We start from the raw sequence: 144,179 nt of genomic DNA on the forward strand, positions 1-144,179 counted from the left end.
CAGCAATCTATGAACATCTTATTAAAGTTTTTTTTTTCTTTTCTTTTTTAGGCAAAAGGAGAAAGTTCTTAGGATATTTTGCATTAACTGAAATGGGCAAATGGTGTATGAGTATTTTAAATTACTAATTTATTGTTTCAAATGAAATACTTTGAGGTCATAATTCCTGGAATGGTTCAGTTTAATACTTTAAGTGTGAAAATTTTTCTCACACAAATCCTATAGAGTTACTGAAGCAACTAACTGAGCTTTCTGTGATTTCCCATTGTCTAGGGTAGAGACCCTACATCGTGGGAGCTTGCAAAAACTATAGATTCCAGGGCTCTATTCTCAGAGATTCTGATTCAGAAAAAATGAGATAGAGGGTGAGAGTCTGAATTTTTAAGAAGCATCCATGAAGTCCTAAAGCAAGAACCCCTGGAGCCTCATTTTGAGATACTTAACCTAGAGAATCAAGTCCAAAGTTTTCAGTAGTGCATTCAAGGTCTGCCACAGTCTAAGTATGAATTAGCTTCTCCATGTCACCTTTTACCATATCCCTCCACAGTCTTCCTCTCCAGCCATCTAACCTATTCACTATCACATTCCATGCTTGCAGGCCTGTTTGACTCAACTTGAAAGACTACCTCTCATTCCAATGTATCAAAATTCTACTTTAAGAGTATCCTCTGAATTTCCACTTTCCCTCTATTTGATTACATGACCTTTCAGTTCAAAATACATTTTTTGCTTTATATTTCAAAATAATTTTTTGCTTACCCCTTAGTTTACTTGATATTGCATTGTAGATTATAGTGAGTTGTCTTTATATATGCTCCTTCCAGTAGTTTCTAAGCCCTTTGAAAACACTTATTCAATCATTTCAAAAAAAAAAATCCCAAAAACTATTTGCTTAATTGAATTAATAAAGCACACAGTTGTTCATATCTGGTGGATGGAGGTCTTCATATTATTAAACCAAGGAAATAAAGAGATTGATTACATAGAATTAATTGATATTCATAGAATATGAGTGTCTCATCCAAAGGAATCCAGGAGTTCCCAAAGTAATATTTAGTTGCTTACTCTTTAGGGTGGAATTTGTGTTGCACTGCTCAGATCCAGAAGGACTTATTATAGGAATGAAGTCCCTCTGCTTGTAAATAAATGTGAGAGACCCACATGTGAGAGAATTTTCTTCTAGCACCCAGACTTGGAGTGCTACTGGTCAACCCACCTCAGTTGTCAGCCCACCTACTGACTTGTCCAGGCTGAAGAGAACCACCTTGCCCAACAGAGTCGCATCCCTTCTTGAGATAACCCACGTAGAATGACTGATCCACATGGCGAGATAAAGGCCTGAACATCTTGCCCTAATGCACAACTCTGAAGGATCATTGCATCTTGAAGAGCTCCTTGCAAGGCCATCTGAAGGTCCAGTTGAGGCTTCCTTGGGGATCCACTTCTCCTCTGCCCAAACCTGCTTCCTTCTCTTCTCTTCTACAGGTAGTGATCTTGAGAGTACTCTAATAAAAGTTTTGCACCCTAATTTCTTTCTCCATCTGTTTCCCAGAGAATCCAACTTACATGACTTCTTCTATTTGCAGTCATTATACCTACAATACTATTCACCCCCATATAGACAGCATGAACATAAGAAATAGTCAACAAATGTTTACTTAGTGTCAGCTGTGCACCCACTATTATACATACAATTTTTATATTACTCTTCCCAAATCCCAAATGTGTATGTGCTTCTGGCACATTCATGACTTTAGATCTCACTTCAAGAATTACCTCTTTACAGGGCCTCTCCCTGGCTACCCTATGAGAAATAGCTGTCGCCATGAAGGCTTGCTTAATCTGCTTTTGTTTGAATTCGTAGCAGTTACCACTACCTGAAATTATATGTCTTTGTTCTTGTTTTTACATAGATTTCTGGTTTGTTTCTCTATTAGAATGCAAGTTATATAAAGGCAGGGACTTTGTCTTATCACTGTTTTAGCTCCAGTGTCAAAGACAGACACATGTAGGTCCTCAAATCTTAATTGTTAAATGAATGCACATATTTTAACCTTATTCACTGGATGGACTATTTTTATAAGTAGATATCTGTAGTCTAATCTAAATTCTTAGAATCTTTTTCCCCAAAGAAATCACTTATTACTTATTATGAAATGATTTAAAGTGTCTAAGAACTACATCGATATAAAGCAAGGACTGTATTTGATTCATACACCAAAGTTCTGTAAGCAGAAAGTTGACAAATTCTCAGAAGAGCATAGAATAAGAGAAAACACATTCTGATAAGTGGAATATTCTCCGGCCAAATTAGCAAGTTTGAAACAAATGTGAGCGGAGAGTATGATGGATAACAATATACTGTGATGCAGGGCATTTAACAGTGTAATGTGACATTAAATTCTGGAGGGGGAGCATTTTGAAAAATCAGTGTGAAGACTCCCACTGTTGAGGCTGCAGCTGTTCTGTGGAGTAGCGAAGAGATGCTCATGAGAATTTTGAACTCTGTCTAACAAGCCCCTCCAAGCCTGTGAACTCCCCGCCGTTTGCCTGTTAGCCTCCTGTCTGGCAGAAAGACTGCAGCCGCTGTGCTGACATTCATCACTGAGAGTTCCAGCCCAGTGCTGCCACTCCCAGGCCGACGTGCTCACTCAAAATCAGCATGTTGGAGCACAGACAGAAGTTGTCTCTGGGGTGGTGAGCAGGGGAGGAGAGGAGGCCAGGATATTAGGAAACATTTTCTCCAAAATGACGTCATTTTAGCTTTAAGACATAGAAAACAGTTCAAAGTAGTCAACAAAATAACCCCTGAAAGAGAAAGCATTAAAATTCTTCATCTAAAAGAAAAAGAGGAGGAATATATTTGGGGCTGGTATCCGTGAAGGAGATATTGTCCTGAGAGAAAGTAGAGAACCTAGAAATGATCATTTCCAAGATGTGAAGATACCTCCTGGCAAAATTTCTCCTAACTTCAGATCTAATATAATAATATACCAAGCAACTGAAGTACAAAAGCAAGAACAGATATCCTTAAAGTCAGTCCGTAAACTAGGGAAAAATTAAATCTAGTTAAAAACATCTCCCACAAAACAAAACAATTAAATTAAATCTAGTTAAAAACATCTCCCACAAAACAAAACAATAAAAGTCTTCATAGGTATTAAGACAGATGCATTACAGCTAGCATGAACATTATGAGAAATAGTCAACAAATGTTTATTCAGTGTTAGTTATGCACCCACTATTATGCATACATCTCCTTCCCTAGGGCATTATTATTACCTTAGCGCTATGTATACGTAAAAATTGAGGATAAGAGGAATGAAGTGAGCCCTGAATGACCTGGCCACACAGGCCTTTATAGTCTCACTTCCCACAAGCTTTCCCCAGTATCACACTGTGCTTCCATGTTCTAGCCTTCTCTCTACCCGTGGAAGACAACAAGTGATTCTGTACATTTAGCATTTTCCAATTTGATGCTCCGTATACTTGGCATAGTCTTCTGCCTTCCTGTTTCTGTGCCAATTGCCATTCATCCCTTAGAGTCGGTTGAAATGTTTCTTCCTCAGAGAGGCCTTTCCTGTCTCTCCTTACACATTCATAGGTCTAGAGATCAACACTCCCTTCCTAGGGTTAGCAAATTGGAGGGGGAGGAGATAGATGATAGATAGATGATAGATAGATACATAGACAGATGATAGATGATAGATAGATACATAGATAGATGATAGATAGATGATAGATAGATCATTTTAATGTATAACATAATGTAATTTTTAGTATATGTTTCTCTCACGTAATATTTGAGGCATACTAAAAGTTATTTATTATTTATCTGAAATTCAAATTTAACTGGATGTCCTTTATTCTATCTGGCAAACTTACCCTTGTCCTCTGAATTTCTGTATCTCTTAGGTCTCCTATGTATAGTGACCTGTTTTTAAATTTCAAATTATTTTTCACATTTCAATTATAAAATTATTTTGGAGACTAATTTGTATAATTTATATCTCCCCCACTGAAGAGTGTCTCTGTGCTCCTTATTGTAATTTTGTAGCTATAAAAGCACCTGATTTATAGTAAGTGTTCAACAAATATGACCTGAATAAATGACAATAGAGCCATGATCAAAACCCAATATGTGTGATCCCAAAGTTCATTGCTCTTTTCACCCTTCCAAGTGGGTGTATAAGATAGATATATTTGTCACAACATACATCATATACATTTACAAATATTTAAAAGTAAATCCTAATTAACACACTGATAATAGAAGAAAATACTGTCATATCAGCATCCCTTTTCTGATTTTTGATAGTGTTAATTGCTCATGTCCTATCCTAGGCATTTTATCAGTAAAATTGTTGAAACACTCAACCTTCCATTTTACGTGAGAAACTTAAATGTAGTTCCCTGCAGGATATGGACATGGCTATTTCCTCTAATGGCACACAGTCTCACTGCTGAAAATATGGTACATAGTGCTATTATTGGTTCTGTTCATGAACAAGAATTTCTAAACCATGCAAGGATGATTTAGTGATCCTATATCTTGCCAAGGGCTTAACATTTCCAAATAAGCTTTTGCACAATGAAGTGTAAAGTTCATGGGCTGCTGTCGCCATGAGCTTTACATAAGCAACCTCTAGGAGCTGACTCAACAGCCAACTCTAAAAATGTGGAGGGCCAAGACTCACTGTGCTGCTGTCAACTTTGGTTAAACTGGTTATATTACTTTTGTACAGAAAAGCAGAGAGTACTTAGGACAAATGTGTTTGTTATTTCCTTCTAAAAAATTTCATGATAAAGGTATTCTCATAGCTCTACAAAGGCGAGAGCCTCTTTTATAGTGCGACCATTAATTAAAGACAGGGAGATTAGTCACACACAAAATTATAGTCCACTAACTGTCAGCAACAATATTCCCAGGCCTTTCTTATTTACGTGTACAAATGAGGGACTTGAAATATGCATGCCCATAGCACAATGACCTTGGATGCCTCCTCAGTGACTGTTGGACCTCTCTTATTCCTAGAAATTCCTGACTCTCATGTTCTTCAAAACCTACTTATGTTCTTCCCTCTGATTGCTCCATCTATACTAGTTTAGCAAGCAACCAGACTCTAACACTCAGATTGGCTTCAGTTGGAATTAATACTGAGGACCCAGCACTGCAGGTCTGCAGATCAAGACAAGCTCCATTCCCTGCTTTGTTCAAAGCAATTATTCATATACACTGTGGCTTCTTCTCTCCATTTTATAAACAGTGAAATTAATACTTGCTCTATTTACTTCTCATGTCTTTTTGAGAAAATGAAATGACTTAATTAGTATGAAAGCATATTGAAAAAGTTGAAAGTGCTAGACAGCTAAATGAAATTTGTAATTCTCTCTGAACATGATGCTAACTTGTATTATGAGACCTCAATTTAGAAAGATAAGACAAAACATAAATCTCCACATTCCAACACATAAAGGATAGAACTTAAAAAAGTAACTCATTATTTTTTTAAAACATAAACATTTGAAAATTACATATTATTTGATTTGTTTTCATATCTGAAACAATCACCCATAACATTGCCTCTGGCCATAATTAGTATTAGAAGCATAAGTCATTTATCAAATACATGCTGGCTAAATTATCAAAGAGTGTTTCAGAAGAGATTGTGTCCAAAACTTTTCTACTCAATGAACAAATATAAAAAAATTGATAAAATAAAATAAATAAAATAATAAAATAAAATAAAATACTAGGCCTATGAAACAGTGCAGTTAAATTCAATTTTTATTAAGCTTTATGGGTCAAGTTTCTACTGAGAGTTCAGTTTATTGTGTATTATTATTATTATTTCTTAAAACTTGATACAATAATAGAGTTGAGAAGAACCCATACAATCTCCTCATGTGTGCACATGGAAAAATGGGACCAAGCAGGTGCAACAGACTTCCTAGAAGGTCAGAGACCAGAGTGTATCTGATTCCCTGGCTAATCCTTTGTTGATACCTCTCTATTCTTGAGTACTGGTTTTCTTCAGAGTTCCATAAAGATGATAGTCAGTATTTAAAAATTGATCCAGATATGGTGAATTAAACAAATTAAATGGAATATCATCTTAACATGAAAAAAATAATGGTTGGGAATTATACTAGGAAAATGTATTGTGTTTGAGAGTAAGAGTAGGTAGCTTGGCTAGAGATGAAGAGAAATTGACTTGATAATATTTAGAAAATAGATTATTTAAATTCAATAAAGATTTATTAAAATCCTACTGCAGTGATGGATTATATATACTGTATTTATATATTATATATATTATATACACAAATATATCTTTATTACAATAAACATAGCATTTCATTGATTTGCACAGCAAATATTGAGTTCCTATTGTATGTCAACTAGACACTGGGTATGCCTTTATTACCTAAATGAAAGACACAGTATTTCTCAAGGGGCTGACGGTCAAGTGGAATGATGAAGGCATGCATAAATCAATTTGGAAACACAATTTCTGAATAGTTCTTTGAAAATTACTGAGGCTTTTGCATAACATTATACTGGAAGAACAACCTCAGAGTGTTAAAAATTAAAATATTAAAATGAAATATACATAATAATCTACATTATAAAGCACTAATTTAAATAAAGAGGACTCATGTTCTTTGGAAATGATGTATAGATGGGAATTATGGGGGGAAAATTACTTCTATTGTATACTTTAGTCTTAAGAAATCACAACTAATGGTAAGATTTCTTACTTCTTTCTAAAATTATAGTAAAAATAAATGGTAGCACCAGTACTTTTTCATGAGGTAAAAATAATGAGCAATAATATAAAAGCCAATATGACATGAAAAGAAGCTGATGAAAATGGAAAATTTTAGAAGAAAATAGGTATCAGCTATAAATTGTCATCACTTGATCTCATTTTAAGAAATTTAGACATATTGTCTGACGCCATTCCTTTCTGAAAATTTTTTAAATATAAAAGCAGCAACCTATTCACTACTTTTTCAAGGAAAATCTTAAATTAAATTACTCTTTTGAAAGACTGGGCAAATTAAACTCAGAGTGATGTCTATGTATTAGTGATACCAATTTTGTCACTCACTTTCATTTTTTTTAATAAAAGTACTTAAAAAGTTGTAGCTTAGTTTCAAACAACATTTGAGTCAGGTTGTTATGATTGTGTATTAAAGTAAACAACTCAATAAATATAAGACTTATTTCATGTTAAAATGATTTATCAGTGAATGTAAAAAAGTATACTCTTTTTAACAAGACAATGCAAAATCATAAAAAGTGTAATTCCTTTCTGTGCTTCTATAAAAGATATCTGCTCTTAGCAAATCAATGACTTCTATTTCTCAGTTTGTGTTTGAAAGAAGGAAAATACCTACCATCTTACTGAAAGGTTCTTGATGATTGAAACAACTTTATTTTTTTATTCTAATTTATTTTTCACTTCATTCCACTAATTTCACCTTTAGACTCTGATAATGGTATTCATTCTTTCCTAAAAACTTTTCTTCTAAATGGTTTTCAGAGCAATACCACCTTTTCTGTCTCTAATATTTCTTGTTTTTCTCTTTCCTCTTTATAACCTGTAATTGCACCCATTCTCTACTTTTTTTTTTTTTAAATCTCTATCCAACAGAGAGAGTTCTTTTTCCCTCAGGTTCTGACTTTGATATCTATACTAATAAACAGAAACTCTGATTGCCACTTCTGTTTTCTATACTCATTTCTAGGTTCATATTTCAAATGTCTTAACGATATTTAAACTTGAAAATCCCATCCAAAGCTCAAACCCAACATGCCCTCATTGTGCTTATTCCCCATCCAAACCAACTCTACTTCCCAACTGCTCTCCCTTTGCCAAAGAACTCATGTCCAAATTATTAAGGTTCTGTACCTTGAGTCTTCTTTAATTTATATTTTGTATATCAAAGACTGTTGCAATCCAATTCCAGAACCCCTGTATTAGTTTTCATTTCAATTAATATCACGCAATTCAATAAAACCTGCCAAAACAAAACAAAACAAAACAAAACAACAGTGGTCAATTAGATAAGACAAAACCAATTTCCAATTGAAGTGCTTAAAAGGACTCTGCTATGTAGTCTCAATGATAGAACTAAAGAGTGTCTTCATTGCTTGGATGTTTAATTTGAAAACAGAAATTATGCATGCCAGATGACCTAGAACATTTTTTTATTTCAACCACTATCCCTTTACTAAATGAAAGAAAAATCAACATGTGAATTTAAAACCTTAGGTTTTCTTTATCCTTTTATATATTTAATCATTTCTAGTCCCCTCATTGAGTATACTCTGCTTCTGAGAGCAATGGACATTTTAAGGGAGAATATGTCTTTTCTATCATTTGCAAGGAATAATGACATATTTTCCAGAAACACCACATAACTGCAGATAAGAATGTTATGTGTAAAAATGTGTATAGTGAACTAACATCAACTCCAGATTAAACCAGCTAGATTCCAGAAAAGTAGATTGTTACAGATGGTAGTAACAGAAGGTTTATAAAAACACAAAATGCAGTATTTCTAACAAACATACTTGTTTCCAATTTTTTTAAATAAATAAGTTTTGAATAGTTTAATGTTTTCCCACCAAAGTTTCTTTCAGCACACAAACAGCTTTTCCTCTTCAGGTATCTCCTGAACTTAGAATTAAGTATTTGAAGTGTACATTGTAAAATCACCAAGATTTCTGTAACTGTTAGAGTTTCTAGAATAACTCTGATGTGTAATCTTTTGTGAAGATTTTTTTCAAAGTTCTTATTAGTCCTTTACCAGTTCTGTTTGTTCTCTTAACAGCCAATTTGGTGGGAGAGAAGGATGTTGTTCAATAGTATCACAGCTGGCTTTCTCTAGTTGGTAACTACCTGCATATTACACTGGATTACACTTTTATTGCAAATACAACAAATAGCCTTGAGCCACTCTGCTGTTTCAAGGATTTTAAAAGTTCTCCCTCATCAAGTATTGACTTTTTGCAACTTTTGCTACCAGGTGCAAATTGTATTTCAATGGCATGCTGATCTCCAGAAGAGGTTTATTTTTACAATCCTTCTCCAGGGACTCTGAATGTACAATGCTTTTTGTTTAAGAGTAGCTGACGCTTTGTAGATCTTTATGGAGACTTGCAAGTCAATGGTTGGCTCTAGGGACTCAAAAAATCATGCATTGCTCCATGAGAAGTAGCACTGATATCAAAGCAAACACAATGGGGGTACTGATGGGTACACAATTGAAGAGTAGTCACCCAGACTCCAGTTGGATAGTAGTCTATGAAAAGTAATTAAGGAGATTGTCTGTTTCAAGAATTGGTCCACCTGTTCGGGCCTTAATCACAGAATTCTCATAGTGTAGGGGAACGCTAAAGCATGTCTTTTAAAACTTTCATTTGTCTCTAAATGTTGTAATTAAACATAAAATTCCAAGAATAAAAGATCTTCTAGAGTGTGTACTTTCGATTGTCATAAACATTATAACAAATTACTTTGGGGAATTTATTCAATAGTGTTTGGGGATTTTGTTGGGTGTCCGATGGACATGTGTCCTGTTTGGGAGACCACCTCAGGGATACTGTGGATGCCTGGTCATGGCATTGTACACCAGAGGCTGGACATTAATGAATGCCAACTATAATTTTATGTGTATAATGTGATGGCTCAGTGTGAGGTCGGGGTGGTGGTGGATGGGGGGAGGGGGGTTCACGGTGTGAGGGATGTAAAAATAAAATAAAATAAAATAAAACTATTATTAAAAAAAAAAGTCGCTATTCTCTTTGTGTAATATTAGATATGAGACAAAACAAACATTGTATACTGAAGATACTTTAGTAATGAGATAGAACAAACAGTTATGGTTTTTGAGACCTTGGAAGTTTTGAACTCAAAATATTTCAATAATATTAAAAAATATATTTTTAATATTTTTTGCAGAACTAGACTATCTCACATCAAAAAGACTAGTATGTGAAAAACATTTTTTATGTAAGTGTACATAAATTTGGAGGGTATTTTTATCCCAAGCTATCTATTTTCATTTTTGGAAAATTTTTGAAAACCAAAACCAAAATATTAAATTTACAAAATTAAAACTTTTATCATATCAATTAAGTTTAACTCATATTTTGAATATCTACTCTATGTCAGGCACTTAGCTAGGCATTGAGAATACATAACTGGGACAGCTCTTGCCCTGGAGAAACTTAGAATCTACTGAAAGAGTTAGACATGTGAATAGTTAATTCCAATAGAAAATGGCGAATATTAGAAGGATGTCCAGGACATACATGATGAAACCTGGCTGTTAGCGAAGTTTTCTTTGTAAATATGGTGTCTGAATTCTGTTATTCAGACTATTTTGATTCAACAAACAGACTATTTTAGCTTTAATAAGGAGTATGGATTTTAAGAAACTAAAAGTAAGACTAGAATCACATCTAGATAATTGCAGCATAAATTCATCTCATACTGACATGGTTTCCTATATTTACATCTTTCCTTATCTCCTTGCTCACTCGTGCAAACTTTGGTAAGTATTTTGCAGGGATTCAAATGAAATCTATTGAAGTTCACCTTAACGTTATTTTTTGGTTTTTTGGTTTTATTTTTGTTTTTGTTTACTAAAGGCAGTTTGATCTTCTCCTTTCTAGTGACTATTGGCTCAGGAGATGTTTTCCAAGGTAGTCTGGTAGTCTCAATGTGGCTTTGTTGTTTTGGGAGCAAAGCAGAAAGAAATAAACCAAAACTGCCTATTTTACTGTAGTTATATGAAGAATAGCTTATCATTTGAAATTGTTTCTTATATATCAATTATCACACAAAATAATTAGAAATAACTGAGTTATTCACATTTTAAAATTCCATGTAAATCTTTGCAATGCTTTTAATATAGGCACACTAGGAAAACTGGAATCTAACCAGGGCTTTAGAATGATAATTGTTTTATCTTTTTTATTAAAGACAACCAGGAGAACTAATAATTGAAATGTTATTTTTAACAACCTCTGTTTTAGATCTAAATCTCATAAACTTTGCATTATTAACATTGACCATTAATTTGCACTGCATCAATTGAATTTCTAGCAACTTGGCAATAGAATTAAAGTACCCCTAGGCAGGATTTATAAACAGACAATTATGTACCCTTCATGTACATAACTGATGTTCTGTAAGTGATAACAAAATACTGTATTATCGACATAGAACTAACATATTCATTCTGAATGATTGCCTCTGATTAATATAAGCTTGCTTTATCTTTATCTTCCCAATTTTTTATAATCTCTAACATAACTGAGCACTACCAATATAAAATAATTCAAGATAAGTGTGAGAAAATACAGTGTCTGGAAATTTAAAATGAGTAGATACCATTATTCACACTAAAATGCCCTAGGCACCTCCAGAGAAAATGGGATGGAGGAAAGTAAGAAACTTTCCCACTCTTCACAACTTTGTGCAATGTAAGCCCACTTCACTAGCATTAAATTTATTTCCAAAAGGTAAGAAGAACTTTTATTTCTGGGTATTAGTCAAAAATATGAATGATAATGGAACCTCTAGGTAAATGTCTGTATTCTCTGGGGTGATCCAAATCGAGAAACACAAATGTTTTCCAACAGCTACCATACATTGGGCATTATTTTAGGTCAAGATAGTGTTCTTAATGGTGTGGATCTTACATTCCAGTAAGACTGAAAATAAACAAATAAATACTTACCTATAAGTGATTGTGATAAATTATATATAAAAAATAAATCAGGAAGAGGGTAATGCATGCCTAGGGAGGGTATTTTATATTATATGGTCAGGAATAGCTTCTCTGTACAAGTGACATTTGAGCTTAGTGACTGATGAGAATGAATTAGCCATGCAAAGAGGAAAGGGGGTTTCATGGTAGAAAAGAGCAAGCACCAAGGCCCTGAACTGAGGATAGACTTGGACTCTTTAAGAGTAAGGAAGAAGGGCAATGCATTTGAAGTTGTGTGAGCATCAGGGAGAACAGATGGAGATAACGTCCAAGGGGTTGGAAGGCTCAAATTAAGTAGGCCTGTTACATTTAACTAAAGGGTTAGATTCCAAAATTACCACAAGCAATCCAACAGCAAATTTTATTTCTTCTGTCTTCAAAATATATCTAGTATCTGACCATTTCTTAGAGTTTCTATCACTATAGTCCTTTTCAAGCCACTATAACTTTTTACCAGGAATTTTACAGTACTCTCTTAAAATACATCCCTGCTTCTACCCTTGTACTGTGTTCGTAACATCTCAGTCAAGGATCCTCTTAAAATGAAAACATCTATATGGCCCATGAACTGTGCCTTGGAATAAACAAGAAAAAGATACTATAAGCAGATATGTTTGGAAAATGTGAATCATCTGGGCAGAAGAATTACAAAAATTACCTCTGTGGGATTTCAATCCCTCTTATCCCATCTACCAAGCTGCTGTGTGATGTGAAAAGCACACAACTGTAGAGGATGAATTTCTAGGCTGTCCCTGTGTCCCTTTTTCTGCTTTATACAAGGTGTGATCAAGAAATATGATGAATGTTTACATTTTAAAAAATATTACAGTAAAATACACATTGCCATTAATCACCCTCAAAGTACTCCCTCTTGCTTTCAACACACCCCATCAAACGTGCCACTTTCTGAAGCAGTTCTGGAAGTCTTCTTTTTTGAGTGTCTGGTTGCACTGTTGTGGCTAACTCAATGTCCTGAATCCATTCAAAACATTTACCTTTCATGGTCATTTTGATTTGGGGGAAGACCCAGAAGTCACACAATGCCATACCAGGTTAATAAGGTGGATGAGGACACACCGTAATGTTATTTGACAGAAGTTGCCATACCAGAAGCAATGTGTGACACAGAGCTTTTCTCTGTTGTGATCACAAAATATGGTGAATACTTCTGCTGAGTGCCATCCAAGGGAAAAACAGGGATCTTCAATAAGGGAATGGTGCCTCGATCCTTAGTAGCAGTGTGTGATAAGTTCCAACTTGTTTGGTGCAGTCAGTCAGGTGAGAGCTACGGTTGAGAGAAGATGTGTTTTAAATCATACTCCATCATGACAATGCTCCATGTTACACATTGCTTCTGGTATACGGCAATTTCTATCAAATAAAAACATTAGAGTATGTCCTAATTCACCTTATTCACTGGATCTAGCACCATGTAACTTCTGGCTCTTCCCCAAAGTCAAAATGATTCAGGACATTGAGCGAGGCAGCCATGACAGCACAACTAAAGACACTCACAAAAGAGGACTTCCAGAACTGCTTCAGAAAAATGGCAAGAATGATGGGATAAGTGTGTTCAAAGTGAGGGGGAGTATTTTGAGGAGGTTAAGGGCAATGTATCTTTTACTGTAATATTTTTTTTATTTAAACATTCATCATATCGTTTGATCACATGTCTTACTTCTCCACTGTATTTATCTTCTAAAATACTCCTTGACTAATTTGTTACTGTCTTCCCCTGTCCTCTGTCCCCACTAGAACATCAGTTCTATGAGGGAAGATACTGTGATTGTTTTGCTTACTGCTTTAACCTCAACTTTCAGAATAGTCCTTGCAAAGAGTAGGTGCTCGATGAATATTAGGTAAGTGAATGATGAACACCACGGTAGCATTTTAAACACCCTGGCTGCTATTGGAAAATGGATTTTAAAGCATAGAGTGTGGTAACAGAAATACCACTTAGAAAACAATTATAGGAATCTAAACCATGGTTTCTTGGATTAGGGTGATGGCAGGAGAAACTGAGAGAAGTGGATGAAGTTGGAATCTATTTTAATTGGTAAAGCAAACAATACTTGCAGATATATTAGATGTGGAAAAGTAGGGAAAAGGAAACAGTGAAGGGTTACTTCTAAGGTTTAATTTTAGTAACTAGGTAGATGGGAACTCAATTTAATGAAATGAGAAGCACAAGGAGAGAAAGTATGGGTACTGATAGATATAGAGAGGTGGAAACTAGGGCAGATGTCTCACTGATTTTTTAATAATTTCTATCTTCCTTTTCTTATCTTTCTTCTTTAATAAACCAAATATATCAATTGTTTGCTTTATGGTTTTTTCATCCTTTTGAATTTTTGTTTAGAAAATCCTTCCTTATTCTAAAGTAGTAATTATGTATATTTTTAGTTGTTTTAAGATTTCATGTTTTTGTATTTAAATTGTTACATCATTTGGATTTTATTTAGACATATAACATTGAGTTCTAATTTAATTTTCCTAATCATTTAACCAATTATTTCAGAAACTTTTTTTTCATTTGTTGAATAACTCCTTTTCTTTCTCATAAATTTGACATATCACATTTTTTATATACCAACTTTTTACAGATCCTTGACTATATTTCTGGAATTTCTATCTTCTCTTTATGTTAATGTTAAATATCCTTTTTTTTTTTTTAATTAATGTAGTTAGGTCCCACTAACTTTTTTTCAAAGTTGGATTGTTTATGCCTAACCATTTATTCTCCCTAATAATTCCATTTAGGATTCTAGTCCATTCTTTACACCTCAGCCAATTATTTTATTTAAATAATCTAGCCTCTAGTTTCCTTTCAATCTCCCCCTTCTTACCCACTGACATTTTCTCTATGATCCAATCATTAAGGCTTAATTAGAATTCATATATCTTTGTCTTACAGTTCCTATAAACCTTCTTAGGATATTTTCCCTCTGCCTAAGAAACTTATACCCTCCCTTCTAGACTCAAATTAGAGGCCAATGCCTCCAATAAATTTAATTTAGTGGCTCCATTACTAGTGTCTTTCTAATACCTAGTATTCCCATCTGCTCTTAATACTAATTTCATCACACTGTAATTTCTTATATTTGTGTCTTTGTCCTTCATTAAACTGTGAGTATCTTCAGGTCTTGTCCATGCTTATATATCCAGAATCTCTCAGTCATTTAATAAGTGTTGAATACATATTTGTTTAATGAATAAATATGTCAAAATGCCTGTTTTGACCTCTACAAATCTTTACTTTTCCAGACTAAAAGGCCCAGCTCTTATAATTTTTATATTTACAAAGTAATTTTTATATGATGATTTATTTGAAGTTTGTAGTCAACTAAATAACCAGGGCTTTTCCATTGAATTACAGTTTTCCCACACCCATTAGTCCTTATTTAAATACTTTATAAATGAAAAAGTTTACGTGTATGTGTTTAATTTCATCTTTTTTATTCATTTTAGACCATAGATACAACTTAAAATTATGATTTTTATCATCAAACATAATATCTATTTCACCCAAATCTGCAAATTTGCCAATTTCCATTTCTTCACTCCAGTTGGTTATATGAATGTTGAACATCCCAAAGCTTTATGACAAAACACTGGAGACTTTAGCATTTACTTGATCATTTGCCCAAACTATATTTTGCTGAAGGACTTGAAAGCTTCATGAGAAACTTTGCCAATGCTTTTTAGAAATCTACGACATCCTCTTCATCTATCTTTTTAGTAATCCTGTTAAAATGCTTTTTTAGACTTGGCTGAATGGAGAATAGAAATAACAAATCCTAGATTTGAATAATAGGTTTAATACGTTTTATCACTGCAGAAACTATGGTTAAAAGTGGTTCTGGCACTATTTCTGTATAATTCTCTAGTTTCTGTCCTCTCCATAGTGTCAGCTTCATCTACAAGATACATTCACTCATAATAGTAAAATGACTGCAGTAGTATAGTCTTCTACAACCCACAGCATCCAGAAAGAGTATCTGAGTGCCAAAATTCCTGGATAAAGTCTTGGGCTTTGAACTGATTGAACCATCCCATTCATGGCTTTATTATACCCTGGGGCCAGGGAAACTCATGCAGTGGTTGTTTAGGCCTGAGTAACCTGAATCAATCAGAGTCCATGGACTCTGTGTTGGTTGATAGTCAATCCTTCTCAACATGCTTCGTTGCTATGCAGGGTAAAAGGGATATAATGGAAGTTGAGGAGGAAATTAGCAATGTATCTGGCAGACACAGACACAGATAGTGACAAACACATGGGCACTATATAATTTTGAGATAGTTGCAAGCTTTCTGGCTAAAGTGATTCAACAAAGCATCATGTGTATGGTCATACATGATTATAACTTACAAGGTTGAGAATATTTTCTTACATTGGACAATAGAAAGAACATTTTAGGAAAAAGGAATTGGATCATTTTTACATTTTATTGGCCAGTATCTAACATTATTGTTTCAGCCTTCCTGATGCAGTCCTATTTTTATAGTATGTGGGAAAAATGCTTTGAGAAATGGTGGATCTGTGGCCATGTTTTCTTTTCTTTTACCATAAAAGCCCTCAGGGGCTATGTGTTTATCTGAGCAAGCTGTCAGCCAATTAGAGTTTACTGCTGAAGAAGAAGCTGAGAAAGTTATTCCCGCTCCTTCAAGACATAGTTAGAAAGGAAATATGAATCTTAAGTAGTACACGTTATTTCATCCACTGAGAACCAAGAGAGACTAGTTAGGCAGGAAGAAGAGAGGATAATTTTAATGGGCTCATTTAAACAGGAAAACCACAGCATACCCAGAAGAAGTCATTTCTTTCCCTTGGCCTACAATTGTGGGGAGGAGCATTAATGAGTTGATACTGACATTTAAAGCTCCCTTCTTCAGTATTGTTCCACATATTAGAACTGCTATAATTTAAAGATCATTGTACTAGAAATCATTGTGTTATGTACCCTTTTCTTATGCTAATAACCTTATGTGTGTCCCTTACCCTCTCTGGTCTTTGGAGTCTTCCTGTGTAAAATAAAAGTAATAATGACGGTCATATGAATTCCTTAAAGTGGCCATGACATATCTGTTGAGAAATAAAATCTTCTTGTAAAGTATAATAATGCATCTAACCAGCATATATTCTATTTAATCTCTTTCACTTCCGGGTCATAGTCTAGAGTCAGAATGCTATCACAAATCACTTAGCCATGTGATATCATACACCAGCTTGTGATCCACTATATCTGTATCACCCAAGAAAGTTTTGTAAAACACATGTATTGAGCCCTCACTTATAGAATCTTCTAATTCAGTTGGCCTAGGGTAGGAGCAGAGAATCTGTATTTTTTAAATCTCCCTAAATGATTCTGATTCTCAAGTTTGGTTAAGTATTGATCTCATCCAACTATGTTATTTAGAAGATAAGAAAACTGGCCTTAATTGAAAGAACCAAATAAATTTTAAGCCAGAAAGTCAATTCTCTAGAAGCACTAATCCATAACAAATATTGACATTAATGGGCACTAAAATACCATTGAAATGTTAAAAAAAAAAAGGAAGAAATTATATTAAAATGTCTCTGGCGTGTAGAAGAAATATAGAAAAAATATTTTGACAATAAATTGTCTGAAGTGCTTAGGAGTACGAAGACGAGATGATTAAAACTACCAAGTGGCATTAGTAACTACTTTGGACCTCTAAACATTTTGCTGCAGAAACTGGTCCCTTTATTGCAAAGACTTGCAGTTCTGCCATATGGATGATCTTCCTTCTCCTTAGTTACCCTGAACAGAGCTCAGTTGCTCTTCTAAATAAATGGGGTACAGAGACTTCTAGAGAATTGATTTGAAGGGCTGTTTGGCATGCCCTTGTGTCTCCATCTAGCCCTGCAGAGTGATTTCTCTACAGCTGTACAACTCATCTGGGACAGATTTGAGATTATATCCTATGTCTTTATTTCCTAGTACAGTCATTTGAACACTTCGCACCACTCCACATGCATCTATCTTTAAAAATACCTTAGAAAAGTTATTTTCAATTAATCAATAGCCAGGGCTTCACAGCAACAGACCTAACTTCTTTACATTAGCTCTAGTAAAGCGGGCCATGTGAGTTTGTTCTTGAAGGGCAATATATGTACAGTTAGAATTTTGTGTTCAGGCTCTATGTCAGCCCAAGGGAGCTGCAAAATAAGGTCAGTAGAGAAGGAAAATCAATTTAAAAAATGAAAAATATTAACCAGCTATAGTCTAAAAGTCATATAAGTGTGTATATATTCATGTACGTGTGTGTCTGTAATAAGATGTTTATGAGTACAAAACTGCTATATATAGTCACTACTAATAACTTAGTTTTTACAAAGTAAGTTAAACACAAGAAAAATGACATGATCTCTTAAACCCTTAAAATTATATGCAGACATATCACACTTTAAGAGATTGAATCAACAAAATTTAGACCTCAAACCATAAATCAAAGAATAATCATTTATACTGAGAAAAGATTGATAAGAAATTAAACCACCCCTTTTAATACCAGTTATCTTACTGTATTAAGCATTTGTGTTTTGTTTAAAATTACCTGACAAAGACCCTAAAAGACACTAACCTAATTATTAGAAGATACTATGAATAGAAAATTTTGCCACAATTTGAAATAACAAGGGGTCATACAGTCATAGTTTTCCAAAATAAAATTGTTGGTGGGGAGGGGTGGGAAACCTAGTCTTTATAGACTTCATATATAGGTAAAAAGTATTCTGGAAAATAAGTTCATAAACTATCCCATACTTTTGAAAATTTGCAAAGTATATTAGCATAATAAGGCTCTGTAAAGGCCTAAAGCAAATGAATTGTTCAATTTTCTTCTACCATTTACCCCAAGCTTACATGACCACACAACAATTTAACAATTTAATACAAGATGTAAATATCCTCTAATACTACTATGGAGAACAATTGTAGATCTAAGTCAAATAGGATACAAATTTGTTTTTATACTTTTCATAACAATAACATATTGGCATTTTAACTAGATATGTGAGCCTCTCAAAAACTGGGTCTATATATTGTAGTCTTTTGTATTTACCACAAGACCTAATTCAGTATTGAGCCGATTACAGATGCCTAATCAATAATTTCTAAATAAATCACTCAGCTATCATTCTTCGGCACATGTTTCATATGGAAAATAGAGGAATGCTCATTTTGTCCTTCGAGAAACAAAGTTATTTTCGTTGTCTTCCGAAATATAAAAATCAGACTTTATGATCATTGTTATTTTCATTTGTGGCTTGCAAATCAGCTGGTTATAACTTGTTATGGAATAAACAAAATGTGAGTAGATTTTCCTGCCCACCTTAAGACAAATATAAAATTGTGACTAGCCAGCAAAGACTATAATGACATGTATCATAATGGCAATATGTAATGGAGACAGCTGAATTCCAACTCAGCCCCTAGTAGCGGTTCTTGTCCCACGGGCCTGAACTGGATGGGCTGCATCTTTAGACTAATTTTTCCCTCTGACTCCGGCTAACAGGAGATAAGTAGGGCCAAGATTTAATTCCTTTACCTTCTTCCTGTTCAGATAACTGGACAGGCTTGCTGTGGCCTTTTACTGTAGATCACTTGGCCTATCTGGTGGCTCACTCTAGGTTTCTAGGAACTGCTCTCTCCCTTTTGTCCTTTCAGGTTGAGGGATGCAAATAGTGCCCAGCTACAACAAACCTCAATATACAGCAATATATGCAATTTCTTGTTACATTTCCTAAACCTTGCTTACGACTTTGTAAAAGCTCCTTTATTAAACTTTCTCCAATTACCACTTTGTATATGGGTGCCATCTCTGTCTTGCCTGGAGCCTGATCAACAAGCTGTGGGTTAATTTTGTACAATTACTTAATTTCTTTTGGCCTCAGTTTTTTCACCTGTAAAAGGAGGATAATAACATCAATCTTTTCTATCTTATAAGCCTATGGGAAGATTAAAAGAGTCAATGTTGGTTTTATTTCCTTTCCCAAATTTCTTATTTCTAGATGTTGACCAGGAAAGATTGTATGCAACCTCAAGTCTTGCCCTTGCTTCAGACAAGAGACATTCTTCTGTGGAACAAAATTCCCAGTCTGCGCCCTGTGGTGGCCAAAAGCCAAGCAATACTCTTAGAGCAATATACCATGTTTCCCCCAAAATAAAACCGGGTCTTATATTAAGGTTCACTCCAAAAGATGCACTAGGGCTTATATTCAGGGGATGTCATCCTGAAAATCATGCTAGGGCTTATTTTCCGGTTAGGTCTTATTTTCGGGGAAACAAGATCCATTGTGTGCATACATAGAGAACTTGAGTGGTAACTTTGGAGAGAAGGGGTGTCTACACAGAAAAGACACCCAGACTAGAGATGTCTCACTGATTAACAGTGATTTAGACAACCCAAGGACGTTTATTTTTGTAAATAAAACACACAGCCCACGGGGTAGGGCATTTTGGAGAGAAAAAGCACCAAAATAAGATAACAACACATTGTTACAGTGTGATCTGCCATCCTTCTTCAAGTATACAGTGTAGGTGATGCCTGTTTAGAAACCTGATGGCTAAAAGTTGATTATAGATAATAATAAAGCCATACATTCACATTCAGTACATGTTTGCTTAATCTTTACATATGTCAACCTTATGCTAGACACACTGAAATATAATATTCATTTATTTAAGATAATGTAACTCCAAATCAAGAGCAAACTACTAGATGTAGATTTTCCTTTATAAGTTGTCTATGTTGCTTATTTTTTGCCCAATGAAAATAACCAAGTGAAAGAGCTTTCATGTTCTTTCCTTAGAATAGAAACAGCATTTGTGATTTAATTTCCAATACACTTTTTTCTGATATGCAACTTTCTCACAATGTAATAGTAAATAGAAGAAAGGCTGATAATAATAAATAGTAAATAGAGAAAAGCCTGATTGCTTTCATCTGCTTCTCTCTTCCATGCAATGTTTTGTGTGTCCTTCTCTAAGTTTTGTGCATAACCAGAGAGGATGCTAATTACACACAGGGAAACATCCCTGGTTCAAGGTGGATCAGTAACAGTAGTCTTTGATAGGACCATTAAATGAGGGCCTCCTTCAAGTACTTATTTGTTTAATTGATTTTCACAAAATCACAAATTAGTAATGTAAGTAAGAGAAAACCTGCAAGGTATATAATCAGCAATTCATGAGATCTATCCACATATAATAAAGTTGAACTACAATAAAACCACACAATATACCACACACCATACATCTTTCTCTCTCTCTCTCTCTCTCTCTCTCTCTCTCTCTCTCTCTCTCTCTCTCTCTCTCTCTCTCACACACACACACACACACACACACACACACACACACACACCAATAAGCCAGTATTAAATATAATCACTCTGTACAGCTATTTTACTTGGAATAATAAGAATCTACTCAATTTGTACTATTATTCTTCCAAGTTTATTCCATCATTTGTTTTTATGTTTTATTAAGTGGAGTAAGGGAAAGCCATAAATAAAATGTTATTATTTATGGGAAACCTGTTTATGCAGCTCAATAAACTGAACCAAAGTTTCTTAGACAGGGCCACAAACTCAGTGAAATTAGATGATTTATAGAGATCTTCAAACACAAACTTGAAATAGTATATAAAAAGGCTGTGGTCAATAGCCATATTAATCATAAAAGTGTTGACTTGCTGCAAGTATTAAATAAATTTAACTTTTATAGGGTGTCTCACACAGTAATATCCTTCAGGGATAAAACACATTCCCTGTTGCCTTAACTTCAGCTTGAGCCAAGAAATGTGGCATAAACTAGCAAAAACTCAAACCTCAACTATAATTAAGCAACTTAATGCACAACTAACTAAAAGGCATTTAATATGCATGCTAAGGAGACAGGATTTCTGTGTTTTAAGGACCTCCATCTCCAGAATTGTAAGCACTGAATTTCCCTCTCAGGGAAAAGAGAGAATTGCTTTGGTTATTTTAAGGAAGTTGAGATATTTTTGAATAACTTCTACACAAGATTTCTGAATGATCTTTTACCTTTTCAGCAAAAGCATAAGTAATTGTAAAATTTGGATCTGGATTTAAGATGGCAAAGTAGATAAACACTCTAACTACATCCTTCTGTGAACACATTAAAATCACAACTAAATTATAGAACATTAACCTAAAGAATCACCTCAAGTCTAGCTAAACAGAAGTCCTATAATTAAAAATATAAAGAAATTATGTTGAAACTGGTAGGGGGGTGGAAATGCAGAATTAGCCCCAAACCTCCGTGTGGTGATTGAGAATCAGGAGGAATATCTCAGCTGCTGAGGTTCCCCCGAGAGAAGTGAAGGACTCCAGCCTCACATCAGGCTCCCCAGTCAGGAATACTAGTGCCAGGAAGAGGAGTCTTCACAACGACCGGCTGTAAAAAACAGTGGAGATTCTAACTGTGGGATAGAAGGCTGTGGGAAACCCAGATGTCCATTTAAATGACCCACATGCAGACTCACTCACTCACAGGCACTCATCCTGGGTTCCAGTGGAGGGACAGTGACTCCAGGGGTGTTGGAGGGATGTAGGGGCACACTGAGATGTGTGGTTTCAATGGGAGAGGTGGAGGACAGTTGTCATTTTCCCCATGGAACTGGAAGGTGGGCACCATCTTTCCTGTGTTGAGCTCTTCTCCATAGGCCTAATCTGAATCTGATTGGTCTGGTGAGCTCCACCAGGACCCAACTCCCCTAATGCCAGAGGCACTTTTCTGCCAACAGCCAGCCCTGCCCACATTGCAGTCTTTCTTGGAAAACTATCAGAGTCCCACAGGCCCTAGGTGGATGGCAACTGGCCTCAGTGTGCTCTGAAACTTATGCTGAGTAGCTCCAGGCTCATCACTGGCACCAAACCAGAATTTACGTTAACCTGGTGACCACAACTCTTCCCACTCTAGTGACTCCCTGAGGCCCTACCTCATCTAACTTGTATACTGCACGAGGCGATATCAGTGGCTGAACCTTAAGGGAGCCAGCAGGTGGCAGCAGGCCTTGAGGTTATTGTGGAGCTACCCCATGCTCAGTACTGATGGCTGATGTCTTCGGTTCACAGTGTGGCTTATCCCACAAGATCCAGGTTTAGCACAGAAGCAAACAACAACAGATCACTTGATAGCTCTTATCTGGTAGCCCCCAGCCATTCACAAGCAGTGGGTGACCTGGGCCTGCACCAGGGCACCTCCCAAGAGGCCCCAGAACCAACATACTTGGAGGTCGGCTTCAGACCACAGCAGGGCATCACTCAATTAGCCACATCAGTGGCACACAAAAAAGGCAGTCTCAACAGGCACCAGAGCCCACTGGGGAGAATTCCACTCAGTGGGGTAAGCTCCCCCATAGCAGTCCATAAGCTGTGGAAGTGGCCTAACCCCACAGCCAATTACCCTGAGGGTCAATACCACCCACTGACATGCCAATAGAAATCAAGGCTCAACTATAACAGGAGAACACACACAACCCACACAAGGGACACTCCTGGAGCACCCAGCTCAGGTAATGAGGGAGACTGCCACTGGACCCCACAGGGCAAATACTACATAAGGCCATGTGGCCTGCACTGGGGAAAATAGCAGATCAACCTAATACACAGAAACAGAGAGGCGACTACAATGAGGAAACAAAGAAATACATCCCAAATGAAAGAACAGGAGAAAATTCCAGAAAAAGAACTAAACAAAATAGAGGCAAGCAACATATGATAGATAGAATTCAAAAGAAAGGTTATAAGGATGCACAAAAAAACTTAGTGAGAACTTCAACAAAGAGATAGCAAGTATAAAAAAAGGAAACATAAACAATAGAAAAGAATCAGTCGGAAGTGAAGACTACTATAACTGAAATAAGAATACAGTAGAGGGAATCACCAGCAGATTAGGTGAAGCAGAACATCAAATCAATGATTTGGAAAATAAGGTAGCAGAAAACACCCAATTGAAACAGCAAAAAGAAAAAGAATCCCAAAAATGAGGGAAGTTTAAGAGACCTCTGGGACAACATCAAGCATAACAACATTTGCATCATACTGGTATCAGAAGGAGAAGAGAGAAAGCAAGGGATTGAGAACATCTTTGAAGAAATAATGACTAATAACTTTCCTAACCGGGTGAAGGGAATACACATACAAGTCAGGAAGCAGAGAGTCCCAAACAGGATGAACCCAAACAGATCCACACCAAGACACATTATAATTAAAATGGCAAAAATTAAAGACAAGGAGAGAATCCTAAAAGCAGCAAGAGAAAGAAAACTAGTAATTTATAAGGGAGCACCCATAAGACTGTCAGTTTATTTTTCAACAGAAACTTTGCAGGCCAGAAGAAATTGGTACAAAATATTCATCTTGATGAAAACCAAGGACCTACAAACAAGATTACTCTACATAGCAAGGTTATAATTTAAAATTGAAGGACAGATAAAGAGCTTCCCAGACAAGAGAAAGATAAAGGAGTTCATCACCACCAAACCAATATTACAAGGAATCTCAGAAGGGCTTCTTTAAGATGGAAAAAAAATAAAAATAAAAATGATGAATAATAAAATGTCACAAGCTACATATCTATCAACAATTACTTTAAATGTAAATGGATCAAATGCTCCACTCAAAAGACATAGGAGGGCTGAATGGATAAGAAAAGAAAACCCTTACATGTACTGCCTTCAAGAGACTCACTTCAGATTCAAAGACACACACACAGACAGGAAGTAAAAGGATGGGGAAAAGATATTTCATGAAGATGGAAACAAACAAACAAATAAAAACAAAAATAGCTGGGGTAGCAACACTTATATAGACAAAATAGGCCTTAAAAAAAGGCTATAAGAAGAGACAATGAAGGACCCCGTAATCCACTTCATGTATGTATCCAAAGAAACCTAAAACGCTACTTCAAGGGAACATGAGCATCCACACGTTCATTTCAGCAGGGTTTACAATGGCCAATATGTGGAGGCAGCCTGGGTGTCTGCTGACGGAAAAATGGATAAAGAGGAGGTGGTGCATATACACAATGGGATATTGCTCGGCCATGGAAGGGAATGGGTTCTTGCCATCTGCAATGGCATGGATGGACCTAGAGGGTATTGCGCTGAGTGGAGTGTCAGACAAATACACTTTGCTTATATATGAAGTCTAAAGAACAAAATTAACAAACAAAACAAAAACAAACTCACAGATACAGAAGACATTGTGATGGTTGTCAGATGGAAAGGGGGTTGGGAGTGTGGGTGAAAAATGGGAAGGGATCAAGTATAAATTGGTTGTTACAAAGTAGTTATGGGGGTGTAGGGTATAGTATAGGAATTATATATTCAATAATATGGTAATAACTATGTATGGTGTCAGATAGGTACTAGATTCATTGGGATAATAGATGAGAGAGGGGGTTGAAGGCAGGGTGAAAAAGAGGAAGGGATTAAGAAATACAAATTGATAGTTATAAAATAGCCATGAGGATGTAAAATAAAGCATAAGGAATATAGTAAATGATAATGAAATAGCTATGTATCGTGCCAGGTGGATACTAGACTAGTCAGGAGGATCACTTCTTAAATTATATAAATGTCTAACCACTATACTGTACACCTGAAATTAGCATACAATAAATTTGAATGCCACCTGTAATTGAAAATTTAAAAAGTGTGGAAAAGTTGAAGCGGAATAAGAGGTCCAAATTTTCCAGGTATAAAATAAATAAGTCCTGGGGATGTAATGTATAGCATAGGGAATATAGTCAATAATATTGTGATAGCATAATAAGTGTCAGATGGTTGGTGGACTTATCATGATGATCACTTCTTTAGGTTTATAATTGTTGAATAACTATGGTGTACCCATGAAACTAATATATTATATGTTAACTATGTTTTAATAAAAATCTTTTTTTAAAAAAGAAAATGCATAGTTTAAAATTCCCAGCTGTGAATACATAGACTATAAATTCCCATACATTTTCCTTGATTCGTTAGCAGAGAAGGGTATAGTTGACCCTTTAACAAGACAGGTTTTAACTGCACAGATCCACCTATATGCAAATTTTTTTTCAATAAATATACAGTCAGCTCTCTCTCCATATCCCTGGGTTTCACATCCATGGATTCAACCGATAATGGATGGGAAGCAGTAGTATTTTTGATTCACTGTTGGAAATTCATGGATACTAAGGGTTGGCTTAAATTGCATAAGAATTTTTGACTTTGTAGGGGGTTGGTGCCCTTAACTCTTGTACTGTTCAAGGGTCAACTGTATTTTGCTTATTTTATTTTAAATTATTTTCTGAACCTTCTCAATTGCCTCTTCCCAGTAATAGAAAAGTAGAAAGTTAGAATGATAAAGTAGAAAAGCACAGAATGTGCTTTAGGGCTTTTCAGAAGATCTTTCTGTATAAGCCAAAATAGCCAAGCCTTAAGTAATTAATAAGATCAACCATAGAAACTAACACATCAAATATGAAACCCTTTTTTTGTATAGATCCCAGTAGCCTAGCTACCTGGTATATGTGAGCTGTAATTAGAAAGAAAGAAGAGGAGATGGAACTTGATTTCATGTGACTAATAGCTTTGGCAAAACTTCTGAGCATGGGACCAAGAGTTCATTAAGCCTTAAAATGGGCATGATTGGATTTGTCTTGTCTATCTCACAGAGTTACAGTAAAACTTTAAAGAAATCATTTTGTGCTAAAGTGCTTTGAATACTGTCGAGTGCTTTAAAAAGTGTCTGTCTCTTTTCTCTTCAAAAGTTCAAAGTGACAACTGGACAGCAGATACCATAATGACCAAAACTGGGTAAAAGATAAAGATTAAGTGAGAGCACTTGAGGAAGAGGACCTTTGGTTACCTACTCTACACTCTCATTCTTGTATCCCTTCAAGAAGGATAAAAATTACCTGCTGGGTCTGATTTCAGAACATGGATGGCCAGTTTTTCATGAGAGGGTGCATAGTTCATTGGAAGGGCCCACAAGAATTGGGCTTGCTCTTCTGTCTCCTTGCTTTATAAAACCTAAAGCATAGGAGGGTAGTCCGGCCATTTGCCCCTTTCTCCCATGCATCATAAATATTGATCCTCTCTTCTTCCTTGTTTCCTGAGATTCCATAATGAGAACCAGAATATAAAAATATTACAAAATTAAGATTAGGATTTAATAGAGTTTCCTAAAGAAGTGAGGGCAGAATTTTGTCCTGGCGTTTGGGCACAAGCACAGATGACAATAAAGTGACTGTGGTCCCTATGCCATTGTCACTTTCATGAATTCTTCTCTTGAGTGCACGGTGAGAAGAAATGGTTATGGTCTGGGATGGGATTCAGGTACTATCCTTTGTCTGGTAATATTATCAAAACCTTGCCTTTATTTATGACACATACCACTAGAATTCCCTGTACCATTATTTATTCATTCAGTCAACAAATGCACTGTTCTAGGTACAGGAGATATAGTGGTTGACAAAGCAGATAAGGATTCTGGGATTTTGTTTTTGTGGGATATGTATTATATGAGGAAAGGATGTCATAACATGTTACGTATATGTATATATGTATATGTATATATGTAACATGATATAGATATAGAGATAGATATCAATATAGATATAGATGTAGATATATAGTTCTATAGATATATATATATATAGATATATCTACAGATCTATATATCTATATATAGAGAGAGAGAGAGAAGCGCTATGTGACTAGTTTATGTTGGTTGAGTAGGAAAGCTCTAAAGAGGTCACATTAAGCTCAAGGAGAGGATGTAGAAAGAAAGAGGCCAGTGAGTTGTGCCAGCAGAGAGCTGAGAAGGATCAATCAGTGAGGTAGGAGGCAAACCATGTGTTTCCGAGTCTTCATACTTAGGTAAATGAAAATTCATCTTGCCACAAAACAATGCCAGCAGTTGGAGAGTATTAGGGTAAAAGAGTTTCCGAAGGTATACAAGATATCTTACCAAAACCATTTGTGAAAGAATCATTTTATGTTTTTTGCTCCTTTACTTCACTAGAAAAGTGAAGCAACATTTTCTTATCTTCTTGAGAGGCAGCAACTGTTCATGCTATCATCATTAATGCAGGCTTTCATGCAGAAGTGGAGCACTTTAAAATTAACTTGAATTTTTACACACATTTCCCCCCCCCAGTATAAAGTGTGTCTCACCTGGGACTGTCTGTATGGTTTGAAATGCTGCAGATCAGGTTAGTGATGGCTTTAAAAATTATATTTGTGGTATCTCAATCCATATCGATTTTAATAAAGGTAACTCAAACGTTTCTAAAGTAAGCACAGACTTATTTTTGATGGAGCAGAATGTCTGCAGGTCATGATGTGGTTCTACAAAAGATGACACGTGGGGAGAAACAAATTTACACAGGAAATTTTGGAACAATGAGCGATGAGGCTAAGGAGTATTGATTTGAGATTTTTGTATGGTTTGGAGATCAAGTGGAAACCAGATGGCCAAAAGAATTGTAAAATACTTGCTTTACAATCTGATAATAATGAGAGGAATAATGTGTACATTTATAGCTAACATCTCAGCCATCTTTATCCTAGGTATATTTTCCAGAGGATTTCTCACAATGATCCCTAAGGCAACATGTGTGGATTGTTCACCACAGCAGTTTAAAGAAGAGGAGACTTTGCGGTAGCCTAGGAATAAGGGAATGGATATAGGATCAGATAACTAAAATTTGGTGGCTAAATACTGTAGATTATGATGTCATAGTTAAAAATAAATCCATAAATGCATATAGAGTAAAATGAGTAGAATTTGCAAATGTAGTATGGAATGAAAAAAAGAAACAGAAAGAAATTTATAACACGACATGATTTATATTTTCAAATACCCTAATACCACTACTGATAATATAGGGATACATTCATATCAAAAGACTAAAATCAAATACATTAATTGTGCCTGTAGGAAAGGAGAAGGATGAAAGTGGGCATAGGGGACAAAGGCAAAAATAGAATAAAATCAAATAAAAAGGGAGGACCTTTGCTGACAATGTGCTACGAAATGAAGAGTATAACTAATTTCTGTACTTCTGGGGGAAAAAAAGATTTGAAAAACAACAAAACACTTCTTTTATTCACTTCTCCACATTTCTCTGAGAATTAAGCAAACACAAATTCAATTGCATGAAATAATAGAAAATAGCAATCAATGTCATCTTAAGGTAATCCAGCAAGTTTTGCTCAAATGTGAGCTCGCTAACTAACATTCCAAGCATGTAAGATCCAAACAGCCACTGAACTTTTTGATGGGTTCTCAGTGTCTGGTAAAAGGAGCAAGAATATAGCACTGAAGGAGTAGGTGTGTGTGAGCATTTTTCAGTGACCTTCCGTTTAGAGAGAGTAACTCATTTCTACACTTTAGTAGTCTTAAGAAAAAATGGGAGGATATCAAAACCATGCCGTGTGCAACATAAAGGGTAGAAAAAATATGGTCTTGCCTCTTCCCCTCCCTGTTACTATTGCAATACCTACAGATGTTTTCCTTCTGACTCTCATCTTTGCTTCCCTCCATGACCCTTCCCCTCATACTGATTTTGTTTTTAACTTTTCTTGACTCTCAGTACTGGCCTCCTGACTTCCTTGTAACTAACACCATATCCCTGTCGGCCTGGCATCCACTTGAAGATTATTGCTTTGCACTGGCATCTGAGAACTTCCTCCTCTCCTGACCCTGACAGCCACCACTCAGTGTTGTATATTTGGAAAAGGGAGGAAGGGCAGAGGCTCCCACGTAGAAACATCTGTGTCACTGCCCATTTCCTCAGATCTACTTGGAATATTTTTCCTCATACAATGCTGGCTATTACAGTAGATCTAATGTTGCTTTTTAATGAAAACCACATTTAGATATAGGGAAAATTACAGTCATATTTATATAAATCCACCTTATGTGAGATCTGAATGTTTATGCCCAAGTTCCCAAGTGCCATAGGCCAAGGAGAAGATGAAAATCTACCTACGTAGATTGGTACTTACTGCAGTAAGCTAATAGGGATCCTTCTATAATTTAGCACTGAACTGGCCTTCTTATATAACCAAGAGGGGAATTTTCTTTGGATAGAATATCTATTTCCTGTTCTGATAATTGGCACCTGCTCTGAATTTGGATGAGAATGCCACGTGCGGGACCAGCATCTGGTGTCCCCAGCCAAAGTGAGCTTAGAAGATTCCATATGTGATCAGAAACAGGAAAACTTTCTGGCTGAGGTTTTCATTAGGCAAATGAAAGCTTTAGGGTTTCATTTCACTTCAAAGACAAGATCGTCCAAGCAGTACATCCTGTTATGCTGGTAGTGATGATATTATATTAATAGCCATAAGGTACAGGGGCCAAGGAGTGGAATAGAAGGCACCTACTTTCTAGCCATAAAACGTGAGTGTTGGGCAGTGCCAGTAATTTTTGTTCAATTTAAGAGATTATTAAATATTCTTAAAGTCCTCAGAAAATTTCCTCTCAAATATATTTGCTGCTGTGTGATGGAATGAGTCATGCAAATATTTCCATAACCAGAAGCTATCTCAGCTATGCTGTAAAAAGAGGAGAAAAAGTCTACTCAGTTGTTATGAGCAGCTAGCTACTCTAAAATGATTCCTTGACTTTTCATTTTATCTTGCCTTTAAACTAACTAGTGCTATCTCTGTTTATTAAAGCAGATTGATATAACCAAGGAATGTCATATTTATTAACTGCTTGCTCCGTGCCAGATACGTTGTTATATAAGTTAGTATGCCTGTGATGTGCCATTTGTATACTTTGCTCTCAGATCCTGTGTCTTTCTGTTGCTTTGCTGCTTCAGGTAGAACTACATTTCCAAGCCTTCCTTTCCCTCTGGCTTCCATGTAGGTTTGGCCAATGGGAGGCATTTCTAGAAAGCTAGTGTCCTTTTCTTGGCATTTCTAGCGCCATTTGAGCCTCCTCCACTGTTCCATGTTTCCTGAGCTAGCCTCTCCCTCAGATTCCCAGATTCTGCTGAGCAGACTTTGCCTGTTTCCAGCTTTTACCAAGTTTCCCTCCACCAGAAGTTCCAGCCAAGTCAACTTGTTCCTTTGTTCTTCCAGAAATAAAGGTAGTTCTGACTACCTATATCTAATCTCTAAGTTGCCCAACCATCCCTTTATTAGCTTTTCAGCTCTCCCAGCACCTGTGTAACAAATTTCCAGTTTTAATTTCTTTCTGTTGGAAGTATCCTGAGTGGTCTGTGTTTTCCTGATTAGATATTGGTGGCTGATGTAATAAACACATATACTACTTTGTTTAACCTAAACTACAAAATTGGGAGGAAGCTATCATTATCCGATGGGAAAGTAACATAGGATGTAAAGGCTCTGTGAAGTTAAAAATGTGTGGTGTGTGTATATTTGTGTGCATGTGTGTACCGGTCCATGCATGTAAGTGTGTGTATTTTCATGGTCACAAAGATAGGAAATAGTGATATCGAATGCAAAATATGTTCACACTACAAGACTATGTTCTTTCAATGACACTACATTGCCCCACCTTCCTTGCTGAAATCTGTTGTATTATTATAGAATTTTATAAAATCTACATGTCCCCTCTAGCAGAAATTCATCCCCAGTGAAAAGAGGGAAGGAAAACAATCAATGACCCACACGTATCTAACTTCTGTTCCTTGCCCCCAAAGGAGAGATGCCCTCATTCCTACTCAAAATCAACCCATCCCTTGAGTCCTTGACCCGTTCCCCAAAGTCGTCCTCTAGGTCCTTGATTCTTCAATTAGCTCCCTTCTCTACTGTAACTTCAATCTTGTTATTTCCCCTGGCTCCTTCCCAACACATGCATGCAAAACTCCCATCATTAACAACACCACTCTCTTTTGATCCTGCATCCAAAACACTCTCTTATCTTTTATGTTTCCAGTCTTCTCTGCCTTCACATCTCCCCTTCACTTCCCCATCTAGAGTAATCTGACTTCTATCTTTATCACTCTACTTCTTTCATTCCAGACACTAATGATCTCCTCATTGCCAAATCCCCTAATTGTCTGATCCTAAAGGATACCTCAGATAGACTGTGTTTGCCTCACTGCCATGATCTTCATCACTGCTCTCCTTTACTATTTCCCCTCTGACAAATTGGACTATTCATGTCACTGCATAGGCTTCTGTTTTTCTACCTGCTCCTTAAATGTTAAAATTCATCAGGATTCTGTCATTGGCCCATTACTGTTATTATTAGACATACTTTCACTAGAAAATCTCATCCATTCTTCAAGCTTCCAAATAGCACTTGCATGTTTAAATTCCCGAATGTATATTTGCATTACAGTCTCTCCAGATGTTTGGATTCATTATCATAAAGCCTGCTAACCATCTTTAATGTACCCTTTCCAGAACTAAACTCATCATTATAATCTTTAGAATTGGCTTTATCACATTTAATCTGTATTTTACTATCTTCTGAGCATCTGAATCTTTCAGATCTGGAACCTGAGAGTTTTCCATGGTTCTTCCCTCTCCTTGACCCACAAATTTTGGCTACATTTGCCTTGTACATAGCCTTCATTGGGTCCGTCTTCTCGTTCTCTACTACCAACACCCTAGAACCACTCTAATCTTGACCTTCTCTGTTTACATCTACCCATAGATACAACACTAGTGATTTTCTTGATAGGCAAGTTACTTACTTAACTTTCAAATTTCATTTGCATCGTCTCCCCTTCTGTTCGTGTGTTCCCCACCATGAGCCTTCTTAAGTTCCATGCATGTGCCATGTTTCCTCTCACCAAAGGGCCACTACCCACTGCCCACATCATTTCTTCTTCTGGACAGCTGATCACTCTCTAATCACCTAGTTAACTTTACCCATTCCTTAGTTTACACTTCAACAAGGATTTCTTCAAGGAATCCTTTGTCATCCTATCATCTCGTTTTTTCAGTCTAGATTTTGGTACATAAAAACAATACCCCTGTGCTCGCTTCGGCAGCACATATACTAAAACAATACCCCTTACCATCAGACCATTTGTCAGGTTGTAATTTTACATATGGTTATTTGATTAATATATATGTATATATCCTCTACCACTCTGTAAGTTCCTTAAGGGCAGAAACTCTGCATCAAATCCCTAGCATACAGCATAGTCCTAATACCTAATCTGCAATAAACAATTAGTTACAAAATAAATGAATGAATAAATTAAAAGCTGCTGAAGACAGAATTATTACACAGGAATCTGATCAAGTTTGATGGATGCAGTCTTAGAACTTGAAATCCTCTGCAACGTCCTGTTTTCTCATTATTGTTATGATGATTATCTTATGTGATATATAAAAATGATCTGAGAATTTATATAGCTTTGGAAATAGTAAGTCTGTGCCTCCTATATAAAGATTTGAGTGTGTGCGTGTGTGTGTGTGTGTGTGTGTGTGTTTTACAACAGGATTCTTGTTCTCTTGCATACACAATGTGAGAGCACTGCTTCTTTTTCTTCACTCTTAGTTTCTTTGGTCTTTTTCAGAATATATCTGCCTTTCTTTATGCACTATTGGTGCCATAAAGACCTAAAATATGCTGAGAGGAGCAAGAACCCATTAACACAAACGTTTTCAGAATTAGGGTACATGCTTTGAAGCAAGTAGAAGTTAGGATTGTGCTTTTGATTTCTACTTTGGAAATCTCATACACCGAGATCCATGGATAAGTGTATAAATCAAAGCAGTAAGCAGCCAATGTAAGAAGGAAATGATATTTCTATTGGGATGGCTGTTTGAAACTATGCATTTTTTTATCACTTATGTATTTTTGTGGGAAACTAAAAAGCAGCACAACATTCCAAACATAACCCAATACCTGGCCCTGTAAGAGAAGCTACAAATGTCAACTTAAAGGAGACTATGCTTTGTCAAATTTATTGTTGCATATAAAGCCTCAGATATTTGGCATAACTGAATGAATTTGAGTGTGGAAAAAAAAATGAAACTTGAGCAGAAAAAGTTCCTGTCCCAAAAGAAATCTGCCCACAATCCTGAAGCCTTTACTCAGAAAACCACAATCAAGGACTAAAATGGGACCATGTTTGGTCCTAGTCCTCCCATAGACTTTTATTTTCTTTTCTTTATCTTTTTCTTTTTTTTTGTATTTGAATTAATTTCATCATGCATTAGTAGATTATTTCTTTTTATTTATAACTATATCTATTTTACTTTTATTATTCCAAGAACTGCAAAGCATAGTTATAAAGAGGGCTTTGAATATGAGGTGATCTGAGTACAAAATATTTTATCATATAATTGCCTGCTTCTCCACAATGAAAAATTATTTAAAAGGATCTATTGAATGCTCTTGCTTTTTGTTTCTTTTTTTTTTTTTTTTTCATTTTGGCTTGTATTTACTGCACTTAAAAAAAAAAAAAACACTAAAGAATGATTTCCATAATCTTATATGATACACACTCATGTAGGTATATACATGTATACACATATTTCTGTGCATTGTGTACACATATATTTGAGACAACTTCTTAACTGTTTTAATAATGAGATAATTTCTTAAGAGATTCTCCTATTGTTACATAGAAAATGTTTTTTAAATCAAACTCAGGAATGAATAACAGCCTCAAAGAGGTCTGGGAGAGAAGGAAGTTAGATTGTTGGTGCAGGAGCCAATACAGGGAAAAAGGTTTCTAGTCCCTCCCTCTCTTCCTGGGAGACATAGATGAGAGAGGAGTAGCCTGTAATTCAGATAGAAGGACACTGAGTCAGATTCCTTAGGTGATTAAAAGACACAAAGTACAAAAAACATAAAGTAAGATATTGGCTGAGAATCAAACTAGATTATAAAAGACTGAAAATAGAAAAGGAAACTCTGCTAGTAAAAATGCAGGACTTTTTTTCCCACTCTTCTCTTGAAAAAGAGCCATAGAAAAACTAGAATAGAAATGCTTTTATCTGAAAAGAAAGAAATGAATACATATAATTTCTGAATCATCAGTATAGCTCAGCAGCCAATCCAGTTCCACCAACACAGAGAAAAATTGGGCTAATGTCCTTGAATGTCTCTTTTTAGCCGGTGAACATTGAAACACCAGCTAGGACAGGAAAAAACAGGGCATCTTCATACCAAGTGCAACTTCAACTTGGGAGTCATCTGAGAGCTTGGAGAGGGTTACTCTCTCCTTGCCTAACAGACCGCAAAATGTTATCACAAGTTCTCAAGGTGCAGGAGAAAGTCAGCCAACCTTCCCAGGCCTGCTTTTCCTCACCTGTAATACAAATTAAAGAAACCCTCGCTTCCACTACAGATCGCTAAGGCTCTTCCAGCTGTTTTAGCATATCGGAAACATCTTTTATAAATCCCAGAGGCCTAAGTTTAAAATAGTAATTCTGACCCCAAATTCCTTTTGTCAATGTCAAACTCAGCACTTTTATGAACAACTCCAGAAAATCTCCTAGGTAGGCTGAACTCCATGTGTCCAAGAGGTTAAATGGGAAACAGAGTGTGAATTACTTAGAGAGCTATTTTATAAACAAACACCAACTAGGATTGAACTCTGTACCGATTTGGAGATGACTTAAGTCCAATTTCCTGCTCCTTCCCACTCTTTCCTTTCAGGACCAAAAGCATTAAGTGCTGCAAAGACAGCCCCGCCGCGGATAGCCCCCTCCTCTCCTTCTCAAGATCCTAACAGGAAAGAACTGCCTTTTGTCACAATTTGACTGACTAGTGAGTGACACTGAAATACTCCATCTTGCTCAGACTGAAGGACAGTGGCACTAATCCCAAAGGACAAAACAGAGTTAAAAAAAAAAAAAAGAAAGGAAGAAAAAAAGAAAGAAAGAAAGAAAGAAAGAAAGAAAGAAAGAAAGAAAGAAAGAAAGAAAGAGGGAAAGGGAAAGGGAAAGGGAAAGGGAAAGGGAAAGGGAAAAGAAAAGAAAAGAAAAGAAAAGAAAAGAAAAGAAAAGAAAAGAAAAGAAAAGAAAAGAAAAGAAAAGAAAAGAAAAGAAAAGAAAAAAGAAATAGCATAAAGAGAAACTGGCAGAAATCTCATCCAGAGAGGGAACTAAAAGCACCTTCTGAATGGCAGCTAGGAAGAAGCCTAGCAATCAATCCAAAGGTCTCGACTGAAAACCAGGCATCTCAATAAAACTCTTTTCTGGTTTATAGAAGTCCAGGTCAGTTGAGGGTGAGAGCCCAAACCAGCAGGCCTAAGGAACATGTCAGCACTCTGAGCAGACCTCTTCCTTTTTCTGCCTTCATGTAGCAGATCACCGTCTGCAGCCTTGGCTATGATCTCAGCTCCTCGCACTGTCTGTCTTGGCTATCTGCCTGGTCTCCTGCTGTCCTCATCTGTAGAAGCTGCACAGCTCAGCAAGAAACTGTTCTTAGTGTGCCCATCACAGCACTGGAAGAAAAAGAATACAGGGATACACTTGCTTGAAAAGCAAAAGAAGCCCTGTTGCACTGCCAAATTCACTCTTTTAAGGACTTCTGATTTTATAAAAGGAAACCTCCCCAAGCTAAAAGACAAGATGAAAAAAACAAAGAGCAAAAACCGTGTCTTAAAACTGACAGCTCTGTTGTTTCTTTGGGTTTTTTCACTCACTAAAGTGAAATACAGGTAAGAATACAAAAGGAATGCTTTCTCACTGACTGCCGATTATTTTTTCAGATACCAGATTGGTATCAGTTTACTGTTCAGAGATTTAGAGTAATTCTTTGTTAGGTACTATAATATATACTAATGTCTTCCAACCATAAAGACAAAAAAATATTTAACAATTCAGTACTCTCTGTGATTGCTATTACTTATTGTGGAATTACTGTTTTATTTGATAATTATATAACTGGATAAGATATATGAGGACAGTTGTCCTGATGTGTAAATAGGCAGACCCTTCTGGTAATTATATCTGTTTATCAGAGACCTGCTGTTTTATTGATATTTATTCTTTATAATGGGGTCAATATATCTTTCTCTGTGTTCAGAAATGAGAGCATCAAAATGCCTCTCACCTGTGACAACATTTTGATGTGAATCATATTTACTGTTAATTGAATTATAAAGCTTGAACATATTTGAAAAAATATATTCTTTACAATATGTAACATGAGTCTTAAGTATTAGGGAGCCTATTGTATGCTTGGTCACTCTTAGTAAGTACTATATCAACTATATCTTTAATTATTGTTATCAAAATAAACTATTTGAGTGAGTGTTAATGAAGGGATGAGGGTTTTGATGAAATGTAGGTTCTTTAAGTTTATACAAAGCAAGTGCTGTGATGATTATTTCATGAACTTACACTTTAAATGTCTTGTGTAAATATATGACAGTGAGAGTTCAAATTTTAATGGAGCAGGTTAGCTTTGTTCCTCTGGGAAGTAAAGAAGAATAGATGTTGAGTTCAGAGTAGGTGCTCAATAAATATTTGTCCATTGATTAAGTATTGACTAATGAAAGCAAGAAAAAAAATTAAAGTTTATTATGTCATAACTGTGACTCTAATAATCCTTGAATTAAGTATTAGGGTCACTTCTTATGCAATTTAAAATCCAGACGATGTAAGGTAATTTTTATCTGTTTTACGGAATTTTCTCCTTAACACTTAATTTTTCTTGGCCTTAACTTTTATAGGGAAAAAGAATAAAACATAATTTACTCTGGGGAGCAGAAAGTCTTCCATTATTTTGTAACCACAGGATGGTCGCTATAGCCATAGGTTCTTAGTACATCTAAATCATATCCTGAAAATGCATCAGAAATATCAAAGAAATTATAACAAATGTCTCCAGACCTTTCATTTCTGTGTAGTCGGGATCAGAATTAGACACAACCAAAATACACATATTTTCCAAAACTACCTTCAAATTACGAATTTTGATTGAATTCTAGCCTCTTATAACCTAAGGATGAATACAGCCACTTTTCCCGAAATCTGACTATTCTTAAGCATACATGTGTGAAATAGAACTATAGTGACATAGTGCCATTTTTACACTCCCAAGATGTTTGGTTAAAAGATAAAGTCAGCATGGTGCTGCAACCTGAGTCAGGTCGTGAATCAGAAGATCTACATTTTAGGTTCAACTTTGTCCCAACTAAGTATGGATCTTAAGTAAATTATTTAATTCCTCTTTGTGAAATTAAGTCAGATAAGATTATCTCTGTTGACACCTTTGTTCAAAACTTCAGAACTGATGTGATGCCTCCCTTAATAATTACCCAAATACTTTTCATATATTGAGAGCTTTCTGTGTGCCAGTTACTATGCTACATGTTTACCTGTGTTTTCTTGTTTAATCTATGATTGCTAGTGACGTTTTCTGGAGGAAGCTGAGGCTTAGCAACATTAGATGATAAGTAATATCTCATAGCTAATAAATGGTAGACATGGAATTTCAGCCCATGTACTCTGACTTCACTATTCTCCCCAAACTGTTGGAGACTGTAGACACTGTAATATAGTGAAAGTATTTAAACTTGGAGGGTGTCACAGGTTGAGTTCCTTGAGAAGTGGGGCTCTGAGAAAGAGATTAACAAGCAGGAGGCTTATTAGGGCTTGCCTTGTGGAAGAGAAGGGAGGGAAACAGGATTGGACAAAGGGACAAAATGAGCTGCAACGTAGTCTCAACACATGTCTCAGCCCTTCTGGAATTTCTGAAGATGTGATCACCATTCAGGTTGTCCAGAGTTCAAGCGAGAGGGTAGGACATTTACATCTCCCCATCTATCAACCAATCACTGCGTATGAGAAACTCTGGGAAGAGGGTGACCTTGGACAAGGCATATCTCTCAATTGCGTATGTAGACAATCCCTATAAGAGGCTGTCACCTAAGGGCTTTCAGCTGGCAGCTCCCCCAGAAGCTGAAGGAGTGAGTCTTTATTCCTGAGGGAGGCCTAAGAGACTCATTACAGCATCCAAAATGGAGGGAAATACAAATGTAAGAAATCTGGACCATTTCTATATGAAAGTAAAGCAGAATGGGGAAGCAAGTCAGAATAGTCAAAGATACTTAAGTTGCTGACTGGCCAGAACAGGGAAAGAAAGTTGAGGTTCAATCCCTTTTACATTTTTTTTTTTGTAAAATATCCATTAGAAAGCATTTAGCATAAACATATATGAAGGTTAGGATTTTAATGATGAGGAGGTTAATGCTGCTGCTTCTGCAAATGATGATAATGACCAAGGGGATGTCTCCATGCCTATTAATGGGCTGAGCTGGTATGTGGCGTCCTAAGGATAAAAACCCATTCTAGTAGTGACACCAAGAAGAGAAAGTGCTGCATGTCCGTGCCTCTGTTTATTTATTTATTCAGTGTAATTTAGTGGGAATATCATGAATTTTTAGGTAGATACGTTTCAAATCCCAGTTCTGCCATAAGTGCATATGTTACTCCACATGCAGGCACATACTTGCACACTTAGTATTACAAACCAGGGCTTCCTAACATATAAAACGTGGTTAAAAGGAGGTGATTAGATGAATAATACCAATCGTAGAGAATAACTTACTGTCAAAATATCAACTTCCTTGCAAGATGTCTGGCATAAAATAGATGCACAGTAAATGTTACTTCCATTTAACCTTTTCCTTCATATATGAACACATTAATTCATCTGGTCACTCTTTTATGTGCCAGACTCTGAGAGCACAAAAATAAGATATATATAGTCCATGTTTCCTAGAAGATCACATTCTGCAAAGGAGAAAAGATATTTTAAATGTTCATTGTAATTCATTTTGGCAAATGACATAGTGGAGGTTTAAAGGAAATGCTAGGAGAACACAGAGTGGTGAAACTTCTACCAATAAGAATTGGAAAGGTTTTGTAGATATATCCTCTCTTAATTGATATCCAGATGAATAGAAGTTTCCATCAGAGAGGGAGTATAAAAGCTTTCTAGGAAGAAGTAATGATACTGTTTGTTACATTTTGTTTCATTCTTGTATTTTTGGTAATTTACGTTCATTTTTTAATAGTAAGCAATTGATGAATTCTTAGGCAATTGTTGTCACTCATCTTACTCGATTTATTGGCACCGTTTAACAAAGCTGATCTCTCTCCTTCATGTAATATTTTCTACTTAGCATCCTGAAGTATTTTCTCTTGGTTCTCTTGCTTCACAGAATGTCCCCTCTCAATCTCCTTAGCTGGTTAGTCTTCTTTACCTTGTAACAATTGAAGTGTCCCTGGGGCTCTCTTTCCACCTCCTCACATCTCTACTGATAAACATTTGCTTAAGTGTTTACATCCTGTCACTTGGCTTTAAACACCATCTAATACTGAGCCTTCCTCATAGTAAGTGTTACGTGTGACCTCAGCTTTGTTCGTTGTAAGAATCAGAAGAAGTCTTTAAAAAAATGAGCGGGGTCAGGTGAACAGTCACGCAAAGCTCCACAAAGCCCCATCAGCACCCATGGCTTCTCATTTTATTTTCAATGAAAGCCAAAGTCGTTACAAGGTCCTACAAAATGGTCTTTTAATCCCTAATGTCCCTACGGTAGTCTAATCTCTACTCACCACCCTCCTCATTCTCACTACTACAGCCACTCTTTCCCCTCCAGTCCTTGTTGCTCTTGAAAGTGCCAAGCTAGACAGAGACTGGAGAAAATGGGGACAGGCTAGATCGGCCAGCACCTCTGTATCAGTCTCTCACTGAATCTAACCACACCGGATTTCAGAGAATCATGGCTACTCTTTTGTTTCTGCCTTCCAAATCTCATTAAATGTCTCTTTTGGCCAACCTTATAGGGAAGGGATTTTAGGAAATGTAGATAAAATTTACTGAAGTGAGCAAATTACAAAATCACCACAGTTGCTAATAGGCAAAACAATTTCTTTGTCTATTTCTCCACAATTGCATTCCTATTTTCTATTACTGAAATTGAAGAAGAAATATGGCATACTAATTAAGAGTAAAATCTTTGTTACCACACAAACCCATGTTTGAAATCATAGCACTGGCATTTACTACCTATGGGAGATAGGAGAACTTAAGCTTTGTTAGGTCCCAACCACAAAGTAGGGTAATAATATAACTATCTAAAAGATTCCTCGAAGGATCAAAATATATAGGGTATGTAAATCACCTAGACCTGGTAAATATCCAAAAGTATTAGCTATTTGAATCCCTATTATTATATTTAGTGATTGTTATACATATAATAATGAAAGCTAAAGCAAATGCCAAAAATTTAGGAAGAGAATTATTGAGGAGGGAACAGGGCTAGGTAACAAATTCATAAACTGAATAATAAGTCCCCAGCCACTAGTTTTACTATAATTACAAAGTTTCTGGTGCCAATTTTAAAACATTAATCTTCAGGAAATACTGAGGTGGTAACAAAGCAGATAGTGGAAATGGCATGCAATGCACTGAAATATCACCAAAATTTCCCAAATATTTCACACATCTTTGGCTTTCTTCATTATTTTAAATATTCCTTCCAGTTGTGACCATTAAATGAAGGTAACAGGACTCTGAGATTGTAAGAAAATCAGGACTCTGAGATTGTAAGAAAATCATTGTCTAAATTAGAGTTTGAACTCCTTTAGGAAAAAGGTGGCATTGCCGTTCAAATCTACTTGTGACTCCTGAAAGAAAACACAGGTTTTATTGAACCGAGTAGGAGGATTTTGGCTAATTGTTACCTAGTTGCAATGCACGTGTAACCCATTTTTGTTCAGGCTACATCAAACAGAGGAGCAGAATAGTGACACAATGGCGTTTGCCAGGCTTAGGGCTCATCCACAGCATTGTAGAAACCCCGGCTCACACTCAGAACTCCTGACTAATTCAGGAATTCCCCAGGGAATGTCTCATGTTTAATGCTGAATGTAATCTTCCTACTGAATCCATAACAGCCTTCTGCTTTCTTACTCCTGACACTGTTATTCTGTGCTATGGCAGATACAATGAGTCTCCTGTTCCTGATATCAGCATTTGGGCCCAGCCCGCAGGAAAGAAAGATGTTGTCCTCTTCCCTCTTGTTGGTCTTATAAACTGGTTTTCTTCTCGTCACACACTATGATAAACTGGTCTAGACAGACCACTGAGTCTATCTATTGCTCTGCTGCTACTATTGCTGCTAATTGTTCAGTTCTGTGCTACTAAATATCATCTCTTTAAAGGAGGAAAAATGTCCTACATTCAAGTATTCAGTTTTGCTCTGTTCCATAGGGTACAAAGCTTCTACACTGTTATATGCTCTTGATGTCTTTTTAAAACTATTTATTTAGGTTCTTTTTCAGTTATAGTTTATATTCAATTTATTTTATATTAGTTTCAGATGTACAGCATAGTGGTTAGACACTTATATAATTTATTCAGTGATCCCTCTAATTAATTAGTCTAGTATCCATCTGGCACTATACACAGTTGTTGCAACATTATTGACTATATTCCTTATGCTTTACTTTATATCCTGTGACTATTTTGTAATTACTAATTTGCATTTCTTAATCCCTTCACCTTTTTCAGCCAGCTCCCCATTCCTCCTTCCCTCTAGCAACCATCAGTTTTTTCCCTGTATCTCTGAATCTGTTTCTGTTTTCCTTGTTTGGGTTTTGCTGTTGTTGTTCTTTAGATTTCAATTATAAGTAAGATCATATGGTATTGGTCTTTCTTAGTCTGACTTATTTCACTTAGTATGTAATACCCTCTAGGTCTATAAATGTTGCTGCAAATGGCAAGAGTTCATTCTTTTTATGGCCTAGTAATATTCCATCGTACATATGGATCATCTCTTCTTTATCCAATTGGCTATTTTTCTTTATTTTTTATTAGTTTCAGGTGTACACAACAAGGTAATACTTAGACGTTCATCATTTATATTCCTCACACTGTTAAACCCCCTCCTCCCATCCACTATCCCTCCGACCTCACACATTATATATATAAAATTATAGTTGGCATTCATTAATGTTTAGCTTCTGGTGTACAATGCCATGATCAGGCATCCACAGTATCTCTGAGGTGGTCTCCCAAATAGGACGCATGTCCATCGGATACCCAACAAAATCTTTACAACCTTATTGAATAAGTTCCCCAAATTAATTTTCAAAAAACCCTGAGGCCATCTTGTGGTTACCAGCTGCTTCCTAATCCCTTCACCTTTCTCCTTATCCCCAACCCCCGCCCCCTGCCCATCTAACAACTCTCGGTTTTTTCTTTGTGTCCCCAAAACTGTTTCTGATTAGTTCATTCACATATTCTTTTCTTTAGATTCCGCATATAAGTGAGATCATATGGTACTTATCTTTCTCTTTCTGACTTATTTCACTTAACATAATGTTCTCTAGATCCATCCATGTTGTTGCAAATGATAAGATTTCTTTCTTCTTTATAGCTGCGTAATACTCCATTGTATAAATGTACCACAGCGTCTTAATCCAGTCATCTACCGATAGGCATTTTGGTTGTTTCCATATCTTGGCTATTGTGTAAAGTGCTGCAATAAACATAGGAGTGCATACTGATTTTTGAGTTGGAGTTTTGGATTTCTCCGGGTAGATGCCTAGGAGTGGAATTACTGGATAATAAGGTAGTTCCATTTTCAGATTCCTGAGAAACCTCCATAATGTTTTCCACAGTGGCTGCACTAATCTGCAATCCCACCAACAGTGCACTAGCGTTCCCTTTTCTCCACATCCGCGCCAGCATTTGTTGTTGTTTATTGATGATAGCCATTTTGACTAGAGTGAGGTGGTATCTCATTGTGGTTTTTATTTGCATTTCTCTGATGGTTAGTGAGGTTGAGCATTTCTTCATATGTCTTCTTGCCTTCTGTATGTCCTTTTTAGAAAAATGTCTCCTCAAGTCCTCTGCCCATTTTTTAATTGGGTTGTTTGTTTTTTTGGAGTTGAGTTGAGTAAGTTTTTTATAGATTTGTGATATTAATCCCTTATCAGATATATCATTGGCAAATATCTTTTCCCATTCAGTAGGATCCCTTTTTGTTTCATTGATGGTTTCCTTTGCTGTGAAAAAACTTTTAGTTTGATGTAATCCCACATGTTTATTTTTTCTCTTACTTCCCTCACGCGAGGGGATATATTAGTGAAATCTTACTCCGGGTAATGTCCATGAAGTTTCTTCCTATATTATCTTCTAGATATTTTATGGTTTCAGATCTTACATTTAAGTCTTTAATCCATTTTGAATTTATTTTTGTATATGTTGTAAGGAGGTGGTCCAGCTTCATTTTCTTGCATGTGTCTCTCCAGGTTTCCCAACAGCACTTATTTAACAGACTGTCTTTACCCCATCGTACATTCTTGCTTCCATTGTCGTAGATTAGAAGGGCATATAGGCATGGATTTACTTCTGGACTCTTATTCTGTTCCATTGATCTATGTGTCTATTTTTACGCCAGTACCATGCTGTTTTGATTACTGTAGCCTTGTAGTATAGTTTGAAATCAGGTATCGTTATACCTCCCACTTTGTTCTTATTTCTCAAGATTGCAGAGGCTATCCGGGGTCTTTTATGGTCCCATATAAATTTTAGGATTATATGTTCTATTTCTGTGAAAAACGTCGTTGGTAGTTTGATAGGAATTGCGTTGAATATGTATATTGCCTTAGGCAGTATGGACATTTTAACTATATTAATTCTTCCTATCCATGAACATGGAATGTGTTTCCATCTATTTATGTCTTCTTTCATTTCTTTCTTCAGTGTCGTATAATTTTCTGAGTACAGATCTTTTACATCTTTGGTTAGATTTATTCCCACATATTTTATAGTCTTTGGAGCAATTGTAAATGGAATTGTTTTTTTAATTTCTCTTTCTGATATTTTATCATTGGTGTATACAAATGCAACTGATTTCCGAATATTAATTTTATATCCTGCTACTTTACTAAATTCATCTATCAGCTCTAATAGTTTCTTGGTGGAGTCTTTAGGGTTCTCTATATATAGTATCATATCATCTGCATATAGTGGTAATTTTACTTCCTCCTTACCAATTTGGATGCCTTTTATTTCTTTCTCTTGTCTGATTGCTGTGGCTAGAACTTCCAGCACTATGTTGAATAGAAGTGGAGAAAGTGGGCAACCTTGTCTTGTTCCTGATCTTAGGGGGAATGGTTTTAGCTTTTTCCCATTGAGTATGATATTAGATGTGGGTTTGTCATATATGGCCTTTATTATGTTAAGATATGATACCTCTATTCCCACTTTCTTAAGGGTTTTTATCATAAAAAGTTGCTGTATTTTATCAAATGCTTTTTCTGCATCTATTGATATGATCATGTGATTTTTATTTTTCATTTTGTTAATGTGGTGTATCACATTAATTGATTTGCGGATGTTGAACCACCCCTGTATACCAGAGATGAATCCCACTTGATCATGGTGTATGATCTTTTTAATGTATTGCTGAATTATGTTCGCTAATATTTTGTTGAGAATTTTTGCATCTATGTTCATTAGAGATATCAGCCTGTAGTTTTCTTCTTTTGTGGTGTCTTTGTCTGCTTTTGGGATCAGGGTGATAGTGGCTTCGTAAAAAGTGTTTGGGAGTCTTCCTTCCTTCTGGATTTTTTGGAAGAGCTTGAGGAGAATAGGTGATAATTCTTTTTTGAACGTTTTGAAAAATTCACCTGTAAAGCCATCTGTTCCAGGGCTTTTGTTTGTTGGGAGATTATTGATTACTGATTCAATTTCCCTGGTGGTTATTCAATTGTCTATTGATGGGCACTTGGGTCATGATGAACATAGGTGTACGTGTATCTTTTCAAATTCGCATTTTGGGTTTCTTCAGATAAATACCCAGAAGTGGTATTACTGGGTCTTTATTTCTTTTTATAGCCTTTGTTTATAAGTCTGTTTTCTCTGTTATAAGTATTGCTACCATAACTTTTTTGTTGTTTGTTTCCATTTTCATGAAATATCTTTTTCTCTTTACTTTCAAACAGCCCTGTTTTCTTGTTCATTCAGTCACACTATCTTTTGATTGGAGAATCTAATTTATTTACACTTAAGGTAATTGCTGATGTTTAGTTATTGCCATTATAGTCATATATTTTACTTTTATTTTTTATTTTTTGTCTTGAAGAAGCCCCTCTATGATTCCTTGTAATATTGGATAGGTGGTGAGGAACTCCTTTAGCTTTTTCTTATCTGGGAAGCTCTTTATCTGTCCTTTGATTAAAAATAATAGCTTTGCTAGGTAATTTTGGTTGTCAGTCCTTGATTTTTGTCCCTTTGAATATTTCCTGCCAATCCATTCTGGCTTGCAAATTTTCTGTTGAGAAATCAGCTGACATCTTATGGGAGCTCCTTTGTAGGAGCTCCCTTTGATTTTCTCTTGCTGATTTTAAGATTCTTTCTTTGTCTTTAATCTTTAGCATTTTAATTATGATGTGCCTTGGTGTAGGCCTCCTTAAATCCATCATGATTGCGACTCTCTGAGGCTCCTGTGCTTGTATGTCTATTTCTTTCACCAGGTAAGGAAAGTTTTTCATCATCATTTCTTTAAATAGGTTTTCAATTCCTTGCTCGCTCTTCTCCTTCTGGTTCCCTTATGATGCAAATGTTGGTATGCTTGATGTTGTCCCAGAGGCCCCTTTAACTGTCTTCTACTTTTTGGATTTCATTGTTCATTTTTCTGTTCTGTTTGCATATTTTCTGCTACCCTACCTTCTAAATTACCGATACAATCCTCTGCTTTATCTAATCTACTATTGATTCTCTCTAATATATTCTTCATTTCAGTTATATTCTTTATTCGCTTTCTGGGGAGCCTGGTGTGGGAATGGGACCCCTCACTCCTCAGTGAGGACATCCACATGCGAGATATCCCTCCTAATTTTTAATGATCACACACAGGTGTGGGATGAGCCCAATCGTGTCTGTGCCCCTCCTACCAGTCTCAAGGTAGGTTTTTCTGTATGTCCTAGTTGTAGGACTTCAATTCAGCAAGATTTCAAGCACTTCTCAATGAAGGTTTTTCATTCGTTTAATTGTAATTTTGATGTGGTCATGAGAGAAGGCAAGTGTAACATTTAGTTACTTCTCCATCTTAACCAGAAATCTCTGTCTTGATGTCTTAAATAAGATTTTAGTAATACCACTATACTGGTGGGGAAAAAGAAATCCATCTGAATTTCTCAGTGAGAACCCTGTGGTTGTTTGAAAGAAATGTTTTGATAAGTTTCTATTGAGTCATCAGGGTGGAGATACTGGGACCTTAAGGGCATAATGAAACAGTGGAAGATGCTTAAGACCAGATAGGTGTAAGAAAGGGGTAAGAAAAAAAAAAAACAAACAAAAAAATCAAACCTGGAGCATGAAAGAAAGAGAAGAAAAAAGAAGAGATTAAGAAAAGACTGCAGCATTATATGACCTCTCTCAATAACCCACAAATCTTCAACTCAATCTGCTAATTCTAATAAAATTTCCTATAATTCTTCACTAATTGGATTTATTGAGAAAGTGGTAATTCTGTATTTAGGATGACACAGGATAAAATTGGTATTGACCCAGGAGCCAGAGCAATGATTGTCTAAGAGTTTGCAGAAATCTAAGGAAGTTTTAGGCTGACTCCAAATGATGGATTTGGATTTTCAAAATAAAGCTATCTAGTCTTCCAGGGAAAAAGAGTTGTCATACATTATAAGAATTAAAAGGTATTTTGTTACTTCTTTCTCTTCCCACGACTGGCAAAACAGCCTGAATATGAAGTGAAGAAGGCTTTCTTCAGAGAACGCACCCTACAACATAGGTAAATCTTCTCCCTAACTCATCACCCATTATCCGTAGGCCAAAATAATGCTTTCTGATTCTTCCTTCCTTTAAACTGAATCCTTACCATGAAAGGTAAAATCTAAATTGGAGGGGCTTCATTGCATGTAGAACATGAGCATGGAAACCGCTACTAGTCTGTCAAATTTCAAAATTGTATGTGATCCATTTAAATGCAACTTGATCTATGTAAAGTAAGAGAGTGCCTTCAAAAATTAAATAATCTATAAACTGTTTTGTAAAATATTAATTCATGTAGTCTGGAATTTAACTTATCTTTAATTATAATTTGTGAAGTGAATAGGAGAGTTAATATTATCCTCATTTTACAGATGAGAAAATTGAAGTTCAGGGTTATTAACTATGTGACATGCTCGTATGTTTTGAATTCTAATAAAATCATTTAGTGGTGAATATATTGGCCTGAAAGTCAAAAGACTTGAGTTCTAGTTCTAGCCCTTTATATGTTAGGTGTTGGATTTTAGTTAAATTACTTATTTTCCTCCATTACGATAAGTCATTGCTATCAGAAATAATAATGTTTACTTTCCTAATAATATGAGGCTATTGTGAAGATTAAATGAAAAATGTATGCAAATAAAGGTTTTCAGTTGCAGTCTCCGAAAGTATAATATTTCAAGTTTTTTATCTAATATCATTTTACAGAAACAATTCTTGGAACCCCTAAGAATTGAGAATATTAATACATTCACATGTACAATTGGCAAAGTACACATATTCTTGATCTCATTTAGATCCTTGTTACATTTGAACAACAGTAGGGGTTGTATCAGTTTCTTAGATGAATTTGAGGATTTATCTACAAAATGCAGTCAATTGAACTGGTTCTTCCAAAGATATTAATGTGTGAAGTACTCTATTAAAGATTTCCTTTTTGATCTACTTCCTTTGAAGCCATTACAAAAGTACAAGATCTTAGCAGCTATTAGACATTATCAAGTCAATCCAAGGCTTTTCATGTCAAGTATATAAATATTTTTAAACATTAACTGGATCTGTGAGACTAACATGGTAACATATGACAACTCCATTGTCTCAATTTATTTTTCATATAAATGAATTCTAAAACTTGGACAAGACAGGTCAGGCATTTCTAATTCCTCTGGTTTCCTATGTTCTAGGGAGATAGAACACAGCTATTAAATGCTTGGTCACTCTTAACAAGTGCTAGTATCAATTATATTCAGCAATGATTATTACCTATGTTTTTATGTTCTTAATGTACATGCACATATTGAGTGGATAAAAAAAGTTTACTTTATAAGAGTGTTATCAAATTTTCAATGTTTGTAGTTCAGATATTTTCAGCCAAACATTTTAAAATATTTAGATTCTTAATTATTCTCCAACTGTTTTATTCTTTTTTAAAAAGACAACTAAATATTTCCACTTAAGTACACTTAAAAATCTCCATGTTATCACAAGCTCCACTTTTTAAAAATGTTACTCATTAATCTTCCCTCAAATACATTACAATTCTGAAATCCGTTGGTGTTATGAATGTCACTATTTTCAGATGGTCTAAGAATTTTGAACTCATTTTGATCAACCTTGTTCTTTACTTCCCAATACCTAGTTAAATACCAGTTTTTTTTGATTCCCTGTTCATTTGCCTCTCATATGAATCCCTTTCTTTCTGTGGCTACTGTTACCACCCTAAACCTAGTTTTTCCCACTCCTACCTTCATCACTGACATAATTGTTTTCAATAATACCAATGGTGCCAGTAAATAAGCAACACATGGGTATAAATGTAAAAGTGTCAAGTCTTAACATGGTGTATTCTCTGTGGCCAGCACTAAGTTTGTATCAAGTAAGTGTTCGAATATTTGGTGACTAGATAGCTTGCAAGTGTAAGAGAGTCCATTGACAGTAGACACTTGAGTATTAGTGATGAAGGAGATAAATAACTGTACTTTATTATAACAGTCTTGGCTTCAAGTCATTATTATCTCTATCCTGGATTATGAAAAAAAATAGACTGCTTCTAAAATCTATTGGCAACACAACAGCCAGAGTGATCTCATTAAAGCATGAGTGATATGCATATGTATTTGCTTGCTCTTTTATGTGAGAGGGCCCTACTGCAATGAGATCCCAATAAGTACAAGTACACCCAGAGACCAGATCTTGGTTTCTCCAATAAAAGGAACTAGGACTCTAGGGAGTAGCTAATTCTAGAGCTAGGGCAGGGAACATGCAAGATGAGCCTGCAACATCTTGTAGTATGAAAAAATAAGGAATTACTTAAACACAGGCATACACACACACACACACACACACACACACACACACACACACACAGTGATTGTGTATGTTAAGGGGACATAGAAGTCCACTGAAAGAGTTCTCTATGACAAAGCTGGAATGTTTTCAGGAACAAAATAAACAATGTAGTACTGGATTATACCCAAATAATTAAATAAATAAATGCATATGTAAATAAATAAAATAAATAAATAAGGGAGAATAGACAAATCTCCTTGCAGAAGATTTCCAAATAATTTGTGCAGATTATCTCCCCTCCAGGAGCACCACTCCCCACTCTTTAAGTGTAAGTTGCAAATAGTGTCTCCCTTCCAAAGGAAAGAGTAAGAAATAAAAAATAAATAAAAATAAAAAGAGTAAACTTTTGGTGATGAAATCTGACAAATACTATTTGAGTCAGGTGATTAAGGTCAACATCAACAGTGATAAGTCATGTCGACATATGTACCTTTAATATGATCTGATGAAAATGGCACTTTACTTCTGTGGCCTGTGGCCTTAAACAAAAATCCCATAAGTCCATTCTAACCAAGAGATAAACATCAGATAAACTGAAAGACATTCTAAACAATAACTGAGCAGTACTCCTCAAACTCTCAAGGTCATCAAAAATAAGTATAGTCTGAGAAATATTCACAGAAGAGCCTAAGGAGATATAACGATTAAACATAATGCAGTATCTAGATGGGATCCCAGAACAGAAACAGGGCATTAGGTAAAATCTAATAAAATATAAATAAGGTATGTAATTTTTTTGGTAATAACAAATCAATACTAGTTTATTCATTATAACAAAATGTAAGATGTTAACAGTAGGGAAAACTGGGTATGGGGTGTATGTGAACACTGTATTATGGTCACAATATTTCTGTAAATGTAAAAGTATTCTAAAATTAAAAGTTTATTTAAAAAAATAAGTGAGACCCTGTCATGACTCTATCATTTTTGTTTAAAACCCTCCAATAGATTCCCATAGCACTATGAGTAAAATTCCAAGTCTTTATAGTAACCTATAGCATTTTCATAACCTAGTTTTTCTCTCCCCATTCCTCCACAGCTCTTCAACCTCATCTCCTTCTATTTCCCCTTCACTGGCTGCTCTCAGTCGTTCCTGCCTCCCCACTGCTCTAGAAACATAATAGGCATCTCCTGCATCAGGGTCTTTGCTCTTGCTTTCCCCATTTTCTAGAATACTTTTTCCTAGATAACAACATGGCTCACTCCTTCACGTTTTATAGACTTTTACTCAAAAGTAACTTTAAGACGAGCTATTCCTTGGCAATCCCAGGTCTCAATGAAGCCTGAATGAGCTTTTCTTTGCTGAAGAAATTCCCATTTTTCCAGAACCCCAAATTTCACTTATTCTTCTGTTCCCCCAGCATGTTGTACCTAAGAGATGTTATGATTACAGTGGTTTTGGCACCAACTAAGGAATGTGAAAATTGTAATAGTACAAACACAGAGATCTACAGATTTCAGTAGATAATAAAAATGATATGTGTAGTTTTAAAAATTTAAATATCTCGAGTGACATACATGTTCCTAAAACTGGAAAATGGGCAAATCTTACTAAATCAAATTGATTAATGGCTGTGTTGCCATTTTTGTCTGTGCTCGTATATTTATTGAGTATTCCTTGTGATCAGGCTCCCATGCTAAATGTTCTGGCACCGAGTGACACAGAAGTCATTAAGAAGCATGATGGTCTAGTAAGATCTAAAACACTCCCTGTAACATATCCCTGCCTTGACCCACAAGACAGTAGATGATTAGAAAACCCTGAATGACATATCAAAAATTTTACTCTGCTTGGAAGTTTAGTTGCCTTCAGAAATATGCAATGTTTTCCTTAACCATTACTTTCAGACTCACTCTTAGTTTCTAATATAGTAAAAGAAGCAACATAAATGATATCATGAGATAAATGCCCTTTTCTTTCTCATGTAGTCTCTTTTCCAAACATGGTTATGTCAGCAATAGAGAGTAAAAACAAATGCTATTCCTTTTGTATTTTCATAACATGGTCAAAATTCTGACTCAGCTTCTTAGAGTGACTTCTCTAGTCCAAAAGAAAAAAAATATGTATGGATTCTGTAGAGCATAGAAAAACAATAAGCAAAGTAGTGAAGAATAACTTCACGTAGACTCTTTCAAGGTAGCAAAATGCCATGCCAGAGTTTTCTTTGGAGGAGGAATAAGGTGGTAGAACTCTTTCTCCAGATTCAAAACCTGTAAAGTATTTTCTTTTGCCGCAAACAAAACTTTCCTGTCACTCTGTTTTCTAATCTATTATGTTACCAAAAACATTTTCATCATTACTGCCATAAATAAGCAATAAGTGAGCACTTCCTCTGTTCTAGGTACAGAACAACAGAAGTAGGCATAGTGGGCAGGTATAGGAGCAACAAAAAAACATCCATCCCTCCAGTTCTTTCCACATAATTGAGACTATACAATTTCAATTTTTTAAATTAAAATAATAAGTGTTATAATAGTTCAACAATGTATGATTTCATGGGAGGATGTTAGAACCCTCCTCTCAGACCCTTTTACTCTCTTTAAAACAGAGGAAATAACTACTTTGTGAAATCAGAAATGATGTGTGCCAATTGTCCCATAAAGGGCTAGGCTTGTAGTTGGTTGCTGTAAAATAACACTAGTTACAACTTACTGAGAGTTTTCTATGTACCAGGAATCATGCTAAGCACTTTATATACATTTACTTACTTAATTTAAAAACAACTAGATGAGATAGACACTTTAAATATGAGGAAACTGAGGCACAAACAGATTAAGTAACTTGCTCAAAGTTAGCTTGGAATGATGGATAAGCATGCGAAGCTCAGTATTCTGGCTCCAGAGCCCATACTCAAACACCGTGCTTTATTATGGGAGATATTTGCCACTTGATTAGAAGGAAGAAAGGACCTTCCTTCTTCTCCTCTCTATTGTCCATCAAGCACATCAGCAATGGATTATGCTTCATACAAAGTAAATGTTTAATTATAATTCCCTTTGACATTACAGACTGCAGTGGGATAAACATGGGCTTTGGAACCAGAAAGGCTCAGGATTAAATCCTGGCTTTCTACCTACTAGTTGAATGACCTGGGTACACAACATAAATTTTCTGAGGCTCATTTGAAAAGTAAAGATAATATCTATTTCTGAGAGTCTTTGTAAGTATAAATAGTGCATGTCAAAGCACTTTGAAACTGTAAAGCAGAATACAAATGTTAGTTATTATTTTTCTGTCATGTTCAAGGCTCTCTACATTTGGCTTCAACCTCAAGTTATCTCTTAGTTTCTCCTTGACAACCTAGAATTGTAGCCAAATATGCTTTGTGTTTTATTACTTGGATGACTTTGTTTATGTCCTTGATTTTTTCAAAAGCAGAGAGAAACTCTAACACTAGGGTTGCATGTGCCCATATGCACTCCTCACACTTCTCAATTATCTATCATCTAATCGTGGAACCTTACCCTGCCACCATAGAGCCTGAATCCTGAGAGGAGCCTTATACATCACCTAGGGAGTTTATCGGAGTCTCAAAACCAGTTGATTTATCTGTTTATAGGCAAATATCAAACCAAGAATCAAGGATGAATAGTGATGAAAACAAAACCAGTCAATCAGCCAACCAAGAAACAAACAAAATCAAAATCTTTAGGGACAATAAAAAACATATTCCATATTAGAAAAAAAAAAACTTGTATAATTTAAAATTGTTAATATACAATTGAAACTCAAACTACGTTCTCAATAAAAAATAAAAACAAAGGTTTTCTAAAATGAAAAAAGAAAGATAATTACAAGACAACACACTGAAATGAAAAGGAAATTAGCTGAATTAAAGAACTGACATAAGGAAACTAACAATCTGTAGTGATATTAAACACAGCATCACAGAAGCAACAAATGCAGCTCTGATATTGCTGAACAATGCAAAATTAGAGTCTGATATTTCTGGAGGGCAATTTTGCCATGTGGATCAACATACTTAAAATTGTGAATACCTTTTTACCCATTGATTCCATTTCTGATCTTTTATTCTAATAAAATACTCTTTAGAAATGTATAGAATGACGACTTAACAAGGATGTTTATTTAAAATTCTAGGCTTCCCTTTTCTGTTTCGACAAAAAAAAAAAAAAAAAAAAAAAAAAAAAAAAAAAAAAGATCCATACTTAATACTCCGCAGCCTATTTTTTTCCTGCAGCCTATTTTTAAATTATTTTTATGCTTTAATTATTTTAAATATAAAAAAATGCAGTAAATATTTGTGTCTGTATACATTCTAAATGAGCATAAAGAAGAGTGTGTAAAGGCATACACCAAATATTGATCATAGAACACTGTTAACCCTGTTAGAACCCTCCTTTCAGATGTTTTTACTCTGTGGGGGGTAGAATTTGGTAGGAGAAAAGAGCAGGGGGAAGGAAAATGTAGTGACTGTTTCTAAATATATCTCTATGTTAGCACTCATTTTGCAAAAATAATGTATTGCTTTTGTAGTTTGGAAGAAAAAAATCAACAAAGTATTTCTTAAAATATTATTTAAGAGAACAAAAAGTTGGAAATTATCTGTAGTCGTTAAGGTGAGATTAGCTGCTTAACATGTAAACTCCCACATTTTAGTGAATTATAATAAAAGCTACTACTTGCTCAGGTTCACTGAGGACATTTGGTGGGCCACCTTCATGTAGTTCTTTCCATCATGTGTCACTGCCGTACTTTATGACTTTTGGTCCTTTGCTCTCTACAACCAGAGAATGGGGAAAGACAAAGTATGGGGAGCAGGGAGGGGAAAAGATCCCATTAAATATAAGTTCTATAAGTTGTGTATAGCATTTCCACACAATTCTACTTTAACAGAAAACAGTCACATAGTAAGTAATAATAAGTGTTGGAGAGGTTGTGGAGAAAAAGAAACCCTCTTACACTGCTGGTAGGAATGTAAATTAGTACAGCTACTATGAAAAACAGTATGAAAGTGCCTCAGAAAATTAAGAATAGAATTACCATATTATCTAGCAATCCTTCCCCTGAGTATCTGCAAAAACTCTGAAAATATTTATCCATAAAGATATAAATGTATGTACCCCTATGTTCATTGCAGCATTATTCATGGTAACTAAGACATAGAAACAACCGAAGTGACCTTCAATACATGATTGGATAAAGACATACGTATATAATGGAATATTACTCACCCATAAGAAAAGAGGAGACAAGAGTAAAGCTGGTCAAATATATGGTGATGAAAGGAAATTTGACTTTGGGTGGAAAACACACAATGCAATATATAGATGTTGTATTATAGAATTGTACATTTGAAACCTATATGATTTTATTAACCAATGTAACCCCAATAAATTTAATTTAAAAAATAATGAATTCCCAAACTCAGAAAAAAAAAAAATTAAACAGTCACATGACCCTACCAAGATACAAAGGAATGCTGGGAAATAGAGTTCCAGGCTAAGCAGCCACTTCCCAGCAACAACTCAGTATCATAGGAGGGTACTGCAGCCTTTGTAGACAGCTTCTATGCCACTCTGTTTAAATGTCTAAAAACATGCCATTGGGTAAGAATGTTTTATAATGAATCTATTAGTGTTTGGGTCATAGAAAACTATATAGTAACATGAGAAGATATTTATTATACCAAAAAATGTGAAAGGGATTATAAAATGATATTATAATCCCATTTTAGTAAAACAAGCAAATGAAAAAAGGTAAAAAAAAAACATATATATGAAAGAGATAGACAGATTATATACATTTCATTACTGATTTATCCACATAGAAATCTTTCTAAGAGTGAAACTAATGGGTGAGAATAGATTTTTAAAGAATTGTTCTATTTTGTCTTCTTTATTGTAAACATAATTATTTGCATTGGAAATATTTTGAAAATATTTCATAAGATAAAAAAAAAGATAAATTATCCATACTCTCACACAAAGGATATATACCAAAATGTTAACAGTTATTTACTCTGAGCATATGTATTATGAGTGATTTTCTTCCATGGGCTTTTAGAATATTCTATAATTTCTGCAGTGTTTTTCTATTACCTACCACCTTTATTATCAGGAAAATTGAATATTACGAAAAAGAAATTACATCTGCTCTTTCAATAATTTTTCAAAAGTTTTCTTCTCCAGGAAATTTTACCTAAACAACACAGTTGTAATTAAGAGTTCTTTTATCTTATTGTAGCTAAATAAAAACCTCGAGATACCTATATCAAGTCAATTCCACTTTGGAATGGTGCTTCTTGGGTGGCTGCACTTCTCAGGGATTCAATGTGTGGAAAACAGAACACCCAAAAGCCTGACTGCAAAACCAAGACACCCAGCACTTCTTCCTAAGTAACTGCTCTGCCACCATGTCATTGTTCTACAATGAGAAAATTATCTAACCTCTCTGTGTCTCACTTTCTTCATCTGTAAAATGAAGGTTATAATAGCGCCAATCTCATCAACCTACAGGTAGAAGTAAATGAGTTAATACATGCAAAGCATTTATCATAGAAAAGCATAGTCAGGTGGTGAGCCAGCACTACACATTAGTTATCACTATTATTATTATTATTATTGTTATTGTTATTATGCTAAATACCTAAATTTTATCAAATCTTACTTTGTAGTTATGTTTGTTGCATACTTTTTCCTTTACTTTATTATACATTCTTTGAAATAGAAACCGTGGCTCACGTCTATTTATAGCTTTTAAGGCTCTTTGTATAAAATTTTGCACAGAGTAAATCTTCAATAAAATATTAATTGGATTCATAGTAAAGGCATGAATGGGATAGAAAAGCCTCAAACTCACGTGTGCTAAAGAAAGAATGTAGATATTTATTTCAGAAATCTGCTCCAGGAAGTGCTGTAGATAGTGGACTTTATGAGTGAAAAATCAAAGAAAAAAGGAGAAAAATCAAAGAAAAGTTATTATGGGGGAGAGAAGGAGTAGCCACACTGCTTTAAGTAGATCTGAAAGAAGGAAAATGGCACTCAGAATCACCAAAAAAGAAAGTGATAGTGGACTCATCTGATCAGGTGTGTATGAGGAAAGTGGTAGCATGAATTTGGATAACTATTAGCAATATCAGTGTTTCACTAACAATAATAGTGCCTATGAGATTGAGGAAGTTCAACAAATTGCCCAGGCCCACACAACTTGAAAGTTGTCGAACAGGATTCAACCCAAGTCCATCTGACTCCATGGATTGTGTCTTGTTTAATAAATATCTGATAATAGCAAATTTACCCGAAGGTAGATTGCAAGCATACCACTCTGCTAGTATTGAAACTGTTTTGTCTTTCTTTATGATTCTGTTATCTAATTCGATGTTTATTTTACTTAACTATGCTTTGCAAAAATGGATTAAGTGCTTTCAATCTGTAATAAGTATCCTTGTTGATAAATAATGCTGCTGTGTTATTTCCGAAGGATTTCCCTGGGTCCAGTCCAAACACCCAAAGTTTCTGAGACTATGCTACTTTTCTCACTGAGCTACTTTACAACTCACCACTGATAGTGACAGAGGAACAGGGCATGGTTCAGAATGCTTGAAAAGTCACAACCCACAAAAAGAGGGAGGAGGCACACTGCCAAACACTTCTTATTTGCTTGGGTTTTACAAATAGTACCCTGAACCAATCTACATTTGAATCCTTCAGCTTGTCACTGAATAATTCATGGTTATTTAATTTTTGCCCCTATCAAAAGATTTACAATGCATAATCTTTTAAGTACAGAGATTGTAAGTATGTCACAGGGCTTATTTCAACCTTCACTGTTCTGTTCAGTACATTTAACTTTGCCAATGAAAAGACCCACAAAAATTGATGTATTCTTATCCAATTTAAGATTAGACAATGCATGTAAATAAAGAATGACATCTGATATCATCAAATGTCTCCCTTACTATGCTTGGTATTTGGAACTCAGAAATGTCCAAACAAATTATGTGAAATCACTTTCAGAAGGACGAAAAAAAGGAAAAACAAAAAAAACAAAAAGCCGGCCTTGCTTTCCAGTGCTAGATTCTTGAGAACTAAACTTTGACCTAGTGGAGTATTTATTCTAGACATCAGCGCAACAATATTACCATCCTAAAATTCATATAAAATTTATAATTCATTTAAATTACTGTGTATTTATTTGAATTGACAGTACGTATTTTGTGATATATGAGAAAAGCAGCCCTATCAGGATTTAGACAACCCTCAAATAAACTGTACCTGAGCAAAAGTAAAATGAATTCTTAAAGCTCCATGTGTTCCACATGTACAGATTGTCAAAGGCAGATATAACAGCAGTTAAGTTATTCTCATTCAGTCCTATTGAGGTGATTCTTCCAGCCTGTGTGCACTGCTGTTGGTATACAAATAATAGCTTTGACAGAGATGTCAGTATAAATGGTAAAGTTTTCATTACAAAATACAAAATTTTATACAAAAAAGAGAGAGCAAGGGCTATGACTCCATCTTGTTGAATTGTACATAATATTGTATATATAATTTCAAATAGATACAACTAATATGGAAGGAAGTGCTTTCTCTGCTTAGTGGTTCTCAATGATGTGAACACTGAATGGTTCCTTATCTTGTAGCAGTAAACAGATGTGTATCAATTTTCTTGAATCTCAAAGCAGTATTTTTTTCATTATTTTTTGACCTAAGTAAGAGAAATATCAATTTGGAGAATACCACTCCTTAAGGAAGAGGAGAATCTAAATCATCTCAGCATTAGGAGCATGTTGTACAAAATAATAGGCTGCTTCCTCCAAAGACAGCAGGATTCTACCTCCTCTGGCAAGCACATTTCTAACATGCATTTCTAAGCCATGTAGGTTCTGCTGTCTTTTTTTTTTTTCAAGTAAAGATTGGTCAAACAAACCAACAAAAATACAAAAATACATTTTCTTCCCAAAGAATATGAACAAATGTCAAAAAAGCAAGCACTTAAGTTACAACTGCCTCCAGGCAAATGTAACTTCATGCTGGGTTTATGCTACTATCATAAACACCTCACCACAGGAAATCACTAACTCTAACTATGACCAAGCCAGTCCTGTCTTTCCAGAATTTAAGGCATAATTGCCTTAATGAACTCACACAGTATCTGAAAAGTTTCCAATGTAGAGCCATTCACTAAAGTAAATTGTGTTCCATATAATGGTTTTCCGTGTTTGGTCACAGATTATTATAAATTATCTTTTAATTTTAATGGGTGGTGAGCATCAGATAAATGATATATTTTAACTAGGCAGCGATCAAGACAGCAGCATTAAAATTGTTTTCATATTTTTCTTACGTGGGCAAATGTCAAAGAGCCCAGCAACATTGGATCAATAGTACAATCTCAAATGTTAAGGATGTTGCTTTATGTAGTCAAATTTAGGCATGAAAATGGACAACAGAGACGAGGAAAGATCAAGTACGAAATTCAGTCCACATACACACCCCAGTAGGGGAAAAGTGCTTCCTAAAATAAACCTTCTAAGATTTTAGTACTGTTGACTTTTATATGCCCCTGGTGATTAAGCTTCTATCACTCACTTTTCCTGTAAGACTATTCTTGTAACCCAATATTTTCCTATGTCAGGAAGTGCCTTAAATTTGCCTCTCTCAGTTTCGAACTACAATTTCAGTATTCCACGGGATATTAGGAGAATAATTAAGCAATTCTAAATCATTCTAAATATTTCAAATGTATGCTATCCACAGTCCCAGAACCAAAAATTAGACTCTTCTTCATAATTTAAAAAAAATTTTGTCCTGTATTTTCTCTCATTAAACATATGCAATAGCAATTTAGTAAAAAAGATGAAATCTTTTAAAACAAGAACTATAGCTATAAGGTAATTTCAATTAATATGCTATATATTTTTAATTTGGGGTACCATATTAATCCTTTCTTTTCTTTGATTGTTTCATTACACTACACTATTTTCCTTTTAAGCGTTCATCTGGAACAAAGGACATTTCATAATTAAATGCTACATTTTAAATAGTTTTAGGAAACACTTTTCATATACCTTGTTAATTTGACATTCAGAGACAAAGCAGACCCATCAGGGTGATTTCTGGGTTTCACTCCGATTTTAATTCTTTAGTCTCAATATTTAATATCAACATAGTAAGTGAAAAGATACTCTAAATAAAGAAAATATCCAATTGAGATAAACAATTTATAGAATATTTAGAAATCTATGTCTTCCTCAATTATTCAGTCTGCTTCATTAACACTTCCTCTTTATCTCTCATGCAGAATTCTCTTGATTTTGCCCCTTGGATAAGAAATATTTTTCTCTATGTAAATTAGCAAATTTCTCAATACTGTATGTAAGTACTTGTGTCCCAAATTATAAATAAATAAGCACCTTATAGTAAGATTTCATGCTTTTCAAGAACATATACTCCCAGACTGGAAAACATAGCATTTGACATTTTGTTGGTTTCTCTCCCAAGAGGTGTTTTGATGTTAAGTTTGTGTTTATTTTTTTCCTAGATCAATGTTAATTCAGTTGGCCCCTTGTGGATGCAGTATTTAGAATCTGAACAAATCCTTATAACTTGCTTAATTTTTTATATTCAATATTATTTTATATTAGTTTCAGGTATACGGCATAATTTATGAAGTGCTTCCCCTGACAAGTATAGTACTCACCTAACAACGAACAGTCATTACCACATTATTGACTATATTTCCTGTACTTTACATCCCCAGGACTATTTTGTAACTACCAATTTGTACTTCTTAATCCCTTCACATTTTTCACCCATTCCTCACCTCTCCCCTCCTCACTTCTGGCCATCATCAGCTTGTTCCCTATATCAGTTTGGTTTGTTTGTTTGTTTTGTTCTTTATATTCCACATATAAACAAAATCATGTGGTCTTTGTCTTTCTCTGTATGACTTATTTCATTTAGCATAATACCTTCCAGGTCCATACACGTTGTCATAAATGGTTTTATCATTTTTTATGGCTGAGTAGTATTCCGTTGCATGTATGTAAATACATCTTTATTCAATTATCTATTGAAAGATACTTAGGCTGTTTTCATATCTTGGCTATTGTAAATGATGCTGCAATAAATATAGGGGTGAATATATCTTTTCAAATTAGCGTTTTGGATTTCTTTGGATAAATACTAAGAAGTGCAATTGCTGAATCATAGGTAGTTCTATTTTTAATTTTTTAAGGAAACTCCACACCGTTTTCCATAGTGGCTGCATGATAGGAATGTTGGAATTTGCAATCCCACCAACAATGCACAAAGGTTCCCTTTTCTCTACAGCCTTGCCAACACTTGCTGTTTGTGGATTTATTCATGATGGCCATTCTGACAGGTAGGAGGTAATACCTTATTGTGATTTTAATTTGCAGTTCCCTGATGCAGTTCCCTTTGCATCTTTTCATATGCCTATTGACCATCTGTATATCCTTTTTGGAGAACTGTCTAGTCAGGTCCTTTTTAAAATTGGATTATTAGGTTTTTTGGTGTTAAGTCGTGTGAGTTCCTTATAAATTTTGTACATTAACCCTTTATCAAATGTATCACTGGCAAATATCTTCTCCCATTTAGTAGATTGTCTTTCCATTTTGTTGATGGTTTCCTTTGTTGTGCAAATCTTTTTAGTTTGATGTAGTCCCATTTGCTTATTTTTTCTTTGATTTCCTTTAACATATCAGAAAACATATTATTAGGAGCAATATCAGAGAGTTTACTGCCTATGTATTTTTCTAGGAGTTTTATGGTTTTGGGTGTTACATTTACGTTTTTAATCCATCTGGAGTTTATTCTCATACATGGTATGGTGTAAGATGGTGATCTAGTTTTATTTTTTATTCCCCATGTATCTGTCCAGTTTTCTCAATACCATTTATCGAATAAACTGTCTTTGCCCCATTGTATATTTTTGCTTCCTTTGTCATAAATTGGCCATATAGGTGTGGGTTTATTTCTGGGTTCTCTATTCTGTTCCATTGATCTATGTCTCTGTTGTTATGCCAGTACCATGCTGTTTTGATAACTATACTCTTGTAGTATGGTTTGGTACCAGGTATTTGATACCTCCAACTTTGTTCTTTCTCAAGATTTCTGTGACTATTCATGGTCTTACTTTGGTTCCATATAAATTTTAGGATTATTTGTTCTAGTTCTGTGAAAAATGCTATTGGTATTTTGATAGGGATTACATTGAATCTATAGATTATTTTGGGTAGCGTGGACATTTTAATGATGTTAATTCTTCCTATGCATAAGCACAGGATATGCTTCCATTAATTTATATCATCTTCAATTTCTTTCTTCAATGCCTTATAATTTTTTGAGTACAAGTTTTTTACCTCTTTGGTTAAATTTATTCCTAGGTATTTTTTGATGCAATTGTAAATCAGATTGTTTTCTTAATTTCTTTTTCTGATAATTCCTTATTGGAGCAGAGAAATGCAATCAATTTCTGAATATTAATTTTTTATCCTGCTCCTGTACTGAATTCACTTATCAGTTCTAATAAAAATTTTTGGTGGACTCTGTAGTGTTCTCTACATATAGTATCTTGTCATCTGCAAATAATGACTATTTTTCTTCTTCCTTTCCAGTTTGGATGCCTTTTATTTATTTTCTTTGTCTGATTGCTGTGGCTAGGACTTCCAATACTATGTTGAATAAAAGTGGTGAAAGTGGACATCCTTGTCTTGTTACTAATTTTGAGAAAAATGTTTTTAGCTTTTCCCCATCGAGTATGATATTAGCTGTGGGTTTTTCATATATGGTCTTTATTATGTTGAGGTATGTTCCTTTACTTCCACTTTGCTGAGAGCTTTTATCACAAATCAATGCTGGATTTTGTCAAATGATTTTCTGCATATATTGATATGATCATATGATTTTTTTTCTTTCATTTTGTTTATGTGGTGTATCATGTTAATTAATGTGTGGATATTGAAACAACTTTGCATGCCAGAGAATAATCCCACTTGATCTTGGTGTATGATCTTTTTAATGTATTGCTGATTTTGATTTGCTCATATTTTGTTGAGGATTTTTGCATATATGTTTATCAGGAATATAAGCTTATAATTTTCTTCTTTTGTTATGTCTTCATCTGGCTTTGGAACCAGGATAATGGTAGCTTGTAAAATGAGGTGGGGCCTTCACCCTCTTGAATTTTTTGGAATATCTTGAGGAGGATAGGTATTAACTCTTCTTTGAATGCTTGGTTAAATTCACCTGTGAAGCCATCTGGTCCAGGACTTTTGTTTATGGGGAGTTTTTTTCATTACTGATTTGATTTCATTAGTAATGATTGGGCTGTTCAGATTTTCTCTTTCTTCTTGATTCAGTCTTGGAGGATTGTATGTTTCTAGGAATTTATCCTTTTTGCCTAGGTTATTCAATTTGTTGGCCTATAATTTTTCATTGTATTTTCTTATAATCCTTTGTATTTCTGTGGTGTCAGCTGTCACTTCTCTTTCATTTCTGATTTTATTTATTTGGGTCCTCTCTCTTTTTTTTTTTTTTTTACTTGATGAGTCTGGTTAAGGGTTTATCCATTGTGTTTATCATTTCAAAGAACTAGCTCTTGGTTTCACTGATCTTTTGTAATTTTTAGATTCCATTTTGTTTATTTCCTCTCCGATCTTTATAATTTCCTTCTTTCCACTCACTTTGGGTCTTGTTTGCTTTTCTTTTTCTTGTTCCTTTTGGTGTAGGATTAAATTGTGTATTTGAGACTTGTCTTGTTTCCTGAGGTAGACCTGCATTGCTATGAATTTCCCTCTTAGGACTGCTTTTGCTGTGTCCTGTAGATATGAAGTCTCAAGGTATCTATTGATTTCTTCCTTGACTTCATTGCTAACCCATTCATTGTTTAGTAGTATGTTATTTATCCTCCATGTGTTTGTGTGTTTTTAAATTTTTTTCTTGTACTTGATATCTGGTTTCATACAATCATGGAGGGAGAAGATGTTTTGTATGATTTTGATCTTCTTAAATTTATTGAGACTTGTTTTGTGTTCTAACATGTGGTCTATTTTGGAAAGTGTTCCATGTTCAAATGAAAGGACTGCGTACTCTGTTTTTGGGGGGAGAACAGCTCTAAAAATATCAATTCAATCCATCTGATCTAATGTGTCATTTAAGGTGGCTGTTACTTCATTGTTTTTCCATCTAGAAGATCTATCCCTTGATGTCAATGTGATGCTAAAGTGCCCTACTATAACTGTATTACTGTCAGTCTCTTTCTTTATGTCAGTTAATATTTGCTTATGTATTTAGGTGCTCCTATGTTGGGTGCATAAATGTTTACAAGGGTTATGTCCTCTTGTTAGATTAATCCCTTTATCATTATAAAATGACCTTTTTTTCTCTTACTATAGCTTTGTTTAAAAGTCCATTTTGTCTAACGTAATTATTGCTACCACAGGTTTCTGTTCATTTCCATTTCCATGAAATATCTTTTTCTATCAATTTACTTTCTGTCTCTGTGTATCTTTCGATTCTGAAGTGGGTTTCCTGTAAATAGCATATGTATAGGTCTTGTTTTCTAACATATTCAGCTACTCTATGTCTTTTGATTGGAACATTTAATCAATTTACATTTAAAGTGATTATTTGTAGGTACATAGTTATTGCCATTTTATGATTCATATTTACGTTCTTTTTTCCGCCTCTTCTACTTATTAAGGAAGTCCCTATAACTATAACAGTTCTTGTAATACTAGTTTGGTGTTGATGAACTCCTTTAGCTTTTTCTTGTCTGGAAAGCTCTTTATCTGTCCTTTGATTCTAAATAATAGCTTTGCTGAGAAGAGTAATCTTTGATATAAGTCCTTTCTTTTCATCACTTTGAATATTTCCTTCCAATTCCTTCTGGCCTGAAAAGTTTCTGTTGAGAACTCAGCTGACAGTCTTATGGAGGCTCCCTTATAGTTAATTAACTTCTTTTGCTGTTTTTTTAGATTCTTTCTTTGTCTCTAATCTCTGACATTTTATTTATAATGTGTCTTGGAATGGGCTTGTAGGCCTTTTTGGGTTCATCTTGTTTGGGATTCTCTGTGCTTTCTGGGTTTTGTGTCCATTTCTTTTTCCAGGTTAAGAAAGTTTTCTATCATTATTTCTTCAAATAGGTTTTCAGTCCCTTGTTCTCTCTTCTCCTTCTGGTACTCTATAATGTGAATGTTTTTACACTTGATGTTGTTCCAAAGATCCCTTAAACTATCCTCATTTTTTAAAATTATTTTTTCTTTTAGCATTTCAATTGGACATTTACTGTTACTTTGTCTTCTAAATCACTGATTCGATCCTCTGCTTCATTTAGTCTGCTAGTGATCCCTTTTAGTACATTTTTCATTTCAGTTATTATATTCTTCCTTTCTGATTTTTTTTTGTAGTTTCTGTGTCCATTTTTATTCTTACTATATCTTTTTTTTTTTTTTTAATTTTCACTATGTTCCTTAAGTGTCCTTAAAACCAGTGTTTTAAACTCTGTATCTGATAGATTGCTTGCTTCCTTTTCATTTAGTTCTTTTTCTGGAGTTTTCTCCTGTTCTTTTATTTGGGACATTTTTGTTGTTGTTTGTTTACTCATTTTGGCTGTCTTTCTGTGTTTGTTTCTATGTATTAGGTAGATCTGCTACATCTCCCAGTTTTGGCAGTGTGGCCTTATGTAGCAGGTGTCCTGTGGGCCCCAGAGGTGCAGTTTTTCTGGTCATCTTAACCAGATGTTCCAGGAGTGTCTCATGTGTATGATTTGTGTACTCTGTTGTTGTAGTTGAGCCTTGATTGCTGTTGGCACATCAGTGGGTGAATTTGACCCTCAAGCTTACTGGCCATGGGGACTGGCCATGACCACAGCATATAAGCTGCTGTTTAAGGGCTGCTCCCATTGAGTGGGATTTGCCCCAGTGTGCTCTGGTGCCTTTGAGACCACCCTTTGGGTGCGCCACTTGTGGGGTTAGTCATGTAGTCTTATGTTGTGATTTGAAACTGGCCACTGGATGTGTTGGTTTTGGGGCCTCTTGGGAGGGGCTCGTGTGCAAGCCAAGGTCAGCTGCTGCATGTGACAGGTCCAAGGCTATCTGGTAAGAGCAACAAAGCGATCCATGGTTGGTCAATGCCTGTGCCAGACCTGGAGGTGTGTGCGTGAGAGGCCACACTAGGAACTGAGACTGTCCATCATCAGTGCTGGGTAATGGGCAGCTCAGCAAAAGTCCTAGGGCACCCTAAGTCTTGCCACCATCTGCTAGCTGTCCATAAGTCTCAGGCACTGAAAAAGCCTTGGGTGATGTGAGAATTGAGTAGGGCAGAGTCTCAGGGAGTCACTGGCATAAGATAAGTAGTGTTCAATGGGTTAATGCAGATTCAGATTTGATGCCAGTTCTGTGCCTTCAAAAGGCTCAGAGCACACCGAAGATAGCTGCAGCCTGCCTGGGACATGTGAACCCCTGAAAGTTGTCCAAGAAAGATTGCAGCATGGGGCAATAACAACTGGCCCAGAGGCCACTGAAACATCCTTTGGCATTGAGCAAGTTGGATGGAACAGAATCCAAGGGAGTCACCAGGGTGGAGTGAGTGGACCTCATCAGGCCAATAAAAAATTTCTCCATATGGAGGGAGGGCTCAACACAGGAAAGATGGTGTCTCTGGCTACACGATAGGAGAGCTCAACACTGGGACAATGGTGGCTTTCCCTCCAGCCCTTGCACTGAGGCCATAAAACTCAGTCTCTTCCCATATGTCTCTTGGACTTCCTGAGCTGCAGACCCTCTGCAGGCGCCCAGGGTGGGAGTCTGAGAGCAAGAGAATTTGTGTGCAGACCTTTTAAGAGGATGCTTGGATTTCACACGGCCTTCATTTTCACATGGTCGGAGAGAATTGCTCCTGATTTTCACAGCCAGGTGCCATGGGGGCTCCTCTTTCCAGAACTGTGAGGCTGAGATTCTTTGTTCTTCAGGTGGGACCTCTGCAGCTGAAATGTCCCTCCTGATTTTCAACTAGAAGACATCAATGTGGGGCAAGCCCATTTCAAGTTTCCATCCCTTCTATCTGTCTCAAGGTGGCTTTTTCTTTATATCCTTAGTTACAGGACTTTTGTTCAGCTAGACTTTGGATGGTTCTCCAGACTGGTTTTTATATAGTTTAGTTGCAGTGTTAATGTGCTCATGTGAGGAGGCAAGCACAGTGTTCACCTAATCTGCCATCTTGACCAGAACCTTCTAACTTGTTTAAATTCTTGAACTCTATGATCTCCAATCCTTAGTTAGTTTGCATGATAGCTATTTCATTCCACCTTTGACTTCAACATAATGCAAGCAGTATTAAAAATATGTGACAAATATAATCTGAGCTAAAAAAAAATCTGCTTGCATAAAACACTTGAGTTATAAAACATGTTACTTGAAAGATGATAATTTATAGGGACTAATACTAGAATATGATATTGGGTTTTGGAGATGACATGTTGTATATTTTATACTATACCAATTTCATCAGTAGAATTAAAAAATCTTGACAACTCAGACTATAGGTTTATAACCAATTTTTTTAGTACAAATTTATCAAGATTTTGTGAATTTCACAAGCATTATGAAAAACAATTGAAAAATCTAATACTATCACTATTTCATTTATTTTTTAGAATCTCAAAAGCCATCAAGTTAACATAATACAAAAGTCCCAGGTTCCTGACAAAATAATTACTGAGGATTTCACCATTGTATAAATGATAAGCATTGATTTAGGCAATGGATGGCAGAGTCTTTATTTGGATGAAGAGTAAATAATAATCTTACATGCAGTAACTGAACTTAAGGTGTGGTTACTTTCTTTCTCTTACTTTTCTGCAAAATTAATGACCACTGAAGAATAATAGTAAATATAAATCTAGCAGTCTCTGTTTCAAACTAAAGTTTATAATAAACAGAATAACCTCAAAGTATGCATGTATTAGCCATCCATATAAAGTATTTTTGATAAATTTAAATATATACGTAGGGAAATACTTAAAAAATTAAGACTAATAATTTCCTATGCTCATTTTGTTTTCTAAATTGTAAATTAAACTAATTACACATTTCATTTTGAATTAATTAACACTAAATGGCCAGAACTCCAGAATATCGATTTTAAAATGGCATTTTCTTATTCATCAATGGAAGTATATTAACAAAATTGCTTTATGTAATTATTTTTCATTAATAGAAATACTATGAAAATTCTGAGAAGTAAATTAAATCACATTTCATAGATTTTCAGTACTATATTAATTAAATTAGGAGCTCATAGTTTGAGGAAGAATTTTTATACAATTTATACTCGTGAATAAATTATAGAAATTATAAATAGTATATAGAGTAGCAAGATTTTAATTTTCTAAAAGGGAAAATCATAACTCATAAAAATATAAACTGAGTACATATTAAAGATTTTATTATATTAATTAATAAGGAAATCAATTAGGTGTTATAACTAGTCAAAGGAGAATTTGAAGACAACACATTCACCTATATATGTAGATATGTATAGGTATATACATAAACAATCAGAAATGCTGAAATGAATTTGCTAAGAAATGGAGGGGTTAGTAAAGTTTTTCGGTAAAGAGCTAAATTGCAAATATTTCACGCTTTGCATGCCACGTTTAGTCTTGACATAATCTTAGTTTTGTGTGTTTGTGTGTGTGTGTGTGTGTGTGTGTGTGTGTGCCTAAAATTCATTACAAATTTAGAAGCCATTCTTGGGTCATGAGCCATTTTAAAAACATGCTGCAGCTTGGAATTGACCTGCAGGCCATAGTTTGATGACTGCTACTATAGAACAATAAATGTAATATTTGAATGTATCTTTCTGAAGGGAAGAAATCAATTGTACCTATATAACACACTATTTGTTTGTATTTCTATAGACAAGAATAATTTGCTTTACTCTCCTTTTTTCAATAATTCAATATCTACCTCTACAGAATATAAGACAGCCTAGTCAAGAGAAAGACAGTCAATGGGACATATCCCTATAGAACCGCAAAACTCCAGAGGATCTGCTGGATAACACCCCGCACTCCACCAAAAGGTTGTCCTGGAATCCTTTCTGCTATTTCAAAAATTTTGATTATATTTTTGTAAATCACATATAATAAACAGTACCTACGTTTATGACTTTTACATAAATCTGGGTTTCAATCTCTAGAATTCCATTTATGTAGTATTTGACTTTGGAGAAACAATTTCTATGAATTTTGGAATATTTATCTACCTATAAAATAATGTCACTAACAGTTTATTGGTAGTTTTAATGTTAAATGAAGTAATACCTATATTTGCCTCTTCAATTTTCTCCTTTCCTGTCCCCAGTATTTAGGGTTCCTTTCTGAATTCTCTACATCTCAAAGTTAACAATAGAAAGAGTTTCTGCATTGTCATTCCAAGCTGGAATATTTATACTACCTCCACCATTCCTCCTCTCATCATATAACAGAAGGGTATGTAAATGTGGGATTTATAAATTAGAGCTACTTATTGACTTCTTTGTGTCTCAATTCCTTCATTGGTTAAATGAAAATTTATTACTAATCTCATAATTAATCAACAGAACCTGACAAGTAATAAACACTTGATAAATGCCAAAAAAAAATTCCTTAACAAGGTAAAAGAATGCTTGTTTTTTTCTAGTATTAGGTAATACCTTTCTACTCTGAATTTAGTTTCAGATTTTAGCGGGGTAGAATCAGGTGAGGTATGGGGAAAAGTTAGGAGGAAAAGTAGAAGCATGGATGGGAAAAGAAAAAAAAAACACCTCCCTCACATACATAAAATACTTCTTATCACATAGTAACCATTCAATAAATGACATTTTCTTAATAATATTGTCTTTAATTCTCACCAAGAGACTTAGGTATTTTATTTTACAAATATTTATTTTCATCTGTCTTCATTAAGGTAAAATGAATTTCAGAGATGTGAATTAGCATTGAAATTGCACTGTTTACTTACTATAAGTATTCTATAGTAATTAAAATATTTAAATTCTCTACTGTCAACCCTTAAAAATATAGCAGTCCCCTTTATAGTTTCACTTTCCATGGTTTCAGTTATCTGAGGTTAAATAAGGCCCAAAAATATTATATGGAAAATTTAAGAAGTAAACAATTCATGAGTTTTAAATTGCACTCAGTTCTGAATAGCACGATGAAATCTCATAACATCCTGCTCTGCCTCTTCCGTCTGTTTGTCCAGCGCATTCACACTGTACACATTACCTGCCTGTTAGTCACTTTGCAGCCATCTTGGTTATCAGATGGACTGTCACAGTATCACAGCGCTTGTGTTCAGGTAAACTTTACTTTACTTAGTAATGACCCCAAAATGCAAGAGTAGTGATGCTGGCAATTCAGATATGCCAAAGACAAGCCTGAAAGTGCTTCTTTTAAATGAAAAGGTGAAAGTTCTTGAATTAATAAGGAAAGAAAAAATATTGTATGCTGAGGTTGCTCAGATCTACAGTTAAGAACGAATCTTTTATCTGTGAAATTGTATAGAAGGAAAAAAGAAATCTATGCTAGTTTTGTTGTCACACTTCAAACTGCAAAATTTATAGCTACAGTGTGTGGCAATCTCTTAGTTAAGATAGTAAAGGCATTAAAATTGTGGGTGGAAGACATGAACAGACAACATGTTCCATTGACAGTAATGTGTTGCACCAGAAATCATTGAGCTTATAGAAACACTTCAGCAAGGCATCCCCTGAAACGAGGGACACCAAGCCATTTACTGCAAGTAAGAGACGGTTACAAAGACTCAGAAATAACCTTTATTGCAGTATAATGTTTGGGTCTCTGCCTACTGTCATCTCCTAGGGCCTCGGCACATCTTCTCCTTGATTTCATCTTTGCCTCTCTAACTCCTACCCATCATTCAGCTTAAACATTACTTCATTAGGAAACCTTTTAATTCTCAAATAAGGTTAGGTTTCCCATTATATGTTATATGTTTCTGAGGCACCTTTTACTTCTCCTCTAACAACTGTAAAACCACTGTGTTAGTTTGGTTTTCCAGAGAGACAGAATTAATAGGATGTATATAGAGAGAAAAAGAGATCCATTATACAAAATTGGTTCACATGATTATGGAGGCTGTGAAATTTAAGACCTGCAATACGCATGTTGAGACCCAGCAAAGCCAATAGTGTAGTTCCAGTCTAAGTCCAAATACCTGAGAACTAAGAAAGATGATGATATAAGTTTTAGTCTGAAGTGTGGCAGGCTTGAAATCCAGTTCATGTCCAAAGGCTGGAAAGAAAAAAAAAACAAACACACACAAAAACTGATATCCCAGTTCAAAATAGTCAGGCAAAAGGAGTTGGCTCTTAGTCATGGGAGAATCAGCCTTTTATTCAATTCAGGCCTTCAAATAATTGGACAAGTCCCACCCACATTAGGGAGAGCAATTTGGTTTACACAGTCTACCAATTTAAATATTAATGCCATCCAAAAACACCATCACAGACACACCCAAAACAATGTCTGACCAAATATCTGGGCTCGAAATATCTAGCCCAGGCAAATTAACACATAAAATTAACTATCATTTTATAACACAAGAACTGTTTCTGGCTTGCTTATCTAATATCACCAGTGTCCCCCCAAAATAGGCACTCAGTAAATATTTTTTTTTGCAGAATAAAAAGTACCAATTCAAGAGCACTAACTCAATATTTATTTTATTAATAAAAAATATTATAGCTATGATGAATATAAGAGTACATATATCTTTTGCCTGACTCTCCATTTACAATGTACCAAGACTTATTCCCTTGAAAATCTTGACCATTTAGCATAGCAATAGATTTCTGGACTCATTTATAATTTTTAAATAATGCCTTAGTAATTCCCATTAAAATTCAATTGATATGGAATGTTGTTAGTTTTATGATGTAATTCACATATTACATAGTATTATTACACACAAAACTCCTTTAATTGATTCTATATTGCCCTCCAGACATATTCTTACTAGCTCTCCTCCACTTCCCAGACAAATTTCTCAAAATGTTGTCAATATGTGCTGTCTTCATTTGATCATTTACCTCAACACTCCACTCTGACCTCATCTTAGCTTTTGCTCAGTTACCAATGGCTTGCCTATGCCACTAAATATAATGATTAATTTAAAAATCTTAATCAAACTTGATCTCTCCATAGCACTGATACTATTGACCCCTCAATTCTTTGGAAATACTCTTCTCTCTCAGCTTCTGTCACACCATATTTTCTTCCCATCTCTCTCCTGTCTCCTTTCTGAGTCTCCTATGGGATAATCCTCTTGACTCCCAGCTGTTGGAGGTTCTCCCAGCTTTGTGATAGTTCCTCTTCTAAACTGCATTTCATTGGCTAGCTTCAACTACCACCAATATGGAGATGTCTCACAGACTTCTATTTCCACCCATATTTTCCCTTGGTATTTCATACCATGTATCTGACTATGACATTTCATTTGTACGTTTCAAAGACCACTTCATCCTGTGCCGCCTCTAAATCCTGGTCCTTATTCAGTGTTCCCAATCTCAATGAATGTTAACAGTGTATTTTCAGTTGTGTAAAGGAGAATTCTAAGAATCTTTGTTGACACTTCCCATTCCATCACATTCTTACACCTAAAATAATCCTGTTTATTCTCTCTCATGTATATCTCTAATTTCCACCACTTCTTCCCCTTTCACTCCCCTCTCTCTACACTCCCCAAGTCCAAGATAACATTACCTCCAGTCTGCATGATTGCAATAATCTATTAAATTTTCTTTCCCCTTGAGTTCATTTCAGACACTCCAATCTATTATCCATGCTGCAACTAGAGTGACCTTTTCAAAATGGAAGACTAATCACATAGTATTCCCAATGTGTAAAACATTTCAATGAGTTTCCCTTGTATTTAACTTGAAAAGCAAAAATCTTACCATACTTATGAGACACTGCACATACATTTCCCTATCTTCCCATAGGCATCTTTCACTTATCTCTATCTTTTTCTCTCATTTTCTCCCCCACTGCACTCTGGACACACTGGCCTTGTCTCATTTGCTTGAATGCTTCATGCTTTTCCATATGACATGGCCCTGTGAAAAATCTCCACCTCAATACACTGTGACATAGTCTACCCCAGTTAACAGATTGACATAAGCCACAGGTAGGCTGTTCCTAACTACCTGACACCAGATGCTCTTAAAGAATTATGTGCTCATCATTTGAATTTCATATAATTATATATGTTTCATCATTTCATCCATATCTATTTTCCCTAGTAGATTGCAATGCCCGTTAGAGTAACTATGATGTCTTCTGTTCACAGAAATGTCCCCAGATTCTACCTGGCACACTGATGAATAAATAATGAAGCTACATGAACAAAAAATTATTGAGTGTTGATTTTATGCAGGTATCACAAAGATTATATAAACATATGTTAGAGATGGCCCCTGTCTTCAAGGAGCTTATTATTTCTTGGTTTAGGAGATGAACATAAACAGAAGTGAAAACCAAATACCACACTAAGTAATTAACATCTAATGCTATGACATAAGAAGTTGCAACAAATTTGAAAAGAACTGACAAAGAATACAATAAGTATTACAATACAAAGAATACAATAAGATGTTTATAGCTAGAATGGTCTAATGATGATTTATGGATGAAAATAGTCTTAAGCTTGACCTTAAAAGATTGGAGTTGGAGAGGCAAAATGGAAAAGGTTAAAGTTTCTGGGGAGAATAATGGAATGAACGACCCTCCAGAGGCAGTCTAGCCTTGGGGATCTAGATCAATCATGATGCCCTCCCAGGAGCCCGGATAGGGCTCCAATATTCTGTGGAAATGAAAAGAGACTGTAGTCTTAGAATGTGATAAAAGCCAGACTGCGGTATGAGAAAAACGTCAATGGCTAGAAATCCTAAAACAAAGCTTTGTTATTATGTTTCCACAAGGTACCTAAAGTACCATTGTGGCATAACTGAAATGTAGAAGAAGAGGTGTAAAAATCCAATGGATTGGTTTTAAGCTTGCAAAGTTGTAGTCTTATTGGATGGTTTTCTGAATCTCAATAAGGTCTTGAGAATTATCAGCATATAAAACAGGACGTACTCTTCCCCTTACAAATAAGAGCTATCGCATGCCTTCAACATCCTACTTTTCATGCTTAGATGCAGCCACAGACTCTTCTTTTAAAGAAAATTGATCCAAAGATTGTTTGCCAACAACCCTTGGAAACTAATCCCTTATTTTTGAAATCTCTTTTTCTTGAAATATCACTTCTAAAGGAACAGGGTTGTATACTTGGCAATACCAAATAAATAAATAAATAAATAAATAAATAAATAAATAAATAAATAAATAAAAACATGTTACTTGGCAATACCAAAAAAAAAAAGAACATGTTACTTTATCTGTGAAATCATCATTTTGCAATAGAAGAATTAAGAAACTCACAACCTCTTTCACTGAATTTCTTATGTAGAAATGCTAATGTAAATATCGATGCTACAGTGATTTATATATGTAGGTGTGTGTCAGTAACAAACATCTGACTGTGTCACAAGGTCTCCAAATTACAATGGCATCTAGGGTGAAAATGATTCAATGTTCAAAAATAGACTTTTGTATAACATGATTTCTTATCAAATTAACACATCACATAGTTTTAAGAGTCAAATGTTTCTACAAGTCTTGTTTGAAAAAGATCAGTTATCCTTTCTTCTCCATTACCATCCCTGCTTCCTGCTCCCAGAGACATTCACTTCGTTGTTTAATTTCAGATTTAGGCATTAGCTATTGACTTCCAGCTGTGGAAGATGAGACTCTCTCTGAATCTCCTTCCCCCACCTGGGTCCAACCATATTTACAGGTTCCATCCTTCATCATCTTAATGTAGGCATATCATAATTTCATGCAGATTCTTATTCCATGTTTATTATAACATGCAAAAAAATTAACTCCTAGTCATATGATACATGGCATCATTCTATTTGTGGCACAATCTGTTTTTCCTGCATTTAATAATTGTTTTGTTTAAAGCTTGCTTAATTTACTTTCTATCACTAATTGAAATCCATACTCTCCGCCAATCATTTAATCCCTCTCAATGAATTAAAATACATTGGTATTCTATGTACTTCATCTTTTTGCAGTAATCACTTATGTAGCCTTCTGATTCACTCTTGAATCAGAACAGAACAGCTGCCATTGTAGGATCTCTCTTCTTGGGGAATTCTCTTCACTTACCCTTCAGTTAAATCAAATATTTGAACCCATTGCCTTCCTCTGTCTTATTTATTCATTCCTTTTCCTAGTATATATACACATGTACATATATATATGTACGTGTATATATACATATATACATACATGTATATATGTATATATGTATATATATTAGTGACTTTCTAAGAAAAAAGTATGCTTAAGAGGTATTTTTTTATTCATTTCATATCTTAACATAGTTTATTTTTTTTACATATATTTGGTATAAAATCTTTATTTGGTTCTTGTTTTCCCTCAAAACTTGGAAGGCATTTATCCATTATCTTTCAGATTCCATTAATGTTGTTGAAAAGTCCAACTCCATTTTTACTTTTTGATCAGTTATAAAATCATGTTTCTTGAAAATTGTTGGACATTCTTCTTTTCCCCTAGTGTTCTAAGGTATCATGACATCTATCACAGTGCAGCTTTCATTTTACTCATTGCACTTGGTACTCAGCAGAATGTCTCAATCTGAACCCATCCTCCAGTTCTGAGAATATTCTGTATTTATTTGTTTGATGATTATCTCTCCTGTTTTCTTTATTTCCTTTATTCTTATTTTTCTTTCTTATATCTATTTCATTTTCCTTTTTTGGTGTGTGTTGCTGAGGGTAGATTTCCTCAGTTTTATCTTCTAAACCATTTTTTCCATGATCTTATTTTTCATTTCCAAGTGGTACTTTTGTTATCTAAATAATAAACTATAATATAATAATAAACTAATAATAATAAACTAATCTAAATAATAAACTATAACCGCACTGTACCCCTTATTTCATAAAAGTAGTGTCTTCTCATCTCTCTTTCTTTCTTTTTCTTTATTATTTATTTATTTATTTATTTATTTATTTATCTTTCTTTTCTTGTAGAATTTCAATTTGCTCCAAAGTGTTTTTCTAGTCTGTATATGATTCTGTTTTAGACTCTAATAGTAGAAAACGTTCTTCATGGTCTGGTGATTCCTGGCTTCCTGCTCATAATGAAAAGTGGGCACTGACCAGCTGATTGGAAGCTCAGTGCCCATGGTAGGGATTCTTTATTGTGGGATTCATTGTAGGGTGGTCTGGCTGAGCAAGTAGGATAGAGAATCCAAATATTATCTTTAGGTCTTATTCTCTTAAGCTATTTGAATTTCATGGAGAACTTTCTTTTTCCAGTCTTCTGTCTGGAGCGTAAGAACCTGACTGCCATTATTCTCGGAGACAAGCTGTACAAAAATCTGAGAGGATCTCAGCTTTCCATATGTAATCTTCTGTTTAATATCTACAATATTCAATACAACATCCTATCTTCAACTACACTTCTTTCCCACATTTTTCCCATTCTACCTTTTCCAGAGAAGAAATTCCCAGTTTTCTGCCAGGTTGAGGAGGGACAATTGTCTAGCTATACACAGTGGTAGAATGGATAAAGGAGATGAATACTACTTCATATACAAGCTTTCAACCAATCATTCCTTTTTAGCACCAGCCTCAAACGCTTTTCCAAAAGTAACTATAGTAGCCAATTTTTGTGGCTTTTATAGGGTCTGTGGTATAAATGATTTTGTTTGTTAGAATTTGTCACTGCTGACTTATGAAGCAACTTTCTGGAATCTGCTAAGTCAGTTACCATTCATCCGTTTGCTTTCCAGCTTCTATTATAAACTTACAGGCTATCTGTTTTTCCTTCTCATTACTTTTATGGGTACATGTCTTTTTAAAAACTCCATTTAATATCATATTAATAGCGTTTTAGGGTAGAGGATGTCAATATGTGTATCCAATCTGCCATTTCTAGACTTCTTGATTAGCTTGCTACTCATCCGTATTAATGAGAATAGTAATGAGCATTATTCAGTGCTCTTGTGAGGATTATATGTGTAGAAGTACAAAGAAATGGCTCGGGCATTTTATAATAGGCAACAAATCAATATTTATTGTCCCTTCCTTTTGAGACAGCAACTACCATCATCTCCCTCATCTTAATCTCTCCTCCTGGCTGTCCCATCCATTCTCACTCTACTAGTAATAAAGATACTGAGGGTCACAGGGATTCATATGAATTACCCAAGGACATAAAAACCATTAATGTCAGAGAACCTTACACATGTCCCTTTTTCTACATATATATTATTATCTTTTGGTCTGAATCCTCATTTGTAAGGACGTTAATTTTCTTTTTGCAAAATTGGGTTGCCATTTTCTCTCATATGTAAGTAAACTATAGCCACAAAAGATGGTTATATAAATGAACAAAAATGCTTAATTTCAAAGGAACTATAATTGATCAGCCATGGCAACAACTAGTTAATTAGTAGTGTCCATAGTTGGCCACAGTTTTACAATAATTGCCTTAAATAACTCAGAATTTGCACACTTCTCCATACGCCAAGTAAGAATATAACCGTTTCTAAGAAGATCATATCCTGTAAGACAAGGTGCTCCATTTTTGCTCCCATATCACCACTCTGCATACTGGTGCCAAATAGACTAGGTGAGTCCAGCTGAGGGACTTTACAAAATAGATTCCAGGTCTCACCTTCAGATAATCTGATCAGGTCCTGCTGGAATTTAGATTTTCATTTTAAATGTTGTCAAGTGATTTGAAGTGCAGCCAGGCTTAGAAGCCACTTTAGTAGAGTACATGTTATCTAGATAGAGGAGAAACACTGGGGCATTTCTCAATGGATTAGTGAAATGTCTCAAGAAATGCTTTTGGAAGTTTCCATTATCGCTTTCTATTTTGGTGGCTCCAAAAGATCATTTGAGTGAATGTGAATTTGGTCTTACAACTCTGAGCACACTCTCTAGCCCTGGATGACTAAACAGAAGAGGGAGCTGAAGTGGCGTGGAAGGCACTCAGGGACTTTCTGCATTACCATATTGTATAGCAGCTTCGCCAGCAAAGAAGAACACTGTGTGCTCTCCAAACACTGATAAATTAGCTAGCAACTTTGCTTCAGACACCTAGAAATTACATAGAGAGTGTTAACTGCTGGAGAACTCCTTAGTTGGAATATGTTGGTCTTCTACAGAAAGTACCATTATGTAGAGATTGCATTTAACTAAACTTTTACATAATTTTATTGCTGTAGAAATTACATTTAGTGAGGTGTTCATGAGGAAACAAAAACAATTGATGAACTCTTCACTTGCAAAACTAAGGAATTTTTACCTGAAAAAGAACATGGAGATGGGTCTGTACCATTATACTAATGGGTATTTTTCTTATGAATTCAACTTTCTTATAAATTCTTGTGAATGTAGCATAAGGTCCATATGGTGTATTTACAGATGTTAAGCTCTAAATGAATGCTTCAAATAGAATCACAAAATGTTATTGCCAAAAAGAACTAAAGATTATGCTATCTACTACAAAATCCTTACTTTATTGGCAAATAAACTGACACTTTGAAAACCTAAACGTTTTATCTGCAGTCATACATCTAGTGGATGACATCAGAACCAGATTTCTAGTGTCTGGAGGAAATTTATTTCCACCACACCACTTTTCCTAAACTGTTTTCTTGAAAAACATGGGCATCCCCCAAAATGTGACTAAGTATTTGGTGGGAAAAAGAGTATACAAATTTGAGTAAATATATTTTGAATGTCTACAAGGGGTTACTGTGGACAGTCTTCCCTAAGTGTTTGACCATGTAGAATTCTAGCCTTAATGCCTATTACAATTTCACAGGGGCTCATAGAACAGTTTGGAAACTCACCACCATCCTTTGTGGCAGAATTCTGTCAGCATTCTATGTAATTGTTCTCATGGAGGTTATGATGTCAAATCATGTTAAATTTGTGCAGAATTTTTGTTATTGTTTGAACAGTAATATCCAAACTATACTAGTGAATAGAGAAGATATGCACCAGAGTTCAAAAGATATTATAACACTCTGCCCTAAAGAGCAGTAGCAAGACAGTTATCTGGGGGAATGTTTTTGTAGTTTCCATTTCTACACTGAGTTTTTGTTGCAGTCTGCAGGGGTAGTTACATTTGTGTATGAGATCAGGAACTATGCAGTTACATTCTTGTTACCACTTTGGAAATTCTTGACCTTGATCTATATAGAATATTTCTACACTTGCTTTAACTCTGCTATTATTACTCCCATTCCCCTTATTTCTATTTTTCCTTTAATGTGCCTTGAGCTCCTCAGATAAAAGGATTATCAGAAGTACAAAGTGTTGTATTATTACTACAAGCATAAAACCTTCTCTTCAGTTCATCAGTGAAAGTTTGGTCCATTGAGTAAAATGTTCTAAATTTTTTGAAGTATGCTACCAACATATTTCTGAGGACTTATAAAAATTTTGAAGAACATCTATAAAAGTACATTCTGTCTTTTGAATGTTCACATACCAGTTTCTAGGATTATATGTTTAGATTCTCTAAAGATACTTTCAATACAGTTTCCTCCCACCTTTTCCTGAGATGAATAGGAATAATTATGTCCATCAGTTTTCTTTTGAACAGCAATATGACAAATGGTCAAAGTTGCTTATTTTAAAGAAATTGACAATTTTAGTCAGTTCTACCATCACATGAGAAGGTCATTAAGAAAGAGAATTGGAGAAAAAGATCTGTAAGTACTTTACTCCTCCTCAAAGAAGTAAATATTGTCAAGAATAGTTTCAAAGTTAGCACTTTGGAACTGCTGAGAATTACCTAAAGAGTGTCTCTCTATGGAGGCCACACAAATCCAAAGAAAATCTAGACATTGGTGTTACTGGGAATGTACAGTAATCATTTTTTCAGCCAACAAGCTCTCAAACATAGAAGTTGACTCCACCCCTTTTTATTCACATTCCTTTCCCAGGTACCACTAAAAATCCAATCTCCAGGTAAGGAGCTTTATACAGAGGTTATTCTTCCTTTTTGCTTATCACCATCAGTCCCCAAGTTCTCATTACTGCATATTTCTTCTTATTTCTAGGCCCTTGCACACATTACCATGTTACAACTGGGTTATGGAATAGTCCTCTATCTGATTTTTCTATTAAAAGTTAGTTAATTTTATCTTCCAACCCAGGTTACAAATTTCTTAAGGGCAGTCACATTCTTTTGTATACCTAAACACAGTATTGAGAACTTCACCGGAACTCAGAAATACTTGTTGATTTTGATTCATTGAAGGCCAGAGACAGTGGAAAGTTCAAAGCACTAAGAGAAGGTATCCACACTCTTTGAATTCAATTGCAGAAATTCTAAAAGTCACCTGAGACGAGTTTAATAACACTGATCTCTGGAAGGAGAGGGACACAAATCATGACGTGACATGGATGCTCGGGTCCTTAAATGGGTTAAAGTAGGTTAAAGTAATAGAAGAGCAAATGATTTACAATAATTGTGTTCTGTTTTGATCTGCAGCTCAAGGCTCTTTACCACCTTGAAAACTGATCTTGTGTCCACATTTCATTAGAAGAGAACTTTCATGTGGAAGAAAAAAGATTGGCCAGAAATTTTTGTGAAAATGTTGATCCTGATTTTCCTTAGGGCTTTGGAGAGCAGATTCTCATAAACTCTTAGTAGCTCTCATGAGCAGTAGTTTTTTAGTAATCAGGGTGGTCAGCAAAACAGGAAAAAGTCTTGCTCCTGCGCTTCTGCCCAGTGACGTAAATACTCAAGACATCCCACTTGAGATCGGGGCTGGAGAAGACAACTGAAGGAGACATGGAGAAGCATAAAGATAATATTTCCAACAAAATGTAACATCATGAAATAATAAAAGCCACAGACTAGAAACCCAGATGTGTGCCTAGCTCTCTCACCAGTGTGATTTGTGAGCCACATGTCATTTCACCTCTCTGATCCCTGGCTCCCTTGCCCATGCAATAGATAATGGTAATGACACCTGAGAAGAATGTTGTGAGGTAGAATGAAAGACAGATTTTTCAGGGTGTAATAAACTTTTTGACAGATGGATAAACTGACCGATTTTTTTCTCATATATGGCAAAATATTCTTCAAGAAAAACACTTACAGAAGTTATATGCCTAAAAATGTGGAAAGGAGAATGTTTCCAGATATGCCATGGCTGGTAGTCACATGGTAGTTCAGAACTTCCAGCTCCGCAGAGGCTGGCACAGTAGAATAACAGTTCTATGCCCCAGTGACCCAGAACCAGCCTAGATCTTCATTACCTTTATCTTTGTTATCCAGCAACACCATGGCTCTGCCATGTTGTTGGTCTCTATGGTCTTACTATGTATTGATAAAGAACTTGCAGGGCTTGACAAAATATCCATAAATGGAAGAATAGATGGGTTAAGTCTAGAGATAAATAAAAACACAAACCTAGTCACCAAATATAGTAGTGTGCAAGTAGAGTCTGGAAACTGGAAATGCAGGTAGTATTCATGAATCACAAGTAGCAAGCAGTAGACAGATACTAAGCATATGGGCAGAATGGTTGGGGAAGAAGCCTCAACACCTTGGATTTTTATTATACAGAAATATCCCATCCCCTACCCCAACCTATTAATAGCATATGTTAGAGGAAGTCCTTTTAAGGAAAGGATCACATTTCAAAGCTTTCTCCTTGCTTTTTATGATGCTAAAGGTGGAGACTCAAGAAGCTCTTTGTTAACTTTTATTTTTCTTATTTTTAATTTTTTAATTTTATTTTAGAAAATACCTCACCTATCCTGTTTGGTTGTGAAAGTTCAAGTGGGCAGGGACTGAAAGATTACTATTTTTTGTGTATAAAAGAGAAACACGTGTTTTTGAGTTTTCTTTTGGCAGCTCCAGAAAAAATGTTGAAGGGACCCCAGAGAAACAAGATGGTAGGAGAAATGGTATCTTAAAAGGGGGAAGAACAAATGCCAGAAACCGAAAACCATAAAATGGAGGAAAGTTGCAGTAAACATGTGTTTGATTTGCAGGCTCAACATCCCATCTCTCTTTTGTTTCTTAACCTCTCCTACACAGCATAGGATCCTAATGGAGTCTTTTAGAAAGAGTCTCTCATCCTCTTCATCACTCGTTGCTTGCTACTGTTACACACACACACACACACACACACACACACACACGTCACATACCACATTAACACAAACATTAGTGACAAGCAAATGTCCCAACCTCTAATTTGATATATGATAGACATCTTTACACTTAATTCCTGGTAACTAATTCATATTCAAATTCCTCCTTACCCCTCAATCTTTTGAAATAACTTCATGTTTTTTAAACAACATTCCAATCTAAGGTCCACATGATACCTTGCTGTCCCACTACAGCTAGTAAGTAATGTGAAGGGTGATATATTTTCATCAATGAATATTCTGTTCCCCCCAACATTTTTCTCCAATTGTTTTAGCATCACTGATGGTCCTTGGTATGTGCATTATAAATGATGTTTCTCCAGTTTCCTTTTTAACATTTATCTTTTTCCAAGTTCTGTCCAAAAATCTGGACATGACAGAGAATGTCTAAGAGAGTATGCTGATTTTTCTTTAGAAAAACAGCTCTACAAGACTTTTTAAGAGTCATCAGAAGTCTCCTACTCCCAGATCATTTATTTTCTTTAAAATTTTGATCTTATTAAATTCAAGAATATATATTGACATTCTGTAAGAAAACATACTGTTTTCCTGGGATACCAAAAAATTGAATTTCAGCTTTATTTGCCAATTGCAGAACCAGGATAGCATGCCTAAATTTCCTTTTATAGATCTCTAAGACTCGAGGATTGAATCTCTGCATGAAGCTCCCAATGAAATCTATGGCACTTCTGAGCACAGAGGAGAATGTGATTAGAAACTGGGGTCCTATATCTTTCAGCACATGTCAATCAAAATCAAAACAAAAGAAAAATTCTTGATTTTAACATTTGGTTTAAAAAAAATCTCAGACAGAGAATGCTATGTCTAACTTATCTAATAATTATTAGACTGTGAACTGTAAAAAGCCTCAATTCATTAATCATTGTTCTCAATGACTGATTAAGTAAAATTATTTGAATAGAAATAATATTCCTTCTTGCATGTAACTTCTTTCTTCAGACACAGTACTCTTATTTTGTCACTCTTAGGACCAATTAAAAATGTGTCATTTGTGTAAAGAACATAATTCCTACTATGACTCAATGCATGAAGTCTGTTAATATGTTTATCATCTTATGAATTACACATATATCTTTGCAATGGGTCTCCCTGTCTCCATTCTTTTCTAAATCTACTCTCCCCTTAAATTAATCTTTTAAACATACCAGTTTTCATATTTCATGATATTGCAGGAAAATATCCAATATCTTGTCCCTGCTCATAGAATCAAGCTTAAATGTAACGTTCTGGGGTCTTAGTCTTTTGCATCTCATTTCTTCTCTCCAGTCTCACTTTTCCCACCAAAATGTATTGATTCTCATTTGGACAGGCCACTTTAGCCCATGAACAAGCAGGTGTACCTGGAAAATAATGAAGTTTAAACTTTAGGACTTCTTGTTTGTGCAGGCCCATGAACAGGCCTGTCCTAATTTTTTTTTCATAACTTAATTTTATTTTCCCTAGAGGGAACTCCCCGCTCCCCCGAAAAACTTGAACTTTTCCCTGACCACATATTAAATGCATTAATTCTATTCTCTTGTTTTAGTATAGTAATCCTGCCTTTTGTGTTCTGCTCTTCTTTCTGCTTTTCACTCCGAACAGTTAAATCTCTTCTTAAACACTCAGATCAACTCCTGTTTCTTCTAGGAAATATCTCAAAGCTACTAGGTCCTCCAGACACTATTCTTATATATTTATTCATTTTTTTCTCAAGTTTTAAAATAACGTATTATTATCTTATTGTTATATGTCCTGTAAGCCATCTGAAATACATTTGGAACATAAAGAATATATGAACATATATATCTACATACATAGATTTATATGTTTCACAACTCTCCAACCAATAATTTTTGCCTATGCCATGTACTTTGTTATTTTGTTCAATATTGCCTTTTTTGTTTTCTAGATAAACATATCTAGATATGTTATTTTAACCCAGATAGTGGGATGAGAATTCCCAAAATTACTGCTAAATAACCTACATGGTATTTGATATACCATGAACATTCATTTATTCACAAACTATTTAGCATGTGCCTACTATGGACTAGATAGCCATGTTTCCCCAAAAATAACACCTAGCCGGAAAGTCAGCTCTAATGCATCTTTTGAAGCAAAAATTATACACAAATATTTTATACACAAATATTTTATACACAAATATTTTATACACAAATATTTTATACACAAATATTTTTGGAACACAAAAATTATAAGACCTGGTCTTATTTTACTATAATATAAGACCAGGTCGTATATAATATAACATAATATAAGACTGAGTCTTATGTTAATTTTTGCTACAAAAGATGCATTAGAGCTGATAGTCTAGCTAGGTCTTATTTTCAGGGAAACATGGTACTGGGCTAGGCATAGTCCAATAGTAATACAAATAATGATCAAACACAAGTCAGCATATTTAGTGCTATTATGGCAAAATCACACATCTTTACTGAGCAATCACGAGACTCTATCTCCTGGCCAGATATGGAGAGAAGGGGGGAATGCAACTGGATTACACAGAAAGTACCATGTAGCCCATGCTTTCTATATATTTTTTAAAATGTTAACCTCACCCAAGAGGAGCTCCTCTTGTGAAATGGTTTTAAAACATCTCCTCCTTCTACTGTTCCATCTCTAAGGAGCAGAGGACTCTGATCCTCAAGGAAGGAAAGAATGTGACCTATTGAGAGAAGACTGCTACAGAGAAAAGGCAGCCCCTGAGCTTCAGATCATAAAAAAGGAAAGCTGTTTTACCTAACGTTAACAAGTGCAATGGGGAAAACAGAAGAATTATATTGATCGATTGATTTTGAACCTGTGTTTGTTTGTTTGGTTTGATTTTTTTTTTTCTTTTCTGGGAGACTGGTCATTTAAATTTTTCCAGCAGTATTTGGATCCTGATGGTGAAAAAAATCAATTTACCTTTAAACACTTTTTTCTTTAGAGAAATCAGTAAGTGTACCTTTAAAGTCTCACCAATGAAAGGCCAATATCCAGCCATGGTGCTTGGAGAAAACTGTGATGGCACTAAAATCAGAATACAAATATTGTACATTCAAGTGTTAAGTGCTATGATTAGTAAAAAAAAATTTGGACAGAGCTGCACCATTATTAATCTGGAGAATACATGATCCATTCAGAAGATACAACTAATCATCTGGTTAAATTCAGGGATGTGGGAGATCTAAACATTCCTAAGTTCTCTCCAGGAAGATCTGCCCCCATGATTTCCTGGGGCATTGTTCCCATTATACAATTTCATGTGAAGAACTACTTGGAGGGAAGACACACATCTCTGTCTAGTGTGAAACTAGCTTCAATTCCTCAGAGACACTGTGCCATGTCTGAGCTTAAGTGTATTAAAGGGAAAAAAGAAGACTGCATTTGGGGATAGGATAGTTGGTAACCTAGAATAAAAAATGTGGAGTCATTTGGATAATTCTCATAGTGAGTTACACTTATGAAAATCTGCAAGAACTAAGCCTATATCCACATGTTGGTTGGAGGCCTCTTGAGTCCTAAGAATAACTGCTTCCAGCAGTAGTCTAATTCCTCTCTGTATTGTACTTCCATTGATTATAAGCATTCAGACTATTTTTGCTAAACATAACATACTAGCTTGCACTATACTTCAGACTTTAGAAACTTAGAGGTGGGACCTAAATTAACACTTAGGATACATTTTTATAGAGATTAAGAAGTACTGGGAAAAGACAATAATAAAATGATGACAATCTGAAGAGCTCTGAACAAATTTGAGAAGAAAAATGGCTGAGATGACAAGTGATCCCCAAAACAGATATGCAGAACACGTCAGTATTTCTAAGGGACCCAGGAAGAGGGGCTTGGTGGAACAATGAACTCCAATTTGCAGGATGATGATCCCAGATCATAATTTGACTGTTAAAGGCAGATTGACTTGTTTAGGGAGTCACAGGTTAGGATATCCCATAGGATATCAGTTTTTGAATAATTGGCCCAGTCTTTTCCTTGGTTAATAAAAAGATCATAAGGAGAGAAAAGGACTTCTCAGCACAAATGACAGGAGAAGTGTGTGTCATATACCTGGAAGACAATCAAGACTGAAAAAGGACTATAAACTTATCAAGATTTTAAAATAATTTTAACTTTTGATAGACAATGTATTGCCATGCCTTAAATCTAAAAAAAATGGGGAGAATATTCAATAAGATTTTCTCCCACTCTGTCTCATAGCCCTTCTGAGGAAACCAGTATCATCAGTTTCTCGCATATTCCCAAATACTCTGTATGCAGAAAAACATATATACATATAAACACACATATTCCCCCAGTTTTTCATACAAAGGGTAACATCCTATATACACTTTTTTGATTCTCTGTTTTCATTTAATATATTTGAAAGCTCATCCAAATCATATGTAAAGAAGTTTGTCATTTGTTTCCATAAATAGATACTATTCCATTAAATGTGTATTCCATAATTTATATGAGCATTCACTTATTGCTGGTTATTTATTTGTTTCCAACAATTTGGTATTTCACACACTATAGTAATGAATAAACTTGAACATACATTATTTTTCATATGAGCAAGACTATAAAAATATTTTTTAGAAATGAATTTTTTGTCAAAGAATATACATAATTATAATTTTAGAGAAACTTTCTAATGGATATCCACATTCCTTAAAAAGAAGACTGTTATTTTATTAGGAACTTCATTCCAATAATGCTGTTTTTGCTTGTTCAGTTTTTTCCTTCTTCTACCTTCATTTCAAAAAAAAAAAAAAAGAGAAAAGAAAAAAATCCAGGGAAAGGGGTTAGGAAGGAAAGGAATACGAATATGTTGGGAGGATTTCTGCTACAGAAGCTAGGAAGCATAAGAAAAAAAAGAATATAAAAAGGATTGGTATGTACTCTATCGGAATTTCATGTTGTTTAAGAAATTCATGGAAAAAAATAGAGCTATTTTAACATAATAAATTTTCTGTACAGCAAGTCACTCCAGTGTTGGGCGAAATGGATCCGTTCTCTAACAGGGTTACACTGGAAATTAGAGAGTGCTGTTTTGGATTCTGGAGTTCAGATGAAGTTCTGTGCTACATCATTAACTCAAACTATCATTGTGAGCCCAAGTCCAACACAACTTTTACTATAACTGCAAGACTCTTGAAACAACACAACTTTTACTATAACTGCAAGACTCTTGAAACAACGCAACTTTTACTATAACTGCAAGACTCTTGAAACAAAACTGCAATCATCAATTCAGATCTTGGTGGATCTTAAACTAATACCATAAAATCAGAAATATCATAGGGACAACAGTAAAGTCAGTGCTGAAAATTAAGGGAGAATGCCCTATACAGAAGGGCAGCTAAGAAAAAAAAGTATGAAATGCTATTAGTTTAATTTTTAAAATTATAAAATTATAATTTCATAAAAGTATAAAATCCCCCTCTTTAGGGAGTGGCATCAAAAGGTACTCACCTTATGATTGTTTTATATATATATATATATATGGAGACTCTTCTTTATTGAGACGAATAGAGAAGGATCATGCAAATATTGCTCACATTAGTTCAAAATGTCTGCCTGATTCCATATAGATATACTAATCCTATACGATTTATCTAAAGTCAGAGTATAAGCTTTAGGGACAACCCCAGTTTGAATCTTACCTCTGACAATTCCTGGCTATGTGAGTCTGATCATTTATTCTCCCTATACTTCATTTCCTAATATGTAAACTTGTAATAATGACAAAATTTTCCTCATGGGATTCTATTATAAGGACTAAATTAGTTAATTCATATAAAGATTTTTGCATAGGATGAAATAGCTTGTAATATATCAATGATTTTATCAAGAAAAACTAGAATAAAAAAAGTCTAATTAAAAAAGAAAATGACAAGGCTTCTCAATGTTGGATCCCTGGACAGAATTTATGGAGTTTATGAACATGAATGGAAAAAAATGATTACGCTATTTTTTTTTTTACTGACCTCAAACTAAAATTTAGCATTTTCTTCAAATACAAATATAAGCCAAAACCACACTAGTATTAGTATTATCTGTGATATTATGAACAATAATTATCAATATTTTTATTTCTTCATACACTTGTGAATATCTTAGGATATGATTTATACTTATCCTATATACTGGTTAATACTATATGTCAATTTGGCTGCGCCATGGTGCCTAAATACTTGGTCAAACATTATTCTACGTATTTATGTGGGGCTGTTTTTTTGTTGAGGTTAGCATTTAAATGAGTGATCTTTGAATAAAATAGATTTTGCTCCATAATGTGGTTCACCCTTACCCAATCAGTTGAAAGCCTTAAAAGAACAAAGACTGACATCCTTGAGCAAGATGGAATTCTGCCAGGACATAGCCTTTGGACTTGAGTTGAAACACTGGCTCCTCCCACGTCTCCAGCCTGCTGGTCTACCTTACAGATTTCGGAATAGCCAGCCTCCACAGTGAATCAATTCTTTAAAATAAATCTGTCTGTCTGTCTGTCTAGCTCTCTCTTTCTCTCTCTGTCTCCCTCTCCATACACACACATACACACACACACACACACAGTCACAGGAGGTCTGATAATTAAGTTCGCATACCTGTTGCAAAAATGTTGCTAACCTGTTTTTGATATCAGTGATTATTCATTATGAATTTGTACCAACTGGACAAACAGTTAACCAAGTTTACTATTTGGAAGTGCTGAAAAGGCTGTGTGAAAATGGTAGATAAAAACGACCTGAACTTTTTGCCGTCAATTCATGGCTCTTGCATCATGACAACGAACCAGCTCACATGGCACTGTCTATGAAGGAGATTTTAGCCAGTAAACAAATAACTATGGGAACACCCTTCCTACTTACCTGATCTTGCCCCCAATGACTACTTTCTTTACCTGAATATAAAGGAAATATTGAAAGGAAGACATTTTGATGGCATTCAAGAAATCAAGGGTAATACATGAGGGCTCTGATGGCCATTCCAGAAAAAGAGTTACAAAATTGCTCTGAAGGGTGGACTAGGTGCTGGCATCAGTGCATAGCTTTCCAAGGGGAGTACTTAGAAGGTGACTGTAGTGATATTCAGCAATGAGGTATGTAGCACATTTTTAGGATGTGTGTACAGACACACACACACACACACACACGCACGCACGCACGCACACATCCTATTGGTTCTTTTTCTCTGGAGAACCTTGACTAATATATCCTGTATCAACATTATGGTAGTTGTTAAACCTGTTATATATTGCTAATGAATGAAAAATAAAGAAGCACATATATTACAACTACAAATTTATATACAATATGGTTTCAATACAATTAGTTCTTATTGTTACCATATTATTTTATTTTATACATTTAAAAATATTTTTTAGAGAACTTATCCATAAATTTTGTCAGACTAGCAAAGATGCCCATATCAATAATAGTTAATAACCCCTAGTTTAAGGGCATCAGAGAACTTGGAGAACTTGAGAATTCCAAATCCCAAAGAGAAGAAAGGAGCAGAAGAATGAAACCAACATTCTGAACCAATTTTCTTCTTGATGCATTTGCCAATTTAAGCTGCTTAGAAAAGAATATAAGAAGCCAAGGAAGATCAACTGAAAAGCTCAGCAGAGCTTTTGATTATCTCATGATACTAGAAAAACAAAAATCACTATTCCTAAGAAAATAAAAAGAGCTCATGTAAGACCTTTAGGCTCCTAATTAGAAACATTGGAAGGCTATTTATCCATTAGGATAGGGAATAAAGCAGAAACAAATTAAATCTTTCTATCCCCTGACACCTTAGACTTTGACTGGATCATGATGATCTGCCCTTATTCTAGCTGTCTGCCAAAGAATAGAGTGAGTAGTCTCTGGGGTGGGTAGAGAGGTAGAGAGATACATCTGTCATTCAGTTAAAAATTATGAAGCTTCTATATATAGAACCGAGAGAGAGAGAGAGAGAGAGAGAGAGAGAGAGAGAGAGAGAGAGAGAGAAGACAAGAGCAAGTGATATGGAATTTGAGATAACAGACATCAAATTTAGAAAGCTATAATTAATATGATCAAGAAGATAAATGACAAAATGAAAACACTTCAGCTTTTTAGGAATTCTAGAACTAAAAAATACAATACCTTAAAATGAGAACTCAATAAATAGGTTTAATAGCATATCGGATATGGAAGAATGATCATTGAACTTAAAGATATATCAGTAGGAAATATCAAGATTGGTGCACGGAGAGAAAAAAGACTGAAAATACGGAAAAGAGTTTTTGAGATATATGAAAACTGGTAAAAGGTCTAATGTATATTTAAGATACTAGAAAGGAGAAGACACAGTGGGAAAGAAGCAATACTTGAAGATAATGACTGAGCTTTATCCAAAAGTAAAGAAAATAGCAAGCCACCTAATGCTTATGAACTCCAAGCAGGATAAATACAAATAAAAACATACCTAGGAATACAATAGTAAAACTGTTAAAAACCAAAGATGAAGAAAAATATTTAAAGTACCAAGAGAAACCATTTCTTTCAAAAGAGTAATGATAAAACTGATCATTAATATCCCAAGAAAAATGATGGAAGTTAGACAACAATAGAAATATGCCTTTAAGGTGTTGAAAAAAAACAACTTCCAGCGTAAAATTTTGTACCTAAAGAAAATATCCTTCAAAAAAAAAAAAAAAGAAATCATCAAAAACATTTTGTGTGTTAGTTTCTGATGTTTTATTGATATGGTAATCATTTTATTGAATAATTAAAATGGTTGTCTATGAAAAATTATAACCAATACTTGTGGGTTCAAGTTATGTTTTGTTTGGGTTATACTGAAATCACTCTTCTAGGTACTACTTTCATTTAAGCCTCAAATCCTCTTTTCTTACAAAACATTTAGAATGCTCCATGATTGTTATGAGAAATTTTATAAACAATTAATGAATTAGGAAGATCTTCTGATTAAACTAATATCAAAAAAGTGATTTAAAAAAAGTTAAGAGAGAATAAATATCTTCAGACAAAAAAGAAAAATACTGAGACTGACAGATACACAGTAATTATTCAAGCAACAGAAAATTACCATAGACTGAAAGAGAGTTATAAAGAACAATGGGAATGGTAAATACCTGCTATATATAAAGGAACTTAGACTGTACAAAACAGCCATAATGTTCTGTTGAGATTAATTATATTTAGAATTAAAATACATGGCAATAATCATAATACAATAAGAAGAAACAGATAAATGGAAGGTTTTAGCATTGTCCTGTAAGTATATTTTTATTAGATTCTAATAAATTAAAGAAAATGTTATAATCTCTAGGGTAACCATTTAGGGCTAAAATTTTTTGAAAATAAAATGTCTACTTAGTTTTTATAAAAACAAGAAAATAGATAAAAATGAATATAGAACAGATGAAAAAAATGGAAAACAAGTAGACAATAGGTAGATATAAGCTCCACTATTTCAAGAACTACTTTATATTTTAATTAGCTACAATTGCAAGGAAAAGACACAGAAATCAAGCAGGATTAAAAACAAAGAAAAACAAAATTCTATTCTTACAAAGACAAAACTCAGACAATTTTAAAGTAAAATATTAGAAATGATACACCACGCAACCACAGAACAAATGTAATCTGATGTCACTATATTAGTATCTGTCAACTTCAGATTTTACTGCAAAAGCATCATTAGTTAAAGAGAAAGATTTCATAATGATAAAGGGTCTATCCACCAGGAAAAGTAAATGTGAAAAATCTGCACATATCTAATAACATAGATACAGAATTTCTTAATATTTTTCCAATATAAAAGGAGAAATACAAAATCCCGATAACACTGGGAAATTTTAGCACACTTCACTTAAACTCTGATGATATTGAGAGAAATTAAAGAAAACTTCCAAAATTAAAAAGATATACTATTTTCATGGATTGGAAGAATAAATATTATAAACAAAGGAAAAATTTTCTCAAATTGATTATGAGATTCATTGCAATTCCAATAAAAATTCTGGCAGATTTTTAAAAATGTGTTTATGTGTGTGATAGTGGTGGAAAAGAGGCGATGTCAATACACTAGCTTCAAAATTTATATGGAAATGCAAGGGTCCAAAATGTAAAGAAGCTTAAAGAAGAACAAAATTGGGGACAAATTTGAAAAACAAATATACTAGATACCAAGATGTATTCTAAAGCAGCAGTAATCAAGAAAATGTGGTAAGTCTCAGGGATACTGTGGATACCTGATCATGGCATTGTACACCAGAAGCTAAACATTAATGAATGCCAACTATAATTTTATATATATAATGTGATGGTTCAGTGTGAGGTCGGAGGGATAGTGGATGGGGGGAGGGGGGTTCACAGTGTGAGGGATATAAATGATGAACGTCTAAGTATTACCTTGTCTTGTACACCTGAAACTAATAAATAAAAAAAAATAAAAAAATAAAAAAAAAAAGAAAATGTGGTAAGAATAGACAAATTAACTGATGGAACAGAAGAAAATAAAAAAGAGACTCAATGCATAAAACTGTCATTTGACTTTTAAACATGTGATGGTGTAATGTAGTTGGAATAGAGTAATCTTTTCAATAAACTATACTGGATCAATCAGATTTATACATGGAAACAAATGACTTAACCCATACTTCCTACTGTACACACACAAAAAAATCAATTCTATATGAATTGTGAAGCTAAAATTCAAGAGAAAACAACAACAACAACAACAACAACAAAAAACTTTTGGAAAAAACATGATGAATTTCTTCTTGGCTTTGAGGTAGGCAAGATCATAAAACCACTAAGCATAAGGAACAAAAAAATGTTGTTATACTTAATCACATTTTAGAAGTGTTCTTTGGTCAAAAGATGCCATAAAGAAAATGTAAAACATCCAAAAAGTATGCAAAAATATTTACACTACATATTTGACAAAGTACTCATGTATATTCATCCTCCTCCCCCCGGTGAATTCTTTAAATCATTAAGAAAAATGCAGACATCCCAATAGACTACTAGGTAAAAATCTTGAACTTCGCAAAAGAAGATATTTATTGAGCCAAGGAAAATGTGAAAGAGTACTCAATAACATACTTAAAAGTTCATACACATACACACAAACTTTGAACAGTCTGAACAACAGTACAATAAAGGATATGCAAATTAAAACTGAAATGAGATGTATAAACACTCACCAGATGGCTAAAATAAAAAAGACATGATATCAAGTGTGGGCATGGATATGGAGGAAGTGAACTTCCCATATACAACAATAAGGAGTATAAATTGGTACAACCACTTTGGAAAACTGTTTTGTAGTACATTCTATGACTCAACAATTTCTCTCCAGGGAATAGACATATCAGAAATATTTCACCAAAAAGCATTGACAAGACTGCTCATACATTAATAATCATAACAACCAAAGTATAATGGATAATTTATATAGCAATGAGAATGTACAAACATGAAACATGGATGAATCTTACAAAGTTGAGTTCAAAGAGCCAGAAACAAAAGAGTGCATACAGTATGATTCTATTTATATAAAGTTGTAGAGGAGGTAGAATTAATATGTGGTATTTCAAGTCAGGATAAAAGTTACATTTGGGGATGGGGAGAGTAACTATGTGTTAGTGGTAAATAAGGAGCAAGATCAGGGTGGTGGATGGAGATCATGGGTATATTGATTTTGTGAGAATTCATCAAGCTGTACATGTTTCACCCAGTTGTCTATAAGACTGTTATACATAAAAGTTCACATATATACTCACAAATTTTGAACGGTCTACACATAGTAAATACTTAAGAAATGTTAGCAATTTTATTAAAGGGAAATATAAGAGGCAGTAATTTCCTACTCTCAAGCTTGTGAAAATCAATTGTGATGACTGAGCCAGAGACTGCAGAATGACAGGAAAAGAAATATGTACATTCCCAATAGAAAAAGATGGAAATAAATAATGGACTAGAAATGGGGTGTGTCTGGGCCACACATTTAAATATTGTTCATCTCTTTCAGCATCTATAAGTCCTCACCAGAGGCAACGGTGACTAAACAAAACTTACTAAGTTATTACATTCCAAATTGTTCTCTTTTCTTTATATGCTAAAGGGGATTCTAACCTGTGCACTCTTAGGTTTTGCCCTCTTTCCAAAGAAGATTCTGCTCTTGCTAGATGGTTCATTGGTTTTTGTAATGCAAAATCAGTATAAGAAGAGAGAAACAGAATTTGGGAAATAGCAGATTAAAGAGATAGAGGGAGAAGAAGGATAATATCCAGATGATTCATGTGTCCTCCATAATGAGGAGATATTGTTTGTAAAGAAAGACTTTTCCTTAGAGAAATTAACATTAAAAGAGACAAATTAGAAAAAAAGAGAGAGATTGTGCTGAATGAATCAGGCAAAGTTCTCCCTGTTCAGAGTTAAATATCAAGTGATGCTTGAGTTCACAAGACTGTGAAACCTAACTGCTGAATAAATGTCATATGGTCAGGAAAGTAGCAGATACTGTTACTGTCAAACAGTAACATATAAATAGAGAGAGTATTGTAGACCTTAGATTTTCAATATAATATTTTCCTAATAGAGAACAAAATGGTAGAGAGTGGCTGAAGCAGTGTTCTTGACATGATTCCAGTAAGATGGAAAAATAATTTGAGGTTGGGGCTATAGCATGATTAACGGGTTGATGTAGAAGTAGAATTTTCTAGGCACTTTCTCCTCCAATACTGGGGAAAGGAGGAATAGATAGGAGAAGAGGAGGTCTCCTTGCCTGCCTGGCCGTGTGTGGTGGTAGAGTGATATCTCTGGATTCAGTTTGGATCTAAGACGGCCATTTCAACTGGCTCTCTTTGTCATTAGGTTATATGCTTCTAAACTCTTTATGTAGATGGGCATTTAATCACTTGTCAAACAGCTATCCAGACTAACCCATAACCCTTCTGTGCTCCTCTGTACTCCTTCTTGTGAAGCCATGAAAAACTGTGAAGTGATAGAGTGAGGTGAGGATTACCTTCATATTTTTTAAGACTCTCTGAGAGTATTGTGGTATCTTTAAGTACTACTGGCCTTTCAGGTATAGATATCCTTAGACCAGAATTGTGCACAGTTTTGATATTTGAAAGTGCCCCAAATTTCAGAGAACACATAAGAAGTATAGTCCTTCTTTCTTCTTCTTCATGATAAAGGAGAGTACTTAAAAGGGTAATGTGACAAAATGTCTAGGTTTCCAGAATGCTCTGCCAGAACACTTCAACACATTCCACTAGACTGGGGAGGGGTTAAGGGTTTTGCAGTTCAACAAACATAGAGTTGAGGAATGAAAAATTAGTCTCCACTACTTGCAGACACCCTCAATATTTAGGAATTATCATCTTGGAAAACTTCCCTTTATCTTGAGGGAGGATAGAGCAATCTTTGCTTCTTCCAGAAGAGGAGAGGATCTAGTATTTTCCCATAAACGCGAACCTCTTTTTTTAAAGAAAGGAAAAAAAAAGAATAATAACTTCTCTCTCAGTTCTCTGTTTATATTGGTTTATTGAACAGTGGCTTGAGGGTAGAGGGTCGCTTACAAATGGATTTGTGGTAGGATCAGTTTCAGTAGGGTAGTGGTTTACCCCAATCATGGTAACTCCTTGGTAATTCAGAGAACTTGCAGTCATTTGTTTTATTTAGAGTGCTGGCTGTAATTGCAGGACAAGAAAAAAAAAATTATCCAAAATTTTAGAAAAGAATGAATGTTAGAAAGGAATGAATGAATTCCTCCTTAACAATGGTTCTCAATACCGGGCAATTTTTGCCTTCAGGGATACTTGGTAATCACTAGAAATATGTTTGGTTGCCACAACTCCAGGGGTAATAGTGAATAGAGGCCAAGGCTATTGCTAAGCATCCTATAGTGTACAGGACAGCCCCCATAAAAAAACTGTTGAGCCCAATTGTCATTATTGCTGAGGTTGAGAAACTCTGGACTAAAACATATTTCTATGCTCATCTCTAAAGTAAAATCCAAAGTTAACAACAGGTATTTCATGGAAACCAGCAGTCCCATAAATTCCATGTCTATTGTAAAGATTCCTAAAATACAATTAGGATTTTTATATGGTTCTATAAGGAATACATGTGTTTTGTTCTGAAATTTCTGTGTGGTTGACTCCACTTAACGTCTAATATCATCATTTCTGTCTCCCAATGTATCCTACTATGTATACCTGTACTTTAGGTCAATAAAAATTAATTACTAAAATTCACTGACCTCTCTTCAATGAAATTAGCTTCTCCAATTTTGACAAGTTCCCAGAATTGGATAATAATCTCAACAATCAGATGGAAAATCTGAAAGGAAATAAGCCAATAACCAATAACTATATCCCTTTCAAACTCACTCTCCCGAGATGCCATCAAACTAGCTCCCTTTATTGTTTTACCAAAAAACAAGTAGGTAACTGCAAAACTATGCAACTACAAGGCCAGGTGGTAATGAAACCTAGAGGTCAAACAAGCAATTTGACATAACACTTTAAAATATGCTATTTTGTCAGGGTGAATGACAGTTCTGTTATGTGCATAAAATCACAGATTTATCTGAATGCTAAGTTAGTTGTCAAGGAGTCATTTTACCATTTTTTTTAAATTTTTTTTTCCTTGTGTCATGTAAGATTCCTTGAAGCAACTAAAAAAACAGCCATAATCCATTTGATTTTCTGCCTTCCCATGTGAAAAACTTTTGACAGATGATAAATAGCAACTGCTGACAATCATCAATGTGAAGCTATCATGCTTTTACATTAAATACAAAAACAGAGTTGTAAAGTCACAAGGGATAGGACTTTTGACACATAAGAGACAAATACATAATCCTCAGAACTAAATCACTGTTGGGATCTGAGCAAGTGCAACAAAGCACAGCTGCTTTTAGAATCTCACAAAGTCGAACTAAAGCTAACTTTGATATCTGGAACCTAAAGCATGTTCCAACCCATGTACCATGCTCTTCTTATCCAGAAGCTCAAGTTAAACTTACAAACATCAGTGAATGTATGTGCACAAAGGAAACAGCCATTTTATTGTACTGTCTCTTTTAATTAAGGCCAAAAAGGAGACTAGAAAACAAATAAAAATACCACAAAACCCAGTTAATTAGCATAGAAGAGCAATTCAGAGGCAAAGAGGTTTGAGTATCAGATGTTTGTATCTCATTAAACTTGCAATAGAGCTGAGCATGTATGAAACTTCAAGGAAAAACAGTAAATTGTCCAGATTACTTGTCAATATGAAGAAGTCATCTGCAAAGGCTACTTCCTCTCTAGTCTACAGTACTCCTTCTTCTGCTGTTGACAAGTAATCAGAGTGGTTCACAGATCATTTTTTCACTCGTGGTTATTTAGTGACATTCACTTCCAGTTATCTAACCAATTTAGCAACCCAAGTTACCCTTGGGATGCAATTTCTACCTCAAATTATATATATTTTTGAATTTTGGATTAAATAACTGATTTTAATGGGGAAGTCTTATCTAATAAGCTGGGGAATAGCAGTTATTTCAAATTTCATACTATTGTGAATGATCATGATAACAAATTAAAAAAGGTTTTACAGCATACTGTTTATTTACCTAATTAGTAATGCAGTGACCTTTTGGCTTTTATCTAAGCATGCTTTTCTCTATTTGGCCTAAATTCCCCATGGGAGAAAAGAGGTGAGATAGACACAGTTAGAGAAATGATACCCTGTTCTCCAATCTTCTTCCATTCTTTTTCCTCCTACTAACACACACACGCACACACACACACACACACATACACACAAGACAGAGACAGACAGAGACAGAGAGAGAGAGAGAGAGAGAGAGAGAGAGAGAGAGAGAGAGAGAGAGAGAGAGAGAGAGAGATTTGTAGCTGTACCTGTGTTACAATGTTTAGCAGAGTTTCCAGCACTGAAAATCTTTGAATAGGGCCACATCTTCTGAAAGGTTTTCCATGTTTTTTGGTATTTTCTTTAACTGAGATTTTTCTATGTTCATTCTACATGAATACATTTCTAAATGTGTATTTTCAGTAATCTGATCTATTTCCAAAATTGATCATATACAAAAAGATAGCTTATATGTATTTAGAGAGCACAAATGGAAGGAGCACCTACATAAAAGTTGGCAAGAGTGATAGTGGTTATATGACAGAGATTCCAGTAAGCACTTTACATATATTAATATAATTTCATTTATTCCTCACAACAACCCTATAGGGGAGATAATATTATCCAAACTTATAGAAGTTAAATAATTATTCAAGGTTACACTTTTAGGATGTAGTAGAACCAGAACTTAACTTGAGTTTTGGTCATTGATTTCTTTCAGTGCTACTCATAGGAATGGTAAGTTCAATTACTTTTCTTTCTTTCTTTTTCTTGTTTTAGAAAAATGGTTTATCTTTATTTAAAAGAATGAAAGAACGTAAATGTTCAAAGTTATACAGGCTCATGTAACACAAATGAATGCTGATGGTTTGAGCAGTAGTTAAGTTTTAAATTCCTTGTTTTTCTTTATTTGACCTTTTTACTAAATAATGTTTATTACTGTTTACAAGCTTAGTGATTGGTGAAAATATACATGATAAAGAAATTTTTAGTTTTTCACACAACTATGAGTTTGAGAAATGTTCTCTCAGACTTTAAAATCTGAAATGATTAAACAATTAATTAGAATTAAAATAGGTCTTACAAAAAAGTGAAATAAAGACATCAAACTTTCTGATGTTGGGGAGCAAATGAAAATAGAGTAACATACTTTCGTATAAAGTATGACTGAAACATGCTTTTACCAAATACAGTATAAATAATTAGGTAGTCTTAATGCCGTTCCTATGTTATGTTATATATATATATATATATATATATATATATATATATATATATATATATATATATATATATATATATATATATATATATATATATATATAGTTTGTTTGTTTGTTTTTCCTTTTCTTGGTCCATTCAGGCTGCTACAACAAAAATACCTTAGACTGTTTGGCTTAAACAACAAACATTTGTTTCTCACAGTTCTTGCATTTCAATACAAAATAGGTATGGGGAGGACTTTATTTCCCCATGGGTAAAGCATCTTAATATCTCATAGGTATATTAAGAGTTTTTGCCACTTTAATTTTATTTGTCTAACAACATGATATCTAAAATTATATCTAAAATTACAGCAGACAAATCAAATTGGGGAAATTTATCACACAATTATAGCAAGTTTAAAAGACATTAATTCTATCTAGCCAAACCATAATGCATGATAACTGATGTTTCAATACTAAAATATTTCACTAGATTTTGTGTTCTTGCAACTTAGGAAAAGTGAATTTGAGACAATCAGTGGCCCCTAAGTGGAGATCATAACACTTGTTACATACTATTCTTTCTCTAAGAATATTCTCTGTTGGCTATGAGAGCAGGAAAATATGGCTAGTTAACGACTAGGTTTAAGTACTCGTAAGGATAAGGTCAAAGGTTGAGTCCTAAACAGACCAGTTAACTTCAAACAAAGAAGACATCTGATCTTCAGGCACATATTGTTTCTCCAATAATCCTGGCCAGCTGTCTCAGAAACATTTCTACCACAATAGGAATCAGTTGAGACTGTGTAGATAAATCGTTGATTCAGTGCAAACATATTACCACTACACGTAAGAGAGATCAAATATCAACACTCCGCTCATGATCTGTTAGCAATTTTAATGCATAAAAGACCCACTTATTTTTTAAAAATTAAAAATTGGTTTAATCTACATAATGCCAGCAAAAAAAAAAAACACTGTACAATTAATGAAAGTCAGCTACAATATTTATATCTTAGTGCAGGACAAACAGTATGTCGATGTTTTATATTTTCTAGCTGTCATCAAGACAAAGCTTTCCTCTTTGTCTTACTGCATTTGTTTTAGTTGAATTCAACATTTGGATAAAACTGACATTTAAAAAACCTAGAAAATGTATATTTATCCTTTTTGCCAAGGAATAAGGCAGGTCATTCATCCTGCGACAGATGGATAACAAAAGAATCAGAGTTTAGTGGCTCATCCAAAGAGACAGTTTATGAGCAAAAGCATGAGGCTCAGATCCGGGTCTCTAAAACACAAAATTTTTATTGTGCCTCAAACTTACTGTAACCATTTATTATTTAAGCACATTTTTAATTTGAGATATTAAATTATCCCTAAAGACTCATCATTTAAGAGAGTTTTTGGAGACCCAACAACTAAGCATAGTTAATGAGAAAAATATTATTTAAAACCTGAAATTTATTTCTGATACATCGAGTCCTTCACTGTCTCTCATAGCACTATGTGTAATTGTCTTTTCAAAAATATTGAACAAATGATACCAAACAAATCACAAAGTATTTAAAATTTTATATTGCTTTCTTACCAGACAACCCAAAGCTAAGTAAAACCAAAGTTGTGTTCAAATCTTGTTTTCTTTCTCTAAGGGGACCAAAATGATAGGCAAAACTCTTCATTTTATTCTAAAGTTAATTTAAAAGTGAGAGAGAGAGACTTGTGCTGAGGAAAATTCTGAGAATGTGCGTTGACTCTCCTAGAAACAAGGGGAAAAATTAGTCTCGATTATGCAGGCTACCCAGTATCCAGTAAATCAATTAGCAATTTTAAAACCATTATATTTTTAATTAACATACCCAGGATCAGGAGCTCATCTGAACATTAATATTTCTGTACCTAATTTCTGCTTCTCTTAGAATATAACATCAACCCCTTTGATAATTTTGTTGAGCATGATAGGATTCTTCTTATCCATTATCAATATACTTTTAAGCACCAGCAATTTATTAGATAGACTGCTTTACAATTTTGGTCCATAGATCATCTAACATATATTTGGGTGGTTTGTTAAATGTGGCCATCTTCAAATAAATCTGTCTAAGTGCTCACATGGCCTTAACTGCACTAGGCAATTCTAATGGCTGGTAGCACTACCTACTTTTTATGGCTTTCTGGGCAAGAAGACAAAGAAGGGTATTTGAATTTCAAATAGCAAAGCATTTTCAAAAAAAAAAAGAAAAGAAAAGTAAGCATTTCCTCATCTTCATGAAATACCATCTTTCAACATAAATGTTTCAGTCTGGCAATGGAAGAGGTTAAAAGGGTGTCTGGAGGCAGAAGAAATAAAATGTAAGCTCAATATTTAGTTACTTTTTGCAATAATATGACTAAATTTCCTCATAAACACCAGAACTTTGATAAGGCAACTAAAATATCAGCCTCAACAAAAAGAACACTTATTAAAATATATCAATATCTAAAAATGTACATTTCTGAATAAAAATGTAAGCCTTTTAATTGCAAGATATTCATGTATTTATTAATTCATTAAAAAACATTTATTTGTCACTGAGGTTTGAATGACTAGCCCTGAACGAGGAGGGTAACAGATGAGAGAAAAAGCTGACCCTGTCCACTACTAAAAGAAACCTGAGACTTACCTACATTCTAAAGCCAAATATGCTGCTTTATGCCCAGAATTCCTTCTACTCTGTCACTAAGCCCAGACAGAAAGGACTGATCCTTCCTATTTCCACATATATACACTTCAGCCTGTGTATTGCCTCTCTGATTTGTCCTTGAGGCTTCTTTTAATATAAACATTGCCAAGACATGGGAGCCATGCCATGAAATTTACCCTGGATTCCATACACCCCATCTGGACAACCTTGTAATGAAGGGGTGACACAGAACTCCAATGCAATTTAGACCAGATTATAAACTCAGTGAAGTCAAGCACCACTGTACCTGTTTATTATGTGTTCCAGAGTTTGGAATACATTAGGTGCTAAATAAATATTTGTTAAAGAAATAAATGAATAAACTCTTAAAACTAATGAAGTGATAGAGACACACTAACAGATATAATAAAGACTTTAACCTATTTTATATAGATTATTATTCTGCTCATCCCCTTTCAATCTTGTCTTTCTCTTTTCCCAAAGCACTTTTTCATGGCTATTTAGAACTCTTCTCATGGTTTAACTTACATATTATTATGACTCTATTTCCCTGATTTGGTGATAATTTCTTTAGGGCAAAGTGTGCAACCTCCTTCCTCTATTTATACCGCCTGTACCTAGGAAAACACTTCTCACAGGACAGTGCTCAATAAATATTAGAAGGAATTATTCTCACTAGTGTGTACATCTACATTGCAGTTGACTGAATTGAAGCCCATGTTTATAAGGAAAAAAAGAATGCCCAGACACAATACTAGGCAGTTTCCACATATTATTTCATTAGACATCAAACAACTCCCTTAAGTAGCTCTCATTAAACTCATTTCAGCTTTGGAGACTTGGATTCAGACAGGTAAAGAAATTTGACTGATGCTGTGGGTGTTAATAGTGGTAGAATGAGAATTGAAGTATAAATTTTTCCAACTCCAATGTCAATGCCTGTTCTACTATATTATGATTCCTCTGTATTTGCCCTACAGATAGGACAGAACTAAACTTAAACTTTAGTCCTTTTAAATATATAGACTATATCCTAGTTACTCAGTTTGTTGTCATCAACATTATGGTACTAGATTTTTTTGTAAACTTTTACCAAAGGAAGAGTTAAATTTATAATTTAATCATTTTTAATATATCTTTAGCAATGGTACTTCAACAACCTTCTTTAGCAAGCTTTTCCATTTGTCTGATTGACTCTCGCTATTAGGAAGTGTTTTCTAATTTACGTTTTCCCCTTTTCAATTCCAAGTCATCATCAATCCAGCCTTTCCTCACGGTCCATAATAAACCTCTTGCAGTTCTTTTTTAGTTATCTTTCTTAAGGCCGCATTTACTAAAGCTGGGTAACTATTCTTCATGTGTAATTCTCTATCCTTTTAAATTTTAACTTTGTTTGGTTGCCCTCCATCCTACCTCTTTAATTTGAGTGATGTCCTTTCAACAGAATAACATGGTGATCTTAAATGTACATAGCATGCTGTTCCAAACATGATTTCATTTGCATTATGGTATGTCAAAATAACTTGATTTAGAATCCATGCTCTGCCTAGTCATTTCCTTATTGTTTTTGTTTTCAAATGTGGACTTTGTCACTATTTTTGCCAAAGCATTTTATAGTGAGACTTTTGATATATTAATATGTTTGTACAACCATTTCCTCTTGTCATTTGCCCAAGCCAGAGTCTATGTTGTACTTTGATTTTGATTCTGGCCTTTATGATTTTCTATCCCTGTACTCATTATCATTATGTGGGATCATAGCAGTCATTTGGAATCCTATAAACCGATTATACAAAACATGATTATGTTTGCTCTGTTCCTCAGTATTTTCCAATTCTTAGCTAAAACTCTGTGTTATAAGCAGATTTAGATGTTCTGAAAGAATTCCTTACCTAAGGTTATTTCCACATTATAAGATACACAAATTCTTGAGTACTCAACTAGTTTCAATGTATATCATATATTGCTATTTAACCTATTTGGTTTATTTTAAGTTTGATAAATTTTTTAAAACATTGAGATGTTTCTTTAAATTTAATTGTTTTGTTCCCTATTATACTTGTTTTCAAACTTACTACAGTTTCAGTGATTTATTGAGTATCTGTCTCTCTAAATGCTCGCGGTCCAATACAGTGTCTGCCAGCCACATGTGGCTATTAAATTTAAATTGTTTAAAATTGCATTCCTCCATTGCACTAGCTACTTTTCCAGTGCTTCACAGTTACATGTGCTCACTGTCTGTTATATTAGACAGTGCAGATCATACAGCACTTCCATCCTCATAGAAAGTTCTATTAGATAGCACTGCCCTAAAGAGTATATAGACCCCAACAGGGACTATCTCTGAATGTTACCTCTCTTAGGACACTGCCATTACACAATGATTTATTCAGTTTATTTGTTTGAGAATAATTGATATTTAGAGTTAGTAGGGTTGGATTATTTTAAATATTACCCACTCTAGTCCTATCACTTTATAGATGATGGTATTCCCCTCAGAGAGCTTAATTTATTTCTTCAAAGGAAACCCAAGACAAGAACCCTGTTCTCCTAAAGACAAATCTATCGTGCTGCTTTTACTAATTCACTCTGAATTCCTTATGAACTCATGAGCTATATGAATGCAGACTAATATCAAAATTCACAGAAAAAAATGTGGTAGCAGATTCAGAAATAAAATTAAAATAAAATCACGAACATTACTGTGATCCAGCCATGAATCACTACTATATAATGGGTGCATATCTACAATGATATTAGAATTTTATAATATATTAACCTGTACATTATTGTTACTGTTTATTGAGAGGCATGTATTAGTAGATAGAGATGAGAGGGGAACACACGCACATGTTCACTCAGCAAACATTTACTGAGCATCTACTATTGTTTGGCACTGAACAAATAATTATTAACAAAGTACGTGACTAGGCCAAAACTAGCAGTTACCATACTGTGGGAACAGCAGACGTATAACTAGGAGATTGCAAAGCGGGCTGTAAGTACTGCAATAGAGGCCAATATGGAATTACGTAAAAGGAACCGCAAATGCCTCCTCTCTGTAGAATGTCAGAAAAAGCTTATTGGAATGATCTTATGTGTGTCCAATTCCTTCAACCAACAATGAATTAACACAGAGTAAGTGCATCGATATTGTGAGAGAATACAGAAGTTAACAAGCTAAGATCTACCCCACTGAATCCTCACGTCAGCCTAAGAGCCCATTCTTGCGACACAGAGTGTCAGAAAAAATGAAGAATCTTAAGAGGTCTAAGACCCACTAAGATCTTCTACTACAATTCATTGTGACCATCATTTCTCTGTCACTGACCTAGGCTTTCCATCTCCATGGATATGCCATGAAAGTGGTTGATGGAAACACGTGTGCCAATGATGTCACTGAGTAACTAGTAATCTTTAGAATCAAAGTGTTGGGGATTCTGGTTAAATGAACAGGACTATTTCTTTAAAAGTTCTTTATTCCAAGAAGCAATAATTCATACAGATACAGGCAGGACTTAATGAGACCTGTAAAACATGTGGAATTTGGAAAGTAAGTGAGAAGCATTATGTGATTATTATGTTAAATTATTATTCAGTGTAGCAATATTTCATACTTTTTAAAAATGCAGCAGTAATCCGTTTAAAGATTTTATAGCAAGGTGATAAGGACAGTGTTCAAAGTTGACTCTGGTATTACTAAATTATGCATCACCAAATGTTTGGTAATTGTCAGTTACTTAAATCCTAGACTGGGTCTTTCCACCAGCTTTCAAGGTGACTTCTTTTTGTTTCTGTTTTAATATCTATAAATCAAGGTAGGAGCTTCTGAAATGATACTTGCTGCCTATTTTGAAAGGTCTTTTGATGATTAGTAGGTTAATATCTATAAGCATACAGCAATAAATGAATATAAGAGCAAAAAAAAAAAAAAGACTTCAGAAGATTCAGCCTTTTCTGGGGAGTTTTTTCCAGGACCGTGTGCACGCTTATGCGCCCGCACTTTCCTCCAACATGAAAATACATCAACGTCCTTCAGCCCTCTGGTGAGATGTGGTCCTCAATAACTTATCAAAAGTATTCACTAAAAATTGTACTATTTGTTACTTCCTTCAGAATTCTAGTGAGTAACACATTTAAACTAATGCTCTGTCAAATTTAATAGTTGTAATTGCCTAATTATCTGCTCTAGTGTGATGGTAAAGCCTTTTAACATCTCACTTTCCCCCAAGGAGAATGCATTGCAGTTTCTTGACTGCTACCTTTCTCTTCTTTGGGGAATACTCATGCAAATAATTCATTTTGCTCTCAGCTAGATAAACCTTATCCCCATTCTCAATAACTATTTTTTATTGTTGTGGTTTTTATTTTTTTTTCACTCTCTTTGCCTCTCTTCTTAGGTTTCAGTTATACAAAATGTTTTTACATTGATTAGCATTCCAATTCATAAAATGTTGTTGTTCTTTGGCTTTGTCAATTAATTTTATGGTACTCTTTTCCAATGGGCTTTTTTCATCTTTACCTTCTTTAATATTACATGCCTAAAAATACGTCTTTCATTTTCATTATAATTAACACTCTCCTTATTCAACATCTAAGGATTTATATCACTTACCTTAATCCAAGCAAACCTCTCAAAATATACACATGGCACTTAAAGTCCCAACAGTCACAAATGGCACAAGAGAGAAAAACACATGCTTAACAAGCCTTCTTTGGCTTTTGTTTTCTATGGGGTATCATTATTAGTCTTACTATGGGCACTTTAAATTCTGAGTTTTAATTTCTAAAAGGCTTTTAAATAAATGTAGGAATTTCAATATCTTTGTATTATGTCTATCTTTTTCAAAAAAAAAATCTAAATTGACAGAAAATATCACCAAATTAGCATCAAGAATCAGCATAGAATTTAGATCAAGCAAACCATTTCGACAGGTAGGTAGCATGATTTCCCACAATACTGCCTGGTTTCCACAAGAACCAAGTCTTAAAAGATACTAAAACCCCTGATTATAGCACATTTTAGTTAATGTTCTATATTCATGTGTTTGAGGTAACTCCCAATACCCTTTCAAGTATTTCCCAAAAAATTCTTGGACTGCCTCCAGAAATTTTATTTCCACTTAAAATGATCAGAGTAAATTCAGGTTTGGTAAAAATATCCAAAACATAAATGAATGTAAAATAGACACTCTTACATTTTTGCATTCTGTAGTAACTGCATGATCATGGAAAAGAATCCAATGAAAACTCCTCAATCGAGCAAAATGTCTCCTTAGGTCTACAGGATTCCTACAGAGTAAGCATCACAAATGAATTCAGCCCTAAAGACGACCAAGAACATAAGGCAATAAGTCACCTTGAATATAAAATAACAAAGTGTGTAGATTCCACCAAGGATATCAGATATTGTAACTGTTCAGTATGATAAAGAATCATAGGATGTAATTTTAGAGAAAAAGGAAAAAGAAACTATAAAAATAATTAAAATTTTAGGAATAAAATATATAATAAAAATTATAAAGTAAAATATACTACGGATAAACTCATAAAAGACCAGGGACACACTAGGAAAAGAAAATTGAAAATATATAACAGACCAAGAATTCATATACTGTACTGTATAAAACAGAAAATTTAAGCACAAGATGTGAATAGGCATTTGACTATATGAAAATAAAATTGATTTGCACGTATTTGAAAGCTTGAATTCAGCTGCACAAGAAATAAAATAATGGGCCGGCCCGGTGGCTCAGGCGGTTAGAGCTCCATGCTCCTAACTCCGAAGGCTGCCGGTTCGATTCCCACATGGGCCAGGTTGCCTGTTCAACTCCTCGAGTCCCACAGATTGAACAGGGCACCTTGAGCTGAGCTGCCTCCCGGATGGCTCAGTTGGTTGGAGCACATCCTCTCAACCACAAGGTTGCCGGTTGAACTCCCGAAAGGAATGGTGAGCTGCGCCCCCTGAAACTAGAAAACGGCAACTGGACCTGGAGCTGAGCTGCGCCCTCCACAACTAAGACTGAAAGGACAACAACTTGAAGCTAAACGGCACCCTCCACAACTAAGATTGAAAAGACAACTTGACTTGGAAAAAAGGCCTGGAAGTACACACTGTTCCCCAATAAAGTCCTGTTCCCCTTCCCCAATAAAATCTTAAAAAAAAAAAGAAAAAGAAAAAGAAAGAAAATCCTAATAGAAATAGCAAGTGCTGGTGAGAATGGGGAAATATGAACTTTGCTACGGTGTTTGCTGCTATTCAAGTTGTAAACTGATGCAGTCATTTTGTAAAACAACCTGGTGGTACTTAAATAAAGCAGGCATATATGTTAAAATCCATTAATTTAACTTCTGTATATGCACCCCAAATATACTCACACATAGATACACAAACAGACATGATCATGAATGAGCTTAATAAATGCTTTTTTGTAGGGAGGGGAGGGGTAATACTTTGTGCTCCTGTAGATCTCTCTTTCCTTTTTATCTTCCTTCCTTCTTTCTTTTTTCTTCCATGGTCCTTATCTCAACTTCCTTCCTTCTCCTCTTTTCCTCTCTTCCATTCTCCTCCCTTTAGTCTACATTCTCTTCTTTCCTTATATCTTACGGAATGAGGTCATTCCATCTGATTACTTGTTTAACTTTCAGTGTATTTATCTGCCTCTGTCCCTCCGTAGATTGCAAGCTTTTTGAAAACAGATTGCACCACACCATTTCTGTACAGACATTGTCCAAGGATAGTGCCTGGCACCTAGCAGGGTACAATGTACAAATGGACCAAATTGCTTTTTGTATTTTGAATTGTTTTTGAATAATGTGACATACCCATACATTTATCCGTGTGATTCAAAATGTTAGAGAATAGTAGAAAGTTTTATTTGTGAAAGGTTTTATTTTCAAATATATGGTGTTTGAGCTCTGAAGATATTCAAGGACAGCTAAATGCTCCCCTTAATCCCAGACTTTGATTAAACAGTATAAACACTCTTGATTTCATGAAGCATTAATATTGAACTTTTTAAATATGAAAGACCTATCTGTAAGCTATTATAAGAACCCTGACCTCCTTTACTAGCATTTTCTTCCTTATTTAAGAAATTGAAATTCACTGTAGACAGGTGATCAACCTACATATGAAGAGAGCTATTTTTTTTTCACTGACAGCCCAAAGAAAGCAACAGTTAAAATCCAGAATGTTATTTAAATTGAAATATCTTTTGTTTCAAATGTATACCCCCAAAATAGAATGAAAATCATTTTAAATTTTTATACATGTTTTGACAATATCTAGTTTCAAGGATAAATAAATATGGAATAGTTCTAAAATCTGTAAGACTGAATTAAAATAGAACATGGCACAAAGCCTATAAAATCATGTTCCTCATGTGGAAGGCAAAATATGAAACCTCCTTCGATTCTGAACTAATAAGGTCATTTGAAATGCACCATTTCTTTACAACGATTCCTCGTCTATTACACAGAGAGCGTAAAACGTACCTAGCTCATAATCATATAATAGGATTAACTGAGAAAAAAATATATAAAATAATTAGCACAATACTTGGTACATAGTACCTCATATCACCACATATTTCTCTGTCCTTTCTACTAGACAAATAATAAATTAATAGTATGGAGTGTCACTTGTTTATATTTGTATTTTTACTGCATTAGTAATATAGTTCCTCAGCATATAGTCAGTGTTAAATAAAAGTTTGGTGAATAAGTATTTTTAAATTGATATTCTGACAAATGTTATCTAGTAGCAAATTTATTTAAAATATGATTCAATATTAAATGATAGCTTTTTAAAAAAAATTAAATTTATCCATATTTCAAGTGGAAGAAAAAAGATAATATCTGAAATACTGCATTTAAATATCTTATATGCTGTCATACAATCATTTACTGTTTTGAAACCTTTGAGAAGAATTTGTCAGAGTAGAAAGAGCAAGAGTCCTCAAAATCACACGTAATGGATGAAGGATCTTGATTAGGCTCTTTGATTTCTCTGAGCTTTAGTTTTTTCCCTCCTGTGTAATGATTCATATTCCCTAGTGTGTAAGATTGATTATATGAGATAATGTGTGTCAAGTACCTTGTCCCATAATTGACACACAGTATGTGCTCAGTACATGTTAGTAAATCTCTCCCCACTTCCACGCCGTCTATACCTGTCTTATAATTTAGAAACTAGTCCATCCCTACATAATACAAAAGTTGTCTGTAATAGGATACTGGGCCTATGTATGATAAGTTAGACAGGAAAATTTCTTAATTGAGTTGAATGAATGTGGAAGTAACAGAAAATGAGTGGATAATTACATTTCTACCCCATAGTGATCCGGAATAGTATATGCAACTATCTATTTGCCAAATCTCTTTGGAAAACTCACTGGCACAGCAATTACACAAAATCCAAGCCCTAAATCCTCAAAACCTGGTCTTTCCCCACTGTATCCAATCTTAGTGAACAGAAAGATATTCATTCCAAGGGTGAAAACTAGTATTTTAAAATCACTAACCCCCTGCATCTCCTACTTCTCCAGTTATCCTCTCTACTCCCACCATCTTATAAAACTGTTGATGTTTCCTTCTAAATACCTCTCAAATCTGTTCACTTCTCTTCCTCTCCATCACCATCACCTTTGTCCAAGCTATTATCATGTCACACCTGGACAAATGCAATAGTTTCTTAACTTTTCTATTAATATCCACTTTGATCCTTTTTCAGTTTATTCTCCGAAACTGGAGTGATCTCAGACAAACAAAAAAAAAACCAAACAAAACAAAAAGAAACAAACAAAACATAATGTGATATCTTTGTTTAAAACACTTAAGCTGCACCCATTGGCAGGGTCCTCAAGTCCCTACATTGTCTACCTATCATGTTTCCCAGAAAATAAGACCTAGCTGGATCATCAGCTCCAATGTGTCTTTTGGAGCAAAAATTAACATAAGACCAGATCTTATATTACATTATATTATATTATATTACATTACATTACATTACATTATATTATATTATACCTGGTCTTATATCATATAAGACCCAGCATTACATCATATTATATTATATTATACGCGGTCTTATATTATAATAAGACCAGATCTTATATCAATTTTGCTCCAAAAGACGCATTAGACCTGATTGTCCGGCTAGGTCTTATTTTCGGGGAAACACGGTAGCCCCTGCTTTGCTTTCTAGTAGCATTTCCAACACTTACTGGCATCCTCCCCTCATTCTGCTCTATATTCTCACCCAATTCTTTGAAGATACCATACACTTTCTTGCCTCAAGGACTTGGAACACGTAATTCCCTCTGTCTGGAAGGTTCTTCTTACTTTTCCCACATCTAACTGCCAACTGACAATCCTACTCAGTCTCAAAGTTTATCCTGAAACTTACATCCCCAGAAAAGCTTCTTCTGACCTGCAGACTAGATCAGTTCTCTGGTCTGTATTTCCGAGTCCTCCTACTTTTCTTTCATAGGGCTTATCACAATTTGTATTTACATACCTGTGCATTATTGATTAATGTCTCCCTTCTATTTCAGACCATAAGCTCGTTAAGTCTGTTTGGCTCTGCTGCATTCCTGTTAGGCTCACGATAGCTGGCATATCACAGATGCTAAATAGCTACTGAATAAAATAATGAATGAATGAATGTAAACTAAGCTGAGGCCATCACTATTTCTCATCCATCCATTCCCCAAACCTTCCTTTCCAATCTTATACAATATGAGTGATTTTTGCTTGTTTGATACTTGTTTTTCAGGGAAGAGGAATGAGAGAAGAACACTGGAGAAATGAGCATATAGTGGACAATGGAAACCTTTGGCTAAAGTGAAATCTATAGGCATTTATAATAACTATAGCTATCAGAGCAAAGAGAGAGTAAATCAAAGAATCTGCTTTGGCCTTTAATACTAGTTTTTCTCTGCTTTTCTATTTTATATGTGCCACTTTTTTGGCACTAATGAGAAATAGGATGATATTCAAAGCATAGACAGCCTGAACTCTGTCTTCTACTAGAGAAAAAGACAGGAATCTGCTTCCTATCATCAAAAAGTCAAGCACTGGTCCACATGAGCTTTTTTTTACATGGAGGATCTAAAATCAGACTGTAAGGAGCTAGGAAGCCAGTGTGTCTGCTTAAAGTTGAAATGTCAATGATGAAAGAGGCTTCATCTCAGGAGCAGATTCTGAACTATTAACAGTGGCTTCTTAAGAGTTCTGTGTTGACAAGGATTCCGACTCCTCATTTGAGCCAGAACCAAGAGTGCTATGATCAATTAGTGATGTCAGTCAGGCTTTGAATGGGTACTAGTGGAATGCAAGCTAAGCATTTGCATTCACTCTTCAGAGACCAGGAAGTTGATGGGTAGATGGGGTGGGGATTGGATTGGCATTCCATTCATTCCCATCATATGATTAAAAAAGTACATTTTTTTGGAACAGGAGCTCAATATCTGTTCCTTACCCAGGTCAGACATGCTGTTCATCATTTCTGATTAACAATTTGGAAATTGGCCTGAGAACTATAGATACAGAAATGCTAAGTGGTTTCAACCAAGATATTTATGAAAGCTCATGACAGGGTTAGAAGAATTTTTATTCCAGTGCCTTATCTTAATCAATATTGTCTCATTTTAAATTCACAACCTTTGATGTAAAAATACCTGAACATGTTTAATGAGATCAATTAAATATTTAGCTTGACATTGTCAACAGGAAATGGAACATTTGCATAGAAATAAGAGCCTCTACCTTGACTATTATAAGTAATATACTGTTTTGCAGTTCAATTTTCTGGTTACACTTCTACTATGGTAAATGTCTCTGGAGATAATGTCAAGCCTGGCTACCCTTAGGGGAAGGTGGAGAGTGAGTATGCCTAGTTTGCATTATTTATTTTTTTCTTATTGTGAAATCCAAGCTTTGAGTTTCTTATCAGTGTTTATTGAAATATACATTAAAGGGTTTACTGAAATCTATCTGCTTCCACCATCACTTGTCAGTATGACATTAAGTATGTAATGTCTATAGATTCTCTGTGTCAACCCTAAAAGCACACATCTTGTTTAGAAACACATTTTCTCCCATCTGCTGTTGTTGTCTTACCTCTGCTTTAAAATACATAAGTTGATTAGAGTTGTGTGGGTGGAGTAATATCTGCAATGCCAAACCTCCTACAAACTGTAATATATCACCCATGTCTCTGGGGAATCTAATTCACTAATTACTTCTCCAGAAATATACAAGAGGTCACTTGCCTGCTACCTTTTATCATTATTTACCCAACAACAAGAGCTTTAAAATGGTTGTAAAGATACAAGGAGAAAATGACTGAGAGACATTTATAAAACTCAGAAGCTGACCTCATTGGTAAGAGCCTAAATCACAGTTCAGATGTATGCAGAAAATGCTACAGGAAGCAATTTGAAAAATAGGACAGTTGGAAAAGAGACCAATAGGAAGAAAGAGGAGGTTTCCACCACAACTTAAAAGCTAGATTTCTTCATAATCATTTGTAAACTTTGCAGCAAACTCTTACCTCTCTGCTTTACAAAAAGATCCTAAAATCCTTCCAAATATAAACTGTTAAGTGGTGTTTCCTGCTTTGAGTTGTAATGGGGAATAACTGTGAGGATGTCCATTTTTGGTTTTCAGTGCCCAGAGATCTGCCAGATAATGAAACCACCAGGGTCAAACAATCCTACCGCGCCCAATCTTGGTTTCAATCCCTCAATACTGGTTGCAGCATCTCTCTCCAGACGACTAGGCGAAGCCCACTTCAGAGCCTGGAACTGGCAGGGCCCCTAGCCAACTGGTTCAAATGTGACTTTTCTTTACTTTTCAGGTATATGTGGGCAGGTAGGTTACAGGGAATGGTGATGGTATCATTGTTTTATGGAGAGGGAGATAGGAGGATTCAGATTTATGCCATACTGAGGAATCAAGATATTGAAAATAGAAAGGGCATTTCTCTTTTCGTGCTTTAGAAATTAATTTGCTCCTGAAAAAAATTCAGGCTATCCTTTATTTTACACTAGAAAATCAAGGTACAAAAACGACATTTAAAAACAACATATCATTAAGTCTAAATTCATATTAAAAATAATTTCAAGGACTCAGATTTAGTTTTATAGTCATGACAGTACATTTCCCACTTGTTCTTGTTTGTGAAAATTGACATATATCTAGCTTGCATGATATATGTCCATTGTGCAAGCACAATTTTATGTATTTTCAAAAAGCATAATGCTATATTCAACATTCCTTCTGAAGGTGAAATAATTAGCCACTATTTTTTTGCTATTAGTTCTAGACTTCTATATGATATCACCAGATCCTTAAAGCAACTGGCTTTAAGACTTTAAGATGAGATATATTGGGTGTTAAATTTGGCCTCCTCTTGGGCATATTGAGTTTCCCATCATTTTCATTAACCCCATGATCACCAATATCGCAGTCATTAATAAATAAGTACCTATTAGATGCTAGGAGCCATGTAAGGCCACAGCCATTTGATAGCTTCAAATTATCCTGAAACAAATCTAGCAAAGAAATGGAGAAACTTTCCATCCTAATTTAATCAATTTTAGATTTAATATTAGCAAAGATCCTCCTCAAACTCAAGAGACCACTAACTAACTAATATATGGTCATTATTCCTTACGTGCTAATTAGTTGTCTTTCAATGGTTTACTTTTTCTTCCAAACTAGCTTTACTTTAGATCAATAGGATCATATATAAAAGAAAAACTACTGTGAAAAAAAAAATAAGAGGGTACTTTCAAGATACCTACGAAACTGAAGAGCAAGTCTGTGTAATGTTGCTAATTTCAAAGGACTGGATTAAAAAATAGCATAAAGAATAATTATTTTTACTATATTTTCAGTTTTGGCAAAGAATTATGACATGAAATGAATCCTTAGAAACAAGCAGACTATTAGTATTTCTAACCTATAGATGAGTTTTAGTAATAGATTTAGATAAGTTGATCATATTCAAATGACTAAACAGTTGAACCTAGGTAGTATTACTCAATTGTCTTTTACTTTATATAACATCTGAATATGTTTTAATTTTTCCTATATCACACAAATTTAGACAGTAATGCTATTTGTACAAGTTTAAATTCATATCTTAATGGTAAGAAAACTTAAATGGCTCCATTGTTGAAATTTTAATTATCTATGCAAGATTATCATTATGTATATCACAGCTTAATTTTGATATTTTTGTATTATATTAATGGTAGAGTTTTGATGAGAAAAGACAAGAGCCCAGAACTTTCTTTTAAAACAAGCGAACATTAACTTTGAGGGGAACAAAATCTTAATTTTCTAAGCACTAGGAGTTAAAAGTACTTTGAAAAATTTCAGGTGGTTTTCATAAATCAAATTTTCTGTCCTACGCTTTTCCTGCTAAAAAACTGACAGTGAAGCCACAAATGGAAAGAAGGTACTGCATTAGTCTATAGTAATTTCCCTTGTACAAATTAATATGAGACGGACACGGAAGTAGTTCTCATTTTGCCTTCCTGTGGAGGTGCCTATGTGAGTCTGTGCGGACTCCCTCCATGCGTAATTGGGTGACAAGCTTAGGAGAGCTGCAGACAAAGTAAATCAGTTCTAAAAAACAGACTCCCCACCCTGATTTCCCAAATAAGAAAGTCACTTCTCATGTGTTTCTCTTTTTGTGTTTCCCCCCTTTTTTCTTTTAAACAACCAGAACTGATGAGCCCTGCCTAAGGGCATATGTTGTAAACCACATGGATTGCTGAGCTTTCAGCTCTTGGTTTCCATAACTTTCTCATCCAGGATGACAATATTTCTATAATTCACTAACATTACAAGAACAAGACATGTCCCTTCTGACATCCTTCTTTTTGGGGGAGAAAAAAAAAAAAAAGAAAATCTGAAAGCTGCACTTTATTAGTAAAAATTGCGAAGAAAATTAGTCCATTTTGCTGACCCCACCTCCCCCACTCCCCAAGGCTGCACTATCATCCTGGTATTGAAATACATTGTCTGTTTCAGAAAAGCGGTAAAAGGTAAGACAGAAAAGTTCAGTATCTGGGTCATCACATGATGTTTAGAGGAAGCTCACAGCTCAAGTGGTGAGATAATACTCTCATGGTACTAGTTGGAGCAGTAACCCACCAGGACCAAGACTCATATCTCTGCCTCCATCTGCTTTTCTGTTTCTGCAAAATTAAAAAAGGAAAGGATATCTGTTTACTGATAGTTCCCTGGTAACATTGTTATAATTTCTACATCCTGCTTAATCATTCTGTATTGGAACCATTGTGTTCATGGTCTTTAACTTCTTATAAGTTGTCCTTACATTTGAAGTACATCTACCCATAGAAAACAAAAAAATCGATCTTTCTCATAAGCCAAAGAAAATAAGTAAATCTCTACGGACCTAAGATTAGTTCTGTTTGATTTCTGCCTCAATAATTCAAAATAAAATATTGAAAATGCTTAGTAGAGACTTTAGCTCAGAGGAGGATCTAAAGCATAATTTTCATTCTGGCCCAAGGGTCATTTCCTAGGGACAGAGGAATGGAATTGTGAAATAGAAGTTTCTGAGGCACTGTTCAGTGAGTAATGGGTATCGCTCGTCACTCAATTATTTTATGCTCTGCATAACCAATCTGCACACAATTATTTGGGAGAGAGAAGTATGTTATGTTTTTAGATGCTCTCAGGTTGGATCATCTCTTTATGATTCATTTTATAGGATACGGACAATTGTTAGGAATCTTGCAGGTCAATTTTTCATGCAATGCAAGAACCCCTTCCATAACATCACTCCCAAGTAGTTGTCTAATGTCTACCATTTATGTATTCCAAACTTACTGCACACTAAGTTAAGTAGTAAGCTAAGCACATGCAAAGATTTTTTAAAAAACAAATGCATAAATCTTGCCCTTAAGATTGTCATAGCAGGAAAAAAGAGATACATGTAATCAATTATAAGAACAATGCTAAGAAAGAAGTGAAAGAAAATGATTAATTCTGAGTGGTTGGGTGGTAGAAGGAATCACAGAAAAGTTAATAATAGGATGAGATTTTAAGAATGAGGAGATTGTCACCAGATGGAGAGCAATAAAAGGACATTCTAAGCAAACAAACAAACAAAACTGGGAAGTGTGAAAATCCTGGGAATATTAAATTCATGTAGAAACATTTATTTCTTCTGTAACTATACTGTCTAATATCATAGCCACTGATAACATCTGGTTATTAAACAGTTGATGCTATTACAAATTGAAATGTGCTCTAAGTGTAAAATATACATTAGATTTAAGAGAAAGTATCTTTTTAAAAGACTGCAAAATATATTAGTAATATATTACTGTATAAAAATTTACCCTAAAAATTTAGTAGTTTGAAACACTAATAATTATCTCAACTTCCTGTGGGTCAGGAATATGAGAGTAATTCTTGCTCAGAAACTCTTACGAATTTACAATAAAGATGTCAGTCAGGGCTGCAGACATTTGAAGGCTTGAGTGAGGCTAGAGGATTCATTTCCCACTGTATCACTCACATTGCTATTGGTGGAAGACCTCAGTTGCTTTCAGGCTGTTAGTCAGAGATCTCAGTTTCTTGCCACATCAACCATCACCATAGATAAGACTTTTCATGAAATGGTAGCTGGCTTCTCATAGAGCGAGTTATGAGAAAAAGGAAGCACGCAGGAAGATGTAATGCGTTTTATGACTTAGTCTCCGAAGTTAAACAGTATCACTTCTGCCTTATTCTATCCATTAGAAACTATTCATTAAGTGCAGTTCACACTCAAAGAAAAGATAAATTTGGCTCCACCTCTTGAACGGAACAGATATGTTCCGTTCACCATTTGGCTACAAATTTTATATATATTTATATATTTTTATATATTTATATATATGTATCCTTTATGCATATATTTATATATGTATAATTTCTACAAATTTTATATATATTTATATATAATTTTTTATATATTTATATATATGTATACTTTCTGCATGCGTAACATGTGCACTCTGTCCCAAACCACCCCAAAGTCTCATCCGATTACAGTGTTGGCCTGAAGTCCAGAATCTTGTCATCTAGATGAGGTGTAGGTGCAGATGGAGCTACAAGGATATAGTTCCTTAAACACAGCTCCTCAAGTACAGTTCCTCTTTATCAGAAGACTGGTAAACTAAAGAGATAACTTATATGTCCCCCCACCACACAAACACACACACACACACACACACACACACACACACACACACACACACAACACAGTGATGGGACAGGCATAAATAAACCATTACAGACATTTCTGTTTCAAAGTGGGGGAAGATAAGAAGCACAAAGAAGTTACTATTCGCAACATTTCTGAAACTGAACCAGGCAAATGTTGGATGTCTCTTGGCTTAGTCTCATTCCTTCCTAAAATCTTTGTTCATGGCTTTCAGCTCTATCCCCTGAGCTCCTGGTCCTACCCTCTGACTCATCCTTCCTTTTCCAAAAATGGAGCCTGTATTTGCAGCTGTATAGTTTTCTTAGCCTCCTTCCTGCCTGTGGAATTCGGGGGCTGAGAGGTTTCTTTTCATTTTGTATTATCTTATACCTTTCTGTACAAGCTGGCACTGTTTTGGTGAATATAATTATCTTTAAAACTTTGTGGATCTCCTGTGATTCTCAAAGGGTATCATATTTCTAAAAACAGATTTTACAAAGCTCTCTATATTTTTGGTACCATTCTCCTGAAAGATCTTATAGCTCCTACCCACTGGCTGGTTCCAAAGGCACTCTGACATTTTGGGGTTTTGGTATAAGGTCACCCCACTGGCAAGTACCTGAATCTGCATTAATTAAAAATTGTTGCATAAAAAATTACCTCAAAATGTTTTTATCTTAAAACAACAAACATTTATTATCTCACAGAGTCTCTGAGGGACAGGAAAATGGAAGTGGATTAACTGGATTGTTCTGATACAGGGTCTCTCATGAGCCTGCAGTAAAGATGTCAGGTGGGGTTGTTGTCTGAAGTTGGACTATGGCTAGACATTCTGCTCCATGATGGGTCACTTCTGTGGCTAAGAGGCCTCAGTTCCTCTCTAACTGTTGGGGGGGGGGGAGAAAGAAAGAAAGAAACCCTCAATTCCTCTCTACATAGGCTTTTGCACAGGTCTGCCTGTGGACCTTCACTACATGGCAGCTGGCTTCTCTCAGAATGAATGATGTGAGAGAGTAAGGCAGAAAGAAAACACAAGACCTTTCCTAACCTAGCCTGAGAAGTGACATACCATCTGCCATATGCTATTGGTCACACCAACCAACCCTGATACAGTGTGGAAGGGAATTACACAAGGGTAATCAAGAGCCCTTGATCTTGGCTGAGGTCGATAAAGGTCATCTTGCTGCTGGTTATCACATAAATAGCTAATCATTAATTTTTATATTGATTATATAATTTGTACCATTTGTTCATTTATGTATTTAACAAAATTTATTTTAAATACAAATATAAATAAATGTAAATGGATAATAAGAATATTAAAAAGTTACATATATATACCAATATATGTAAACTATATAAACTAATAGATCATTAAATATTTTCACCTGTTCATTTTTACTTTTATCTTAATGTGGCTACTAAATAATTCCAAGTTATATATTTGGCTTATTATGTTTCTACTGAACAGCACAGTCCTAGAGGAAACATAAAAGAGACAAAAATAAAATTGGAGAGGAAAAAAAGACAAATTGTGTAGCATGCTGAATCCCCTCTCAGAGCATTTAGATCCTCTTCTCTTAGCAATAAAGAAAACTTGAAGATTTGAGCAGGGAAGTGACATTATCAGAGATGTGTTTCAGGATGATTACATCGAACAGCAGGGTGTTAGATGAATTAGCCCAGAGGAGACATTGAAGAGAGATCCAAAAGACAGTGAATTACACAAGGCTTGAGCACAGAAGAAAAATCAGGATTGAGAAAATAAAAAATTTTGGATTTATATCCTGAGGGATCATAGTTGAAAACTTGCAAATAGTGAGTCCACTAAACAGAACAGGGGTGGATTCTTAAAGGAACTTTTCATGTAGAAAAACTAATGAGTGAAGAGAAGCCAGAGAAAAGAGATGGAAGAAAAGACAAAGGAGGAGTGGTAAGAGGATAACAAATGAACTTCCTGTCCTCTGTAGGATCATAATTGTGGATTCTAGATTTAGTTTTTGGTACTTTCAGAGTCTCTAGAGGAACAAAGCAGCATCTGAGAGCAACTGCTACATTGGGCAGTTTTTTTTTTGTGTGTGTGTGTGTGTGTGTTTTCTCCACCCAATAAATACTGTTTTTAAAACAGTACTGCTTTGTTACTCGCAGGTGGTAAACTCCAGATCAAGCAATTGGCAGAGCTCTGATTAAGATATCTTGTCTTTATCTTCTGCCAGCTCCTATCCTCTATCAGACTTCTGGGAGAAGGCAGTTGTGAATAAGCAGTTTTGGTGTCATCCAGAGCTCTGGTCTAAATGTTTATGATGTGCTGCTATAGAAGAGGAAGTGAAAAGAACAGCTGGCTTTATTCAGTTGAGATTGAAAAGGCTTTTAATGAAAAGTTTAAATTACTCTTACATCTTTTAAGAAATGCTTTGTCAGTAGCCTTACAAATGGTGAACTCAGTAGCATGTTTGATTATGTAAACTATAATTCTTTAACTTTTAAGAAACATATTTTCAAGTTATTTTTCCCCTTATGCCAAACCTGTTTTCTGAATTTTTATGTCAATCTCACACCACGTTAAATAAAACACCACTATCTAAAAGGCAACAAGCATTTGTGTAAAATGATGTTAACAAAATTAATCACATTTACTGACAATGAAAAAAAATTAATACTACAACTAAAGAAACCCAAAACAGTACAAAAAGAATCAGTAACACACATGGGAATTTCTAATTGTTTTTCCGTTTGCTACTAACCAAAATTTAAAGCATTATATCCTATGAATAAGGCTAAACTTGTAAACAGAACGTAGAGAAAAAGTAAAGGTTCTATTCTGATGCATTTTCTCCCTTAACTGCTCTGGTAATTTGAAAAGTATAGTTGCCAAGATTTCTTTTTTCATGCTCACTAGAAATTGGAACAAGATCAACAATTTTCATAAGATTTAAACTGTCTTATTCTCTGCATTAAAACTTTTTCAGTCAATTGTATTTGACGATGAGTGAATATTTATTTTTTCATCAATGTGAACAGTTTTTTTGATCAAGTAATTTTATAGGTTAATTATATCTGAATATAAAGAAAGTGCAAAAGCAGATGTCATTACAATTCCAAGAGTGATTCATTGTAAAGAAAATTGTTTTACTTCATTCTTTATTCTGAATTTGTAGCAAGGTAAAGTGAACATCTTTTAAGGACATGCCACAGTGTCCCTCTTCTAACAGATAGCCTTACATATGGAATTTGGTAAATGGATAAATAAAAATCAAAGGGGGGAGAGTAGAAAGGAAGGAACTGTCATACAGTAGAAATAAGCATGCAATCTTTATCTTGCTTTCTTGTTTGTTTCCTCTCATACATTCAACCAATATCTATTAAACAACTACTTTATCCCAAGCATGCTTATAGATGCCAGGAAATACAAAGCTTAATTATGCAACAATTTCCTCTTTCAATGTGATTATATGTAATCCATCAGGGCAAGTAAAAATTTATACAAGTAACAAAATCATTTATACAAAGTAAGAAGTACTGTAATAGTAACTTACATCTGTATAGCATTTGTATATACTTTATATGCTTCAAATCATTTTCACATGCATTATTTCATTTAATGCTAATAACAAACCCATTTAGTAGGTATCAATGAATGTAACAGGAAGCTGAGACTTAGAAATAATGCTCAACACTACACAATTCAAGAACAAAAGACACAAATCGGAGTGAAATTTCCCCTAAAAAGTACAATGGATCTTGTGAGAAACAAAGAATTTTTTTAAGTGAAAAGAATAAGTTTTCTGACATTGGAGCAAATTTTTCATGGACTAATAGCATTTAACTCAGGAGGAAAGAACATTTCAAACAAACTAAACATTCCTTGTGTAGAACTGTTCCCACAAATGGAACGTTCTAGTATCAGTAATTCTGAAGTTGTAAGCAATGTGGCTGAAGGTAGATTATAGCCCGTATGGGAGAGACTTCAGCTATCACCCTGAGTAATTAGCCTTTGTCTCAAAAAGTAAGGGGAGACATTTAGGAGTACTTCACTCTTTAAGCAAGAGTAAAACAAGAAGGCAGATTGGGTGCAGGAAGAGAGAACAGGGACAGGACTGGAAACTAGGAGAGCAGTTAGTGACAGCACGGTGGACCAATGGGACAAAAGGAAAATACTGAATGGAACAATCAGAATGTGGGCCGCAAGGTGTGCATAGAATTCAGAAACATTATTAGATCAAGAAAAGAAGCAGGTAAAGCCCTGAGGAATCTTTCTCATTCTCTACTGCCAAGAGCTCCAGTATCCAGAAGGTGTAAAAAAGGCAATTAGACCTACTGGGCTGCAAATACTTATGTAAAAAGTTTAATGAGAGAAACCCTATATCCACCACTTGATGAGTCTGCCAGAGACCATGAATCTGCCAGGCAAAAGGTAAAATCTTAAAGACGTAACCTAATATTTCTTAACCTGTAAAGAAAATCTACAGCTGATTTCATTTAGTATAAGGAAATATTATAAGCTGCAATTATAACTACATCCCACAGGGATTTCTGCATTCTGAATATGTAGTTAAAGATGTTTTTTTCAGGTTGAAGTGGCATACCTTGCCATCACTTTGCAGCTCTTTGTATGTTTCAGTTAGGTAACATATCATTGATTCCAGTGTTCTTTGTTCCACAGGCAGCCTCTATGCTCTTCAGCTAACATAACAGCAATGAATGAAGGGCAAGGTCTCAGGGCTAGCCATCTTCCCTCAGGGAAGGAGCTAGCAGCTTAGCAGGCTATCAAACACTTGTTGGGACTCATTTCTGCTAAATAGCACTCTTACCCAAAGGCACTGAAAATACTTAGCTCTTCCTTAATAATACTGAGCATTTTTGTAACACTTTCTAATCATTAATTAGTTAATCTGAACACCATCCCTATGAGATAGGTAAAGATAATTATCCTCATTTTACAGATGAGAAAACAAACACTAAGAGGTTAAATGACTTTGACAAGGTTATTTAGGGAGCTGGGGAGGCAGAGCCAAAATGCAGACAGCTTTCAGACCTGGGAGAATAAAATGCTCTTTCCTTCAGTGTGAAGCAAATATAATTTTAAGCAATATATATTATGTCATTGTTTTCCTTTTGAACTACATAACTGGTGACCTTAAGCCTAGTCCATTGAATCATCATTTAGTGATAAGCAGTGACTATCAGCTACATATGTTGCTATTGGCTGCCACCAGTGCTGAACTGTTTCCAAATGATGAAAAAAAATAAAGGTAAGAGGATTAAAAAATAAGTATCATAGAGGGTCACTTTGACACTGAGTTCAAGTGGAAGGAAATTATTAATTTTAATCACCTTATATAAAAAGAAATAACTCTCAAAATTTCAAAGTACATATCAAAATATTAAGAAAAATCAGGACTGTGTTAAATCATATGATCTTAGTCATACTGTCAGCCTACAATGGATAGAAATTAATAAACATTGTCTAGAAATATCTGAATTAATATCTGCCAAAAATGACTAAAGAATTTGTGGATTTCATACATTCTAAAATAATTGATTGGTTAGGGATTAATTCAAAGTTAAATATTAATTTAAAAATTAACACCTGTAATATAGATATTTTCAACAAACAATTTTACCAAAATCATGTTTTATTTCACATTATCTATATACAAATTTGTGACTATAAAAAAGCAAACTGAAGTCAAATATTCTTGTTATCCATCCAGCTCTTTCCAAAAATTCAGTGAGTTCACTGCACTATTGGAATGATTTTAGCAGCATTTTCTCACTTGTGGCAATAGTCCTATGATTGTAAAATTATAATCCCTTATCAACATTAATAGATATCCATAGGCCACCCACTTGCGTATTGGCTTCTATGGGACAAATGTTACACAACTCTAATGTCTCAACATTCACGTAGACATCAAGGGTGTTATATTGCCAAGAGTCATGAAGATTATAATTATTTGGCTAGTACAGGTAACACCTGCGATACTTGTTTTTTGTTTATTTGTTTGTTTTTCATAACAGAATTCTCAATCTAAGATGAAGGCATGTTCTAGGAACGGGCAATCTCCTGGGAAAGACCTCAGGAAGGTTAAACAAGAACTCTTAGTTCACTGTAAATAGCACATTCAAAACCAATCTTTTACGTACTCATTTGATTTGCATAGCATATCTTTTTATTCTAAATTACACATTTTTTCCATGAAAAAGGAAGTTTTAAATCCAACATAACTGAGGAAAGTCTCAATTTTGTCTTCAAGAAATAGATTTACTTGAGCGCAAAGCATAAAAAACAACTTAAAATTTTGAGTTATTTTTCATAGAATGAAGTTGGGAACATCAATTTTAAATCCAATTACAAGATTTCCTAAACATCTCCTTGAACCATTTCTCATTTTTCTCAAAGTTTATTTCTGATGTTTGCAAATATCTCTTCTCACTCTTCTGCCCAAAACACTTCTCTCAACACCCCTCCTCTCCAACACCCCCCTCCCTCCACTGCTCCATCTTATTCCACTTCACTCCCACCCTTCGACCTGTACCCTTGAATTACCCCCAGGTTCATCTACACCCTCCTCATACCTTTTTATTTTATACCATAATTCAACCTTTTTTGACTTTTCCCATGTGAATTCTCATCCATCTTCTCAGCAAAACATTATATCCTCCTCTAGATCCAATTTCTTTGAAGAGTGTAAGAGAAAGAGTATGCAAATATTTACAATTTGATATTTTCCTTGTTATATATCAAAAGAATAAAGGAAAAAGAATAGAGGACACCTGAAAAACTGATGGAAAATAGGAGAGACAAATGTTATCTCTCATACAAGTAAACCTGGCAAAGGTGAAACGACTGACAAAGATCCCATGGCTACAAGAATTTAAAAACAGCCTTGCAAGTCTGGGGATTTGCCTCTGTGAAATCAAAAGGGGGAAGAAAACTGATCAGATATCATGGCAGGCAACATGCCTCCAGCAGCCGGGCAGCGCTTTCCCAGCAGGGGGTCTCTCTCGTGTCTTAACCTCTCGGAATCAGTGCTCATAATCACTCTCTATTGAACAGGGACAATTTCAGTCTCCCAAGTGAATCTTTGAAAATCTACTAAAGAGAATCTCCAAAGAGGGACTTACTGCAGCACAGAGACCCTGACAATGGTAAAGAAAGGTCATAGGCGTCTCACAGGATGGCAACCCACCACCAACGCCTTGGGGTGATTTTTCATTTCTTCTGCCAGCCACTGAGGGCATCAGATCAGTAACGCTAGTGGTAATAATTATTTTTAAAAAACATAGAAAGACACTAGAATATCAAGAGTGATAAAAATACAAAAATAAAAAAGAAGAAGCAAATACTACTGAGTTTTTGCAAGAGAGATCTATCCCATGCTGTGGAAGTAGTGAGATGGTACATTATTATCTTCTGTTGGTCAGGACAGAGATGATATGAAAGCTAGAGGTTGCGTGTGAGCACCTCACTTGAGCATACAAAAAAAGAAAATGAATCTATCTTTGGGAAGGCCTCATCTATTCTTCTAAATCAAAGAGAGAAGAGTGGGCTGACAGTTGATAATGAAGCTACTGGCAGGATGAAGCTTGTTAACTATGTGGTTTATCATTAGAAATCTCCAGTGAGTGCAGGGGGAGCCAAGACTGAACTCACTTCTGAAGCTATACAACGGTATATATCACGAATGAATGAAGGTAAAGGTGCAGGTGGGAAAGAGCAAATACATATATGCATGCATACAGCTGAAAAACATCAGAAGCAGATACTAATTCCTTGAAAAAAGGAACTATAGATTGAAGATGTTTCCATGAAATTTCCAAACACTAACAAATAATTCAGACACTAGTGGAATCTTAAATATAATTTAAAGAATATTATTAAAACTTGCACTCCACACAAATAATATTGTAGTATGAAAGGGAGAAGTACGCGGACCTATGTAAAAATAAGGCTGATGGAAAGTCTCTCTAAATTTAGTGAGCATTGGAGTCCCCTGGAGAGTGGGCTTGTTAATACAGATTTCTTGGCTTCATTCCTAAGAGTCTGATTTCAGTAGGTCTGGGGCAGGGCTTAAGAGTTTGCATTCCTATCACCTTCAGGGTAATGGAGAAGCTTCTGGCCTGTGACCATATCTTGAGAAGCACTGATCTAAAACATGCAGCCATATCATGGATATTTTGGTTTTCTGTAAATTCAGATTTATCACCAGCCATCAGTCACCGGAGGCCTTAATTTCAGTGGTTTGTTGAGACATCCAACATCAATTTCTTGATCTCTATGCTCCTCAGTTTCCCTTTATGTGGCATTAAGATAGCTATCCTTAATTTTCTAGCAGTTTGATAATTAGGTGCATTCTTAATGGTAGGCGAGGCCCCTAATTACACAATTAAGGTTTTAAAACCTTTTGAAATCCGTTCGTGGAGAGTGCTTTCACACAAGTGTCCTCATTATTATTTTTAAAACCCCTGTAACATCAACCAAATCCAGCAGAAGCAATTCTCCAGTCTATAGCCAATTCACACTTGCCCCAGATAGCAATTATAGAAAATTTATGACTTTTCTGTTTGTAAAGGCTGAAGTTTTTGAGGAAATAAGCAGCTTCCAAATGTCAAGCACTCAACAGAGCCTGCTCTTCTACGAAGAGGTTGTTGCAGCTGCATCTAATGGTAGGAGAATTTCTGATATTAGAAAAGGGGTTGACTCTGACCAGGCTTGAATTGACCTGTGTGGCACAGAGTCATTTGTTCAGTTGGCTTTTTCTGCAAGAAGGAGAACATTTTGACCATATTTCAGTCAGCTTTTCTTTTTTTTTCTTCTTTTTTTTTTTTTTTTTTTTTAATTCTCGAGTCTGACCTTTTTCTGGGCACTTAGCTATGGAAAAGCAAGTGGATAAAGACACTACTTATTTTTTTCCTAATTTTTTTTCTAATAATGATATCTCATTATATCTAGAAAATATCTTCTTTACCAAATTCATCACATACATTTGAAAAAGATGCCCATGCTAACTAATATGATCATAAAAATACTAAATTAATTCATCTATTTCTTTCCCTCTTTACTTGCCTTGTTTCTCTTTCTTTCTTTGCCTTCCATTCCCACTTTCCCTTCTCTTTTCTCTTGACTTCTGTCTTCCTCCTAATAAGGGACATTACATGATTCAAGTTAAAACTCATCATCATCATCATAAATTGATTCAACATCATTAAGTACAATCATGTGGCATTATCATCATCATTATCTCGGGCGGCTGGAGACGCCAAAGCATGTCCCTCCCCTCCTCTCTCTCTTTCCCACAGCTTCCAAGATAAGAGGACCTTTATTCTCACAGTCAACCTCCCAGGCTCTGAATTCAAGAGGAGAAGTTATTTTCCCTTTCCTTTTCCCTTTTCTGCAACATTATATGCTGCCAATGTAATTTCTGTTGTTTCTTGCCTTTATTTGTATTACCTGCAATTACGTACAGCTCCTTAACTGAAAACAAATTGGCAAGGAAAGCTGGCATTGGGCAGCATTTCATATTTCACTCAGTAGTGTAAAGAGGTGTAAATGACTTCCTGTGAAGTACCAATGGAGTAGATTGTCCTATTAACTATTTAAGTGAGCATGCACAATTATTACTTCAAAGCTTCATCTACTGCAATTATATCTAATACGCCTTCACTGAGAAGATTCTAGATGCCATGTCAAAGGATCATTTCCAAGTTAAAATCATGCCTCTCTTTCCATAGTAAAATAAGTTGTCAACATAGTCACAGCTCACTGAAGGAGAGGGCAAATGTACAGTAATCTCAGGGTTACAGCTCTAGTCAAGAGATCTCTTCTTAGATAAATAACTTAGTGTTGCTTCAAACATTCCTTTAGTTCCTAATCGGTAGTGCATTCTTCTTTGCTAGATAAATGGAATGGACTAGGTATGGCATCATCCTTAATTAATTGGTATGCTAGCTGCTTAAGAGGGCACATACCACTCGTGTTATTAAATAGTGTCATGTCAGATTTAAATGAATGTCATTATGGAGGTTCCTCAGAGATCAATCCTTGGACCATTGTTGTTTATGATCTTTATAAATGAGCTGACAAGGCAGTGTTCTGAGTGTAGTGCACATTTTTATGCTGATGACACAATCCTAGGTGGCAGCGCTCAGTCACTGAGTGAACTTTGTAGCAGTCCTGTTCAGGGATTCCTTAGATGGAAATTGAATTGTCTCCAACAAGGCAAAGAAACACTTGAGTATTTTGTATAGAAATTCTCCAAAACACTGTGCATGCTAAGATAAAAATTAAATGCCCAAGTATGCCTGTGATCAGAATGATTTTTTAAAATGTGCTATTGTTGGTTATTATTGACAAATACATTTACATCTAAATCACGTCAAGTAAATTGTATTCAGGGAGATAACTCAGAATATTTTGATTCTGAAAATTAGAGGAAAATTTAGACCTTTCTGTTATGGATGGGTGGTAAGGGTTTTAGCGTAGATATTCCCTCTTCCTAAGGGTGCTTCCTGATCTCCCTAGTCTGTATTATGTAAGCTTCCTATGTATTCTCATTTGCACCTTTTGCATAATTTTCTGTCTTCTTGTCACTAGATTTTTAGCATTTTGAGGGCAGGACAATGTATTTAGCTCTGCAAACTCAGAGTCTAACCCAAACCCAGAGTTTTAGGTATTAAGAAAATGTTTATGGAATGAGCATGTCAGTCTGTGTTTCCATCAGGAAAGAGAGAGACAGAGAGAGACAGAGAGACAGAGAGAGACAGAGAGAGGGAGACTGAGACTACAGGTCTTATGGAGATAAAGGAGCTTAATACAAAAAGTGGGAATAACATAAATGTAGGATGTGAGATTCTACAAAGCTGTAACTGCAGGAGTGGAGAAAGTCACTCAGGACTTATCCCTGAAGCACTGCAGTGGGTGGAGATGCCAGAGCTCACAAAGAAGTTTGAGAAGCTGCAACAACTGTGGAGCAAACAGGAACTTGTAAAGGAGTCCGAGAGGCTGCCATGTCTGGCCACCTTGAACTTGAAGAGTACATTTCTGAAACAGACTAAGAAGACATCACATCTAATGGACACAATCTTCTGAGAATAACGACTCTCTTCCTCTCTACCTTCTCATATTCAAACTTTAACTTGGTAACATACAGCAAAAGGGATTATGGGAAGTGTAAGCTGGGATTTTCCACTGCAGGGCAGAGGAGATCTTAGGCCACAGAGAAAGGAGGGGAGGAATGATGCAAAGTTGACAAGTAACAATCCTGTGCGTTATAAAAATAAAGTGCAAGCATCTCACTACAAAGGAATGACTATTTACCAACTATTATGTAGAAGAAGACTTTGTCTCAGGACACTATATAAATATAAGTTAAATCAACACAAGAGAGAAAATACCTGCCAATTACTCTGCATTATCTTTAAAGCTAGTCTGTGAAATAATGAAACAAACATGGGCAAAGGAATAAAAACAGTTATCTCTGCCAAGATTTCTATTCTGATAGAATAGGAACCTTAACACACGAAGCAGAATTTAGTTATTGTTCTGAAAATGATTGAAGACACAGGGTCAAAAACGATTTACATTTTATGATTTAACAACTAAGTACCATGAGAATAATGCCAACTGTGCCCCTTTTGGGGCATCCTAGACACTGCTGTCCTTGAATCTACTGGAAGTAGTCTTACCTTCTTGGCTTGGCCAAAAATGATTACACTGTGAAAGGTTCAGAACCACTAAACATGAACTCCCCTTCCAATAGTTTCATTTATATCACACTCTACATTCACACAACACCAAACCACAAATAATTGTATTATAAGTCAGTGTTTCTTGATTGTTATAATTAGTCACAACATGAGTAAATCTATTGAAATTTGACATGTCAGACAATGTGCCATCATTCCTCTTTGGAAGTGAAAATAGCAAGAATGCACTCGATGCTATGACTTCAGCAAGACAAAACCCAAGAGCTAGAATGAAAAGGAAGGATCTCTTCTCTTTGTTCTTCACACATCCAAATATTCTTTTTTAAAAATTTTTCCTAAAGAGTTGTATTGAATATAATATTGCAGATTTCTCAACAAAATTCCATAGTGAGAAAATTAGAAAATGAAGAAGAGTTTGCTTTAGTTTGACAATGGTTTATATCTAAAGAGATAGAACTGATTTTTAGGTAGAAATTTTGATAATATGACCATAGTGAGGGTTCATTCATACTCGGTGAATATTTACCAAGAACTACTTAGTATATACATGGCTCTATATTAAGCCCAGCGTTGGGTAAAAGATGAATCTAAAATAAGCTCTATCCATAATAAGTTTAAAATCTGCTAAAGGAAATAAAACAAGTTCACAAATAACCCCAATACAAACGTGAAAGGTAAGTGTTAAAATATTTAAGTTCACTGCTGTGCAAGTAATAAGATCAGGGAAGTTTTCATAAATGTGTCAGTCATTGATTTTGCTTCATAGAATCGGTGTGATTTGAACTCTTTCCAATTGGGCTTCTTGTCCCTCCACCAAACTGATTTTATCCAGGTCATCCAGGACCTTCAAGTTAGTAAGACTTTATCTTAGTTGACATATCAGCACTTGTAGACACAGGTGACTACTGCTTCTGACATTTGATTCACTTGACTTCTAAGACATTGGAGCCTTTGGTTTTCTCCTGTCTCCCTGGTTGCTGCATCTTAGTCACCTTGGTTGGTTCTTACTGTACTCCAGCCATATTGGCTCCTGTGCTGTTCTTTGGACTTGCCAGGCACACTTCCGCCTGAAAGACTTTACTGTCTGCTCTTCTGCTCAGATCATTCTTCATCCAGATAATCATATGAATGAAGAATGATCTAACTCTCTCACTTGTTCTGAATCTTGCCTCAGATGCTGTAGTGGGTTGAATGATGCCCTCCCCCAAAAGATATGTCAACATCCTAACCCTTAGAATCTATGAATGCACACTTGCTGGGAGATATATATATATATATATATATATATATATATATATATATATCATATACATATATACACACATATATAATATATAATATATATCATATATTATATATATATATATATATATATATATGTAGATTTAATTAAATTAAGGAACTTGAGGTAAGAACATCCTGTATTATCTGGTTGTGCCCCAAATCCAGTAATCAGTATCCTATAAGATATACACAAGACAGAGATACAGAAAGGGAAGGAAAATACAGAGGAGAAGGCCATATGAGGATGGAGACAGACTGAAGTTATGCACTCACCAGCCCAAGGATGCCTGGAGTTACCTGAAGCTAAACAAGGAAGAGCAGGGTACTTTTCTTAGACACTTCAGAGGGAGTACACTCCTGCTACCCCTGGATATTGGATTTCTAGCCTCCAGAACTGAGAAAGAATAAATTTCTGTTGTTGTAGGCCACATGGTTTGTGATAATTTGTTATAGAAGCCCGAGGAAACTAATGATAGATGTTAAGTTTTCAATAAACCTTTCCTTGACCACCCTTTTAAAAATGTCTTGTCATCTCCACAGTGCCCTGGCTACTTCTGGTTTTGTTATCCTGCTCTGTTTTTATAGGATATATCACTTTTTAAAATAAGTTTACTTTTTCCAACATACATTGTTTATTATCTATCTCCCACTAGAAAATAGAATCTACAATGGCAAGGATTTTGTGTATTTTGTTCACTGATATATCCCAATTGCCTAAAATAGTGTCTGGCACATGTTAAGTACACAATAAATATTTGTTCATGAGAGCACCGTCACAAATGTGAGAAAGTGAAGGGGATATTTAATGAACGACGAGATCCACAGTCTTGAGTTTACCAATGAATCCTTATAATATAAACCTAGAAAATTCAAGTGGGAGAAATTTGGGTTATAGAAAACAATAAATTCAAACTTGTGAACCAGCAGTGCTGTATTTATGGCAGGGACACTGAGTAATCAGAGCTACACTTTGTTGTATATACTTGATGATTCTTTCCTTGTTGAGGAAGTCACCTAATGTAAATTCCCTGGCCTTTCATAGCTTCTTTATTTATTATTTTCCCAAAGGAGGAGATGGCATTTACCTCATGGTGAGGTTGATAAAGGAATAAACTAGATTAGCTCAGTCTACACAATTGCTCTTTCCTCTCTTCTGAGAGACTACTCACAGGGGGTCATGTGCTTTGCTCTCCCACACCTTTAATTGTAAGAGGCCCAGGCCCCTGCATGGAGAGGCCTGCAGTGTTCAGTGCTGCTTGTGAAAGTGTAGCTGATCTAAGAGTCATAAGAGCAGCTATGGAAACTAAAAAGAGGTCATACTTTCTACTCTGTTATATACCATGATCTTACTAGCTGAAGTCATTAAAATGGACAAAGATCACGTGTTCATTTACATCAGATAATGTATGGTGAATTTCTCCCAGTTTGTGATTTTCACATTACATCTCAATTTGACATATGTTGTAAAACTAAAAAAGTCATCCATGAAGACAAAAAGAACTGTTCTGAAGGTAGAAATGAAGTATCAGTTTTAAAATTGAGAATTAAGAATATTTTGGAAACTGTGGTTAGGGCTATCAGGATATACTGGTTTCTCTATAGACAAGTCAAAATTATTGTTTTTTAAGAGCATAGAAGAAGAATACCTCAGCCCAAGTCTAGGTTCTATATTTACTAGCTCTTTTAATATGGCCAATCATTCTTTTATCTTTTGGTCTCAGTTTCTTCACGTATAAATTAAGGGAAATTTGTTTATAAGATTGTTCTGAGTATTAAATTACCTGTGTTCCTCCATACTTTCATGAGAAGGTACTTCCACTGTCATCTACACCCAGGAAAAAGGAATGACTTACCTAGGTGGACTGCTTGAGAGAAAGAAGTGACCACGTTTTCTCAGTCCCTTTCTGTTTCTCTCTTGAAAGCAGCCACCTACTAGATGCATATATTGTCAGCTATTCTATGCGGTAAGCTTAAGGAGCAGGCCCATGTGGGCAAAGGCCACAGCCATCAGCCACACCACGACTGGGAAGCAAGTTTGTCTAATTAGAAGGTAAATGGCAAACCTATTGTTTACATATTGAATATTGAATATACATTATATATATTCCATGTTTTCAATTCAGCTTTCCTCAATAATGAAACTTTTTTCTTCCAGCTCACTGATTTTTATATTTATTTCTCATATGGTTCCAAACTTGGGTAGGGAAGATGTACATTATTAATGGCTTCCCTCAAAACTCCAACATCTTCTACAAATGCAAATTAATGCAATTATGCAATATCTTTGAGCTGTGCTTGCAAATGACTATCATGTGTATTTATTTTTGCTTCCTTTCTCTGCCAGAAGCACAGAAATATCTTCATCTTAGAGATCAAATTTTCTACACCAATAGCAAATCAGAAAAAGAAAAAGAAAGAAATGAGATTAAATACTCAGTAAATGATATAGATTTGTTGTGCTTTGTAATTATGCCGTCCTTCACTGTACACTTCCTGAAAAATAAAAGTCTTCCTGCTCATCCATTTAAATGGCTCTACTGGTTTTAGTTTCTGTGTGTATGTCTGTGTGTGTGTGTGTGTGTGCGTGTATGTGTGTGTGTGTGTATTTATGGTTTTCATCGAAGGAATTACTTTTTCTTATCTTTAGAAAAAAAAAATGATCAAAGAGAAGTTTGTTCTTCCTTCGTGCCCCATCCCCCTTGGCTCCTTCTACTGCCCAGTTGAGATCGTTATTCCCCTGTACCCAAGGAAAAAGGAGAAATCAGCCTTTTCTTTCCTTCTTCAGTCTCAAATGGCTAGAAGACATTGCTTCTTGAGCTTAATCACTAAATAGCATAATATCCTCCATGCATGGGTTATATGGTTATTTAAAAGAAAACTGTAGTTGTTTTAATGTGGTTATTGTAACCATGCATTTCTTTTTTTATGAGTTTTTATACAGGACTATTACTTGTGTGCTAATCTTAAGGATATTGTTATAATTTGTTTTATGTGTTAACTATTCTAAGAGGCCTGGCTAGCACTGCTGTAGTTAAAGGTCTGCAAGCATCTCGTTTGATTCAAGCATATTCGCCGACTTAAACCATTTCTTGTTACCATGGTCTCCGCACACAGCTTTTGCTTACTTATTTCAGCCATTTGCTATTGGAAATTTTAGCCCTATTTCTTCAAAGGTAGAACACCTCCAATCTCTGGGAAACTACACCTATGAGAAATTGCACATGTTCTGCACATTCTTCTGCGAGTGCAAAGCTCTGCAGCTTCCTGTTTAGCCTAATAAATGTCACTTCTTTTGACTGCTGGGTGCCAGCACAGTGCTTGTTTGTGATCCATCCCTTCTTTTTCTAATTTTTCAAGATGTAACATTAGTGTTTGGTTGTCTTTTTAGCTTATGTTAAAAAAAAAAAATCACAGATTTTATGTGCTATTATTAATCATATGCCTTCAACCTATATTCTCTGTTTTCCTCAATTCACATAAAGAGGAGCTGTTCCACTGAGAGGGCCATTCTGGAATTGTCATGACATCTTATTTTACTAGAGAGACTATTTCTAAGAATGTGGTTGCTATTATCCACGCAAAAACAGTTTACTTCTCATGCTGTGGATTATAGCACAGGTGACATCTGAAAGTGTACAGGGACCCCATGTTCACAGTTTATTTTGTTTTCTTAGGAATTATTCCATGATCAATGGGTGTATGTGTTATGTTTTGAATTCTTTTTGGTTTGGGCTACCACATAGAAACACACTTTTATGTGCTGTCACCCATAGATGTACACAAACCACGGATGACAGCCAATCGCCTCATGTTATGTTATTTGAGCTTTAAAACTCTTAGTATCTATACCTAGAGGATGAAGAGAAGAAATCAAATTACATGACAAGTGTCATGGTCACTTACAGTCTGAAATAACTAGTCTGTTTTTTTAAAAATGACATTAAAAAGGGACAGAGAACTTTGAATTTGGGTTAGGATATAGAGAGTTGCAGGATATTATCTTTCCCCCCCTTACAATGAGCCAGTTAAACTACAAAATCAACAACTTTAAATCAATATGAGAGCTGAGGAAACAAAAATAAATTCCCAAAAGTGATGAATTTTCTAGAAGAGAACAGCAGCCACTTTCAGTGTTATTAGAGTGGCAGAAGAGTTGAGAAGGTAAAGCAGCCAAACTTTTAACAAACTTTTAGTGACTACCTACAGGCTGTTTTGATGGATTAGAATCACCAAAAGCCAGAGAATGAGTCTGACTCTACTTATCAGGACACTTCACTAAATACACAGATGTAATATGCCAAAGGCTAGGGCAGGGAAAGAATTCTAAAAGAGACTTCTCCCTGTGGTGTGCAGAGTCTAGTGTAAGTGGCAAGTCTATGTGGGAGAGAAAAGGAAATCCCTCTGGGGCACACTCAGAGACTTTACCTAGTAAAGAAGTCCCTGGCTGCAAAAGATCCGAGAAAGGGCTGGAGAAATGAAAAATGCTACTCTAAGATCCTCTTGAGTTTTAATTCAGTGCAATGCAGAGGTCTTCCAAAGGTTTTCCAAAGGTTAGTGCAGGAAAACTGGGTGGAGAGAGTACTCCTGAGGTATAGAAAGTCAAGAGTAGAACAGTAGTGAAATGATAACTCACCACCGACTAACAAAACAAGCAGCTGGATATAGAGAAAGATCACCCACAATTTGGAAAGCTAGCAGAAAGACTCTAAAGCATAAAGAACTCTCTGGAGTCCCTCTAACATTTGAAGCCAGTGGTGATTTGCAACTAATTAAAGCTGCAACAAAGCCCAAACCCAGCTCAATTGCCTGATTAGATTGACACCACTGGACACGCCAGCAGCCTGATAGAAGGAAACATGCCTTTTTCTGGTAAATAGATATTTACTTCAGTCTCTAGTGTTCTTTTATACACAATGTGCAGCATATAATTAAAATTATGAGACATGAAGAATCGAGAAAATGTCACTTGCAATTAAGAGATACAATAGAAGTAGACCCAGAAATGGCACAGATGTTGAAATTAGGAGACTGATTTTTAAATCCCTTGTTCTTATATTTAAATATATTAAAGAACCATGGGTGGAAGGTAGAAAACATGCATGAATAGTTGGGGAATTTGAGCAGAGAGAAGGGAACAACAAAAAATATAAGAGACATTATCAGAAATGAACAATATATTCAGTGGGCTTAACATAAAACTGGAAATAGCAGTGTAAATAATCAGTGAAATTGAATACAGGCCAAGAAAAAAAAATAACTAGAATACAAAGGAAAAATACAAAGGAAAAACCAGAACTATAAGACAATATTAAAATATTAAATGGTGTACTAAATGAATCATTGGACTCTAAGATCGGGAGGAAGAGAAAAAATGAAGCAGAATATTTGACTGATAAAGGGATAGCTGAGAATTTTCCAAAACTGGTTAAAAACATCAATCCTAGGAACCAAAAAGCAAAGTGAAAACCTAGCAGGAAAAATTTAAATAAAAAACACACTTCGGTACTTTATTCTGAAAATCAAGCAAACGAGAAAACAAAATTCCAGCCAAAGAAGAATGATAGATACATTACTATATACTGAGAAACAAAAAGAGTGATGGCAGACTTATCACCAGAAACAACGAGCTCAGAAGGAAGGTGAGCAACATAATAAAAGAGAAGAAAGAAAAAAAAAATCATCTTGAAATTATATATCCAGAAAAAAAAAAAAAATCCATCAAATTACGAAGGTGAAAGAGGTATTTTTAAACATTTAGAAGGAAGCTGAGAGAATTAATTCCCAGCAGAACTGCCCTAAAGGAGCACTAAAGTTTTTCAAGCTGAAGGAAATTGATACCAAAGGAAAGACTAGATCAATAGGAAAAACTAAAAACAACAGAAAGAGCGAATATATGGGCAAATATAAGACCTTTGTTTAAAAGATTATTGACCAGTTCAAGTAAAAATAATAACAATGTGTGCATAAGTAAAATTTATGACAATAGAGGGAAAATAGGGTAGAAGGGGGTAAAAAAAAAAGTACATAAAGTTATTTTTTTGCTTTGTTTTAATTTTTCAAGATTTATTTATTTTATAGATATAAAACTCTTACATTATGAAATAATAAAATATTATTTGAAGGTATTCTGTGATAAGGCAAGGTGTATATTCAAATCTCTAGAGAAATACCAAAAATAGCACAGATAGGTATAGCAAAAAAATCAATATAGGAGAAAAATAGAATACTAAAAAATACTTGACTTACTAAAATACAGGCAAAAAATGAATAACAAGAACAAAGAACAGATGGGGAATAACAGAAATGTTGATAGTTTTGACTTAAATCCAACTATGTCAATAAGTATGATAAATGTAAATAGAATGGACACTCCCATTAAGTGGCAGAGATTGTTAGATTGGATTTTCAGACAGCAGAAACAATCTATGTGCAGTTTGCAGAAGACACTTTTTAAACATAAAGACAAAAATAAGCTAAAAATACAAAGTTTGAGGAAAGATACATTATGCAAGCACTAAGAATAAGAAAGTTGGTGTGGCTATATTAATATAAAAATAAAACTTGCAAGAATTAAGCAACTGTTGTGGACAGAATAATGTCCCCCCGACACAAGTTGTCCTAGTCCCTAGAAACTATGAATCGTTCATCTTACATGGCAAAAGGAACTTTACAGATGTGATTAAGTAGGAATCTTGATATGGGAAAATTTTCCTGGATTATCTATGTGGTCTCAATATAATCACAAGGGATTATAAATGAAGGAAGAAGGTCAAAGTCACACAGAAGTTGCTATGACAAAAAAAGTAGAGGGAAAAAGAGACAGATTGGAAAATGCTATTCAGGTGAATTTTAAACAGGATATGGGGCTTCACAGGAATGCAGGTCAAAGAATGAGGGTGGCCTCTAGAAATCAAAAAAAGGCAAGAAAAGAAATTGTCCCCTAGAGTTTCCAGAAAAATGCAACCCTGACAACCCATTCTAAGACTTCTGACAGCAGAACTAAAAGAAAATAAAGTTATGTTGTTTAAGTCACTACATCTGTGGTAATATGTTACAGCAACAAGATAAACTAATACAAAATTTAGCAAAGTCCCATAATATATAACAAATGAATTCTATTTCTACATACTGGCAATGGACAATTAGGAAATAATTTTTTAAAAACTATTAAAAAGAACATACATCAAATACTTAGTAATAAAACGTAACTAAAAACTATAAAACAGTGCTAACTTAAAATCATAGGCTTTTAGAAGAAAAATTGGAGAACAATTGTGCAACCATGAGTTAGACAAAGATTTATTAGAGAAGCCACAAAAGTACTAACCATAAAATTTTTTTAAATTTTTAAATGTTAGGGCAGCTGGAAACTGAAACAGAGTTTTTACATTGCAGTCTTGAGGCAGAATTTCTTCTCTGGGAAACCTGGTTTTGCTCTTAAGACCTTGAACTGACTGGATAAAGCCCATGCACATTATCAAGGGTAATCTCCTTGACTTAAACTCAACTGATTAAAGAGGAGGAGCACATCTACAAAATACCACACAGGTATACACAAACAGAAACACCTAGATTTAATTAAATACCTAGGTACTATAATCTAGTTAAGTTGACACATGAAATTAACCACGATAGGCACCAATAAGAAAATTCATAAAACATTTCTCTAAGAACTCGTGTCAAGAATATATAAACAATTTTTAAATCAACATCAAAAGAAAAGCAACCCAATAAAAAATAGGCTAAAAACTTAGATGCTTCAAAAAGGAAATATATGAATAACCAATAAACAAATAAAATGGTGCTCAATATTATTTGTTATAAGGGAAGTACAAATTAAAATCGTAATGAGAAACCATTGGGTACCCATTAGAACAAATGAAGATCAAAAAGGCTGACAATACCAAAAGTTGGTGAGAATGTGCAGCAATTGGAACTCTCTTTACTGATGGGAGTGAAGACTAGCAAAAGCACTTTAAAGAACTGTTTCTTATAAAATTAAGTATATAACTAATCTATAAACTAGCAGTGAGTGCTACTTCAGGTTTATGCCCAAAGGAAATGTAAAAAGAAGTTCAAAAGACTTGTACAAGAATGTCTATAACAGGTTTATTCAGAATAGCCATTAACTAGAAAGACCCAAATGACCATCTATTGGAGAATGGACAAAAATTTGGATAACAATTTGTATAATATTCAGCAATGTGAAGTATTACTAAACAATGTAAAGCAATGTACTATTGATACATGCAACGACATGAATTAATCTCAAAAACATGTTGAGTGAAAGAAATTGGACATAGAAGAACACATACTGAATGATTAAAATTTATATGAAGTCCAGGAACTGGTAAAACTAATCTAGAGTAATAAGAACAAGAAGGTGATTGCCTTCGAAGAATAATAGGAATGAAACGACTAGAAGAGACACGAGGGAACTTCCTAGGGTGAAGAAAATACATCTAGTTTGAGCGCCGGTGACAATTGTCAAATACACAAGCCTCATATACAATTGTCCAATATACAATTGTAGAAATGCATCAAACTGAACCATGAAGAACTCTATATTTTATTGGTTGTGAATCAGTCCTCAATGAAAAAAGAAAAAAGAGACATAACAGCTTCTTAAAGATACATTTTTACTGCTTTCTAGAGGCAGTTTCCAGAGCCTTAGTAGAAAGGTAGGAAAACTCTGAAGAGGGTGTTGGCTTTTTCCCCAGAGAAAGCAAGCTGTTTGACATCATCCTTTTACCTCTAGAGACAGACAGCAGAATATAAAATAGAATTGCTTTTCTCTGAGACAAAACAGATCAAGTATAATCAATTTGCGCTGATTATAGGTGAAGGAACAGAAGCCTGACACACAGAAGTCTCATTAAGTTTTTGCTTAAACATTTATACTGATCAACATTTTAAAGGGGAGTTAATTAAAAATAAAGGTATTTAGGTTTGGGGATGTACATACATACATACACACACACACTCACATACACACACACACATATTTGGGGATATACATATCCCCCCCCCCAAAAAAAAATATATACATATATTTGTTAATCCTATCTTAAATACGTACGAGTAATATCTTTAAGTCAGACACAAAAGCCAGGTAAAGCTTGCTAAACACACATGGATACCAAGGGAATGGTTTCCTTAGCAATGCTACCCATATGTATTAAGCATTCAGCTCCAAGTTATGACAGTAGGTAGCTACACAAAGACGACATGTTGCCTAGATTATTGGTTGTAGACTAAATGTAGGATTTTACTAATTTATAACAGAAATGTTTCACACTAAAAAGTTCTTTCTTTGAAGGAATTTAGGTAGTACCATAGAGCACGCATATCTTATACTATACATGTATACATATATTTATGCATATACATTTATATATGTATATATGATTAATAATATAACATCTGGCATTTTGAAGAACTGAAATTGCTGGAATGTTCTACATCATTTTTCAGTGATGACAGTAGCAAATATTCTGACAAAGATTGAAGAAAGAGTAATGATGTAGATGTTTATTTTGGGAGATATTTTCTAAGGAGAGAGTTTTAAGCAAAGATATATTACCTGAATCCTAGAACTGAAAGGAATTAGGGGTCATCTGGTTCATCTTCCATGCCCAAACTAGAACTCTCTACTACATTGACTGATGACCAACCTGTCTCTGCCTGAATTCTTTCAGTGACAGGGAAGTTTCTACTTTGGAAGTCAGCCCAATCTGATTCATTTCTTGAGATAAATGAATGTAGGGTTGCAAACACTGACTGTATTATTTCTGTTCTTATGAGCTCTGGAGCTGAAAGGTCACATAGAGTCAAAACTGGAGTTGCAAATTAAGTTGGGGGAAGAAGAACTGAGACAGCAAAAAAGGAGAGGAAGACAAGTTACTAAAAAAAAAAAAAAAAAAAAAAAAAGACTGAGAGAAACAGAGATAGAAAGCCAGAACTGTTTTAATCCCTGACTATTTCTCTCTGCTTCCTTCCTCATTCAAGTACTTTCCAATTTCCTAGACTTGGATTTAAGTTTTCAAAATATGTGCCAATTGGAATGACAGCCTTCTAGAAACTATAAACTGATTTAAACAAATAAACAACATTGTTTGAGGCAGTGATTGTAGAGGCACATGTTATCTCACCACCCAGGCACCTGTTGTGGGGATCTCTTTTCGGCTTTCAGAAAGATATTTGAGTTCTGAGCAGATAAAGCCTCTGCAAGAAGAGGCTGGGGAAAGTAGGACTTTGACAGTTGGCCAGTACCACTGCAACATGGGACCCATTTTTGCCAATATAAAATATTCCTGTTACAACAAGGATCTTTTAAGCTAAAAGAAACAAACATTAAGTTTTTAGTGGCTTTAGAATATTATTTTGTTTCCACAAAATCATAAAAGGAAAAAAGCAACAATAATGGAGATTGTAACAATAGGAGTTGGTCAAATATCTTTAGCAGCCTGGTCATGAATGTGTACGATGATCACAAATTTGAAAAACATGCAGTCTCTACATTTGTCCAAGAAAGTATGTTCACTTTCTTCACTACAACTTCAGATAAAGTCACTGTTTTATTATGTAAACATTGTACAATAGTTCGAAAGCTGACTTTTTGTTCTTAATTATGTTCTTCCTTGTGACTCATTTTGGACAGTTTTGGGGTATTTTGGGGTATAACCTCCGTATGTTTCTACCATTATAGACACTTATTTCCTTCCATAGTGTGTATATATCTTGACAAGTGTAGGCATTTTGTTTTTTCAGATTTCATCTCTAGTAAAACAAATTTATCTCCAAAGTTGCCTATAGCTGACTTAGAAATTCATTCCATCATATCTATGGATAAGAGTTGCTCTGAGTATTTCTAAATGATGTGGAATAGATGGCTAAGCTTCAGATATTCACCAGAAAATTGGAGTATAATTATTTTTCCAAGAAAAGAAACTTAGAAATTGTATATTTTAAAAAGATTATTAATCCCTATAGAGTGACAAAAAATAGAAAAGTATAAAAATAAAATGTCAAATCATTGAATCTACCACAGTTGTAGTCACATGTCAAAGCCATTTAGGGATTATGATTACTTATTGTCCTTCCAAATTTAAAAGAAATCCGTAATTTAAAAGAAAGAAGAAAGGAAGCTGACCAACCAGTTTGGTTCTTAAAAGGTTTGAAATGCTTTTCATTTTAATATCCTTTTAACACATACACATAAAAAAAATAACAACAGAAACAAATACACACACACAGACACACACACACACACACACACACCATTCTCATGGAATTTCCACAGGACATAAATTGGCATAAGCTTTGATAAGACATTTGGTAATATGTACCAATGTTTATATATATATAATCATCCATATCATTTCTTAAAATATATCTTGTGATTAAAATTGGACAAATGCGCACATACTTGTATTACTGTATACTTAACATATTCATGTGTGTGTTACAATGTTCACTGAAATAAATTTTATGATAGAGAAATTTGAAAACATTTTAAATATCACCCACAAGGAATCAATTAATACAATATAGTACATCTAATCAACAGAATACTGTTCAGCAATTAAAATTAAAATGCATATTTTTAATCAGTGACATAGAAACAGGTTTTTTTATAATTTCCATGTGAGAATAGCAGTTATAGAATAGCATATAAATTTTGTGTGTGTGGGTGCACACACACATTCCATGTGCACAAAGGTAGATGTGAAAAAGGTTTATAGAGATCTTAACAGTAGGTTCCTCTGCCTGGAGAGAATGTAATTTGTAATTCCTTTTAAAATTTTACTTATTAATTACCATAAGCGTGTATAATTTTGCACTAGAAAAACATAGCATTCTTATTTTTAAATAAATAAAAACTGTACTGAATGTAGAACAGCAAAAAAGTCGGAGCCCATGTGAACATGGAGAAATCCCATATAAGTTAATTTTCATGTGAACAGGCCGTTGTCTCTCAATAATGCTTTTGATTTTATAGAGTGTGCATCTCTGCTTACCTGAAGTGTCTCTTAGCCACTTTCATACAAATAAGTAACAGATACTTAGAATACTTAGGACACCTGATTGGGTAGAGAACAGTCTACAGCTGCGTAAAGATGAGGAAATAAGGATTTCTTTTAACTTTCTGCTGAAAACTTGTATCTTGTATTAAAGCAAGAGGAATTGTAGCAATTTTTTCCCTATGTACTTAACAAGTTATCATGAATTGAATTCTGAATCATAATATTACTGTATTTGCGAATATACTACTTTGGACAATTTTTACCTATCAATTCCATTTTAAAGTGATTAGCTAATAAACTCTATGTTGTTATCTGATTAAGTCACTCAAAACTAGATTCGAGGAGGGAGTATATATTCCTAAAGAAATATTAAGACAGGCTGTCAGTCGTACGTATTACAAAATGAGTAAGACTATTTGAAAGAAGGACCAAATTGAAAAAGCCAGGATTTAGTTGACACTACGTTAGCAAAAATTTTTTATGAGGGGTTTGTTATATGGATATGGAATCCACCAACATACCGAAAAGCAGTTTAACTAAAGGTCTTTATTTTGTACTACCACTTAGTAACTGAAAACAAAAATCCTTGTTTTCTCACAATTATGTAGGTCAGGGATTCAGGCAGGGCTCCGCTGGCTGGTTCCAGATGGTATTAGCTGGGGTCATTCATGTGGCTATAGTCAGTCAGCGGTTGGGGATAAAACATCGTATATGGCTTTATTATGTGTCTGGTTCTTTAGAATTCATGGAAAACTGATATGGGTTCTCTCTGTCTCCCTCTCTCTCCATGTAGTTCTTTCTATGTGGTTTCTTTCTAAAAAAAAAAAAAAATTGCTTTTTTTAAATGTCTCCAAATCCCATATATCCAATAGATATGATGGTGGGCAAAGTGTCTGTGACAAATAGAAATATGGTATTACCTTTGGCATGCCCCCTATAGGTGGATCACAGTTCAAAATTTTAGAAATTTGGAGTAAAGTTATGCACTTCACATATTTATTCCCATTTGAGAAACAACTTCAGGTTTTCTCCTGAGACCTAGTAGAAACTCAACACTTGGCCCACCAAGTTACAGCATAATCTGAGTTTCCCATTACAAACTCAATGTTGCCTCACTCAACCAGCTATTTGGGCAAGCACCCCCTCATCAAGTAGAAATGTTATG

General features: G+C 34.8%; 1 long non-coding RNA gene across 1 annotated transcript; it reads left to right on the top strand.

The window, feature by feature from the left end:
• Positions 1-35,432: 35,432 nt before the first annotated feature.
• LOC308500742 lies at positions 35,433-81,092 on the top strand. Its single transcript, XR_013993777.1, has 4 exons — positions 35,433-36,440; positions 68,856-68,962; positions 69,244-69,371; positions 80,538-81,092. It is a non-coding gene; the product is annotated as an uncharacterized lncRNA (long non-coding RNA).
• The last annotated feature ends 63,087 nt before the right edge of the window (positions 81,093-144,179 follow it).

This window comes from Rhinolophus hipposideros (assembly GCF_964194185.1).
Source record: "Rhinolophus hipposideros genome assembly, chromosome: 8".
In the NCBI taxonomy this organism is placed as follows: domain Eukaryota; kingdom Metazoa; phylum Chordata; class Mammalia; order Chiroptera; family Rhinolophidae; genus Rhinolophus; species Rhinolophus hipposideros.